The sequence below is a fragment of the Bufo bufo genome, chromosome 3 (assembly GCF_905171765.1).
Source record: "Bufo bufo chromosome 3, aBufBuf1.1, whole genome shotgun sequence".
In the NCBI taxonomy this organism is placed as follows: Eukaryota; Metazoa; Chordata; class Amphibia; order Anura; family Bufonidae; genus Bufo; species Bufo bufo.
In genome coordinates, this window is record NC_053391.1 from 76,186,378 (window position 1) to 76,330,556 (window position 144,179).

Here is a 144,179-nt window from a genome sequence, read left to right on the forward strand (position 1 = left end):
ATAACTTCAATGTAAGATTTTCTTTTTGGGATAGATTTCAATTAGGCCTGAAATACCACAAACTAGTTATTTTCAGAATGGCAAATTTGGGAATGCTTTTTCAACCCAGAACAAAAAGTCTGCTTTGACGGTCACTACAAATAACTTGACCAGCTAAAACTGTGCAGATTTGGTTGAATAGAGATGTGAGACCTGTTTTTTTTTGCGCTGTGTGACAGTTATAGGTTTAATCACAGAATGACACTTCTATCAGCACGCTAGCGTGTGTCTTAGGTTTTTCTGAATGACACTATCAATAACTTCAATGTAAGATTTTCTTTTTGGGTTAGATTTCAAGTAGGCCTCAAATACCACAAACTAGTTATTTTCAGAATGGCAAATTTTGGAATGCTTTTTCAACCCAGAACAAAAAGTCTGCTTTGACGGTTACTACAAATAACTTGACCAGCTAAAACTGTGCAGATTTGTTTGAATAGATATGTGAGACCTGTTTTTTTTTGCGCTGTGTGACAGTTATAGGTTTAATCACAGAATGACACTTCTATCAGCACGCTAGCGTGTGTCTTAGGTTTTTCTGAATGACACTATCAATAACTTCAATGTAAGATTTTCTTTTTGGGATAGATTTCAATTAGGCCTGAAATACCACAAACTAGTTATTTTCAGAATGGCAAATTTGGGAATGCTTTTTCAACCCAGAACAAAAAGTCTGCTTTGACGGTCACTACAAATAACTTGACCAGCTAAAACTGTGCAGATTTGGTTGAATAGAGATGTGAGACCTGTTTTTTTTTGCGCTGTGTGACAGTTATAGGTTTAATCACAGAATGACACTTCTATCAGCACGCTAGCGTGTGTCTTAGGTTTTTCTGAATGACACTCTCAATAACTTCAATGTAAGATTTTCTTTTTGGGATAGATTTCAAGTAGGCCTCAAATACCACAAACTAGTTATTTTCAGAATGGCAAATTTGGGAATGCTTTTTCAACCCAGAACAAAAAGTCTGCTTTTACGGTCACTACAAATAACTTGACCAGCAAAAACTGTGCAGATTTGGTTGAATAGAGATGTGAGACCTGTTTTTTTTTGCGCTGTGTGACAGTTATAGGTTTAATCACAGAATGACACTTCTATCAGCACGCTAGCGTGTGTCTTAGGTTTTTCTGAATGACACTATCAATAACTTCAATGTAAGATTTTCTTTTTGGGATAGATTTTAAGTAGGCCTGAAATACCACAAACTAGTTATTTTCAGAATGGCAAATTTGGGAATGCTTTTTCAACCCAGAACAAAAAGTCTGCTTTGACGGTCACTACAAATAACTTGACCAGCTAAAACTGTGCAGATTTGGTTGAATAGAGATGTGAGACCTGTTTTTTTTTGCGCTGTGTGACAGTTATAGGTTTAATTACAGAATGACACTTCTATCAGCACGCTAGCGTGTGTCTTAGGTTTTTCTGAATGACACTATCAATAACTTCAATGTAAGATTTTCTTTTTGGGATAGATTTCAAGTAGGCCTGAAATACCACAAACTAGTTATTTTCAGAATGGCAAATTTGGGAATGCTTTTTCAACCCAGAACAAAAAGTCTGCTTTGACGGTCACTACAAATAACTTGACCAGCTAAAACTGTGCAGATTTGGTTGAATAGAGATGTGAGACCTGTTTTTTTTTGGCGCTGTGTGACAGTTATAGGTTTAATCACAGAATGACACTTCTATCAGCACGCTAGCGTGTGTCTTAGGTTTTTCTGAATGACACTATCAATAACTTCAATGTAAGATTTTCTTTTTGGGATAGATTTCAAGTAGGCCTGAAATACCACAAACTAGTTATTTTCAGAATGGCAAATTTGGGAATGCTTTTTCAACCCAGAACAAAAAGTCTGCTTTGACGGTCACTACAAATAACTTGACCAGCTAAAACTGTGCAGATTTGGTTGAATAGAGATGTGAGACCTGTTTTTTTTTGCGCTGTGTGACAGTTATAGGTTTAATCACAGAATGACACTTCTATCAGCACGCTAGCGTGTGTCTTAGGTTTTTCTGAATGACACTATCAATAACTTCAATGTAAGATTTTCTTTTTGGGATAGATTTCAAGTAGGCCTCAAATACCACAAACTAGTTATTTTCAGAATGGCAAATTTGGGAATGCTTTTTCAACCCAGAACAAAAAGTCTGCTTTGACGGTCACTACAAATAACTTGACCAGCTAAAACTGTGCAGATTTGGTTGAATAGAGATGTGAGACCTGTTTTTTTTTGCGCTGTGTGACAGTTATAGGTTTAATCACAGAATGACACTTCTATCAGCACGCTAGCGTGTGTCTTAGGTTTTTCTGAATGACACTATCAATAACTTCAATGTAAGATTTTCTTTTTGGGATAGATTTCAAGTAGGCCTCAAATACCACAAACTAGTTATTTTCAGAATGGCAAATTTTGGAATGCTTTTTCAACCCAGAACAAAAAGTCTGCTTTGACGGTCACTACAAATAACTTGACCAGCTAAAACTGTGCAGATTTGGTTGAATAGAGATGTGAGACCTGTTTTTTTTTGCGCTGTGTGACAGTTATAGGTTTAATCACAGAATGACACTTCTATCAGCACGCTAGCGTGTGTCTTAGGTTTTTCTGAATGACACTATCCATAACTTCAATGTAAGATTTTCTTTTTGGGATAGATTTCAAGTAGGCCTGAAATACCACAAACTAGTTATTTTCAGAATGGCAAATTTGGGAATGCTTTTTCAACCCAGAACAAAAAGTCTGCTTTGACGGTCACTACAAATAACTTGACCAGCTAAAACTGTGCAGATTTGGTTGAATAGAGATGTGAGACCTGTTTTTTTTTGCGCTGTGTGACAGTTATAGGTTTAATCACAGAATGACACTTCTATCATCACGCTAGCGTGTGTCTTAGGTTTTTCTGAATGACACTATCAATAACTTCAATGTAAGATTTTCTTTTTGGGATAGATTTCAAGTAGGCCTCAAATACCACAAACTAGTTATTTTCAGAATGGCAAATTTTGGAATGCTTTTTCAACCCAGAACAAAAAGTCTGCTTTGACGGTCACTACAAATAACTTGACCAGCTAAAACTGTGCAGATTTGGTTGAATAGAGATGTGAGACCTGTTTTTTTTTGCGCTGTGTGACAGTTATAGGTTTAATCACAGAATGACACTTCTATCAGCACGCTAGCGTGTGTCTTAGGTTTTTCTGAATGACACTATCAATAACTTCAATGTAAGATTTTCTTTTTGGGTTAGATTTCAAGTAGGCCTCAAATACCACAAACTAGTTATTTTCAGAATGGCAAATTTTGGAATGCTTTTTCAACCCAGAACAAAAAGTCTGCTTTGACGGTTACTACAAATAACTTGACCAGCTAAAACTGTGCAGATTTGGTTGAATAGAGATGTGAGACCTGTTTTTTTTTGCGCTGTGTGACAGTTATAGGTTTAATCACAGAATGACACTTCTATCAGCACGCTAGCGTGTGTCTTAGGTTTTTCTGAATGACACTATCAATAACTTCAATGTAAGATTTTCTTTTTGGGATAGATTTCAATTAGGCCTGAAATACCACAAACTAGTTATTTTCAGAATGGCAAATTTGGGAATGCTTTTTCAACCCAGAACAAAAAGTCTGCTTTGACGGTCACTACAAATAACTTGACCAGCTAAAACTGTGCAGATTTGGTTGAATAGAGATGTGAGACCTGTTTTTTTTTGCGCTGTGTGACAGTTATAGGTTTAATCACAGAATGACACTTCTATCAGCACGCTAGCGTGTGTCTTAGGTTTTTCTGAATGACACTATCCATAACTTCAATGTAAGATTTTCTTTTTGGGATAGATTTCAAGTAGGCCTCAAATACCACAAACTAGTTATTTTCAGAATGGCAAATTTTGGAATGCTTTTTCAACCCAGAACAAAAAGTCTGCTTTGACGGTTACTACAAATAACTTGACCAGCTAAAACTGTGCAGATTTGTTTGAATAGATATGTGAGACCTGTTTTTTTTTGCGCTGTGTGACAGTTATAGGTTTAATCACAGAATGACACTTCTATCAGCACGCTAGCGTGTGTCTTAGGTTTTTCTGAATGACACTATCAATAACTTCAATGTAAGATTTTCTTTTTGGGATAGATTTCAATTAGGCCTGAAATACCACAAACTAGTTATTTTCAGAATGGCAAATTTGGGAATGCTTTTTCAACCCAGAACAAAAAGTCTGCTTTGACGGTCACTACAAATAACTTGACCAGCTAAAACTGTGCAGATTTGGTTGAATAGAGATGTGAGACCTGTTTTTTTTTGCGCTGTGTGACAGTTATAGGTTTAATCACAGAATGACACTTCTATCAGCACGCTAGCGTGTGTCTTAGGTTTTTCTGAATGACACTCTCAATAACTTCAATGTAAGATTTTCTTTTTGGGATAGATTTCAAGTAGGCCTCAAATACCACAAACTAGTTATTTTCAGAATGGCAAATTTGGGAATGCTTTTTCAACCCAGAACAAAAAGTCTGCTTTTACGGTCACTACAAATAACTTGACCAGCAAAAACTGTGCAGATTTGGTTGAATAGAGATGTGAGACCTGTTTTTTTTTGCGCTGTGTGACAGTTATAGGTTTAATCACAGAATGACACTTCTATCAGCACGCTAGCGTGTGTCTTAGGTTTTTCTGAATGACACTATCAATAACTTCAATGTAAGATTTTCTTTTTGGGATAGATTTTAAGTAGGCCTGAAATACCACAAACTAGTTATTTTCAGAATGGCAAATTTGGGAATGCTTTTTCAACCCAGAACAAAAAGTCTGCTTTGACGGTCACTACAAATAACTTGACCAGCTAAAACTGTGCAGATTTGGTTGAATAGAGATGTGAGACCTGTTTTTTTTTGCGCTGTGTGACAGTTATAGGTTTAATTACAGAATGACACTTCTATCAGCACGCTAGCGTGTGTCTTAGGTTTTTCTGAATGACACTATCAATAACTTCAATGTAAGATTTTCTTTTTGGGATAGATTTCAAGTAGGCCTGAAATACCACAAACTAGTTATTTTCAGAATGGCAAATTTGGGAATGCTTTTTCAACCCAGAACAAAAAGTCTGCTTTGACGGTCACTACAAATAACTTGACCAGCTAAAACTGTGCAGATTTGGTTGAATAGAGATGTGAGACCTGTTTTTTTTTGGCGCTGTGTGACAGTTATAGGTTTAATCACAGAATGACACTTCTATCAGCACGCTAGCGTGTGTCTTAGGTTTTTCTGAATGACACTATCAATAACTTCAATGTAAGATTTTCTTTTTGGGATAGATTTCAAGTAGGCCTGAAATACCACAAACTAGTTATTTTCAGAATGGCAAATTTGGGAATGCTTTTTCAACCCAGAACAAAAAGTCTGCTTTGACGGTCACTACAAATAACTTGACCAGCTAAAACTGTGCAGATTTGGTTGAATAGAGATGTGAGACCTGTTTTTTTTTGCGCTGTGTGACAGTTATAGGTTTAATCACAGAATGACACTTCTATCAGCACGCTAGCGTGTGTCTTAGGTTTTTCTGAATGACACTATCAATAACTTCAATGTAAGATTTTCTTTTTGGGATAGATTTCAAGTAGGCCTCAAATACCACAAACTAGTTATTTTCAGAATGGCAAATTTTGGAATGCTTTTTCAACCCAGAACAAAAAGTCTGCTTTGACGGTCACTACAAATAACTTGACCAGCTAAAACTGTGCAGATTTGGTTGAATAGAGATGTGAGACCTGTTTTTTTTTGCGCTGTGTGACAGTTATAGGTTTAATCACAGAATGACACTTCTATCAGCACGCTAGCGTGTGTCTTAGGTTTTTCTGAATGACACTATCCATAACTTCAATGTAAGATTTTCTTTTTGGGATAGATTTCAAGTAGGCCTGAAATACCACAAACTAGTTATTTTCAGAATGGCAAATTTGGGAATGCTTTTTCAACCCAGAACAAAAAGTCTGCTTTGACGGTCACTACAAATAACTTGACCAGCTAAAACTGTGCAGATTTGGTTGAATAGAGATGTGAGACCTGTTTTTTTTTGCGCTGTGTGACAGTTATAGGTTTAATCACAGAATGACACTTCTATCAGCACGCTAGCGTGTGTCTTAGGTTTTTCTGAATGACACTATCAATAACTTCAATGTAAGATTTTCTTTTTGGGTTAGATTTCAAGTAGGCCTCAAATACCACAAACTAGTTATTTTCAGAATGGCAAATTTTGGAATGCTTTTTCAACCCAGAACAAAAAGTCTGCTTTGACGGTCACTACAAATAACTTGACCAGCTAAAACTGTGCAGATTTGGTTGAATAGAGATGTGAGACCTGTTTTTTTTTTGCGCTGTGTGACAGTTATAGGTTTAATCACAGAATGACACTTCTATCAGCACGCTAGCGTGTGTCTTAGGTTTTTCTGAATGACACTATCAATAACTTCAATGTAAGATTTTCTTTTTGGGATAGATTTCAATTAGGCCTGAAATACCACAAACTAGTTATTTTCAGAATGGCAAATTTGGGAATGCTTTTTCAACCCAGAACAAAAAGTCTGCTTTGACGGTCACTACAAATAACTTGACCAGCTAAAACTGTGCAGATTTGGTTGAATAGAGATGTGAGACCTGTTTTTTTTTGCGCTGTGTGACAGTTATAGGTTTAATCACAGAATGACACTTCTATCAGCACGCTAGCGTGTGTCTTAGGTTTTTCTGAATGACACTATCAATAACTTCAATGTAAGATTTTCTTTTTGGGTTAGATTTCAAGTAGGCCTCAAATACCACAAACTAGTTATTTTCAGAATGGCAAATTTTGGAATGCTTTTTCAACCCAGAACAAAAAGTCTGCTTTGACGGTTACTACAAATAACTTGACCAGCTAAAACTGTGCAGATTTGTTTGAATAGATATGTGAGACCTGTTTTTTTTTGCGCTGTGTGACAGTTATAGGTTTAATCACAGAATGACACTTCTATCAGCACGCTAGCGTGTGTCTTAGGTTTTTCTGAATGACACTATCAATAACTTCAATGTAAGATTTTCTTTTTGGGATAGATTTCAATTAGGCCTGAAATACCACAAACTAGTTATTTTCAGAATGGCAAATTTGGGAATGCTTTTTCAACCCAGAACAAAAAGTCTGCTTTGACGGTCACTACAAATAACTTGACCAGCTAAAACTGTGCAGATTTGGTTGAATAGAGATGTGAGACCTGTTTTTTTTTGCGCTGTGTGACAGTTATAGGTTTAATCACAGAATGACACTTCTATCAGCACGCTAGCGTGTGTCTTAGGTTTTTCTGAATGACACTCTCAATAACTTCAATGTAAGATTTTCTTTTTGGGATAGATTTCAAGTAGGCCTCAAATACCACAAACTAGTTATTTTCAGAATGGCAAATTTGGGAATGCTTCTTCAACCCAGAACAAAAAGTCTGCTTTGACGGTCACTACAAATAACTTGACCAGCTAAAACTGTGCAGATTTGGTTGAATAGAAATGTCAGGTCTATTTTTTAGGCGCTGGGTGACAGGCTCAACTTGCCCCTGATGTAATATATGGCCAAAAAATAACCACACTGTTGATGGTTAAATGCACTTGGGTGACACAGGCTCAGCCTGCAGCTGATGTAGTATATGGCCAAAAAATAATCAGACTGTTGATGGTTAAATGCACTTGGGTGAAACAGGCTCAGCCTGCAGCTGATTAAGTATATGGCCAAAAAATAACCAGACTGTTGATGGTTAAATGCACTTCGGTGACACAGGCTCAGCCTGCAGCTGATGTAGGATATAGCACAAAATAACCACACTATCGATGGTTAAATACACTTGGTGATAGCTCGTGCTGGCGCACCACAAGTCACAAAATGGCCGCCGATCACCCCAGAAAAAAAGTGATCTAAAAACGCTCTGGGCAGCCTCAAAAAAGTGAGCAAGTCAATAATAGCACTTCAATGATCCACAGCTGCAGATCGATCACAGAATGAAGTCTTTTGGAGGAGTTAATGTGCCTAATCTCGCCCTAACGTCGCAGCTGCAACCTCTCCCTATGCTTGAATCAGCAGAGTGACGTGCAGCGCTACGTGACCCAAGCTTATATAGAGGCTGGGTCACATGCTGCACTGGCCAATCACAGCCATGCCAATAGTAGGCAAGGCTGTGATGGCCTCTTGGGGCAAGTAGTATGACGCTTGTTGATTGGCTGCTTTGCAGCCTTTCAAAAAGCGCCAAGAAAGCGCCGAACACCGAACCCGAACCCGGACTTTTACGAAAATGTTCGGGTTCGGGTCCGTGTCACGGACACCCCAAAATTCGGTACGAACCCGAACTATACAGTTCGGGTTCGCTCATCCCTAGTGACTTCCACTGGCAACTAAAGTGGGGGTTATTCTCTTCCCCTTGTCCCTGTATAGTGTACAGCTACAACCTCGTTAGTCCCACAGACTTTGAATGGGCCAGCAATGAAAATGCACTTTTCACACTTATCCTCACTGCACAAATTGTGGAAACTTTGATCACTTTTCCTGTGAATAGGTAATAAATGTGAGTTCTAGGCAACCCTTTTTAAGGTTATGGACACCTTTGGGGCATTTATTATTATTACATTCTACATATCCTAGCTAAATAATTTTTCGCTACATTTCTATACAAATGAAGTCCTCCTGTAGACCAAAATTTATCATTAGCTTAAGTCAAAATAATGGAGTGAAAAAGTCGCAAATTTCTGTGCAATTGCTAAAACGGAACGAAAATTTGTGATTTTTATTGGCTCTGCTCTATGCTCGCCAGTTTTCTGAAAGTGGGCATGTTTTCTTATGTAAATGAATCTCTAGACAGATTTACTATTTTGCGACAATTTAAAAAGTCGCAAAAAATTGTGCAATTTCCTTTCAGTGAGGACCATGCTCATCTTATGTGACTTTTTAATACAACATGCAACTTTTTCGTAAAGACGTGCGACTTTTGTAAAGCCGCTTACTGAAGGATAAACTGCTACCGTCAAACCACATTTATCACAGTATTAAAGGACCATTAATAAATCTGACTTAGCCAAAAGTGACTTTGGACATATGTAAAAGTGGATTAAGATGTAAGTGTAATGATTAATCTGGCCCTATGTGTTTATGTGAGAATGTTGGGCTAAATGTGTTTAACCTGTGAAGTTACTGAAATTGAATTCTATTGTCTACAGTACCATGTGCTTCCATGAAACATCCTTTGAGCTAATCTTCCTTTGGTATACATTTCAACCACAATATCTAGCTTTGTATTTAATGTCTATTTTCATTAAAAAAGTAATATGGATCTAGGTTTGTTTTATTGAAATATCCTGCACTAAAAGTGAAAGAAAGGAAGGAAGAAAACTACTGAACATTTTTAATAAATTCCAATAGGAAATAATTTCCAATAGGAAAAGTTTTTTTTTTTTAGCCTACGATATGAAGAATGCAATACAAAAATTTCCCCTAATAGTTTTCATAGTTTTTAAATTATCAAGTAAAACATAGGAAACCAACATTTTTCGTAAACCCACACACTATGGTCCTGATTTATCATACAGTACCTTCACTCCAGAAATCCCTCCAGAAGCTAAAAAAAAATAGGTGTTTTGTGACTTTTTTCGGCTCACTTGTGCAAATATCTTATTCCAGTAGGAGGATGAAATAGGAAAACTGGTGTAGCTTTTCTAGACAGAAGTGTTAGGTTTAAGGTTAAGACAAATTTTTCAAACAACATGCGACGTAGGATAAATGTGACATAAAGTACACCAACACAGTCTCAAGCAAAACATTTCCCCCTACTGTATGTGTCTATGTGAGGGCTTTGGACTGAACGTTTTTTCTTTTTACCTCTGCAGTTAATGCAATTGGATTCTTTTGTCTTCAGCACTGTGTGCTTCCATGAAACTTTCTTTGATCTAACCTTCCTTTGGTATAAGTTTTAACCACAATATCTAGCTTTGTATTTAATGTCTATTTTCATGAAAAGTAATAAGGATCTAGGTTTCTTTTGTTGAAATATCCTGTTTAAATCTTTTATGATCAAAGACTACTTGATGGTTGAAATTTTTGAGTCTTATCAGCTTTCCCAGAATTATTATTGATGTACAGTCGTGGCCAAAAGTTTTGAGAATGACACAAATATTCGTTTTCACAAAGTTTGCTGCTAAACTGCTTTTAGATCTTTGTTTCAGTTGTTTCTGTGATGTAGTGAAATATAATTACACACACTTCATAAGTTTCAAAGGCTTTTATCGACAATTACATGACATTTATGCAAAGAGTCAGTATTTGCAGTGTTGGCCCTTCTTTTTCAGGACCTCTGCAATTCGACTGGGCATGCTCTCAATCAACTTCTGGGCCAATCCCTGACTGATAGCAACCCATTCTTTCATAATCACTTCTTGGAGTTTGTCAGAATTAGTGGGTTTTTGTTTGTCCACCCGCCTCTTGACGATTGACCACAAGTTCTCAATGGGGATTAAGATCTGGGGAGTTTCCAGGCCATGGACCCAAAATGTCAATGTTTTGGTCCCCGAGCCACTTAGTTATCACTTTGGCTTATGGCACGGTGCTCCATCGTCATGGAAAATGCATTGTTCTTCACCAAACTGTTGTTAGATTGTTGGAAGAAGTTGCTGTTGGAGGGAGTTTTGGTACCATTCTTTATTCATGGCTGTGTTTTTGGGCAAAATTGTGAGTGAGCCCACTCCCTTGGATGAGAAGCAACCCCACACATGAATGGTCTCAGGATGCTTTACTGTTGGCATGACACAGGACTGATGGTAGTGCTCACCTTTTATTCTCCGAACAAGCCTTTTTCCAGATGCCCCAAACAATCAGAAAGAGGCTTTATCTGAGAATATGACTTTGCCCCAGTCCTCAGCAGTCCATTCACCAAACTTTCTGCAGAAGATCAATCTGTCCCTGATGTTTTTTTTGGAGAGAAGTGGCTTCTTTGCTGCCCTTCTTGACACCAGGCCATCTTCCAAAAGTCTTCGCCTCACTGTGCATGCAGATGCGCTCACACCTTCCTGCTGCCATTCCTGCGCAAGCCCTGCACTGGTGGCACTCCGATTCTGCAGCTGAATCCTCTTTAGTAGACGATCCTGACGCTTGGTGGACTTTCTTGGACGCCCTGAAGCCTTCTTAACAAGAATTGAACCTCTTTCCTTGAAGTTCTTGATGATCCTATAAATTGTTGATTGAGGTGCAATCTTAGTAGCCACAATATCCTTGCCTGTGAAGCCATTTTTATGCAACGCAATGATGGCTGCACGCGTTTCTCTGCAGGTCACCATGGTTAACAATGGAAGAACAATGATTTCAAGCATCACCCTCCTTTTAACATGTCAAGTCTGCCATTTTAACCCAATCAGCCTGACATAATGATCTCCAGCCTTGTGCTCGTCAACATTCTCACCTGAGTTAACAAGACGATTACTGAAATGATCTCAGCAGGTCCTTTAATGACAGCAATAAAATGCAGTGGAAAGGTTTTTTTGGGATTAAGTTAATTTTCATGACAAAGAAGGACTTTGCAATTCATCTGATCACTCTTCATAACATTCTGGAGTATATGCAAATTGCTATTATAAAAACTTAAGCAGCAACTTTTCCAATTTCCAATATTTATGTAATTCTCAATACTTTTTGCCACGACTGTACTAGCAGGGCTTACTGCATGAAACGGACACTGCCATTAAGATTTTTAAGCAAGTATTAAGTTATATGTTTATTTTAACGTATATATATAAATATATATTATTTTTTTTACAAAAACAGGTGGATGTTTATCTGGATATCATTTTTGAAGTCACTCCATGTATTCTACTTCCTGTCCTGGCTCTTTAACTTCCTCCTTTGTTGGACTTTTAGCATAACAAATAGCCTCAACTGGACTTTCCCAATCAGATTATTCACTACAATCAGAGAGGGAAGGAGGATGAATGACTTGATTAGCATCATGCATTACAGTAATGCTTTTTTAAGGATATCTTTATCTGGGTCTATCAAGAGAACAATAGAGCTGTCATAGTGATATCCCAATTCACCATTTTATTAGCAGATGCTATCTTCTCACCACAGCGGCAGTAAAATGGCAATGAGTTTCCTATATATTAGAGTTTTATTTCTTTGTATTGACTGCTACAGAAGGACAATATTTAGCATTCCATTTTTATATGCAGCATTAAGGTATGGCATAAACTAAAGGAATTCAAAGCAAAACAACAGATTTGTCATTCTGTCTTTGGACACAAGCTATGTATAGTAGGTATAATACAACTTTAATTCAGAATAATCCCTATTCCTCAGTTTTATTGTTTGTATGTGTAATGTTTTGCTGCCATACATTTTTTGTTTGCTTTCTGCATGCTAGCTTTATGGATGTGCACCAGCGACTATGAATGTGCTAGTCTAAATTTTCTTGTAGTATCATTTAGACCATTTTCTTTGCCTAAGGCCTCATGCACACGACCGTTGTGTGCATCCCTGTCCGTTGTTCCATTTTCCGTGATTTTCTGCGGACCCATTGACTTTCAATGGGTCCGTTGAAAACTCGGAAAATGCACCGCTGTTCATCCGCGTCCGTGATCCGTGTTTACTGTCCGTCAAAAAATGACCTGTCCTATTTTTTTGACGGACAACAGTTCGCGGACCCATTCAAGTCAATGGGTCAGTGAAAAAACACGGATGCACACAAGATTGTCATCCGCGTCCGTGATCCGTGTCCGTAGTCTACATTCGCACAGATGGATCCGCAGATCCGTCTGCATAGAGCTTTTTCAGATCTGAGTTTTCACATCGTGACAACTCAGATCCGACAGTATAATCTAACACAGAGGCGTTCCCATGGTGATGGGGACGCTTCAAGTTAGAATCTACTAAGAACTATGTACATAACTGCCCCCTGCTGCCTGGCAGCACCCGATCTCTTACAGGGGGCTGTGATCCGCACAATTAACCCCTCAGGTGCCAGGCAGCAGGGGGCAGACCCCCTCCCTCCCCTGTATTAAATTCATTGGTGGCCGGTGTGGCCCCCCTCCCTCCCTCGTATTAAATTCATTGGTGGCCAGTGCAGCCCTCCTCCCTCCCCTGTATTTAATTCATTGGTAGCCTGTGCGGCCCCCCTCCCTCCCCTGTATTAAATTCATTGGTAGCCAGTGCGGCCTCCCCTCCCCCCCCTAATTAAAATCCCCCCCAATCATTGGTGGCAGCGGAAAGTTCCGATCGGAGTCCCAGTTTAATCACTGGGGCTCCGATTGGTTACCATGGCAACTACTGCAGTCCTGGCTGCCATGGTCACTTAGCAATTTTAGAAGCATTAAACTTACCTACGCTGTCTGTGACCAGCCGGGTGCTCCTCCTACTGGTAAGTGACAGGTCTGTGCGGCACATTGCTTATAGCACAGACCTGTCACTTACCAGTAGGGGGAGCGCCCGGCGGTCACAGACAGCGCAGGTAAGTATAATGCTTCTAAAATTGCCAAGTAACCATGGCAGCCAGGACTGCAGTAGCGTCCTGGTTTCCATGGTAACCGATCGGAGCCCCAGCGATTAAACTGGGAGTCTGATCGGAACTCTCCGCTGCCACCAATGATGGGGGGGTGATTTTAATTAGGGGGGGAGAGGGGAGGCTGCACTGGCCATCAATGAATTTAATACAGAGGAGGGAGGGGGGCCGCACTGGCCACCAATGAATTTAATACTGGGGAGGGAGGGAGGGGGGCCGCACACGGAAACAAAAACGGAAACAGAACAACGGAACCCCGTTTTGCGGACCGTGAAAAAATATTGTTGTGTGCATGAGGCCTAAAGGAGACCTAGAAAATAGTGAATAAGTGTTAGGGGTGCTAGCTCACTTGCGTGGGAGGGCACCGGGCAGTGTACCTGAGGGGTTAATTGTGCTGATCACAGCCCCCTGTAAGAGATCGGGTGCTGCCAGGCAGCAGTCATGTACACAGTTCTTAGTATATTCTAACTTTAAGCGTCCCCATCACTATGGGAACGCCTCTGTGTTAGAATATACTGTCGGATCTGAGTTTTGACGATCTAACTCAAATCCGATGGTATATTCTAACATAGAGGCGTTCCCATTGTGTTGGGGACGCTTCAAGTTAAAATATACCATCGGATTGGAGAAAACTCTGAACCGATGGTATATTAATAGGGACTCCTGACTTTACATTGAAAGTCAATGGGGGACGGATCCGTTTGCAATTGCACCATATTGTGTCAACGTCAAACGGATCCGTCCCCATTGACTTGCATTGTAAGTCAGGACGGATCTATTTGGCTCCGCACGGCCAGGAGGACACCAAAACAACTTTTTCCTTCATGTCTGGTGATCCTCCAAAAATCAAGGAAGACACACGGAAACAAAAACGGAAACGGATCACGGAACAACGGAACCCCATTTTAGGGACTGTGAAAAAATACTGTCGTGTGCATGAGGCCTAAAGGAGACCTAGAAAATGGTGAATAAGTGTTAGGGGTGCTAGCTCACTTGCGTGGGAGGGCACCGGGCAGTGTACCGGGTGGAGTCCAGTAGAGGAAGACTGGGCTAAAACAAGGTAGATCAAAGAGTTCAGTAGAAGAAAAAGTCCAGAATGGTTGGTAGTCTAGTGGTTAGAGCTACTGCCTGGGACATGGCTGGTCACGGGTTCGAATCCCAACACTCCATGCCGACAATTTTAAACCTGGCATGATCAGAGCAAAGTCACAGATAGTGGTGCAACTAACCATCTGCACCTGAAATGCACCTAATTTAGGCATATTTCAGTATATTAAATGACCCCCATAGTTTTAACACAAACATTGCATTGTTATATCTGTGTTTTTGAACAATTACAGCATCAGATCAAGTAATTGAAAAACAATTCACCAGAAAAATTGCATTGTCATTCCTGTCATATTGAACACATAGTTTAAAGATACTTTACCAAGAACATTGCATTGTTATACCCGTATTATTGAATACATTACTGCATCAGAGCATGTAGTTCAAATACATTGTACTACAAACATTGAATTGCTATGCATGGGAAATAGTGACCATAAAAAAAAAACTTCCAATTGTTATTTAAAACAGTGTTTATTCAGGAAGGTCCAAAAATACTAAACTTCAAAAATAAAAATACAGCCACAACATGGGATATTTTTAAAAGCATCCTAAACTCTAATTGTGAGAGGTACATACTTTACAGAAATAAAAGCGTAAGGAACAAGAAAAAACCCATGTAGATAAATAGAATTGTAAAGAAAGCAATAAATGACAAAAAACAAACAAACATTTAAATCACTAAAACAGGAGGATAGCAAGTAAGCATTGAAAAACTATAGGGAAAAAAAATTGAATATGTAAAAGACAAATAAAAGCAGCCAAACTAGAGACAGAGAGATTAATTGCCAAAGAGAGTAAAACTAACCCTAAAATGTTTTTCAATTATATAAATAGTAAAAAGTATAAATATGAAGGTGCCGGCCCTTTACAGAGTGATGAGGGGGGAGTTGCATACAGCGATGAGGCGAAAGCAAAGCTATAAAATATTTTTTCCTCCTCTGTATTCACTAAGGAAAATAAACTGTCAGATGAAATGCAGAATGTAGAAGTAAATTCACCATTAAAAGTGCCCTGTCTGACCCAGGAAGAAGTATAGTGGCATCTTAAATTAGATATTAGTATTAAATATCAGTATTGGCGCATAGTAAATGTGGTGCCAATATTCAAAAAAGGGTTAAAAATCAGAGCCCTGAAACTATAGGCCGGTAAGTTTAACATTAGTGATGGAGGAAAATATGCTGTGACGATTCGCGAACGCGTGTTCGCAATCAAATGTTTGCGAACTTTAATGGCAGGCAAACCTAAAAAACCTTCAGTTCATATTTACAGCCAGCAAACACTTACTAGAAGTAAACGTATAGTCCCACAACATGGACAGTGATATACCAGAGGGGGATAATTGGCAAAAATTCACAAAAAAAAAAAGTATTTTAATCAGGGACCATTTTTATGCGTCTTAAAGGGAAATTCTCAAAAATGTGGCCTGCGGAGCCTAGAAAAAATGTATTTACTATCGGTTTGATGTATACAAATGTGCAGCACTCCACGTTTTTGTATCCTGCAGAGTCCATTAAAAAAATGCATTAATGTAATTTTTTTTTCTACCATGGAACTGTATCGTGAACGAACGCCTCTGTACGGCATCAGTTTGAGGCATCTGTTTACTCATACATTTTTTGTTATGCATTAAATGGATGCCAAAAATAGGATTTGAGCCCAGCCCTAGTGTCAGAATAAGCACCAGTACACAGAAGGGCAGTGTGGTGGAGAGGGGAGGCCACCATGTACTGACAGAGCGCTACCTGGTCCTGGTGGTCAGGGATGAGGACTGTGTTTCCCAAGGATCTTTTTCTACTGGGAAATACAGGGCACAGTATAATACACTAGAATCTATATAATATAAAGATATTACCCCAATCCTGAATAATAATACAATTAGGTGGTCATTTATTATATAGAAATACATCTATGTTAGCTGTGTTTCTGACACAGATTGTGGCACAAAGGTCCTTAGCACTGCAATCTGCATATTTTTCCTGCACATGCCAGGTCTAAAAAAGGATGGCGTTCATGCCAGTTCTAAAAAAAGGATGGCGTGGGGGCGGAGCCTGCGCCGCAACGAGATGGCTGCATAAACCAACTGCTCCGTTATTCACATCACCCTAACAGCTTGTAATCACAGAGTGGGGTAACCAAAATGGTCAAGATAGGTGGCTCAAAGGCTGGAGAAGTCGCCGGACAACAGAAAGCACCTACAAGTGACGGCGAAATGGACAAATTTATCAAGAAAGCAGCCGCTGCGGCTGTTGTCAGAGAAAACAAGATGGCGCCGGACACTCCTCGCGCTCCGCACCGCAGACAGGCGGAACACCTAACACAAGACCGGGATGCCGGAGACAACATAGACGGCATGCTGCTGCTGCTTTTCCAAGGCTGCTATACCAAGTGCTGATCTACAAGTGCATTGGAGATATTCAGGAGACTAACTTAGTCTAACTCAGAGTTTTTCCACTGTAGCAGAACTTCAGTGGTATTTCTAGTGGATACTCAGACACTGTGTTTCAAAAGAGGCTGCTATACTAAGTGCTGATCTACAAGTGCATTGGAGATATTCAGGAGATACTCAGGAGGTAATCTAGAGGTGGATACAATCTAAACAAGTAAGATTTGTTTGTTTAAAGTCTTTCCCCTCTTTACAATGGCAGACCTGGTTCTGTGCAGGAAAGGTTCCACTCTTCAGAGGTTTGGATACTGTCTGATCTGTAGACAGCTCTCCATAATGCAGCAGGAAATTACCTTTTTTGAAATATAAGATTTGTAAATTAACCATTAAACAAACTCAGGCTGAGAACATTGCAATGCCACTGCCACAGAGGCCCCCTAGAAATGGAAGATGGGTTACTGTAGGTTTTGGTAGACTGAGAGTTGTGGATAGAAGACATGTCCCACAGTCTGTGGCTCTCCATAATTCATTTGCAGCACTTTGAGAGTGCAAGAGCAACATGGAGGATGGCTCAAGCACAGTGGGTGAGAAACAATCATCTCCCATGCCTAAAGTATGTAAGACTGCAGCCAAAGACAAAAAGGAGAAGGTGAGGATTGATAGTAAGCAGCTGTTGGTGGGCGATTCCATCATAAGAGGTGTGAAGTTTGAGGAGAATGGTGTTGTGAGATGTCTCCCTGGTGCTACCGCTAGCAGGGATAGACGACGGATCCTTAATATTGTTAGGCAAGCAAAGCAGGAAAGGGAAGTGGATGTTATTGTCCATCTTGGGACAAACGAGCTGACTTGCAATGAGGTTTCAAAGGTGAAAGAAGCTTTTCACACACTTGGAAAGGATATACGGGAGGTTGCATCAACTGTTTCATTCTCTGCAATTTTGCCTGTGCATAACCTTCAGCATGACAGGAAGATGTGCATTAAGGAATTCAATGTATGGCTTGGTGAATGGTGTCTGAACCAAGGGTTTGGCTTTGTGTCTCATGTTAGCTCTAGTTGGAATGGAAAAGAACTGTACAAGAAAGATGGTTTGCATCTTTCTCTCAAGGGAACGAATGTCCTCGGTGAACAGTTCCAAGTATTTGCTAAGGAGCATTTAAACTAGGAAAGGGGGGCAAAAAAATGATAATCCAGCAGTCCAACTGCCCCCCGGAACAATGCCAGAAGATGCCAGTAGCACAAAGGTTAAGAAATGACAAGCTCCGATTCTTGTCTACAAATGCTTGCAGTTTAGGGAATAAGATCAATGAACTTGAAGCTATAATGGCATCTGAGAATATAGATGTAGTGGCTGTTACTGAGACGTGGTTCAAGGGGAGTAATGACTGGCCCTGTATGTGAAAGATAGCATAAAATCTAATTTGATACAAGTTAGCGAGAACAATTTAGAGTCAGTTTGGGTTACCTTGCAGCTTGATAATCATAAGGCAACTCGTGTAGGTGTGATATATAGACCACCTAGCCATGTCAAAGAATTAGATGATCTACTATTTGAGGAAATAGCTAAAATGACATTGAAGGGGAAGGGGAAGTTATCATTATGGGAGACTTCAATCTTACAGATGTAAACTGGAAAACCAAAATAGCTAGTTCTGCCAGGAGTACAGATATTCTAAATTCCCTACTGGGATTATCTCTACAGCAAGTAGTTGAGGAGCCAACCCGGAAGGAGGCCATTTTAGATTTAGTATTCACAAATGGGAATTTGGTATATGATATTACCGTAGGGGAAAGCTTGGGATCTAGTGATCACCAGTCAGTGTGGTTTACTATAAGTATAGTGACTGAGTCACACCACACAAAAACAAAAGTTTTAGATTTTAGAAAAACAGACTTTTCTAAAATTAGATTAGTGGTATATGAGTCCCTATCAGATTGGAACATTTTCATTGGAGTCCAGGAGAAATGGGACTACTTAAAAGTGGCACTATTGAAGGCAACAGAAAATTGCATTAGGCTTGTCAGTAAAAGCAAAAAAAGGAAGAGACCACTGTGGTACTCAGCAAAAGTGGCCAAAATCATTAAAAACAAAAAGATAGCATTTAGGAATTATAAAAAAATTAAAAAGGAGGATGACAGGCAAATTTATAAGATTAGGCAGAGAGAGGCCAAACAAGTTATAAGAGCTTCTAAAGCACAGGCAGAAGAGAAATTAGCTCAGTCAGGGAAAAAAGGCGATAAGGCATTCTTCAGATACATAAATGAAAAAAGAAAACTAAAACAAGGAATTACCAAATTAAAAACAAAAGAAGGAAGGTATATGGAAGAAGATAAAGAACTAGCTGACTGCCTCAATGAATACTTCTGTTAAGTTTTTACAAAGGAAAATGAAGGAAAAGAACCTCAGTTAGGAAAGAAGACTAATGGATCTTTTGATGCATGTGTCTTTACAGAGGAAGAGGTTCTAAGTCAGCTGTCTAAAATTAATACAAATAAGTCACAGGGGCCTGATGGGATACACCTAAAGCTATTAAAAGAGCTCAGAGGTGAACTAGCAAAACCATTAACAGATTTATTTAACCAATCACTGGCAACAGGAGTCGTCCCAGAAGATTGGAAATTAGCAAATGTTGTGCCCATTCACAAGAAAGGCAGTAGGGAGGAATCGGGCAACTATAGGCCAGTAAGCCTGACATCAATAGTGGGGAAATTAATGGAAACCATACTTAAGGAGAGGATTGTGGAACATCTAAAATCCCATGGATTGAAAGATGAAAAACAGCATGGGTTTACTTCAGGGAGATCATGTCAAACTAATCTTATTGATTTTTTTGATTGGGTGACTAAAATAATAGATGGAGGAGGTGCAGTAGACATCGCTTATCTAGACTTTAGTAAGGCTTTTGATACTGTCCCACATAGAAGGCTTATCAATAGATTGCAGTCTTTGGGCTTGGACTCCCATATTGTTGAATGGATTAGGCAGTGGCTGAGGGACAGGCAACAGAGGGTTGTAGTCAATGGAGTATATTAAGACCAAGGTTTTGTTACCAGTGGGGTACCTTAGGGATCTGTTCTGGGACCCATATTGTTTAATATCTTTATCAGCGAAATTGCAGAAGGCCTCGATGGTAAGGTGTGTCTTTTTGCTGATGACACACAGATTTGTAAAAGGGTCGATGTTCCTGGAGGGATACACCAAATGGAAATGGATTTAGGAAAATTAGAGGAATGGTCAAAAATCTGGCATCTAAAATTTAAATGTTGATAAGTGCAAGATAATGCACCTGGGGCGTAAAAACCCAAGAGCAGAATATAAAATCAGTGATACAGTCCTAACCTCAGTATCTGAGAAAAGGGATTTAGGGATCAATATTTCAGAAGACTTAAAGGTAGGCAGACAATGTCATAGAGCAGCAGGAAATGCTAGCAGAATGCTTGGGTGTATAGGGAGAGGAATTACCAGTAGAAAGAGGGAGGTGCTAATGCCGCTCTACAGAGCACTAGTGAGACCTCATTTGGAGTATTGTGCTCAGTACTGGAGACCATATCTCCAGAAGGATATTGATACTTTGGAGAGAGTTCAGAGAAGAGCTACTAAACTGGTACATGGATAGCAGGATAAAACTTACCAGGAAAGATTAAAGGACCTTAACATGTATAGCTTGGAAGAAAGACGAGACAGAGGGGATATGATAGAAACTTTTAAATACATAAAGGGAATCAACAAGGTAAAAGAGGAGAGAATATTTAAAAGAAGAAAAACTGCTACAAGAGGACATAGTTTTAAATTAGAGGGGCAAAGGTTTAAAAGTAATATCAGGAAGTTTTTCTTTACTGAGAGAGTAGTGGATGCATGGAATAGCCTTCCTGCAGAAGTGGTAGCTGCAAATACAGTGAAGGAGTTTAAGTATGCATGGGATAGGCATAAGGCCATCCTTCCTATAAGATAGGGCCAGGGGCTATCCATAGTATTCAGTATATTGGGCAGACTAGATGGGCCAAATGGTTCTTATCTGCCGACACATTCTATGTTTCTATGTTTCTATGCCTATCTCCCGCTCCTACCTGAGAGAAGCCCTAGCCTCTTCATTAGCCTCGGCACTTGAACCGATCAGTACGGATCTATCGTCCATCAAACAGAACGTGAGGCAAATAGGCAGAAGGGTTGAATCCCTGGAAGAAGCCCAGACAAATGTTATTCAGCATCAACAGGCGGTGTCGCAAAGCATCTATGCGATTCAAAAGAACTTGAACGCCATATATTCTGGAATAGAGGACGAGGAAAATAGAGGTAGGCGCAATAACTTACGTTTTCGCGGCATACCCAAGTCTGTAGCTGCAGGAGATCTCTCCAACACTGTAGTACAGATCTGCCTGTCTCTCCTAGGCCCTGATACGGCACATGAAGTTATCTTAGAGCGGGCCCACAGAGCCTTAAAACCAAAACCTGCCCCCTCCGAACCGCCTAGAGACGTGATTTGAAAATTCTTGGCATTCCCTGTTAAGGAAGCGATTATGTTCAAAGCACGGTCTAGCAGCTCCATTCAATGGGATGGCAATAACATATTAGTCTTTCAAGATCTGGCTCAATTCACTCTGAAAAAACGAAGAGCTATCAAGCCACTAACCGACTGGCTCAGAGCCAATAAAATAATCTATAGATGGTCTTTCCCTTTTGGCATTTCCTTTATGTTTGAAGACCTCAGACTGTCTATAACATCTTTCCAAGACCTTGAAACAGCATACGACCTCCTGGGATGCGGTCCTTTGGACATCCAAAATTGGGACCCTATCCAGGATTTATCGGACTTACCGATCCTTCCACAAGAGAAGCCATGGGAAAGACAACGCACCCCAAAATCCTAAAGAAGCAGAAGGAACACCCGGGTCTGACTCCAAGGCGCCTGCCTATAGTGAAATGAAGATTCTCATGCCAATTTTCATCACATATTAATAGAAGTATTTAAGTGTTATATCTCTCTCTATATCTAAACACTTTAAATCTTTCCCCTGTCACTTACCTCTATCTACACCTTACTAATAGAATGCCTCCCTCCGATCCCTGGCATCTGTATACTCAATGGTTACCAAACTTAACCAAGGGTGATACAACAAAGAACCAAGTTCTCTCTCCCCCTCTACATACTTTTTTCCAGTTCCTCAGAAACTGGAGCCTTTCTATAAGTCTTACTTTTACAAAGTTTTAAAAGTTCACTCCTTCACAATGTCCAAGATAATATTCTGGGCTATATGTTCCCTTCCTATAATGTTGTTAAGGGTACAGTTAGGTACTATGGTAAGAGTCAGATATGTGAATTCAGTGTATGGTCTCTCTTCGGGTGGTATGGACGCTCCTGGGGGCTGGGCCCTTTGAACCCACATCCATATCATACTTCCTCAGCACATTTGGATCCCACAATGTATGAGTAATGACTGACCTCTGTTTTTCCTCATATAATGTTAAGGGATTTAAGTCACCTTCCAAAAGATCTCAAATTTTCTCCCAATTAAAGAAAATTGGTAGCTCAGTCATTTTTCTTCAAGAAACACATTTCAAATTTGATCATTACCCCAACCTCTCATACTCTAACTTCCCTATATGGTATCACTGTGGTTCAGACTCCTCAGCCTCCAGGGGCGCTAGTATTGGTTTCAAGAAAGGGAGCCCTTTTCAGTATTGCTCACAGTTACACGACCCAGAAGGTTGTTATTTACTGTTGAAGGGGTCCTTTGCAAATCAGATGTATACGTTCATCAACAGATATGCTCCCAATTCCCGCCAGTGCCAATGGTTTAAAACACTCCTCCCACTAATAGAAGAATTCAAAGAAGGCATAGTAGTTATGGGTGGAGACTTTAATATCTCACTTGAACCCCTATTAGACTCCTCCTCACAAAAATCCCCCCTCTCCCAAAAAAAACTCAGGGCTATCCGAAAACAATTTCACAACTCCCAATTAGTTGATGCATGGAGAATCCTAAATCCATTTGGTAGGGATTACACTTTTTACTCTAACCCACACCAATCCTACCATAGAATTGATTATCTATTTATATCCAGAGAATACCTTCAGCTCTGTGCTAAAGCTGAAATAGGGTCCATTCACCTTTCAGACCACGCCCCAATTCACCTATCCCTTAACTCCCCCATCCATGCCCCCAAAACATTCAAATGGAGATTGAATGAACAATTAATCACCATTCCAGATCTTAAAACCCAAGTACAAAACCTTCTGGATGAATATTTCCTTCTGAATGCCATTCCCGAAACATCTCCTCATGTGGTGTGGGATGCCCACAAAGCATTTATCAGAGGCCAGTTTATTAAACTAGGTACACACTTAAAAAAGAAAAGAATGGCTAAGATGGAAATGTTCCTATCAGAAATTCAAAGGGTTGAGGGCTTTCACAAAAAATCCTTATTAGAATCAGAGCTTTCCCAACTTGATGATCTCAGATCTGAACAAAAAAAATCTTCTCAACCTCAAAACGGCCAAATACTTTCTATACTCCCAATTCAAATACTTCGCTCATGGCAATAAAGCATCCAAACTGATGATGACTTTTATAAAAAAGAGAAAGCTTAAAAATTCATTACTAGAATACATAAACAAGAAGGTGGTTCAGCCATAACATCCACGGAGATTGCTACCCAATTTCAAAAATATTACAAGACACTATACAACATCCCCCAACTTCCCCTTGAGGAGGCCTATATAACCATCTCGGACCAGATTAACTCCTTCCTTAGATCTATCTCCCTTCCAAAACTGGATGCTGCCCAAAAATTATCCCTCAGCACACCATTTAGCTACGACAAACTTGAAAAAACTATTTGCAGACTTCCAAACGGCAAAGCCCCAGGCCCTGATGGACCTCCGGCCCCATATTACCGTACCTTTAGCAAATCCCTAATCCCCCACCTCATACCTTTATGCAACCTAGCCCTCGAAGGTTCACCTTTGTCACCAGATATGACTAGAGCCCATATTACCATATTGCCCAAGGAGGGGAAAGATCCTGCCCAGTGTGCAAGTTATCGCCCTATCTCATTGTTAAACCTAGATTTAAAATTACTGGCCAAAATGCTTGCTAACCGTCTCTCTCCTTTTCTGCCCTCTCTGATACACAAAGATCAGACGGGTTTCATCAAGGGTAGAGAGGGAAAAGATAACTCAGAGAAAATTACTAATGCTCTTTTCCATGTTAAAAAGAATTCCATCCCTCTTGCATTGCTGAGCACTGATGCAGAAAAGGCATTTGACAGGGTCAACTGGGATTTCATGCGCCATGAGATGATAAGTTTTGACCTTCCAATGCCATTCATATTTGCCACATTTGCCATGTATACAAATGCCTCTGCATCAGTGCTGGTAAATGACTCTATTCCCCCCCCCTTCGGTATCCGTAATGGAACCAGACAGAGATGTCCCCTATCTCCCCTACTATTTGTCATGACTATGGAACCACTTCTCCAAGCCATCAGACAAGAACCTAAAATAGTTGGAATTAAATTGGGAAAACAAGAACACAAAATGGCCGCCTTTGCCGATGACTTGCTGATTTTAACTACGAATCTGCAGTCTTCCTTAGCTGTTATCTACAATTTACTAAAAAAATTCAACCCAATATCCAATTTTAAGATAAATATGAATAAATCCCAGGTCATGGGCGTGGGCCTCCGTCCATCCGTAACAAATTCCCTAAAAACCACATCTCCCTTTAACTGGCACTCCCCACATATCACATACCTGGGGATTAAAATAGGTCCAGATCCCTATGATCTCTTCAGACTTAACTACACCCCTCTCCTCCAAACGGTAAAAGAACAAATGACTAGGGATGAGCGAACCCGAACTGTATAGTTCGGGTTTGTACCGAATTTTGGGGTGTCCGTGACACGGACCCGAACCCGAACATTTTCGTAAAAGTCAGAATTCGGGTTCGGTGTTCGGCGCTTTCTTGGCGCTTTTTGAAAGGCTGCAAAGCAGCCAATCAACAAGCATCATACTACTTGCCCCAAGAGGCCATCACAGCCATGCCTACTATTGGCATGGCTGTGATTGGCCAGTGCAGCATGTGACCCAGCCTCTATATAAGCTTGGGTCACGTAGCGCTGCACGTCACTCTGCTGATACAAGCGTAGGGAGAGGTTGCTGCTGCGACGTTAGGGCGAGATTAGGCAGATTAACTCCTCCAAAAGACTTCATTCAGTGATCGATCTACAACTGTGGATCATTGAACTGCTGATATTCAATTGCTCACTGTTTTTAGGCTGCCCAGAGCGTTTTTCAGTCACTTTGTTCTGGGGTGATCGGCGGCCATTTTGTGGCTTGTGGTGCGCCAGCACAAGCTACCACCAAGTACATTTAACCATCAATAGTGTGGTTATTTTTTGCTATATCCTACATCAGGGTCAAGCTTTCATCAAGTGCATTTAACCATCAATAGTGTGGTTATTTTTTGGCCATATACTACATCAGGGGCAAGCTGAGCCTGTGTCACCCAAGTGCATTTAACCATCAATAGTGTGGTTATTTTTTGGCCATATACTACATCAGGGTCAAGCTTTCATCAAGTGCATTTAACCATCAATAGTGTGGTTATTTTTTGGCCATATACGACATCAGGGGCAAGCTGAGCCTGTGTCACCCAAGTGCATTTAACCATCAATAGTGTGGTTATTTTTTGCTATATCCTACATCAGGGTCAAGCTTTCATCAAGTGCATTTAACCATCAATAGTGTGGTTATTTTTTGGACATATACTACATCAGGGGCAAGTTGAGCCTGTCACCCAGCGCCTAAAAAATAGGCCTCACATTTATATTCATCCAAATCTGTACTGTTTTAGCTGGTCAAGTTAGTTTTTGTGACCGTCAAAGCACAGTTTTTGTTCTGGGTTGAAAAACAATTCCCAAATTTGCCATTCTCAAAATTAGTGGTTTCTGCTGTATCAGGCCTACTTTAAATCTATACCTAAAAGGGTATATTAGATTCAAGGTGCTGATAGGATCATTCTCAAAAACTTAACACACACGCTACAGTGCAGATCCAAGTCTAATTCTGTGATTAAACGTATACCTGTCACCCAGCGCCAAAAAAATAGGCCTCACATTTATATTCATCCAAATCTGTACTGTTTTAGCTGGTCAAGTTATTTTTTGTGACCGTCAAAGCACAGTTTTTGTTCTGGGTTGAAAAACAATTCCCAAATTTGCAATTCTCAAAATTAGTGGTTTCTGCTGTATCAGGCCTACTTTAAATCTATCCCTAAAAGGGTATATTAGATTCAAGGTGCTGATAGGGTAATTCTCAAAAACTTAACACACACGCTACAGTGCAGATCCAAGTCTAATTCTGTGATTAAACGTATACCTGTCACCCAGCACCTAAAGAATAGGCCTCACATTTATATTCATCCAAATCTGTACTGTTTTAGCTGGTCAAGTTATTTTTTGTTACCGTCAAAGCAAAGTTTTTGTTCTGGGTTGAAAAACAGTTCCCAAATTTGCATTTCTCAAAATTAGTGGTGTCTGCTGTATCAGGCCTACTTTAAATCTATCCCTAAAAGGGTATATTAGATTCAAGGTGCATATAGGGTAATTCTCAAAAACTTAACACACACGCTACAGTGCAGATCCAAGTCTAATTCTGTTATTAAACGTATACCTGTCACCCAGAGCCTAAAAAATAGGCCTCACATTTATATTCAGCTAAATCTGTACTGTTTTAGCTGGTCAAGTTATTTTTTGTGACCGTCAAAGCACAGTTTTTGTTCTGGGTTGAAAAACAATTCCCAAATTTGCAATTCTCAAAATTAGTGGTTTCTGCTGTATCAGGCCTACTTTAAATCTACCCCTAAAAGGGTATATTAGATTCAAGGTGCTGATAGGGTCATTCTCAAAAACTTAACACACACGCTACAGTGCAGATCCAAGTCTAATTCTGTGATTAAACATATACCTGTCACCCAGCGCCTAAAAAATAGGCCTCACATTTATATTCAGCTAAATCTGTCATTACTGGTGTGCCTGTATTAGTGTAATACGGTACCTAAATAGATAGCCAGATAGTGTTAGGTGTCTGTAAAAAAAGGCCTGAATTTTAATTCAATACATTGGCCCGAATAATATTTTTCTTATTGTGGTGAACGGTAACAATGAGGAAAACATCTAGTAAGGGACGCGGACGCGGACTTGGACATGGTCGTGGTGGTGTTAGTGGACCCTCTGGTGCTGGGAGAGAACGTGGCCGTTCTGCCACAGCCACACGTCCTAGTGTACCAACTACCTCAGGTCCCAGTAGCCGCCAGAATTTACAGGGATATTTGATGGGGCCCAATGCCGTTCTAAGGATGGTAAGGCCTGAGCAGGTACAGGCATTAGTCAATTGGGTGGCCGACAGTGCATCCAGCACGTTCACATTATCTCCCACCCAGTCTTCTGCAGAAAGCGCACAGATGGCGCATGAAAACCAAGCCCATCAGTCTGTCACATCACCCCCATGCATATCAGGGAAACTGTCTGAGCCTCAAGTTATGCAGCAGTCTCTTATGCTGTTTGAAGACTCTGCTGCCAGGGTTTCCCAAGGGCATCCACCTAGCCCTTCCTCAGGGGTGGAAGAGATAGAATGCACTAACGCACAACCACTTATGTTTCCTGATGATGAGGACATGGGAATACCACCTCAGCACGTCTCTGATGATGACGAAACACAGGTGCCAACTGCTGCGTCTTTCTGCAGTGTGCAGACTGAACAGGAGGTCAGGGATCAAGACTGTGTGGAAGACGATGCAGGGGACGATGAGGTCCTAGACCCCACATGGAATGAAGGTCGTGCCACTGACTTTCACAGTTCGGAGGAAGAGGCAGTGGTGAGACCGAGCCAACAGCGTAGCAAAAGAGGGAGCAGTGGGCAAAATCAGAACACCCGCCGCCAAGAGACTCCGCCTGCTACTGACCGCTGCCATCTGGGACCGAGCACCCCAAAGGCAGCTTCAAGGAGTTCCCTGGCATGGCACTTCTTCAAACAATGTGCTGACGACAAGACCCGAGTGGTTTTCACGCTGTGCCATCAGAGCCTGAAGCGAGGCATTAACGTTCTGAACCTTAGCACAACCTGCATGACCAGGAACCTGCATGCAAAGCATGAACTGCAGTGGAGTAAACACCTTAAAAACAAGGAAGTCACTCAGGCTCCCCCTGCTACCTATTCTGCTGCTGCCGCCTCGGCCTCTTCTGCTGCTGCCGCCGCCTCGGCCGCTTCCTCCGCCTCTGGAGGAACGTTGGCACTTGCCGCCCAGCAAACATGGGATGTACCACCAACACCACCACCTGCGTCACCAAGCATCTCAACCATGTCACACGGCAGCGTTCAGCTCTCCATCTCACAAACATTTGAGAGAAAGCGTAAATTCCCACCTATCCACCCTCGATCCCTGGCCCTGAATGCCAGCATTTCTAAACTACTGGCCTATGAAATGCTGTCATTTAGGCTGGTGGACACAGACAGCTTCAAACAGCTCATGTCGCTTGCTGTCCCACAGTATGTTGTTCCCAGCCGCCACTACTTCTCCAAGAGAGCCGTGCCTTCCCTGCACAAACAAGTGTCCGATAAAATCAAGTGTGCACTGCGCAATGCCATCTGTGGCAAGGTCCACCTAACCACAGATACGTGGACCAGTAAGCACGGCCAGGGACGCTATATCTCCCTAACTGCACACTGGGTAAATGTAGTGGCGGCTGGTCCCCAGGCGGAGAGCTGTTTGGAGCACGTCCTTCCGCCGCCAAGGATCGCAGGGCAACATTCTTTGCCTCCTGTCTCCTCCTCCTCTTCTCACACAGCTTCCTCCTCCTCTTCTTCCAACTGCTCATCCAGTCAGCCACACACCTTCACCACCAACTTCAGCACAGCCCGGGGTAAACGTCAGCAGGCCGTTCTGGAACTCATATGTTTGGGGGACAGGCCCCACACCGCACAGGAGTTGTGGCGGGGTATAGAACAACAGACCGACGTGTGGTTGCTGCCGGTGAGCCTCAAGCCTGGCCTGGTGGTGTGCGATAATGGGCGAAATCTCGTTGCAGCTCTGGAACTAGCCGGTTTGATGCACATCCCTTGCCTGGCGCATGTGCTGAATTAGGTGGTGCAGAAGTTCATTCACAACTACCCCGACATGTCAGAGCTGCTGCATAAAGTGCGGGCCGTCTGTTCGCGCTTCCAGCGTTCACACCCTGCCGCTGCTCGCCTGTCTGCGCTACAGCGTAACTTCGGCCTTCCCGCTCACCGCCTCATATGCGACGTGCCCAACAGGTGGAACTCCACCTTGCACATGCTGGACAGACTGTGCGAGCAGCAGCAGGCCATAGTGGAGTTTCAGCTGCAGCACGCATGGGTCAGTCGCACTGCGGATCAGCCCCACTTCACCACCAATGACTGGGCCTCCATGCGGGACCTGTGTGCCCTGTTGCGCTGTTTCGAGTACTCCACCAACATGGCCAGTGGCGATGACGCTGTTATGTCTCCTTGAGAAAACACTTAGGGCGATGATGGAAGAGGAGGTGGCCCAGGAGGAAGAGGAGGAGGGGTCATTTTTAGAACTTTCAGGCCAGTCTCTTCGAAGTGACTCAGAGGGAGTTTTTTTGCAACAGCAGAGGCCAGGTACAAATGTGGCCAGACAGGGCCCACTACTGGAGGACGAGGAGGACGAGGATGAGGTGGAGGTGGAGGAGGATGAGGATGAAGCAGGTTCACAGTGGGCTGGCACCCAACGCAGCTCGGGCCCATCACTGGTGCGTGGCTGGGGGGAAACACAGGACGATGACGATACGCCTCCCACAGAGGACAGCTTGTCCTTACCTCTGGGCAGCCTGGCACACATGAGCGACTACATGCTGCAGTGCCTGCGCAACGACAGCAGAGTTGCCCACATTTTAACGTGTGCGGACTACTGGGTTGCCACCCTGCTGAATCCCCGGTACAAAGACAATGTGCCCACCTTACTTCCTACACTGGGGCGCGATAGGAAAATGCGCGAGTACAAGCGCACGTTGGTAGACGCGCTACTGAGAGCATTCCCAAATGTCACAGGGGAACCAGTGGAAGCCCAAGGTGAAGGCAGAGGAGGAGCAAGAGGTCGCCAACGCAGCTGTGTCACAGCCAGCTCCTCTGAGGGCAGGGTTAGCATGGCAGAGATGTGGAAAAGTTTTGTCACCACGCCACAGCTAACTGCACCACCACCTGATACGGAACGTGTTAGCAGGAGGCAACATTTCAATAACATGGTGGAACAGTACGTGTGCACACCCCTCCACATACTGACTGATGGTTCGGCCCCATTCAACTTCTGGGTCTCCAAATTGTAAACGTGGCCAGAGCTAGCCTTTTATGCCTTGGAAGTGCTGGCCTGCGCGGCGGCCAGCGTTTTGTCTGAACGTGTATTCAGCACGGCAGGGGGCGTCATTACAGACAAACGCAGCCGCCTGTCTACAGCCAATGTGGACAAGCTGACGTTCATAAAAATGAACCAGGCATGGATCCCACAGGACCTGTCCATCCCTTGTGCAGATTAGACATTAACTACCTCCCCTTTACAATATATTATTGTACTCCAGGGCACTTCCTCATTCAATCCTATTTTTATTTTCATTTTACCATTATATTGCGGGGCAACCCAAAGTTGAATAAACCTCTCCTCTGTCTGGGTGCCGGGGCCTAAATATGTGACAGTGGCCTGTTTCAGTGGTGGGTGACGTGAAGCCTGATTCTCTGCTATAACATGAAGACAGATTCTGTGCTGACATAAAGCCAGATTCTCTGTTACGGGACCTCTCTCCTCTGCCTGGGTGCATGGACATAAATATGTGACAGTGGCCTGTTCCAGTGGTGGGTGATGTGAAGCCTGATTCTCTGCTATGACATGAAGACTGATTCTCTGCTGACATGAAGCCAGATTCTCTGTTACGGGACCTCTCTCCTCTGTCTGGGTGCCGGGGCCTAAATATGTGACAGTGGCCTGTTCCAGTGGTGGGTGACGTGAAGCCTGATTCTCTGCTATGACATGAAGACTGATTCTCTGCTGACATGAAGCCAGATTCTCTGTTACGGGACCTCTCTCCTCTGCCTGGGTGCCTGGGCCTAAATATGTGACAGTGGCCTGTTCCAGTGGTGGGTGACATGAAGCCTGATTCTCTGCTATGACATGAAGACTGATTCTCTGCTGACATGAAGCCAGATTCTCTGTTACGGGACCTCTCTCCTCTGCCTGGGTGCCTGGCCCTAAATATGTGACAGTGGCCTGTTCCAGTGGTGGGTGACGTGAAGCCTGATTCTCTGCTATGACATGAAGACTGATTCTCTGCTGACATGAATCCAGATTCTCTGTTACGGGACCGCTCTCCTCTGTCTGGGTGCCTGGGCCTAAATATGTGACAGTGGCCTGATTGATATTGGTTAATTTTTTATTTTTATTTTTTTAATTCATTTCCCTATCCACATTTGTTTGCAGGGGATTTACCAACATGCTGCTGCCTTTTGCAGCCCTCTAGCTCTTTCCTGGGCTGTTTAACAGCCTTTTTAGTGCCGAAAAGTTCGGGTCCCCATTGACTTCAATAGGGTTCGGGTTCGGGACGAAGTTCGGGTCGGGTTCGGACTTCTCGAACCCGAACATCCAGGTGTTCGCTCAACTCTACAAATGACCCAAATTGATCTCCAGACTCTCTCATGGTTTGGTAGGAAGAACTTAATCACCTTCTGCTCATTCCCAAACTCAATTACCTACAACAAGTACTCCCTATTCTAATACCAAAAAGTTTCTTCACTGCTTTAACAAAACACATTCGTATATATATATGAAAACAGAAAAGTCCTAGATTAGCAACCTCAACCCTCCAAAGGCCTAGAGATATGGGAGGCATTGGTCTGCCAGAGCACTAGACTGGTTTCATAATCCAGCATTCAAATCCTGGGTCGAGATGGAATCTTCAATCTTTCACTTTTCATTCAGGTAACTCTTGATTGGACACTCAAACCATATAAACCTCTTCTCCAAACCCAATCCTGTGATTAAAGCTACACTTGAAGTTTGGAAATGGTTTCAAAACTCTGACTGGGGTTTCCCACTACCATCCCCGCTAATTCAGGTAATGGATCTGATAAACATAGCTCCAGTAGAACTACAACAAGGCCTCCCGCCTCAATTAATAATATCCCAAGTTCCCATCTTGTCATTTTTTGACGAAGACGGTGTACTGATGAATAAAGGAGAATTTTCCATTTTACTCTCCCTACTGAACGCTTTCCCCTCTCTAATTTCCTACCTTCATGCATCCTCAGGCATATTTCATGGTTCGAGAGTTGGATTGGTAATCAATCCGTCCAAAAAAAAAATAATTGCACACATATACAAAAAACTTACTGCACCTATCATGATGCCACAGCCTGCTTTCATAGGCCTATGGGAATGAGATTTAAATACTTCCTTCTCTTCCCAAGATCTATTAAAGCTTTTTATCTCTCCACACAAATCATCAAGGTGTGTACTTATTCAAGAGAACGGATATAAAATCCTTACGAGATGGTATAAAACCCTGGACATTACGTCTAGATACGATAGCTCTAACCCAGACAGATGCTGGAGATGTGGAGAAGAGAGGGGTACTTACTTCCATACTTGGTGGTCTTGCCCCACTCTGCTCATGTGGTGGGAAGAAATATTTGCAATAAAAGTTTGCAAGACCAATATTCCTCCCACCCCACAATTAGCTCTTCTGAACCTTCCACCTTCAGATTTGGCTCATAGTGTCCCTTCCCTGTTCCATGTTCTGCTTACTGCAGCATGCCTCCTTATTCCACACTTCTGGATATCAGCGGAACTCCCAACAATAGACCAGTGGACAGGGAGGGTAGACTCGATTTATAGGTTCGAGGATATAGCGGCAGCAGAATCACGTAACCCACTGGCCTTCAGATCCAAATGAAAAAAGTGGATAATTTACAGAAATATCACTCTCAATGAGTGACCCCAGGCTTCACTAGTCAAACATCACGCCTTAGTATACAAAATATGGCTTTGATTGCTTTTGATTATTGAAGGTTGACTGTTAATATAAGACCGGCTACTATGCATTGTCCTCATGTCTGACATATTCTGATTGATGTATTTCTATGTACATTTTCATTGCAAGTACCTTCTCTGTACAAGTTACATTTGTTGAATCGGTAAGATTCTTTTTTCTTTTAAATGTCTGCATATTTACATTTAATAAAGCTCTTTAAATAAAAAAATAAAAAAAGTATGGCGTGGGCAGGGAAAGGGATACAGTTATGGCCATCGAGTTATTGAATACCACCACCATACATTGACCAGATAACATCGCTAAACAATGACCGGATAAAAGGGTATGAGAGGGCACAGTACAGGGAATGATTAGGGGCACTGCACAGGGTGTGGTAAGAGGGCACAATGCAGGGTATTAGGGGGGGTTAGGGGTACAGTACGGGGTGGGGGGCACAGTCACATGACCCTGTGACATTAGAAGGTCTTTATGGTAAATGCGGTTCATATGCCACCATAATGAGGCAGAGGAGTGAGACAAGGGTGTGATTATGTGGCTAGAGATTAAAAATTTAACTGTCGACCAGTACAGGCCCCAAAAATTAGGCAATAGGCATTCACCTGACAGCAAAGAACTTTGGATTATGTGGCTGGAGATACATTAGGTGTTCGCAGGATAAATATGTAACTGGCGGCCAGTACAGGCCCCAATAATTAGGCAATAATCATTCACCTGACAGCAAAGAACTTTGGATTCAGTGGCTGGAGGTACATTAGGAGGTCACAGGATAAAAATTTAACTGTCGGTCAGTACAGGCCCCAAAAATTTGCCAATAGGCATTCCCCTGACAGCAAAGAACTTTGGATTCTGTGCAGTGGCGTACATAGAGAAGCAAGGGCCCCATAGCAAGGATCAAACCAGGCCGCCCCACACAGGACAGAAGTGTTTCCAGATAAACCCCTTTCATTGACCCGTGGGACATTTTTTCCACGGCCTCGTTTGCTAAAAGTTGTTTCTTTAAAGGTTAGAGTCCTGACCAAGTTTTCACCTCCAGTAGAAGAGGGGATGATCCCAACTAAAACTGGGCCTCCTCTTGCCCTGGGTAGTTACGCCCCTGATTCTGTGGCTGGAGGTACATTAGGTGGTCACAGGATAAAAATGAAACTGTCGAACAGTACAGGCCCCAAATATTAGCCAATAGGCATTCACCTGACAGCACAGAACTTTGTATTCTGTGGCTGGAGGTACATTAGGCGGTCACAGAATAAATATGTAACTGTCGGCCAGTATAGGCCCCAAAAATTAGGCATTCACCTGAAATAAAAGGCCTTTTATGCCTCTGTATATACATAAGGGAAGGACCATTCTTTGTTCTGGGTGGTGACAGATACAGTGTGTGGGCTGGCTGGGGAAATTCAATTACACGTGGTCATCACAGGTAGTCCATACTAGGAGCTAGGAGAGTGTGCTTAACGGTCACGATACCCCCTGCTGCGCTGAACATCCTTTAGGAAAGGACACTCGATGAGGGGCAAGCCAAGAGTTCAGTGGAAAATTGAGCCAGGTCTGGCCACAGGTCAAGCCTGCACACCCAGTAGTCAAGGGGTTCCTCGCTTCTCAGAGCGTCCACATCGGCCGTTAACCCGATGTAGTCGGACACCTGTCGGTCTAGGCGTTCCCTGAGGCTGGATCCGGAGGTCGACTGTTGATGGGTTGGCTGCAAGAATGATCTCATATCTGGAGTGACCAACACATCTTCAAACCTCCCTCTTTTTGCAGGCACGGTAGGATTGGTACCCGCACCTGTTTCGCTGTGGGTGGAAATTCCTCTGTCAGTGCCCACAACAGCAGAATACAGCATCTCTCGCAGCAAGGCTTTAAAATGCTGCATTCTGACAGCCCTCTGTTATGCAGGTAACATGTCTGCCATTTTGTGTTTGTACTAGGGGTCTAAGTATGTTGCCACCCAGTACAGGTCCTTGACCTTTATGCTTTTTATACGGGGGTCCCTCTTAAAACACTAAAGCATGAAGGCCCCCATTTGCACTAAATTGGAAGCGGTGGGGCGCCCTGGCTCCTGCTCATCGCCCAGGAGAACATCGTCCTCGGTCTCCTCCCCCCAGCCACGGATAACACCAGGGATGCCCGAAAAGTTTAAGGCCTGCTCTTCTTGCTCCTCCTCCTCCCCCCAGCCATTATCCTCCTCTGACTCCTCTTCAGACTCCTGCTGATGTGTCTCAGATGGAGTAGCCCCCCTGGGAATTCATTCAGCATTGTGAATTCCTCATCTTCCAGCTCCTGCTCCTCGATGGCTTGATCAATGACACAACGCAATGCATGCTCCAGTAAGAAGGCGTAAGGTATGATGTCACTAATAGTGCCCTGGCTGCGACTGACCAGTTTGGTGATCTCATCAAATGACCGCAGAAGTCAGCATGCGTTGTGCATGAGCAGCCACTGGCGCAGTGAAAAGAAACCAAGCTCCCCAGAACCTGTCCTGCTGCAGAGTTCTTACAGGTTGTCGTTAACGGCATGTTTCTGCTGGAGCAGCCTATCAAGCATATACAAGATGGCGTTCCAGCACGTCGAGCAGTCACAAATCAGACGTCTGACTGGCAATTGGTGTCGCGCTGAACGCCAGCAAGGCGAGCCATGAACGTGTAAGATCTAAAATGGCCCGATTTTCCTGGCTTGCCGCAAGACGCCCTGGACCCCAGGGTTTTTGGCAATGAATTGCTGCACGACTAAGTTCAGGACGTGTGTTATGCATGGCACGTGTGTCATTTTGCCCTGTTTCAGTGGCACCTTTGTCGCACACCACTTTACCAACTGTCAAATTGAGTGGGGTTAGCCACTAATCGGCCTGTGACCGCAGAGCTGAAAACAGTGCAGGTCCAATGTGGCTTTTGGCTTCCAGGCACAACAGCCGCAGCACAGCATGGCAACGTCTCACCTGGCACATGGAATAGGTTCTGGGGAGCTTGGGAGGTGCAGCGGAAGAGGCGGTAGCAGTGGAAAAGGAGAAGTCAGCCGAGGAGCAGATGGAGGATGGAGTAGGAGGAGGAGAAGAAGAGGCCGACTTGCATGCAATTTCTGGCGGAAACACCTAAATCCACACGAGTGCCACGGGTTACATGCTTGATGGTCGTCAGAAGGTTCACCCAGTGGGCAGTAAAAGTTATGTACTTTCCCTGCCCGTGTTTGCTATACCACGTGTCTGTGGTCAGATGTACAGTCAGGTCCATAAATATTGGGACATCGACACAATTCTAACACTTTTGGCTCTATACACCACCACAATGGATTTAAAATGAAACGAACAATATGTGCTTTAACTGCAGACTGTCAGCTTTAATTTGGGGGTATTTACATCCAAATTAGGTGAACGGTGTAGGAATTACAACAGTTTGCATATGTGCCTCCCACTTGTTAAGGAACCAAAAGTGTGTTATGCATGGCACGTGTGTAATTTTGCCCTGTTTCAGTGGCACCTTTGTCGCACACCACTTTACCAACTGTCAAATTGAGTGGGGTTAGCCACTAATCGGCCTGTGACCGCAGAGCTGAAAACAGTGCAGGACCAATGTGGCTTTTGGCTTCCAGGCACAACAGCCGCAGCACAGCATGGCAACGTCTCACCTGGCACATGGAATAGGTTCTGGGGAGCTTGGGAGGTGCAGCGGAAGAGGCGGTAGCAGTGGAAAAGGAGAAGTCAGCCGAGGAGCAGATGGAGGATGGAGTAGGAGGAGGAGAAGAAGAGGCCGACTTGCATGCAATCCCTGGCGGAAACACCTAAATCCACACGAGTGCCACGGGTTACATGCTTGATGGTCGTCAGAAGGTTCACCCAGTGGGCAGTAAAAGTTATGTACTTTCCCTGCCCGTGTTTGCTATACCACGTGTCTGTGGTCAGATGTACAGTCAGGTCCATAAATATTGGGACATCGACACAATTCTAACACTTTTGGCTCTATACACCACCACAATGGATTTAAAATGAAACGAACAATATGTGCTTTAACTGCAGACTGTCAGCTTTAATTTGGGGGTATTTACATCCAAATTAGGTGAACGGTGTAGGAATTACAACAGTTTGCATATGTGCCTCCCACTTGTTAAGGAACCAAAAGTAATGGGACAATTGGCTTCTCAGCTGTTCCATGGCCAGGTGTGTCTTATTCCCTCATTATCCTCATTACAATAAGCAGATAAAAGGTCCAGAGTTCATTTCAAGTGTGCTATTTGCATTTGGAATCTGTTGCTGTCAACTCTCAAGATGAGATCCAAAGAGCTGTCACTATCAGTGAAGCAAGCCTTCATTAGGCTGAAAAAAAAAAAAAAAAAACATCAGAGAGATAGCAAAAACATTAGGCGTGGCCAAAACAACTGTTTGGAACATTCTTAAAAAGCTCAGCAACACCAACAGACCAGGAAGACCACAGAAAACAACTGTGGTGGATGACTGAAGAATTCTTTCCCTGGTGAAGAAAACACCCTTCACAACTGTTTGCCAGAACAAGAACACTCTCCAGGAGGTAGGTGTATGTGTGTCAAAGTCAACAATCAAGAGAAGACTTCACCAGAGTGAATACAGAGGGTTCACCACAAGATGTAAACCATTGGTGAGCCTCAAAAACAGGAAGGACAGATTAGAGTTTGCCAAACGACATCTATAAAAGCCTTCACAGTTCTGGAACAACATCCTATGGACAGATGAGACCAAGATCAACTTGTACCAGAGTGATGGGAAGAGAAGAGTATGGAGAAGGAAAGGAACTGCTCATGATCCTAAGCATACCACCTCATCAGTGAAGCATGGTGGTGGTAGTGTCATGGTGTGGGCATGTATGGCTGCCAATGGAACTGGTTCTCTTGTATTTATTGATGATGTGACTGCTGACAAAAGCAGCAGGATGAATTCTGAAGTGTTTCGGGCAATATTATCTGCTCATATTCAGCCAAATGCTTCAGAACTCATTGGACGGCGCTTCACAGTGCAGATGGACAATGACCCAAAGCATACTGCAAAAGCAACCAAAGAGTTTTTAAGGGAAAGAAGTGGAATGTTATGCAATGGCCAAGTCAATCACCTGACCTGAATTCGATTGAGCATGCATTTCACTTGCTGAAGACAAAACTGAAGGAAAAATGCCCCAAGAACAAGCAGGAACTGAAGACAGTTGCAGTAGAGGCCTGGCAGAGCATCACCAGGGATGAAACCCAGCGTCTGGTGATGTCTATGCATTCCAGACTTCAGGCTGTAATTGACTGCAAAGGATTTGCAACCAAGTATTAAAAAGTGAAAGTTTGAGTTATGATTATTATTCTGTCCCATTACTTTTGGTTCTTTAACAAGTGGGAGGCACATATGCAAACTGTTGTAATTCCTACACCGTTCACCTGATTTGGATGTAAATACCCTCAAATTAAAACTGACAGTCTGCAGTTAAAGCACATCTTGTTCGTTTCATTTCAAATCCATTATGGTGGTGTATAGAGCCAAAAATGTTAGAATTGTGTCGATGTCCCAATATTTATGGACCTGACTGTATCTTGGCACCGACACTGTGTGCTAGAGCTATATTATCTTGCCGCTGAACGTGGTCATATAGTTCAGGGATGCCCTTCTGGGAGAAATATTTCCTTCCGAGGACTCTCCATTGTGGTGTGCCAATGGCCACAAGTTTTCCAAAGGCCTCCGAGTCCACCAATTTATATTGCAGTAGTTGGCGGGCTAGCAGATTCTACAAGCCAGCGGTCCTTCAACACCTCATTATCGTCACCTTCACAACCACTGATATTAGAGATCTCGGAGTAGGCAGCAACAGTGGGAACCACCCTTGTTAGGCTCATATGGGTACTGTGGTCAGACCTCTGGGTGGCGGTTGTTGCTACCTCCTCTTAGTCATCCGATGCCAAGAATGGCTGCGCATCAGTATGGTCTGGGAATGGATGGGAAAATAATTCCTCTGACTATGGGGCTATGGTGGTGGTGGTATCAGTGGGGGTGCACACAGCAGAGAGTGAGGAGGGTGCAGATACAGAGGATGAAAAGGGTGCATAAGCGGAAGGCTGATTGAGCCACTCAACCAACTCTGGTGCGTCCTTTGACATAATTGCACGCACCTTCTCCAACTTCCCACTTAGGGTCCGGCCAGTGCACCTGCCCGATCAATACCACCCCTGCAGAACGGTTTGCCTCTTCCTCTGCCTGTCATTTACAAAATCACCCTGTGTCAAAGTCCCTAGAGAAGAGCAGTATTTGTGGAAGCTGATATATGGCAGGCCTCAATCAGTTGTTAGTTGAAGCTGGCATATCAAAACCCGCAAACTGTATTTTGTGTACGCAAGTATATGGAAAACCTCTATCACTATTTTGTGGAAGCTGATATATGATAGGTCTAAATCAGTTTTTAGTTGAAGCTGGAATATCACCCTCAAGCAGAAATTTTGTGGACACAGGTATATGGAAAACCTCTATCACTATTTTGTGGAAGCTGAATATGGTAGGCCTAAATCAGTTGTTAGTTGAAGCTGGTATATCAAAATGTGCAATCTGTACTTGGTGGATGCAGGTATATGGAAAACCTCTATCACTATTTTGCGGAAGCTGATATATGGCAGGCCTCAATCAGTTGTTAGTTGAAGCAGGTATATCAAAACCCGCAATCTGTATTTTGTGGACGCAGGTATATGGAAAACCTTTATCACTATTTTGTGGAAACTGATATATTGCAGGCCTCTATCATTTGTTAGTTGAAACTGGTATATCACTCTCAAGCAGTAATTTTGTGAATGCAGGTATATGGAAAACCTCTATCACTATTTTGTGGAAGCTGATATATGGCAGGCGTCAATCAGTTGAAGTTGAAGCTGGTATATTACCCTCAAGCAGTAATTTTGTGGAAGCAGGTATATGGAAAACCTCTATCACTATTTTGTGGAAGCTGATTGTCACGGCTGAGGATGGGGGAAATCCTCAGCCGTGCGGTGAAGGAAGATGTCCAGTCGCTACTCGCCAGGAACACAGAATCAGGGAGCAGGTCACTTCCTGTTGCGTCCCTAACGCTGACCCTGTCTCCTACCTGCATGGGCCGACCTTGATGGTAGGAGGACCCATGCGCAGGAACCTCGGATGCCTGACTTACCCTCCGACCGGTCCCTGGGCTAAGGAGCAGTGTAAGACAACCCACTCTTCCTAGGCACGGAGGAGCAGGAGTCTCACTGGCCAAGCAGCATGAAGAAGGGGGTACATAAACAGGACTATGGATAAGACAGGTGAACCAAACAGTTCCAACCAAACCTGTCTCAGCCTTGCTGACTGGAACCTGTGCTTAGGAAAGGCTGTCCACACAGACAAAGGTAAACAGCACGCACATGAAGATACACAGGGACCAGGACATCCATAGCTGCACAAAACATAGAGACACAAGACATCAACAACACATCACGGTATTAAAACTTATGACCGGAAGGGTGGCCCTTACAAGAAGATGGAAATCACAGGAGGCTGCTACAGCAAAGCATGACTGAAGCAACCTACTGAGCCATGCCAAAATGAGAGGCTTTATAGGCCTAAGAGGCCACACACAACGGTCAGACACACTCAGTGACATCACACACACTGGGAAGGGAGTTAACCCTTCCAGCACCACAGGAAAGGGAAAACACCAACTTAAAAGAACAGTGTCCAACACAACAAACACACTGTGGTTGTTGCCGCAGGCAACGACATGGGTGGCAACCGTGTCCTGGGAGTCAGCCCCAAGGCCGGGACACTGCCACTACATGTACACAACGACAAACGTTGCCACGGGGAACCACAGTGCAGGAAAGGAGTCCGTGCACACCACACACTACACAGAGTGCACACAGACTAACAACAGTGCATACATACACGCACACAAACTCCAAAGGGACCGCACACATACCTGTTGTCCGCGGCAACCGCACTTGAGGCAAACAACAACAAGCCTCAAGCTGCGGTTGAAACAACAACCCAAACCGCGGGCAACAGTATGCGGCTCCCAATGAGTCACGGCCAAAACCGTGGCCGTGACACTGATATATGGTAGGCCTCAATCCGTTGTTAGATGAAGCTGGCATATCAAAACTCGCAAACTGTATTTTGTGTACGCAGGTATATGGAAAACCTCTATCACTATTTTGTGGAAGCTGATATATGATAGGTCTAAATCAGTTTTTAGATGAAGCTGGAATATCACCCTCAAGCAGAAATTTTGTGGACACAGGTATATGAAAAACCTCTATCACTATTTTGTGGAAGCTGATATATGGTAGGTCTAAATCAGTTGTTAGTTGAAGCTGGTATATCAAAACGCGCAATCTGTATTTGGTGGACGCAGGTATATGGGAAAACCTCTATCACTATTTTATGGAACCTGATATATGGCAGGCCTCAATCAGTTGTTAGTGCTGGTGTATCACCTCAAGCAGTAATTTTGTGGACGCAGGTATATGGAAAACCTCTATCACTATTTTGTGGAAGCTGATATATGGCAGGCTTCAATCAGTTATTAGTTGAAGCAGGTATATCAAAACCCGCAATCTGTATTTTGTGGACGCAGGTATATGGAAAACCTCTATCACTATTTTGTGGAAGCTTATATATGGAAGGCCTCAATCAGTTGTTAGATGAAGCTGGTATATCACCATCAAGCAGTAATTTTGTGGACGCAGGTATATGGAAAACCTCTATCACTATTTTGTGGAAACTGATATATGGCAGGCCTCAATCAGTTGTTAGTTGAAGCAGGTATATCAGCCTCAAGCAGTAATTTTGTGGACGTAGGTATATGGAAAACCTCTATCACTATTTTGTGGAAGCTGATATATTGCAGGCCTCTATCAGTTGTTAATTGAAGCTGGTATATCACCTTCAAGCAGTAATTTTGTGGATGCAAGTATATGGAAAACCTCAATCACAATTTTGTGGAAGCTGATTGATTGCAGCCCTCAATTAGTATTTTCTGGAAGCATGTAAATGCACTATAATATGCTTTCTATGTTATAAAGTATATTATAAGTATATCACACCCCTATGTGTATCACACCTATTGAAAGCATAACGTTACCAGTCCTTAACAGAACATTTTTGGCCCTTTTATCTAGCGTTTGATGTCCCTAAGTTCCTAACAGCCTGTCCCTGCTCCAAAATGCAACCTCTCCCTACACTGCCAAAATATATATTGTAAAATGTCTGCCAGATCGGGTACTGTTATAGGGTTGGGGGTGCGTACATGTGCTGAAACGTCTCAATTGGCTGTCCTGTCCCACCTGATAGATGTGTCTTGGGTCAAAGTTTGGCGCAATGCAAAAGAATATGGCTTGCACGGACATCGCCATATGTTTGCATGTTCGGAGGATCTCGAACGTGCAAAGTTCGCCGCAAACAGACCGCCAGGCGAACTGCTAGGCCATCACTATTTAAGATCTGTGGTAGGTAAACTGTTTGAAGGTTTTCTAAGAGATGCTATCTTGAAATACCTCGAAAATTACAGAATAACGCCATATATACATGGCTATATGAGGGATCGGTCATGTCAAGCTAATTTAATCCGTTTCTCTGAGGAGGTAAGTTTTAGACTTCACCGCAGAGAATCAGCAGCGAATCAATGTATGTTGTATATCTTGACCTCTCCAAAGCATTTGATACTGTACCGCATAAAAGGTTAGTATATAAAATGAGAATGCTTGGATTGGGGGAAAATGTCTGTATGTAGGTAAGTAACCGGCTCAGTGATAGAAAAAAGAGGGTGGTTATTAATAGTGATGAGTGGCAGGGGTCATATTCAAATTCGCCATATTTTGCGAATATTTCGTAGAATATTCATTGAATAATCGCGATTTTGAATATTCGTTATATTCTACATTTTTTTACTTGAAAAATCGACAAGGTAATGATTGCGAAATATGCGAATATTACACGATCAATGCAGGTGTAGGTCAAAAACGAATACAGTTGCAAGAAAAAGTATGTGAACCCTTTGGAATGATATGGATTTCTGCACAAATTGGTCATAAAATGTAATCTGATCTTCATCTAAGTCACAACAATACACAATACACAGGACAGCCACTCCTAGGGAGAGTAGCAGAGCAGAACTTTCTCCATTTATAGACAATTTGTCTTACCATGGACTGATGAACAGCAAGGCATTTGGAGATACTTTTATAACCCTTTCCAGCTTTATGCAAGTCAACAATTCTTAAGCATAGGTCTTCTGAGAGCTCTTTTGTGCGAGGCATCATTCACATCAGGCAATGCTTCTTGTGAAAAGCAAACCCAGAACTGGTGTCTGTTTTTTATAGGGCAGGGCAGCTGTAACTAACACCTCCAATCTCATCTCATTGATTGGACTCCAGTTGGCTGACACCTCACTCCAATTAGCTCTTAGGGATGTCATTAGTCTAGGGGTTCACATACTTTTTCCACCTGCACTGTGAATGTTTACATGGTGTGTTCAGTAAAAACATGGTAACATTTAATTCTTTGTGTGTTATTAGTTTAAGCAGACTGTGATTGTCTATTGTTGTGACTTAGATGAAGATCAGGTCACATTTTATGATCAATTTGTGCAAAAATCCATATAATTCCAAAGGGTTCCCATACTTTTTCTTGCAACTGTATATAGCACTATAGAATTTAGTGCTATATATTTGATTTTTTCGAATATTCGTTATTTTTTCCATCTGAAGTCATGATTTCTCCCTGCTTAAGTTACTTAAGCAGGAAGGAATCATGACTTCAGTTGCAAAAAAATGACGAATATTCAAAAAATGAATATATAGAGCAATATAGCTAATATAGTGCTATATTCGTTTTTCTGAATTTTCCTAATATTCTAAAACAAGAATATATAGCGAATATAAAAAACAAACAAATATAGAGCAATTTAGCTAATATAGTGCTATAATCTTTTTTTCTTGTTCCACTTCGGCATACTCCTCCCCGACAAGGGAACACCTGGGGGTTAGAATATACCATCGGATCTGAGTTTTCACGATCACACTAAGATAGTAAAAAAACTCAGATCCGATTGTATATTCTAACCCCCCACCAAGCGTCCCCATCACCATGGGAATGCTTGGGGGTTAGAATATACAAACGGATCTAAGTTTTTAGGATCTCACTGAGATAGTGAAAGTCAGATCCGATTATATATTCTCAGTGTCGGACTGGGGTACCTAGGGCCCACCAGTAAAATTTATTTTAGGGTCCCACCGTACGGATACATTCGAATATAATAAATAATTTAACAAGTTTTTTATATGAACATAGGCTCGTTGAGGTGCTGTATATTGAATATATGTATGTAGTGCCGTAAATCCAATGTGTTATGTGCCACTTGTGGAGGGGGTGGGAAACTAGGGGCCCACTTTGCTCAGGGGCCCACCGAGGGATTCCCCTGTACCCCTGTGGGCCAGTCCGAGCCTGGGGACACTTGTCGCGGAAGATTATGCCGAAGTGGACCAACTGATTGAAAAAAAAGACGAATATTCTAAAAAACAAATATATTCAATATAGTGCTATATATTAATTTTTTTGAATATTCATAATTTTTTCCATTCAAAGTCATGATTCCTCCCTGCATAAGTTGCTTGTGGGCCAATGACTCATTGGCCCACAAGCAAGAAGTAGTGAGGAATCATGTTTTCAGATGTTAAAAAATGACGAATATTCGATATAGCGAATATATAGCATTATATTTGAAATATTCGCAAATTCTCAAAGTTGCGATATTCGAGATAAATATTCGTAATTCGAATATTCGCGCTCAACACTAGTTGTTAACAGTACACAGTCAAATTGTCTCACTGTCACGAGTGGGGTACCACAGGGGTCAGCATTGGGCGCTATTCTCTTCAATTTATTTATTAATGACCTTGTAGAAGGCTTGCACAGTAAAATATTAATTTTTGCAGATAACACTAAACTGTGTAAAGTAATTAACACGGAAGAGAACAATATACTTCTACAGAGGGATCTGGATAGATTGGAGGCTTGGTCAGAGAAGTGGTAGATGAGGTTTTACACTGACAAATGTAAGGTAATACACATTGGAAGGAATATTGCAAGTTACCCATACATACCAAATGGTAAAACACTCGGTAACACTGACATGGAAAAGGACTTAAGAATTCTAATGAACAGCAAACTAAGCTGTAGAAACCATTGTCAGGCAGCTGCTGCCAAGGCCAATAAGATAATGGGTTGCATCAAAATGGGCATGCATGCCCGTGATGAGAACATAGTCCTACCACTTTACAAATCGCTAGTCAGACCACACATGGAGTACTGTGTATAGTTCTGGGCTCCTGTGAACACGGCAGACATATCAGAGCTGGAGAGGGTTCAAAGAATAGCAACTAAAGTAATAACTGGAATGGGTGGACTACAGTACCTAGAAAGATTATCAAAATTAGGGTTATTCACTTTAGATAAAAGACAATTAAGGGGCGCTCTAATAACTATGTATAAATATATCAGGGGTCAGTACAGAGATTTATTCCATTGTCTATTTATCCCCAGGACTGTGACTGTGATTAGGTGACATCCTCTGCGTCTGGAGGAAAGAAGGTTTCTGCACAAACATAGAAGAGGATTCTTTACAGTAAGAGCAGAAAGACTATGGAACTCTCTGCCTGAGGAGGTGGTGATGGTGAACTCACTAAAAAAGTGGGGCCTGGATGTATTTATGGAGTATAATAATATTATAGGTTACAGTTACTAGAGATGGGTTGTTGATCCAGGGAGTAATTCTGATTGCATGATTGTAGTCCGGAAGGATTTTTCCCCCCCTAAAGTAAGGAATTTTTTTTTTTACCTTCCTCTGAATCAACATGCAGGATAACAGGCTAAACTGGATGGTCAGATGTCTTTTTTCAGCCTTATAAACTATGTTACTATGTTTATACAGTATTAGAGATGAGCGAACACCTGGATGTTCGGGTTCGAGAAGGTCGGCCGAACTTCCCGGAAATGTTCGGGTTCGGGATCCGAACCCGACCCGAACTTCGTCCTGAACCCGAACCCCATTGAAGTCAATGGGGACCAGAACTTTTCGGCACTAAAAAGGCTGTAAAACAGCCCAGGAAAGAGCTAGAGGGCTGCAAAAGGCAGCAACATGTAGGTAAATCCCTTGCAAACAAATGTGGATAGGGAAATGAATAAAAAAAAAAAAATAATAATTAACCAATATCAATTGGACAGAGGTCCCATAGCACATATTTAGGCCCCGGCACCCAGACAGAGGAGAAAGATCCCGTAACAGAGAATCTGGCTTCATGTCAGCACAGAATCAGTCTTCATGTTATAGCAGAGAATCAGGCTTCACGTCACCCACCACTGGAACAGGCCACTGTCACATATTTAGGCCCCGGCACCCAGACAGAGGAGAGAGGTCCCGTAACAGAGAATCTGGCTTCATGTCAGCACAGAATCAGTCTTTATGTTATAGCAGAGAATCAGGCTTCACGTCACCCACCACTGGAATAGGCCACTGTCACATATTTAGGCCCCGGCACCCAGGCAGAGGAGAGAGGTCCCGTAACAGAGAATCTGGCTTCATGTCAGCACAGAATCAGTCTTCATGTAATAGCAGAGAATCAGGCTTCACGTCACCCACCACTGGAACAGGCCACAGTCACATATTTAGGCCCCGGCACCCAGGCAGAGGAGAGAGGTCCCGTAACAGAGAATCTGGCTTCTTGTCAGCACAGAATCAGTCTTCATGTCATAGCAGAGAATCAGGCTTCACGTCACCCACCACTTGAACAGGCCACTGTCACATATTTGGGCCCCGGCACCCAGACAGAGGAGAGGTTTATTCAACTTTGGGTTGCCCCGCAATATAATGGTAAAATGAAAATAAAAATAGGATTGAATGAGGAAGTGCCCTGGAGTACAATAATATATTGTTAAGGGGAGGTAGTTAATGTCTAATCTGCACAAGGGATGGACAGGTCCTGTGGGATCCATGCCTGGTTCATTTTTATGAACGTCAGCTTGTCCATATTGGCTGTAGACAGGCGGCTGCGTTTGTCTGTAATGACGCCCCCTGCCGTGCTGAATACACGTTCAGATAAAACGCTGGCCGCCGGGCAGGCCAGCACCTCCAAGGCATAAAAGGCTAGCTCTGGCCACGTTTACAATTTGGAGACCCAGAAGTTGAATGGGTCCGAACCATCAGTCAGTACGTGGAGGGGTGTGCACAGGTACTGTTCCACCATCTTATTGAAATGTTGCCTCCTGCTAACACATTCCGTATCAGGTGGTGGTGCAGTTAGCTGTGGCGTGGTGACAAAACTTTTCCACATCTCTGCCATGCTAACCCTGCCCTCAGAGGAGCTGGCCGTGACATAGCTGCGTTGGCGACCTCTTGCTCCTCCTCTGCCTTCGCCTTGGGCTTCCATTTGTTCCCCTGTGACATTTGGGAATGCTCTCAGTAGCGCGTCAACCAACGTGCGCTTGTACTCGCGCATCTTACTATCACGCTCCAGTGCATGAAGTAAGGTGGGTACATTGTCTTTGTACCGGGGATCCAGCAGGGTGGCAACCCAGTAGTCCGCACACGTTAAAATGTGGGCAACTCTGCTGTCGTTGCGCAGGCACTGCAGCATGTAGTCGCTCATGTGTGCCAGGCTGCCCAGAGGTAAGGACAAGTTGTCCTCTGTGGGAGGCGTATCGTCATCGTCCTGCGTTTCCCCCCAGCCACGCACCAGTGATGGGCCCGAGCTGCGTTGGGTGCCAGCCCGCTGTGAACCTGCTTCATCCTCATCTTCCTCCACCTCCTCCTCATCCTCGTCCTCCTCGTCCTCCAGTAGTGGGCCCTGTCTGGCCACATTTGTACCTGGCCTCTGCTGTTGCAAAAAACCTCCCTCTGAGTCACTTCAAATAGACTGGCCTGAAAGTGCTAAAAATTACCCCTCTTCCTCCTCCTCCTCCTGGGCCACCTCCTCTTCCATCATCGCCCTAAGTGTTTTCTCAAGGAGACATAGAAGTGGTATTGTAATGCTGAGAACGGCGTCATCGCCACTGGCCATGTTGGTGGAGTACTCGAAACAGCGCAACAGGGCACACAGGTCTCGCATGGAGGCCCAGTCATTGATGGTGAAGTGGGGCTGATCCGCAGTGCGACTGACCCATGCGTGCTGCAGCTGAAACTCCACTATGGCAAGGTGGAGCATGTGCAAGGTGGAGTTTCACCTGGTGGGCACGTCGCATATGAGGCGGTGAGCGGGAAGGCCGAAGTTACGCTGTAGCGCAGACAGCCGAGCAGCGGCAGGGTGTGAACGCCGGAAGCGCGAACAGACAGACCGCACTTTATGCAGCAGCTCTGACATGTCGGGGTAGTTGTGAATGAACTTCTGCACCACCAAATTCAGCACATGCGCCAGGCAAGGGATGTGCGTCAAACCGGCTAGTCCCAGAGCTGCAACGAGATTTCGCCCATTATCGCACACCACCAGGCCGGGCTTGAGGCTCACCGGCAGCAACCACTCGTCGGTCTGTTGTTCTATACCCCGCCACAACTCCTGTGCGGTGTGGGGCCTGTCCACCAAACATATGAGTTTCAGAACGGCCTGCTGACGTTTACCCCGGGCTGTGCTGAAGTTGGTGGTGAAGGTGTGTGGCTGACTGGATGAGCAGGTGGAAGAAGAGGAGGAGGAAGCTGAGTAGGAGGAGGAGGAGACAGGAGGCAAAGAATGTTGCCCTGCGATCCTTGGCGGCAGAAGGACGTGCGCCAAACAGCTCTCCGCCTGGGCCCAGCCGCCACTACATTTACCCAGTGTGCAGTTAGGGAGATATATAGCAACCCTGGCCATGCTTACTGGTCCACGTATCTGTGGTTAGGTGGACCTTGCCACAGATGGCGTTGCGCAGTGCACACTTGATTTTATCGGATACTTGGTTGTGCAGGGAAGGCACGGCTCTCTTGGAGAAGTAGTGCCGGCTGGGAACAACATACTGTGGGACAGCAAGCGACATGAGCTGTTTGAAGCTGTCTGTCTCCACCAGCCTAAATGACAGCATTTCATAGGCCAGTAGTTTAGAAATGCTGGCATTGAGGGCCAGGGATCGAGGGTGGCTAGGTGGGAATTTACGCTTTCTCTCAAATGTTTGTGAGATGGAGAGCTGAACTCTGCCGTGTGACATGGTTGAGATGCTTGGTGACGCAGGTGGTGGTGTTAGTGGTACATCCCATGTTTGCTGGGCGGCAAGTGCCAACGTTCCTCCAGAGGCGGAGGAAGAGGCCGAGGCGGCGGCAGCAGCAGCAGAACAGGCCGAGGCGGCAGCAGCAGAATAGGTAGCAGGGGGAGCCTGAGTGACTTCCTTGTTTTTAAGGTGTTTACTCCACTGCAGTTCATGCTTTGCATGCAGGTGCCTGGTCATGCAGGTTGTGCTAAGGTTCAGAACGTTAATGCCTCGCTTCAGGCTCTGATGGCACAGCGTGAAAACCACTCGGGTCTTGTCGTCAGCACATTGTTTGAAGAAGTGCCATGCCAGGGAACTCCTTGAAGCTGCCTTTGGGGTGCTCGGTCCCAGATGGCGGCGGTCAGTAGCAGGCGGAGTCTCTTGGCGGCGGGTGTTCTGATTTTGCCCACTGCTCCCTCTTTGTCTTTTGCTACGCTGTTGGCTAGGTCTCACCACTGCCTCTTCCTCCGAACTGTGAAAGTCAGTGGCACGACCTTCATTCCATGTGGGGTCTAGGACCTCATCGTCCCCTGCATCGTCTTCCACCCAGTCTTGATCCCTGACCTCCTGTTCAGTCTGCACACTGCAGAAAGACGCAGCAGTTGGCACCTGTGTTTCGTCATCATCAGAGACGTGCTGAGGTGGTATTCCCATTTCCTCATCATAAGGAAACATAAGTGGTTGTGCGTTAGTGCATTCTATCTCTTCCACCCCTGGGGAAGGGCTGGGTGGATGCCCTTGGGAAACCCTGGCAGCAGAGTCTTCAAACAGCATAAGAGACTGCTGCATAACTTGAGGCTCAGACAGTTTCCCTGATATGCATGGGGGTGATGTGACAGACTGATGTGCTTGGTTTTCATGCGCCATCTGTGCGCTTTCTGCAGAAGACTGGGTGAGAGATAATGTGAACGTGCTGGATGCACTGTCGGCCACCCAATTGACTAATGCCTGTACCTGCTCAGGCCTTACCATCCTTAGAACGGCATTGGGCCCCACCAAATATCCCTGTAAATTCTGGCGGCTACTGGGACCTGAGGTAGTTGGTACACTAGGACGTGTGGCTGTGGCAGAACGGCCACGTCCTCTCCCAGCACCAGAGGGTCCACTAACACCCCCACGACCATGTCCACGTCCGCGTCCGCGTCCCTTACTAGATGTTTTCCTCATTGTTACCGTTCACCACAATAAGAAAAATATTATTCGGGCCAATGTATTGAATTAAAATTCAGGCCTTTTTTTACAGACACCTAACACTGTCTGGCTATCTATATAGGTACCGTATTACACTAATACAGGCACACCAGTAATGACAGATTTAGCTGAATATAAATGTGAGGCCTATTTTTTAGGCGCTGTGTGACAGGTATACGTTTAATCACATAATTAGACTTGTATCTGCACTGTAGCGTGTGTGTTAAGTTTTTCAGAATGACACTATCAGCACCTTGAATCTAATATACCCTTTTAGGGATAGATTTAAAGTAGGCCTGATACAGCAGAAACTACTAATTTTGAGAATTGCAAATTTGGGAATTGTTTTTCAACCCAGAACAAAAACTGTGCTTTTACGGTCACAAAAAATAACTTGACCAGCTAAAACAGTACTGATTTGGAGGAATATAAATGTGAGGCCTATTTTTTAGGCGCTGTGTGACAGGTATACGTTTAATCACAGAATTAGAATTGTATCTGCACGGTAGCGTGTGTGTTAAGTTTTTCAGAATGACCCTATCAGCACCTTGAATCTAATATACCCTTTTAGGGATAGATTTAAAGTAGGCCTGATACAGCAGAAACTACTAATTTTGAGAATTGCAAATTTGGGAATTGTTTTTCAACCCAGAACAAAAAGTGTGCTTTTACGGTCACTAAAAATAACTTGACCAGCTAAAACAGTACTGATTTGGATGAATATAAATGTCAGGCCTATTTTTTAGGCGCTGGGTGACAGGCTCAACTTGCCCCTGATGTAGTATATGGCCAAAAAATAACCACACTATTGATGGTTAAATGCAATTGATGAACGCTTGACCCTGATGTAGGATATAGCAAAAAATAACCACACTATAGATGGTTAAATGTACTTGGTGGTAGCTTGTGCTGGCGCACCACAAGCCACAAAATGGCCGCCAATCACCCCAGAAAAAAGTGACTGAAAAACGCTCTGGGCAGCCTAAAAACAATGAGCAATTGAATAGAAGCAGTTCAATGATCCACAGCTGTAGATCGATCACAGAATGTAGTCTTTTGGAGGAGTTAATCTGCCTAATCTCGCCCTAACGTCGCAGCTGCAACCTCTCCCTACGCTTGAATCAGCAGAGTGACGTGCAGCGCTACGTGACCCAAGCTTATATAGAGGCTGGGTCACATGCTGCACTGGCCAATCACAGCCATGCCAATAGTAGGCAAGGCTGTGATGGCCTCTTGGGGCAAGTAGTATGACGCTTGTTGATTGGCTGCTTTGCAGCCTTTCAAAAAGCGCCAAGAAAGCGCCGAACACCAAACCCAAACCTGGACTTTTACGAAAATGTTCGGGTCCGTGTCACGGACACCCCAAAATTCGGTACGAACCCGAACTATATAGTTCGGGTTCGCTCATCCCTATACAGTCTGTGTTATTGAATGCATTTCTGCATCCGAGCATGTAATTCAAAAATATTTTCCTAGAAAAATTGTATTATTTTACAGTGGCATTCTGGGAACATATTGAGCAGGCAATTGTTAAGGATGCCAAGGAACCCACAATGGTATATTGCAGTTTGATACAAGTGATGGGGAGGGCAAAGATTGTGATGATAATTGTGTGAGAAGACTAGTGGCCACAGAGGCAATGTACTTCCAAAACCTCCAAATGAACTAACAGGGCCAGATCTGCTTCTGTTGTGGTCAGCTCAGGATCTGGTGATGCCGCTGATACTGTGGATGTAGGCTCAAAACGTGCCAGACCTAGGCCAAGCTTGGCTTACTCTAGCTCTGTGTGAGCAACTTCTATGTGGTTTATTTTCTCCACAAGGCTGACACACAAAACAATAGCAGTATGCAAGATCTGTTGGATTAAAATATGCCATGGGTATTCAAACACAAACATAAGTACCATGGAAACAAAACCGGCCAGCATTCGGAATCAGAACAAGTCTGCCCTCCTTGTCCAGTGTTCTTTATGGCAGCCAGGCTACACCCCAATCAGTATAGTGTCCTTGTCATCATCAACTGCTCTCCTGCCCAGACTCCTACTTGTCCTCGTCCTTGGCTCCATCATGAGACATCCGTAATGGAATGTGTGGCCATAAGAAAACTTTTTGCAACCAGCAATTAGCTGAACTCCTACCTGGCCAAGTTATTGTCAGTGCACTTGCTACTTTGCCACTTAGTTGTGGTAGAATTTTCAAAAATGTATTTATTTTTTAAACCATAAACTGCAGTTTTTGCCATTTACTATTGGTTTGGTGTCTGTAGTTCCACATCTTCACTAAAATTAAATTCCCCTGTAAAATTTAATTGTTAAGAGAAAATCTCCAGCACTCACTTAAAATCACGTCCATAAAATCAGTCATTTATTATTCCAGTATAAGAAACATATGACACAATCTATGAATGAAAACAACACTTCACCTATACATTTCAAACCCTCGGGCATTGGGTCTTATTCATGACATAAAAATAAATCCTGTATAGACATGTTCAATAGCCAACCTTCAAGGTACACAGGTGATAACTAACGCTATGCTGCATTCTATAATTCATATCTGAAGGGTATCTAGTGTTTAGGGTTAGAATCCAATATGCTTCTTTTGTCTTCAATTTTCTTTGTCTCTTTTCCACTGTGGGAAAAATATGACACCTGCAAATATATTGTAAAAACATGGGTCTTTACCTCGTTTTACACTGGTAAGATATTTTAGATGAGATCTTTTTTTTACATGTGATACCACACATGTGGTTTGCATGATATAAATACTGTTAAGACGATAAGAAAACAAATAGGGGAACATTTGTAAGATATTGCAAATCTTACTGTGAGAAATTTGTCAGGGGCTGCAAAACATTTTGTGCATATGCATCAAGTCAGTGTTGAGCCATTAAGAGTTGTGATTGAGGAGTTAGATATACCCTCAATAGGGGGTGAATGGAAAAGAAAATTGAGCTTTAGAGAAGCATATTGGATCCTGACCCTAAACACTAGATACCCCATAGGTATGATTTACAGAAGTAATTTATATTTATATTGAAGGATGAAGTGTTACATACATTTTAGACCGGCATATATAGGGTTAAGGAGAAGGCAGCATAGCATTAGGTATCACCTGTGTACTCTGAAGGGTGGGTATTTAACATGGCTGTTTCTCATGACATTAGCATGTGTGTATAAAAAGGGGCATGGGTTTACCATTGTTAAGGCATATATTTTTGGATGTTTGGTACCAACAAGCCAGTGTTTTTTTTTTTTTACACAATTTGTATTGAAATACCATCTTCCCCTTAAAAGGGAAATTTTTTAGAAACCTTCTAATATAAAAAAGCATAACACATGCAATGGCAGGGTGTGTTTTTAAACATTCTGTTTGTTAACACCATCAACCATGCGTTTACCCATAGCTATATGGGAGAAAAAGCTAAAATTCTTACAAAAAATTATAAAAGAGACACCAAAAAGATATAAGTCCTAGGAGACCTCAGATTTTCATACTGTAATACAGTGTAATGTAATTTTAAGGGCAAATATAGAATATTTGATACACATAGAATAAATTAGGACACAATGTTTTTTTTTTTTAAATCAACAAATCGGACAATAAATTAAATTCAATAGGCTCACTAATCACTAATGGGAACCATAACTTGATGGCACTTAGAGAATACATGTTAATACATGTTTATAGTGCTTCTCTAGGGATAAATCTGTTCTAGGATGTGGATCCTCACACATAACTATGGGCCTACAGTATGTTGGCAACATTGTGCACTATATTCTAAGCCAAAAGTAGACTTTTGTCCATCCCAACTCAAACTATCTGACTCAAATAGGCCGAGTTGAAACATTGACAAGTAACATTCATTGTCTAAAAAAATAAAGCAACATCTATATTTTTATGGTAGTGACTATCATTTTACTAATCTCATTAAGCTAGTAATGATACATTCACAAAAATTTTTTATTATTTTGTCTAACTCCAAGTAGTTATTTTCTGCTTGCAATTCCACAATTTGTGTTACAATCTGTTGCACTGTGGTTTGTTTCACTTTGATCTTATAATACAGGAACACAGTCAAAGCACTCATTTACATATAACTTTTTCATTCATTAAAACACAGAAGTGCAATTCATTCTAAAGCCCATTGAAATTTAATTGATGACAGTTTTCTAATTAGATAAAATGCTGTTAAATAAGGGCTCAAAAGTGACCAAAGAGCTTTCGGTACGCAGCTCGTTGTGGTTTAATAACTAAGCCGTTCCTTTGTACTTTTTTTCTATTATGGTGATAAAAACAAACATTTATGCATACGTTGAATTTTAACCCCTTAAGGACCTTGCCATTTTTCACCTTAAGGACCAGGCCAATTTTTGCAAATCTGATGTGTAAATTTATGTGGTAATAACTTTAAAATGCTTTTACTTAGGCTACTTTCACACTTGTGGCATCGTCGGAACTGCCCGCCGGATCCGCCGATTTGGATGTGACTGAAAGCATTTGTGAGACGGATCCGGATGCGGATCCGTCTCACAAATGCATTGCAAGAACGGATCCGTCTCTCCGCTTGTCATTCGGACAGATGAATCCGTCTCGTATTTTTTTTATACATTCCTATGAGGAAAAATGCCGGATCCGGCATTCAGGCAAGTCTTCCGTTTTTTTCGCCGGAGATAAAACCGTAGCATGCTACGGTTTTATCTTTTGCCTGATCAGTCAAAACGATTGAACTGAAGACATCCTAATGCATCCTGAATGGATTACTCTCTATTCAGAATGCATGGGGATATGCCTGATCAGTTCTTTTCCAGTATAGAACCCCTGTGACGGAACTCTATGCCGGAAAATAAAAACGCTAGTGTGAAAGTACCCTTATCCAGGCCATTCTGAGACTGTTTTCTCATCACATATTGTAATTCATGATAGTGGGAAAATTGAGTAAAAAAATTTCATTTTTATTTATAAAAAATACCAAATTTACCCAAAATTTTGAAAAATTAGCTATTTTCCAAATTTTCATTTTTCTACTTTTATAATAGATAGTAATAATAACTCTAAAAATAGTTATTACTTTACATTCCCCATATTTCTACTTCATGTTTAGATCATTTTGAAAATGGCATTTTATTTATTTTGGGGACGTTAGAAGCAAATCTTAAAATTTTTCAGAAAATTTCCAAAACCCACTTTTTAAGGACAGGTCTGAAGTCACTTTGTGAGGCTTACATAATAGAAACCACCCAAAAATGACCTATTTTTAGAAACTACACCCGTCATGGTATTCAAAACAGATTTTTTACAAACTTTGTTAACCCCTCAGGTGTTCCACAAGAATTAATGGAAAATGGAGATGAAATTTCAGAATTTCACTTTTTTGGCAGATTTTCCATTTTAATCAATTTCTTTATGCTAACGAAGCAAGCGTTAACAGCCAAACAAAACTCAATATTTATTAGCCTGATTCTGTAGTTTACAGAAACACCCCATATGTGGTCGTAAACAGCTGTACGGGCACACGGCAGGGCACAGAAGGAAAAGAATGACATATGGTTTTTGGAAAGCAGATTTCACTGTGAAAATTTTAAGTTGCCATGTCACATTTGAAGACCCCCTGATGCACCCCTAGAGTAGAAACTCCCCAAAAATGACCCCATTTTGGAAACTACGGGATATGGTGGCAGTTTTCTTTGCACTATTTTAGGGTACATATGATTTTTGGTTGCACTATTTTACACTTTTTGTGAGGCAAGGTAACAAAAAATAGCTGTTTTGGCACTGTTTTTATTTTTGTTATTTACAGTGTTCATCTAACAGGTTAGATCATGTGGTATTTTTATAGAGCAGGTTGTTACGGATGTGAGAATACCAAATATGACTATATGACTTTTTGGTCGTTTGTTTCAGCTTTACATAATAAAAAAAAATTGAAATTTTTTTTTTCGTTTTTTGTGTCTCCATATCCTGAAAGCCATAGTTTTTTTTTTTTTTTGGCGACTGGCTCATTTTTTTCAATATGAGATGATGATTTGATTGGTACTATTTTAGGGTGTATATGACTTTTTTATCGCTTGGTATTATACTTTTTGTGATGTAATGTGACAAAGAATGGCTTTTCTGACACACTTAAAAAATTTTTTTTACAGTGTCCACCTGAGGGGTTAGGTCATGTGATATTTTTATACAGCAGGTTCTTATGGACGCGGCAATACCTAATATGTATACTTTTTTATTTATTTAAGTTTTACACAATAACAGCATTTTTTAAACAAAGAAAAATCATGTTTTAGTGTCTCCATATTATGAAAGCCATAATTTTTTTTTATTTTTTGGGCGACTGTCTTAGGTAGGGTATCATTTTTTGCGGGATGAGATGACTGTTTGATTGTCATTATTTTGGGGTGCATATGACTTTTTGATCGCTCACTATTATACTTTTTGTTATGTAAGTTTTTTTTTTTTTTTACTTTGTTCACCTGAGGGGTTAAGTCATGTGATATTTTTATAGAGCAGGTTGCTACGGACGCAGCAATACCTAATATGTATACTTTTTATTTATTTATTTAAGTTTTACACAATAATATAATTTTTTCAACCAAAAAAAAAATATCATGTTTTAGTGTCTCCATAGTCTGAAAGCCATAGATTTTTATTTTTTGGGCGATTGCCTTAGGTAGGAGCTCATTTTTTGCAGGATGAGATGATGGTTTTATTGGCACTATTTCCGGGTGTATATGACTTTTTGATCACTTGCTATTACACTTTTTTTGATGTAAGGCGACAAAAAAATGGCTTTTGACGCAGTTTTTATTTTATTTTATTTTTTACAGTGTTCACCTGAGGGATTAGGTCATGTGGTATTTTTACAGAGCAGCTTGTTACGGAAGTGGCAATGCCTTATATGTCTACTTTTTTTATTTTTTTACATTTAACACAATGAAAGCATTTTTGAAACAAAAAAAATCATGTTTTAGTGTCTCTATAGTCTGGGAGCTATAGTTTTTTTTTTTTTTTTTCGGCGATTGTCTTAGGTAGGGGCTCATTTTTTGTGGAATGAGGTGACGGTTAGATTGGTACAATTTTGGGGGGCATATGAATTTTTGATCGCTTGGTGTTGCACTTTTAGTGATTTAAGGTGACAAAACGTAACTTTTTTTTTAACTTTATTATTTGTCCCACTCTGGGACTTCAATATTACAGGGTCTGATCCCTGTTTCAATGCAGCACAATACATCTGTATTGTGCTGTATTGAACTGTTAGTGTCTTACACTGTAAGATGCTAAAAGTTGCCTAGAAGACCCAGCCTGGGGGCTTGGCTTCTTAGGCGTCCATACATGCCTTGGAATGGCATAGAGCTGCCATGGCAACCATCGAGTCCCCGATACAGCAGCGAGGGGACCCGATGGATGAGGTGAGAGTGTGCAAACCTTCCAAATGCCGCGGTCAGCGCTGACCACCGCATATGAGGGTTTAATCCACCAGCTTCGTCGTTATCACCAATGCTGGTGGATGCAGCAGGGATCCGGCTTTCAGTAACAGCAGGATCTCTGCCGCTGACCACGATGGGGGAGGAAGGACCGCAGGGTGAGAATGCTTGTCCTGGGGCACTAAGTACCGACCCTTTAGGATAAGCATTCTCGTCTTGGGTCCTTAACGTGTTAACAAAAAAACCTGATAAAAAGAGTTAGAATTTTGAGCCAGAGATAAAGTATCAACATAATTTGCTTTGCTCATCATATTTCTTATTGCGGCTGGAGCCAGAGCTGCCATAAGGAATTTTATACTCTATACATACTTCATGCTCCATACAGTTAAGCTTTGAGCCCCTCCCTCCAGCCTGTCACGTTCCAGGGGCACGAGGCAGACCTCTGGGGCATCTTGCAAACAGGACATAGGCAAATACAGATGAGGGACTAAGAGTACTTTATTACAAATGTAATAAATGAACATGATAGTAATGATATGCAGGTTAGGCAATAGTGGTAGAACTACCACAGAACCAAGTGCATCGGCAGACCAGAGGCAAAACCCAGAGGGCAAAGAGCCAGTGAGCCCCGTTCTTCACAGAGCTCCTGGTGGTGGGGATGAACTAGGCCAAGGGCTCACTGGTCACACCTCCAAGAAGGTCCAGGTACACTTGGCCCCTACCTGCAAAGAACCACACTGGTGCAAGCATCAGCGGAACAGACAACAGAACTGGATGCCAAGCAAACACAGGACATGGATCAGACAACAAGACAAAGGGGAACCAGCACACAAGCAGATGCCTGGACCCCATGGAGAACGGAAGCATGGCAGTCTCAGGCAGAGCTGCACACAGACTAGAGATCCCCCCTCCAGAGAACCCAGGAGCTCTCTCACGAAGGCAGGACATACACAGGAACAAAACCATTAAGGCACTGCAGGACAGACATGGGACAGAATTGAACAGAAGCAGTTAGCACTGCCAAGCTATCAGATGCAGTTAGAGCACTACTAGGCCAAACATGAAACAGAATGGATCAAGACAGAGAACAGGTACAGAAGATCAGACAAGGGAATAACATCAATGCTTTACCAGACAATCCCACACAGAAGAGCAGAGGGCAGATGGCATAGCCAGGCACTGCCAGGGACCATTGACTATAATGGGATCCAGCTGGTAAATGGCAGATTTCCGTTTAAATGCTGGATTTCTGCCGGAAATATAGCACCGCATGCAGACCTTTTTTCAGGCAGAAAGCCAGTATTTATGCCATAAACCTCCAGGATCCCATTATATTGGCTATGCTGGATACTGTTACTCTGGTAGTCAACTTTTCTGTGGGAACAGACTACCAGAAATACCTAAGAGATGTAAACGAATTGTAACAAAGCTAGAACTAGCCCTGATCCTCACATGGATCCAGAGATCTGCCTATTAATTTCTTCAATTGCTCTACTAGATTTATTTCAAGCTAGCAGCTCAGGGGCTGTGACCTGTTTGCTGCATCTGTCTCCCTGTCATGGGTCAGTGAGTATGTCTTTTCTTAAGGGTGTGTAATTCGTGCTGCAGATTTTTCTCTGTAACAGTCACTGCTTATAACAGTAGGTATAGCTAGGAAGAATGGAAGTGAACATGTGTGTCCCTCTTAGCAATGTTACTTATGTAGACAGAGAAATAAGGAAAAGAACAAACACCAGGTGGTGCTATACAGATATATCTTTAAAAAATATCTTAGCAATTACAAAAGTATTCAGATTCAAGTGCTGGTTAAAAACATGTAGAAATTTTATTGGACAACCCCTTCAAAGAATTCTTTGTGGCAGTGATGTGATTGAAGGATGCTGGCAGTCTAAGTGCATAAGTCCCATTTTCATGGCTTGCTTCAACCATTGTAGAGCTTTCAAGATCTCTTTGTTATCGTTAATTGCAAACATGATTTTTTCCAACCTGGGACCATAAACACATATACAGGTGAAACGCGAAAAATTTGAATATTGTGAAAAGTTCATTTATTTCAGTAATGCAACTTAAAAGGTGAAACTAATATATGAGATAGACTCATTACATGCAAAGCGAGATATTTATTAGCATTTGGACAATTATGGCTTACAGCTTATGAAAACCCAAAAGTCACAATCTCAGGTACCCTTTGCTAAGGGGGTATGGATTAATTAGCTGAATCGAGTGTGACACTTTGAGCCTAGAATGTTGAGCCTTTTCACAATATTCTAATGTTAAAGCTGCATTAATGCAATTCCTTTTATATTGCATTACTGAAATAAATGGACTTTTGCACGATATTCTAATTTTTCGAGTTTCACCTGTGTATATATATATATATATATATACACTCACCTAAAGAATTATTAGGAACACCATACTAATACGGTGTTGGACCCCCTTTTGCCTTTAGAACTGCCTTAATTCTACGTGGCATTGATTCAACAAGGTGCTGATAGCATTCTCTAGAAATGTTGGCCCATATTGATAGGATAGCATCTTGCAGTTATTGGAGATTTGAGGGATGCACATCCAGGGCACGAAGCTCCCGTTCCACCACATCCCAAAGATGCTCTATTGGGTTGAGATCTGGTGACTGTGGGGGCCATTTTAGTACAGTGAACTCATTGTCATGTTCAAGAAACCAATTTGAAATGATTTGAGCTTTGTGACATGGTGCATTATCCTGCTGGAAGCAGCCATCAGAGGATGGGTACATGGTGGTCATGAAGGGATGGACATGGTCAGAAACAATGCTCAGGTAGCTCGTGGCATTTAAACGATGCCCAATTGGCACTAAGGGGCCTAAAGTGTGCCCAGAAAACATCCCCCACACCATTACACCACCACCACCAGCCTGCACAGTGGTAACAAGGCATGATGGATACATGTTCTCATTCTGTTTACGCCAAATTCGGACTCTACCATTTGAATGTCTCAACAGAAATCGAGACTCATCAGACCAGGCAACATTTTTCCAGTCTTCAACAGTCCAATTTTGGTGAGCTCGTGCAAATTGTAGCCTCTTTTTCCTATTTGTAGTGGAGATGAGTGGTACCCGGTGGGGTCTTCTGCTGTTGTAGCCCATCCGCCTCAAGGTTGTGCGTGTTGTGGCTTCACAAATGCTTTGCTGCATACCTCGGTTGTAACGAGTGGTTATTTCAGTCAACGTTGCTCTTCTATCAGCTTGAATCAGTCGGCCCATTCTCCTCTGACCTCTAGCATCCACAAGGCATTTTTGCCCACAGGACTGCCGCATACTGGATGTTTTTCCCTTTTCACACCATTCTTTGTAAACCCTAGAAATGGTTGTGCGTGAAAATCCCAGCAGATTGTGAAATACTCAGACCGGCCCGTCTGGCACCAACAACCATGCCACGCTCAAAATTGCTTAAATCCCCTTTCTTTCCCATTCTGACATTCAGTTTGGAGTTCAGGAGATTGTCTTGACCAGGAACACCCCCCTAAATGCATTGAAGCAACTGCCATGTGATTGGTTGACTAGATAATTGCATTAATGAGAAATAGAATAGGTGTTCCTAATAATTCTTTAGGTGAGTGTATATATATATATATATATATATATATATATAGAAAAGAAAAGAAAAGAAGCAGCACTCCAGATGAAATATAAACGGGTGCAAAAAGTCCTCCTTATAAGACCTGTGACCAAGGTCCAAATTGTTGACACAAAGCAAAAAACTAAGGCAGCACTCCAATTGGTGAAGAAAGTGGAAGGTTTATTCACCCAACCAGCAGCAACGTTTCAGCTCTCTCTATGGAGCCTTTGTCCAGCGCTGGACAAAGGCTCCATAGAGAGAGCTGAAACGTTGCTGCTGGTTGGGTGAATAAACCTTCCACTTTCTTCACCAATTGGAGTGCTGCCTTTGTTTTTTGCTTTATATATATATATATATATATATATATATATATATATATATATATTTTTTTTATAGATGTGTTTTTTACATACACCCAGAAAACCTCTTCAATAAAACAAGCAATTTATGAGTTTATTATTTGTCATTGCTATTATTTTTAACCTTGAATCCATCCCTTTTATGGTTTAAATTTTAGAACTATGTTACGCTAGACAATACATATTATTCAACTATAGAACACATACTATTAAGATAAATTCTACTTTATTTAGAAATATGAAATATTACCTGTCCTACAAGATTTTCTCTACTTGCATATGAGGTGACTTAGAGTTTTAATGTTTTAGACTTAACAGACATGAGCTGGAACCAGCAGGAACCACAGATCAAGAAACTGCAAAATGGCAGCTTCATGTGGAGATCTCAAGGAGGAACCAATTCATGGCAAGCTTGTTATGTGAAGCAAGGACACTGTATCTCACATTAGAAAGTTCTAAATCCTCTCATTAACCCTGTCAGGAGCTGTGGAAGTGTTTGAGGATTGCAGGCTGGTGCTGACATAATTGAAAAGGAATTAAGTTATCAAAGACTCAAGCCCTATGATAGAAAAAAATTACATTAAAAGTTGTTTTCTCCCAACCATTTTCTTGAAAAATGCATTGTGATTTTTGCAAACGGTATTTCTGCTTTATAACTACATATGCCTGGTAGTTATATAAAAATAAGTATGCTTAGAGATTTACAGGCTCGAAGGTTGTACTGTAAGAGACTTTAAATTAGGAAAGACACAATGATAAGGAACGGGAAGAAAGTGACAGGCTATGTTCTCTCTTTCAAAACACAAAGGGAGGAAATATTCTGTATCTTTCTTATACTGGACTTTCCTGATCACAAATAGGACAAATGCAATCTCAGGGGAAAAAAATCTCCAAGGCAGATCCTGTTTCTCAAAGATACCTGCCTTCTAATGTTGAGCGAACTTCTGTTTTCAAGTTCGGCGTACAAGGTTCGGGTTTTATGGTCCATGGTAGCGGAATCCATAACAGAATTCTTAAATAACGTGAACCCGAACCTTGTACACCGAATTCGAAAACAGAAGTTCACTCATCCCAACTGCCCTCTCCTTTGGATCTTGGAAGAGTATAGTCCTAATCTGTTCAACATAAACCCTCAGACTCTATACAGCTATAGGCACCCTGTGCACCACTGTAAAAGGAAAGTGTAACATTGAATTGCAGTTGGGAGAAGTCGAGTGAGGAGTGTAGACTGTTGATGGAGTAAGACCTGCTTGGCAGTCCTGCCTGTCAGTCCAGTTAGTTTTGGTTCCCAAAGGCTTCAGAGGGAAAGACGGAGCAGCAGATAGGGAGGAAAAGAAGGAGAAGCAGGCAGGACTCGCAGTGCACAGGAGGCAAAAAGCAGACTGAAAATGTATCTGGAGCAAGCTATCCACCATGCACGGTCACATCTGGCGCTCCCAGGATGCCGGCACATGGCTCCGAAGTGTAGGCTTTTTTTAACGTGTCAGCTGCTGACAATAGTGTTGCCATCTGCAGCCTGTGCTGTCAACGTATAAGTCGCGGTAAGCCCAACACTCACCACGACCGCCTTAAGAAGGCACCTGGCCTCCCATCACCAAGCCCATTGGGAGCAACACCGTCAGAACCCACAAAGCCACACTCCAGGTGCTCTACGTCCTGCCTCTTCTCCTTCTCCTCTCTCCTCCCATTTGTCCTCCACTCCAGCTTCCACCGTGCCGTCGTCACGTTCATCTGGCAAAAGGCAGGCTTCCGTGGCCTAAATGTTTGAACGTAAAAAGTTGATGGTGCCGGATAACCCTCTTGCCCAACAGCTGACCGCCGGCTTGTCGGAACTGCTAGCCCGCCAACTACTGCCGTATAAACTGGTGGATTCGGAGGCCTTTAGAAAATTAGTGGCTATTGGCACACCGCAATGGAAAGTTCCCTGAAGGAAATATTTCTCCCAGAAGGGTATCCCAGAGCTATATGGCCATGTTCAGCGGCAAGTGAATGTACAGTACAGACCAAAAGTTTGGACACACCTTCTCATTCAAAGAGTTTTCTTTATTTTCATGACTATGAAAATTGTAGATTCACACTGAAGGCATCAAAACTATGAATTAACACATGTGGAATTATATACATAACAAACAAGTGTGAAACAACTGAAAATATGTCATATTCTAGGTTCTTCAAAGTAGCCACCTTTTGCTTTGATTACTGCTTTGCACACTCTTGGCATTCTCTTGATGAGCTTCAAGAGGTAGTCCCCTGAAATGGTTTTCACTTTACAGGTGCGCCCTGTCAGGTTTAATAAGTGGGATTTCTTGCCTTATAAATGGGGTTGGGACCATCAGTTGCGTTGAGGAGAAGTCAGGTGGATACACAGCTGATAGTCTTACTGAATTGACTGTTAGAATTTGTATTATGGCAAGAAAAAAGCAGCTAAGTAAAGAAAAACGAGTGGCCATCATTACTTTAAGAAATGAAGGTCAGTCAGTCAGCCGAAAAAAATTGGGTAAACTTTGAAAGTAAGGGCTATTTGACCATGAAGGAGAGTGATGGGGTGCTGTGCCAGATGACCTGGCCTCAACAGTCACCGGACCTGAACCCAATAGAGATGGTTTGGGGTGAGCTGGACCGCAAAGTGAAGCAAAAGGGCCAACAAGTGCTAAGCATCTCTGGGAACTCCTTCAAGACTGTTGGAAGACCATTTCAGGGAATTACCTCTTGAAGCTCATCAAGAGAATGCCAAGAGTGTGCAAAGCAGTAATCAAAGCAAAAGGTGGCTACTTTGAAGAACCTAGAATATGACATATTTTCAGTTGTTTCACACTTATTTGTTATGTATATAATTCCACATGTGTTAATTCATAGTTTTGATGCCTTCATAGTCATGAAAATAAAGAAAACTCTTTGAATGAGAAGGTGTGTCCAAACTTTTGGTCTGTACTGTATCTCTGCACATAGTTTTGGTGCCAAGACATATCTGACCACAGACACGTGGTCTAGCAAACACAGGCAAGGAAGGTACATAACTTTTACTGCCCACTGGGTGAATGTTCTGACGGCTGTCAAGCATGCAACCCGTGGCACCCATGTGGATTTGGTGTTACCGCCATGGATTGCATGCAGGCCTGCCTCTTCTTCTACTCCTCCTACTCCATCCCCAGTCTACTACTCGGCTGACTCCTCCTTTTCCACTGCTACCGCCTCTTCCGCTTGCACTTCACAAGCTCCCCAGAAACTATTCGATGTTGCAATGCCGAATGAATTCCCAAGGGAGGCTACTCCATCTGAGACAAGTCAGCAGGGGTCTGAAGAGGAGTCGGAGGAGAATGGTGCCTGGGGCGGAGGAGGAGGATCAAGAAGAGCAGTCTTTAAACTTTTCTGGGATCCCTGGTGTTGTCCGTGGATGGGGTAAGGAGACCGAGAACGACATTCTCCTGGGCGATAAGCAGGAGCCAGGCCGCTCCAACACTTCCAATTTAATGCAAATGGAGGCCTTCGTGCTCCAGTGTTTGAAGAGGGACCCCTGTATAAAAAGCATTAAGGGCAAGGACCAGTACTGGGTGGCAACGTACTTAGACCCCCGGTACAAATACACGATGGTAGACATGTTACCAGCATCACAGATGGCAAGAAGAGGGCGGTTTGAATATGTGTTGGTCACTTCGGATATCAGATCATTCTTGCAGCCAACCCATCAACAGATGCCCTCCAGGTCCAGCCTCAGCGAACGCCTACACCGACAGGTGTCCGACTACATCGGGTGAACGACCGATGTGGACGCTCTGAGAAGCGAGGAGCTCCTTGATACTGGGTGTGCAGGCTTGACCTGTGGCCAGAGCTGGCACAATTTGCCATGGAACTCTTGGCTTGCCCCTCGTCGAGTGTCCTGTCTAAAATGACGTTCATCGCAGCAGGTGAGATCGTGACTGATAAGCGTACTCGCCTAGCTCACGACAGTTTGAACTACCTCACATTCATAAAAATGAATGAGGCATAGATCTCAGAGGAATTCAACACCTGTGACGACCACGTTTAATTAAATTTCACCTATTTCCTTTGGGAGGTTTTCAAGAAGGGGGATTTCGTTAGCCATGTTTTTAATCAAATTTTATATTTTTAGTTCTTTTAAACATATGTATTTGACATGTATTTCTACTCGCCTGCAGTAAAATTGATATCCAATGACCGTCTAATATAGTGTTGAACGGGAAAATTGTAATAGCAAATTTTTATCTCGAATATTGCAACTTCGAGAATTTGCGAATATTTCGAATATAGTGCTATATATTTGTTATAGCGAAAATTCGTAATTTTTTCCTATCTGAACGCATGATTCCTCCTTGCTTCTTGATTGTGGGCCAATGAGTAATTGGCCCGCAAGCAACTTAAGCAGGGAGGAATCATGATTTTAGATGGGAAAAATGACGAATATTAAAAAATATATATATATATAGCAGTATATCGAATATATTTGTTTTTTAGAATATTCGTTTTTTTTTTTTCATTCTGTACAGTTGTTCCACTTCGGCATACTCCTCCCGATAAGTGTCCCCGTCACCATGAGAACGCTTGGGGGTTAGAATATACCATCGGATCTGAGTTTTCACAATCTCACCGAGATCGTGAAAACTCAGATCCGATGGTATATTACAACCCCCAGGCAAGATTCCCAGTCACCATGGGAATGCCTGGGGTTAGCATATTTGTTGAATATTCGCAAATTCGAATATTCGTTATATACCTTTTTTTTACTCGAAAAATCGGCAAGGTAATGATCGCGTAATATGCAAATATTACGCGATCAATACAGGCGTGGCTCAAAAACGAATATATAGCACTATAGAATATAGTGCTATATATTAGTTTTTTAGAATATTTGTCATTTTTTTTTCCATCTGAAGTAATGATTCCTCCCTGCTTATGTTACTTAAGCAGGAAGGAATCATGATTTCAGATGGAAAAAAATGACGAATATTCTAAAAAAACTAATATATAGAGCAATATAGCTAATATAGTGCTATATTAGTTTTTCAGAATATTCGTAATATTCTAAAACAAAAATATATAGCAATATAGCGAATATTCGAAAAGACAAATGTAGAACAATTTAGCTAATATAGTGCTATAATCTTTTTTGTCTAATAGTTGTAATTTTTTTCTCATCTGAAGTTCAGATTGGAAAAAAATTCTGACTATTAAAAAAAAAAATTATAGCACTATATTAGCTAAATTGCTCTGTACTTTTTTTTTGAATATTCGCTATATTGCTATATATTCTTGTTTTAGAATATTACGAATATTCAGAAAAACTAATATAGCACTATATTAGCTATATTGCTCTATATATTAGTTTTTTTAGAATATTCGTCATTTTTTTCCATCTGAAATCATGATTCCTTCCTGCTTAAGTAACTTAAGCAGGGAGGAATTATAACTTCAGATGGAAAAAAAATGACAAATATAAAAAAAAAACTAATATATAGCACTATATTCTATAGTGCTATATATTCGTTTTTGACCCAACGCCTGTATTGATTGCGTAATATTCGCATATTACGCGATCATTACCTTGCTGATTTTTCGAGTTAAAAAAGGTATATAATGAATATTCAAATTCGCGAATATTCGACACATATTCTACAAAATATTCACGAAATATCGCAAATTCGAATATGACACCTGCCGCTCATCACTAGTCTAATATACCTCCAGCCACATAATCACTTGATCTTTTCTGTACGGCGAATGCTTAATTTTTGGGGCCTATTATCTAACTGGCCAACAGTAATATTGTTATACGATGACCGCCTAATTTACCTTCAGGCACATAATGACTTGATCTTTTCTGTACGGTGAATGCATAATTTTTGGGGCCTTTAATGTAACTGGCCAACAGTAAAATTGTTATACGGTGACCGCCTAATGTACCTCCAGCAACATAATTACTTTATTTTTTATGTACGGTGAATGAATAATTTTTGGGGCCTGTAGTCCACTGGCCTGAAGTAAAATTGATATCTAATGACCGTCTACTATACCTCTAGCCACATAATCACTTGATGTTTTCTGTCTGGTGAATGCCTAATGTTTGGGGCCTGTACTCACTTGGCCTAAAATAAAAAATTTTGAGAGTTTCCCTTTAAGACACATTAAAATGGCCCCTGATTAAAATACATATTTCTTGTGGAAATTTTTGCTATTGATCCCCTCTGGTATGTCACTGTCCATGTTCTGGGATGATTTGTGCACTTCTATTAAGTATTTGGTGGCTGAAAATATAACCTGAAGGTTTTCCAAGTTCGCCTGCCATTAAAGTGAATGGGGCCCGCCGCAAACTTGCGGTTCTCGAACATTTGATCGCGTTCGCAGGTTCGCGAATCGTCCTGGCCGATGTTCGTCCATCACTACATGGGAACCTAAAGGTGTTGAATAGCCAGTAGATGCCTTTGAAACCTAAGCGCCACAGGTAGCATCTGTAGGATTCAGCGATCACAGATGCCACATGCATCTTTTTAACATGAAGCTCATACGTCGGACTAAAGTTTATTTCCCACCAGGATAAAATTCTTAAGGCCCTTTCCCCATACTGTATGTACAGGACATGTGCAAGAAAAGTATGTGACTCCGTGTTATGCATCAGTAAAACCTATGACAATAGTTAACAGTACTTTACTTTCAATAAGATAGACATAAGGAAGCGTTATTGTGTTCTTGATAAGAAGTGGTGGGCCCCTTTTTTCACTGGACCCCTGTGCAGCTGCACAGACTACACATATGGTATATCCAGTCAGCTCAAATTGACCTTTGGGGTCCTGTTTTATTAGGAGTCCTTTATTGTTTCCAAACTTGGGCACACAGAAGGATCCTCTGGTACTCTGATCGGCCACTCTGCCCTCGATGGAGCCTGTGTCATCTCACACTTTACATTTGGGGATTTTTTATATCAAGAGAAATATAATAATCGAGCATACCATCATGTGACTGTATAAAATCAAAGGCATGTGGAGGTAGAGTTTTGCTCGATATACTTTAATACAGTGCATTTTGAAAGTCTTCAGACCCTTTCAATTTTTTCACATTTTATGCTGATGCCTTGTGCTAAAATAAAAAAATAAATTAAAAAAAATCCAATTTCCCCCATCATGCTGCACTCTATACCCCATAATGACATAATGAAAACAGAATGTTAGAAATGTTTGCTAATTTATTGAAATGGAAAAAACTTAAATATTGCACTGACATAAGTATTCAGACCTTTTATTTAAGAATTAGTTGAAGTGATTGCAGCCTCCAGACTTCATGGTTATGATGCCAAAAGGTTTGCGCCTAGATTTGGTGATTTTCTAGCATTCTTCTCTACAGATCCTCCTAACCTTTGCAAGGTTGGATGGGGGTTGTTGGTGGACACTTTTAATTACATTTTCTGTGGGAGGTGAAGCTTTGGCCATTTTAACTTTTTTTCCATTTGCTGTAAAGGATTAATACTGTCATTTTATATTTTAATAGTACGGGTGTTTTTGCATGTGGCAATGCAAATAGTTTATTTATTTTTATTTTAGGGAAAGGGGGTTGATTTGAATTAGTATATTTCTTAAAATAATTGCTAAACTTTTTTTTTTTTTTTTTAAATAGTTCACATAGGGAACTATAACAAACAATCATTAGATTTATTTTCTCATAGACCCCAAAGCATTAACATTGGAGTCTATGAGAAATACACCATGTTCCTAGGGAGTCCTTTGTGCAGCAGTCTTGTATCACTCAGGAGTAGAGATGTCGCGAACATAAAATTTTCCGTTCGCGAACGGCGAAACCGAATTTCCGCAAATGTTCGCGAACGGGCGAACCGGGCGAACCGCCATAGACTTCAATAGGCAGGAGAATTTTAAAACCCACAGGGACTCTTTCTGGCCACAAAAGTAATGGAAAAGTTGTTTGAAGGGGATTAACACCTGGACTGTGGCATGCCGGAGGGGGATCCATGGCAAAACTCCCATGGAAAATTACGTAGTTGACGCAGAGTCGGGTTTTAATCCATAAAGGGCATAAATCACCTAACATTCCTAAATTGTTTGGAATAACGTGCTTTAAAACATCCAGTGTGTGTATACGATCAGGTATGATGTTGTATCGATCATTTAGTGTAAGGGTTACGCCCGCTTTACAGTGACAGACCAAACTCCGGTTAACGCACCGCAAACAACCGCAAACAGTCCATTTGCACAACCGCAAACTCCCCATTTGCACAAGGTTGGATACCAAGCTAGCCATGTCCCGTTCCTTGTCCTCACTGAGGTCATTGAAGGTCTCTTCCTCCACCCAGCCACGTACGACACCAAGGGTCCCCGAAAGGTGACAACAAACCCTGGGACGTCTGCTGTGGTTGGTCTTCCACCTCCTCAAAACCACCTTCCTCCTCTTCTTCAGACTCCTCTCTCTGCGTTGCCGCAGGTCCAGCAATCGAGTGGTGTGTTAACTAGTACTATTCCTATCAGTTTAATCACTGTTACGTCCCCTATCAGGGGCCGGTGTATGGAATAGATTTTAGGAACCGGGAGATGGAAAAATATGGTTGGTCGGTCCTCTTACTTTCAATTTGGGGCACTGCACGTGCGCCGTGCAATGTACTGTTCCACCCTATATGAGTGGTGGGTTAAGTAGTACTATTCTTTTCAGTTTAATCCCTGTTACGTCCCCTATCAGGGGACGTGTATCGAATAGATTTTAGACAACCGCAAAGAGTTGTCAATAGTTGACACACTCATGACATAAATTTTATTCCTCTATGCGTCAATCTTGGTGTAGTGATGACTGTGCTCGTGTGCATGTTTGTGAGATTGCAGGCGATGGCGGTTTTTCAAAGCCTATGGTCGTGCTGAGGTAGTTCAGTGACAGTTAAGTGATCCAGAAAACAATGATTCTGCAGTGTGGGCCCATTGTTGGCTTAGTAGGCTTTAATGATTACCTTAGATGATCACAAAGAAAATTAATGTTTTTTCTATGCAAAATTATCCAGCCGATCGCTTTTGGTCTGTTCACAATAAAGCAACGACCTTATCATCTGGGGTGTGCCAACAATGCCAACACACTCATAGAGGTGATCGTTTCATTGTGATACGCAAGCCCCTTCACTACAACAAGGTAACGATCACGAAGGGGAATTGACACATGTATGTGCCTTTTTTTTTTTTTTGCAGCCACAATGCAGCACCAGAGGCCAGAAAAATTAGGCATGTACACATGCCTGAAAAATTAGTAATTGTTGCAGCCGCTGATGTTTTCCAGGCAGAAAGTGCACAAAAACATTGCGACTAGTTGGTGGCGGAGTAGTCACGCAAGTCATCCAGCATGCAGAGATTAAATACAGCAGGGTGTGGACCATTTTTAGCCCAAGGCATCTCATCAGGCCTTTTTTAGCCAAATGCATCCCCCACTGTCAGTCCCTTCGGGATCCATGCTTCATTCATCTTAATAAAGGTGAGGTAATCTAGACTTTTTTGACCTAGGCGACTTCTCTTCTCAGTGACAATACCTCCTGCTGCGCTGAAGGTCCTTTCTGACAGGACACTTGAAGCGGGGCAGGCCAGAAGTTCTATCGCAAATTGGGATAGCTCAGGCCACAGGTCAAGCCTGCACACCCAGTAGTCAAGGGGTTCATCGCTCCTCAGAGTGTCGATATATCTGCAGTTAAGGCGAGGTAGTCTGCTACCTGTCGGTCGAGTTGTTCTCTGAGGGTGGACCCCGAAGGGCTGTGGCGATGCGTAGGACTTAAAAAGCTCTGCATGTCCTCCATCAACAACACATCTGTAAAGCGTCCTGTAGGAGGAGGATTACTTTCACCTCTTCCCCTGTTAGATTCCCGTTGTGCTGTGACATCACCCTTATACGCTGTGTAAAGCATACTTTTTAACTTGTTTTGGAACTGCTGCATCCTTTCCGACTTCCGGTAATTCGGTAATATTTCAGCCACTTTCTGCTTATACCGGGGGTCTAGTAGCGTGGCCACCCAGTACAGGTCGTTCTCCTTCAGCCTTTTTATACGAGGGTCCCTCAACAGGCATGACAGCATAAAAGACCCCATTTGCACAAGGTTGGATGCCGAGCTACTCATGTCCCGTTCCTCATCCTCACTGATCTCATTGAAGGTCTGTTCTACCCCCCAGCCACGTACAACACCACGGGTACCAGATAGGTGACAATGAGCACCCTGGGATGCCTGCTGTGGTTGGTCTTCCTCCTCCTCAAAGCCACATTCCTTCTCTGACTCCTCTTCCTCAGACTCCTCTTCCAGCGTTGCCGCAGGTCCAGCAAGCGATGATGATAAGGCTGTTTCTGGTGGTGATGGTGACCACAACTCTTCCTCTTCACGCTCATCTACAGCCTGATCCAGCACTCTTCGCAGGGCAAGCTCTAGGAAGAAAACAAATGGGATGATGTCGCTGATGGTGCCTTCGGTGCGACTGACTAAGTTTGTCACCTCCTCAAAAGGATGCATGAGCTTACAGGCATTGCGCATGAGCGTCCAGTAACGTGGCAAAAAAATACCCAGCTCTGCAGAGGCTGTCCTAGCACCCCGGTCATACAAATACTTGTTGACGGCTTTTTCTTGTTGGAGCAGGTGGTAGAATTATAGGAGTGGAATTCGAACGTGTCAGGCTGTCGCAAATCAAGCGCCTCACTGGCATGTTGTTTCGCCACTGAATATCGGAAAAGTTTGCCTTGGCCGTGTAGGAACGCCTGAAATGGCCACACACCTTCCTGGCCTGCTTGAGGACGTCCTGTAAGCCTGGGTACTTATGCACAAAGCGTTGCACGATCAGATTCAACACATGTGCCATGCATGGCACATGTGTCAACTTGCCCAAATTCAATGCCGCCAACAAATTGCTTCCGTTGTCACACACCACTTTGCCGATCTCCAGTTGGTGCGGGGTCAGCCACTGATCCACCTGTGCGTTCAGGGCGGACAGAAGTGCTGGTCCGGTGTGACTCTCTGCTTTCAGGCAAGTCAACCCCAAGACGGCGTGACACTGTCGTATCCGGGATGTGGAATAGCTCCTAGGGAGCTGGGGGGGTGCAGTTTATGTGGAGCAAGATGCAGCAGCAGAAGAGGACTCAGCCGAGGAGGTTAGCGAAGAGGATGGAGTAGGAGGAGTAGAGGAGGTGGCAGCAGGCCTGCCTGCAAGTCGTAGCGGTGTCACCAACTCCTCTGCAGAGCCACGCATTCCATGCTTGGCAGCCGTCAGCAGATTTACCCAATGCGCAGTGTACGTGATATACCTGCCCTGACCGTGCTTTGCAGACCAGGTATCAGTGGTCAGATGGACCCTTGCCCCAACACTGTGTGCCAGACATGCCATGACTTCCTTTTCCACAATAGAGTACAGGTTGGGGATTGCCTTTTGTGAAAAAAAAATTCGGCCGGGTACCTTCCACTGCGGTGTCCCAATAGCTACAAATTTTTTGAAGGTCTCAGACTCCACCGGCTTGTATGGTAAAAGCTGGCGGGCTAAGAGTTCTGACAAGCCAGCTGTCAGACACCGGGCAAGGGGGTAACTCTGTGACATTGGCTTCTCACGCTCAAATATTTCCTTGACAGACACCTGACTGTGGGCAGATGAGCAGGAACTGCTGAAGGTGAGAGGCGGAGTGGCGGGTGGTTGAGAGGGGGCAAGGAGGACAGCAGTGGTTGACGTGGCTGAAGATGCTGGACCAGGAGGAGGATGGTGGCTTTGAGTTTGTGTGCTGCTTGTACTAATCATGTGTTGATCCCATAGGCGTTTGTGATGTGAGATCATGTGCCTTCGCAAAGCAGTTGCACCTAGGTGGGTGTTGGACTTCCCACGACTCAGTTTCTTTTGGCACAGGTTGCAAATGGCATCGCTGTTATCAGAGGCAGACACACACAAAAATGCCACACTGCTGAGCTTTGCAATGACGGCATTCTGGTGGTGGCAACAGCATGCGTTGATTGGCGTGCTGTCTGGCTGACCCCGGATGCCGATACATGCTGTCTGACTGTGCCACTAGCTCCTTGCGACGACCTCCCCCTGCTTCCAACTCGTCTCCTCCTCCTCTCTGTCTCCCCATCGGAACTTTTCCCCTGTTCTTCTTCTCTTCGAGCGGGCACCCACGTGACATCCACAGACACATCGTCATCATCAACCGCTTCACTTCTATCTGACAACTCAGCAAAGGAAGCAGCAGCGGGTACAACATCATCATCATCACACCATACGTCCATGTGTGTAATGCTGCCTGACTGAGACATATCCCAGTTATCTACATCCTCTGGCAATAATGGTTGTGCATCACTCATTTCTTTCAACTGATGTGCAAATAACTCCTCTGACAGATTAAGTGAAGCGGCTGTGGTGCTATTGTTGGTGGTGGCGGCGGGCGGGCGAGCTGGAGGAGGATAGTGCGTCAAGGTTCTGAGCGGAAGCTGTAGAAGATTGGGTGTCCTTTGTAAGCCAGTCAACTCTGTCCTCAGAATTTTTCGAGTTCAGGATACGTGGCCTCTGAACACTGGGCATTATTCTAGGGCCAAAGGAAATCACAGCACCATGACCACGACGGCCTCTGCGGGGTGGCCTGCCTCTGCCTGTCATTTTTTTTTAGATTAGTGGTACTATGCGTGCAAGGTACTGTGCCACCCTATATGAGTGGTGGGCAGTGGGCACAGTACAGTCTGTGAGCCTGACACACACTGGCAGGCAACTGCAATTATATTACAGAGAAAAAATTAAATGACTTTTTTATCTGCAAGGTACTGTGCCACCCGATATGATTGGTGGGCACTGGCAGTGGGCACAGTACAGTCAGTGGGCCTGACACACACTGGCAGGCAACTGCAATTATATTACAGAGAAAAAATTTAATGACTTTTTTATCTGCAAGGTGCTGTGCCACCCTATATGAGTGGTGTGCACACAGTACAGTCTGTGGGCCTGTGGCCTTTCACACACGGGCAGGCAACTGCAATATATATATATATATATATATATATATATATATATATAAATAAAAAAAAGCAGACTGATGTACCAGCCCTAAAAAGGGCTTTTTCGGGTGCTGTCAGGACGCTGTCCTTACAGCAGATGAGTCTTTGAGGACTGGAGTGGACACAGAACACTGGCCTAGCTAACGATTTCCCTATTAATTCAGCAGCAGCAGCACTCTCCCTGCTCTAACTAACACTGCAGCTTCAGAATGAATGCTGTCCTTGCTTTTTGATAGGAGGTGGGAGGGTCTGGGAGGGAGGGTATGCTGATTGGCTGGAATTTGTTCGCCGGCGAATATTTCGGGACATCTCTACTCAGGAGCAGGGCTGCCATCAGAAATTTTGGGGCCCCTTACACAGCTCAAAGCCTGGGCCCCCCCTCCTACCCCGTCCCTTTAGAATCCATCCTGACTCCGCCTCCCGGCCCCCCTCCACCCCCAATTTAAAAAAAAAATTTCAACTACAAAGACAGTAAAAAGTGATAATCAGTGATTTCAGTAAGGAATTATTTTTTGACCAAATAGTATGAAGCCTGCTACCAGGACAAGGTAGACCCTTTAAGCAGGACCCTACACTAACACTAACTACACGACCTGTTCTCATCTGCCCAGCAATCTTCCCCTGGCACATTTAAGAAAAAACACCTGAAAAGCACAAGGTTTACTGTTACACTGTTATGGGGGATCTGTGGATGACACACTGTTATGGGGGGGGGATCTGTGGATGACACACTGTTATGGGGGATCTGTGGAGGACACACTGTTATGGGGGATCTGTGGAGGACACACTGTTATGGGGGATCTGTGGAGGACACACTGTTATTGGGGGGATCTGTGGATGACACACTGTTATGGGGGATCTGTGGATGACACACTGTTATGGGGGATCTGTGGATGACACACTGTTATGGGGGATCTGTGGATGACACAGTGTTATGGGGGATCTGTGGGTGACGGACACTGTTATTGGGGGGGATCTGTGGATGACACACTGTTATGGGGGGATCTGTGGATGACACACTGTTATGGGGGGATCTGTGGATGACGGACACTGTTATGGGGGAGATCTGTGGATGACACACTGTTATGGGGGGGATCTGTGGATGACACACTGTTATGGGGGGATCTGTGGATGACACACTGTTATGGGGGATCTGTGGATGACACACTGTTATGGGGGGATCTGTGGATGACACACTGTTATGGGGGGATCTGTGGATGACACACTGTTATGGGGGATCTGTGGATGACGGACACTGTTATGGGGGGGATCTGTGGATGACATACTGTTATGGGGGATCTGTGGAGGACATTTATGGGGGATCTGTGGATGACACTGTTATGGGGGATCTGTGGAGGACACTGTTATGGGGGATCTGTGGAGGACACTGTTATGGGGGATCTGTGGAGGACACTGTTATGGGGGATCTGTGGAGGACACTGTTATGGGGGATCTGTGGAGGACACTGTTATGGGGGATCTGTGGAGGACACTGTTATGGGGGATCTGTGGATGACAGTCAACCACTCTCAAACCCAACATGTCAAACTTGTTAAAGGGGTTGTCTGGGTTCAGAGCTGAACCTGGAAATCCCCCCATTTTCACCCCGGCAGCCCAGCCCCCCTGACATGAGCATCGAAGCAGTTAATGCTCCGATGCTCTCCTTTGCCCTGCGCTAAATTGCGCAGGGCAAAGGCATTTTTAGGAGTTGCGGTGACGTACCGGAGCTCTCCATGGGGCTGCGAGGCACCCCGGTGACGTCACCGGCACTGATGGGCGGGATTTAGCTCTGCCTTAGCCAGTAAAACGGCTAGGACAGAGCTAAAGCCCGCCCCTGAGAGCTGGTGACGTCACTGAACACACTGACAGGCGGAAGTTACCGCCCGGCAGTGTGTTATTGAAAACAATAAAGCCTGTGCCCTGCTAGCTCCAATGCTAGCCTCAGGGGGGCTGCCTGGGTGAAAATAAGGGTATGTCCGGGTTCAGCTCTGAACCTGGACAACCCCTTTAAATGGATCCCAAACACAATATGCACAATAATAACACCCCCCACCCCCTCCAACACTTAATTAACCCCTTCATGGCCTAAACTTTTTTCCCAAAGCAGAACACACAGCTAAATGGGGCTGGCAAGGGAGGGGTTAATAACACTAAGTGATGGCGGATCAGGGCCCTGTGGGATAATCCAGAAAACAGCTTTGCATTTTACCCCCGAGCAAAGAGCAGCAAAGTAAGACCGAGGATCCTCCATGGTCCTGCATCACTTATCGTTATTAACCCCTCCCCTGCCAGCCCGCCCAGCCCCTTGTGGAAACAAGTCAAGTAATACCCTAAAGGACCTTAATGAATCATTGGGGTGGGGTCCGAGTCCCACAACATGTGTGTGATGGAGGGGCGAGGGCACTAGGTCAGCACAATTCTTCCCACATTTGATTCCAGGGCCAGCGGGCTGCAGTCCGTCCCTCCAACTCCCAGCCAGAGGCCAGAACAGAAGTTCCCGCTGCGCTAATCTGAAGGCCGGCGGCGTCACGGCGTGAGACAGCGTCAGCGTCTGACGTCACCTTCCGCTGCGCAGCTATGTTCCTCTGCGCAGCGGCTCTGAGCCTTTTAACAGGGAAGGCAGCTGGAGCCGGATACCGTCCGCAGGTTAGGTTGTTGGTTGGTAGAAATAATACGGGAATCAGCGGAGCGGGGGCCCGGGCAACGGGGCAAGGAATAATCAATTGCCCCCCTGCTGACAAATGGAAGGAAAAAAAATAAAATAAATTAAATTGGAACTGGCCGGGCCCCCCCGGGGTCCGGGCCCCTTACTGGGGTATCGGCTGTACCCCCCTGATGGCGGCCCTGCTCAGGAGTACAGAGGCTGCCACACACACGCACGCTGTGCTAGAGGGAGTCAGTGCACAACTGGAAGCGTGCTCCAAGCTTTTGACCTCCCATATGCCATAATTACATTTGATCACGGCATCTAAGTGGTTAAATTATGAGATTGACGTTGTTGTTGATCGTATATATTAAGCCTCATGCACACGTCCGTGGAACACGGTCCGTGTGATACCGGCCTGGATTTCTTCTGAGTTGCAATGACGCCGTGCGCTTCCTGCTGCCGCCGCAGTACAGTAATACATTGGTATGATCTATGCCAGTGTATTACTGTACTGTGGCGGCAGCAGGGAGTGCACGGCATGCGCTCCTGCACTCAGAAGAAATCCAGGCCGGTATCACACGGACCGTGTTCCACGGACGTGTGCATGAGGCTTTAGTCCCGGGTGCCTGCTTTTTAAAACAGAAGGCACGTAGCAGCATTTTTAAATACCCAACCATCTACATAAATTTACGTGAGGCAGTCGGGAAGGGGTTAATAAACTTGCAAACATTTCCAAAATTCTTTTTTTTTTAATATATTTTTTTTTAATTAAGATGAATTGAGTGCAGATTAATATAGAAAAACTTTTTTATTTTTTTGTAATTTTAGCATAAGGCTGTAACATAACAAAATGCAAAAAAATTTAAAGGGTCTGAAGACTTTCTGAATGCACTGTATATGCCATAATATGGCTGCATACATTTTTTTCTGTGTTTTGTATGAGGCTTTCCTCCGCTTTTCATATATAGCACTACAGCAGATTTACAGTAGAACAAACAAGGATGGATATAAAAAAATGGAGAAAAAAAGGAATTTTCTTTACAAGTTATCTTCCATTTGGATCCACCTCCAACTTTAGTTAAAAAAAACTAAAATGGCAAAAACTGCATGTGTTTAGAGAAATCCGGTGCAGTGTCAGATTACATTAAGGCTGGTTTCACACGGGCGTTGCGGGAAAAGATGCGGGTGCGTTGCAGGAACATGCACAATTTTTCCACGCGAGTGCAAAGCTTTTTAATGCGTTTTGCACGCGCGTGAGAAAAATCTGCATATTCGATACCTAGACCCGAACCCAGACTTTTTCACAGAAGTTCGGGTTTGGGTTAGGTGTTCTGTAGATTTTATTATTTTCCCTTATAACATGGTTATAAGCCCTATTTTACTTAGCATTCTGTATTAAGAATGCTATTATTTTTCCATAATAATGATCGGGTCCCCATCCCATGTGTGAAAATCGCACCGCATCCGCACTTGCTTGCATATGCTTGCGATTTTCACGCAGCCCCATTCACTTCTATGGGGCCTGCGTTTCGTGAAAAACGCACAATATAGAGAGCATGTGATGCGTGAAAATCACCGCTCATGTGCACAGCCCCATAGAAATGAATGGGTCCGGATTCAGTGCGAGTGCAATGCGTTCACCTCACGCATTGCACCAGCGCGGAAATCTCGCTCGTGTGAAAGGGGTCTAAGTTTTTTTTTTATGTTAATTTCACACTGTACATTCAGATGCAGTGATCATGTATGAATGCGGCATCTATGGGGTACAATCACGGGTGTGGCACTATCGCTGCTCTCTGTCATTGCACCCGCTACTTACAAAAAAAATGTGCTTCTTGGCAAAGTAATTCGTCACAAAGCAAATTTTTTTGTGAAATCAGCCGAACCAAATTTTCAAGAAATTTGCTCATCTGAAATAATAACCATGATAAAAATAATTCGATTTATGAAGCATTCACATTTAACATGATGCTAGTATCATGTATAATAATGTAGAATCTTCAGAATGCTCTGCCTGAAGACTTACAATCTATGTGGAATGGGCAAGTGAAATTATATTTTTCTGCAGGCTATTGATGTCAGCCCGATTTTTTTTGTTACAGGCCCTGAGGTCATCGTCGAAACCATCCTTTGAGACTTGGGATAAATAAGGTCTCCAATAATCTGTTTAAAAAGTGATATAATAGGAAGTGATCAGACAAATTTTTGAATATATTGTCTAATTAAATTGAGAAATACCCTCACAAAAGCAGACAATTTGCTATATTGATGCTGGTTGTTTCTGAGTTTAGTTTACCCCATGTTTTTTTCTCTACTCCCTCTGTCCCCCTTTAGTGTGGTTGGTTGGTAGATTTGGGAGGTTTCCTAGGGCTTATATTGTAAAATTTATCATTTGCATTGTCTTGCAGAGAAAAACCAATGCCATTAGATTTTATAGGAGAGATTATTTTTGGGATACCAGGTGTCACAGGGCACCGGCGACGTGCCTCCCCTCTCCTGCGCCGCCGGCGCCCTGGTGTAACACGGCGGCAGACACTGCTTCCGTGGAGCCAGGAGAGAGGATCCCGTCCATTCACCTCTGAGCCCAGCACCCCCATGTGAGCCACAATAGTACCATCTGGCACTCAAAATTATTAGGGACAGGTTTAGGGGAAAGTTAGATTAGGCAGGGATAGTTTTAGGGGGAAAAAAATTGTTTTTTTGGGGGCTTCACCCTGATCGGGTGTCTGGGGTCCACAGCACACTCAGCTGTGCGACCCTAGACCCCCCAGGGGTGCTGCAGCTTGCCCCCCGCCACACACATATTTTGGGGCGCAAGCGCATTTTTTATTTTATTTTTGTACATGCGCTGACTGTGGCTGGCACTCTTAGCGTCCGGCCACTGTTAGCGCATCGCTCACCCCACCGCTGATCAGCGAGTTTGAATCATTTTTATTTATTTTTTATTTTTGGGGCTTTCATATATATTTTTTTCTGTTAGGTTTAGGGTGGGTTAGGGTAGGGTATAAGTGAACGTGCACACCCGTCCCCCCACACACACGCACACTAAATAAAGTTTTACACACACGCACACACACACTATGCTATGGCCAGTCGGACGTTCTCGGCCGAGGAGGCATACGCCCTGCTCGCCTCCGACTCCAAGAGCCCCAGTGAGGACGAGGATGACCCCACTTTCCTCTTGTCATCCGCGTCCTTATCATCTAGTGATGATGATGAGAACCCAAGATGGCGGAGACGCCGCCAGACAGAGCCAGGGGACCTCCATGCCAGGGATCCTGTGGCCCACACTAGTATGAGCCGCCCTGGGGCTCGTACTAGTTTTCCGGGCCACCAGATAAGTCCACCTGAGACCCCTACTGGTGAACTTGTATGTTTTACCCCAGAGGATTTTGAGCCCGTGATTCCTGACTTTGTTGGCCAACCAGGAATCTAGATTCCCACAGTGGGCTTCACTGAATATGACTTTAGTTTTTTTGTTTTTTTTTCAGTGACCAATTTGTGAATCTGATGGTGGAGCAAACGAACTTGTTCGCCCAACAGTTCACTGCTCAACAACCTGGCTCCTTTTTGGCTAGGTCCGGTGGCTGGACCCCGGTCAGTGCAGCCGAGATGAGGACAATTTGGGGCCTCATGCTGCACATGGGCCTAGTCATAAAACCCAGTGTCAGGCATTACTGGAGTGGGGACATCTTCTACCAGACCCCACTCTACTGTATGGCCATGACACGTTCCCGTTTTGAGGCCATTCGGAAATGCCTGCATTATGGAGATAATGTGGTGTCCTCGGTCCCCTGCTGCGTTGGGCAGTAGCAGGCATACTGTCTAGGGGATGGCCGCTCCGCTTTTGCACCCTGCTCTCTCTTCTGCTGTGCTGGTGGCTCTGTGCGACCACCGCCTATTCCTCCGAACTACACAGGTCACTGACATGACCTTGACTCCATGTGGGGTCAAAGACCTCATCGTCCTCCACATCATTTTCCACCTAGTCTTCACCCCTGCCCTCTTTGTTGGTCTGCACACTGCAGAAAGCCACAGCAGTTGGCACCTGTGGTTTGTCATCATATGAGACATGCTGCGGTTGTCCTCCCATAAGTGGTTGGGCATCGGTGTACTGAATCTCTTCCACTTCTGGGGCAGGGCTATGCAAGGGGGTGAGGTGAAAGACAAATGGCCATGGCCTTCAGGTGCCAGCTCTGATATTTCAGCAGGAGACTGGTTGGAAGACATGTGAAGGAACTGGAGGCACTGTCAGCCACCCAATCTACTATCGCCTGCACTTGTTCTGGCCTCACCATTCGTAGAGCCGCATTAGGCCTGACCAAATAACGCTGCAGGTTATGTCGCCTACTCGCACCTGAGGAAGGTGTTTCACTTGTGCGTGTAGCTGGTACAGATCGAGCACATCCTCTCCCTGCAACAGGAGTTCCACCAACACCAGCAGCACCACGACTGGGGCCATGTCCTTTATTTGACGCTCTTCTCATTCTTTGCGTTCACCAACCAAACTAACTGATAGTTTATGTCAGGCGACTATGTAACCACCAATAGTCAACAATTAAGTTCACTGACAGTAAAGCAGTGCTGGTGTCATAAAGAGGAAAAATTTCTTGAAGTCACACAACAGTGTGACAGGCGAATTTTATACAATCACTTCACGGTCACAAAAAATGTTAATTTGTCAACCGACAATGTAACAGCAGTATTGACTGGCTGTATTGGACTGTCAGAAATGCAGCAAAGGCCGCAAATGTAGTGTCTTGCACAAAATAGATGTTTTTTTTTAAACCAGAATATAACAGCAGTATTTAAGGCTTGTATTGGAATGTCACAAATGCAGCAAAGACCCCAAATGTATTATCTTGCACAAAATGTTTGTTTTTTTTAAACCAGAATATAACAGCATTATTTAACGCTTGTATTGGACTTTCACAACTGCAGCAAAGGCCCCAAATGTAGGGTCTTGCACAAAATGGGTGTTTTTTTCAAACCAGAATAAAACTGCAGTATTTAAAGCTTGTATTGGATGGTAACAAATGCAGCAAAGGCCCCAAATGTATGGTCTTGCACAAATTTTATTTTATTTTTTTAACCAGAATATAACAGCAGTATTTAAAGCATGTATTGGACTGTCACAAATATAGCAAAGGCCCCAAATGTAGGGTCTTGCACAAAATTTGTTTTTTTTTTCAAAACCAGAATATAACTGCAGTATTTAAAGTTTGTATTGGACTTTCACAAATGCAGCAAAGGCCCCAAATGTAGGGTCTTGCGCAAAATGGGTGTTTTTTAAAACAATAATATAAGTGCAGTATTTAAAGCTTGTATTGGACTGTCACAAGTCCAGTAAAGGCCCCAAATATAAGGTCTTGCACAAAATGGGTGTTTTTTTTTAAACCAGAATATAACTAAAGTATTTAAAGCTTGTATTGGACTGTCACAAATGCAGCAAAGTCCCCAAATGTATTATCTTGTATCAAAATAAGTGTTGTTTTAAAAACAGAATATAACTGCAGTATTTAAAGCTTGTATTGGATGGTCACAAATGCAGCAAAGGCCCCAAATGTATTATCTTGCACAAAATGGGTGTTTTTTAAACCAGAATATAACAGCAGTATTTAAAGCTTGCATTGTACTGTCATAAATTTAGCAAAGGACCCAAATGTAGTGTTTTGCACAAAATAGGTGTTTTTTTTTTTTTAAACCAGAATATAACTGCAGTATTTAAAGCTTGTATTGGACTGTCACAAATGCATCAAAGGCCCCAAATGTAGGCTCTTGCACAAAATGGGTATTTTTAAAAAAAAACTGAATATAACTGCAGTATTTAAAGCTTGTATTGGACTGTCACAAATGCAGCAAAGGCCCCAAATTTATTATTTTGCACAAAATGGGTGTTTTTTTAAAACCAGGATATAACTGCAATATTTAAAGCTTGCATTGTACTGTCATAAATTTAGCAAAATTCCAAATCAGACAGCTCACGACCTCAGTATAGATGTCTGCACGGGAAAGGAGCAAAATCCCCATATAATGCATAAAAGATGATCCCAGCAGACGTACTTGCTCTTAATGGTATGCTTTATTAAACGGTTCACAGAACGCGTTTCGGCTAGTCAGCCTTCCTCAACTGCACAATGTGAACTGACACTTTCTCACATTTTATAGGCATAGATCACAATCACATGGTCATGATATCATCAATCAATTAATAAATTAGCAACACAGGAACTGACATCACTAACTGAAAAACCTCATATCCTGATTCATGTCCACCCAGACTAACTTTGTGGCACTGCCGTCTGCAAAAAAATAACAAATATAGAAAACCAAATTTAAAACACATGACCTCATAATCCCTATTAAGCCCTTTTGGATATAACGTATCCAACGTATGGATCCAAAATAACTGTCTCTTCAAATCACCTCCCCTCCTTGGTTGTCATACCTGCTCTATGACTTGATATTTCAATTGTGCGATAGAATGATTGTGATTGTGAAAATGAGAAGGGATAGATAACAGCAAATTTTGTTTCCGTATTGTGGATTTATGTTTGCATATGCGGTCTTTTACCATTTGGATTGTCTCCCCCACATACAGCAACCCGCACGGGCAATTAATAAGGTAAATAAAAAAAATTGGGTCGCAAGTGTAGTAGCCTCTAATCCTATAGGCCTTCCCAGTGCGTGGATGATAAAAATATTGTCCTTTCTGTACATTGCTGCATTGCATGCAGTGGAGACAAGGAAATGTACCTCCTTTTTGGCTGACCAAAGTTCTCTGAATCTGTGTTTTCGTACTAGTTCCTATATCTGAGTGGACTAAATGGTCTCTCAGGTTAGGACTACGTTTATTGCAAATGAGAGGTGGATTTTTAATCTCCTCTACCATAGGGTAAGATTTACCCAGAATTTGCCAGTGTTTGCGCACAATATTATCAAACAAATGATTATATGGATGATATTTATGAACAAATGGTATGCGTACACCTGCATTCCTATGTCTTGTTGTAATTACATCTTCGCTAGCACTTCTAGCTTCCCTGAGTATCCCCTCTGGGTAACCTCTGTCCCGGAACCTGGACAACATCTCTTCCATTCTTAAGGTCTGTATTTCAGGAGTTGACACTATCCTTTTTCCCCTTAAAAATTGAGACTTGGGGATAGCCTTTTTCAGGGGAAAAGGATGTGCACTTTGGTAATGCAGTACGCTATTTCTGTCTGTTTCTTTACGAAACAAATCTGTGGCTAAACACCCATCCGCCTGTTTGGATATTTGTACATCCAAAAAACTAACAGTATGGCCATCGTAAGTCATAGTGAATTTTAGTTCTTCCCAGACATTATTAAGATGTTCCAGCAGTACGAACAGGGGCTCGAGTGGCCCCGCCCACACGCAAAAAATGTTGTCAATGTATCTTTTCCATACCATGGCAAGTTATACGATTATTTGATTAATCACTCACCGGTGACACTGGTGTTTTACCTTTTGCCAAAGGTGCACAAAACACTTATAAACCCGCCCGGACGGCCAATTGTGGCCTCGGTAGATTCTGTACTGTCTCCCTTGGCAATTGTGTTGGAGAAAGTTTTGACACCATTGGTTAAAAACACTGATTCATTCTTGTTGGATACGTCCCATTTTCTGACTGTGATTAGGGAGCTAAAAAATATCCCAAATGACTGCTTACTTGTTACAATAGATGTGGTTAGCCTCTATATCTCTATAGAGCATTCTAAGGGTATGGAGGCCACCACTACTTTATTGCAGTGAAGTGGCTATTCCAGTGAACAACAGCTATTTTTTGCGGATTTGTTACATTTAGTTCTCTATGAGAACTATTTCCTATTTGGCGACCAATTTTACCTACAGCAACGTGGGATGGCGATGGGCGCGAATGTGGCCCCGCCCTACGCAAATATACATATGTCGTCATTGGAGAAACACCATGTTTATACGCACGAATATTTTAAGAGTTTTGTCATGGTATGGAAAAGATACATTGACGACATTTTTTGCGTGTGGGCGGGGCCACTCGAGTCCCTCTTCGTACTGCTGGAACATCTTAATAATGTCTGGGAAGAACTAAAATTCACTATAACTTACGATGGCATTACGGTTAGTTTTTTGGATGTACAAATATCCAAACAGGCAGATGGGTGTTTGGCCACAGATTTGTTTTGTAAAGAAACAGACAGAAATAGCGTACTGCATTACCAAAGTGCACATCCTTTTCCCCTGAAAAAGGCTATCCCCAAGTCTTAATTTTTAAGGGTAAAAAGGATAGTGTCAACTCCTGAAATACAGACCTTAAGAATGGAAGAGATGTCGTCCAGGTTCCGGGACAGAGGTTACCCAGAGGGGATACTCAGGGAAGCTAGGAGTGCTAGCGAAGGTGTAATTACAACAAGACATAGGGATGCAGGTGTACGCATACCATTTGTTCATAAATAGAGTTGAGCGAACACCTGGATGTTCGGGTTCGAGAAGTTCGGCCGAACTTCCCGGAAATGTTCGGGTTCGGGATCCGAACCCGACCCGAACTTCGTCCCGCACCCGAACCCCATTGAAGTCAATGGGGACCCAAACTTTTTGGCACTAAAAAGGCTGTAAAACAGCCCAGGAAAGAGCTAGAGGGCTGCAAAAGGCAGCAACATGTAGGTAAATCCCCTGCAAACAAATGTGGATAGGGAAATGAATAAAAAAAAAAAAAAAAAATTAACCAATATCAATTGGACAGAGGTCCCATAGCAGAGAATCTGGCTTCACGTCAGCAGAGAATCAGTCTCTTCATGCCATAGCAGAGAATCTGGCTTCATGTCAGCAGAGAATCAGTCTTCATGTCATAGCAGAGAATCAGGCTTCACGTCACCCACCACTGGAACAGGCCACTGTCACACATTTAGGCCCTGGCACCCAGACAGAGGAGAGAGGTTCCATAACAGAGAATCTGGCTTCATGTCAGCACAGAATCAGTCTTCCTGTCATAGCAGAGAATCAGGCTTCACGTCACCCTCCACTGGAACAGGCCACTGTCACATATTTAGGCCCCGGCACCCAGACAGAGGAGAGAGGTCCTGTAACAGAGAATCTGGCTTCATGTCAGCACAGAATCAGTCTTCATGTCATAGCAGAGAATCAGGCTTCACGTCACCCACCACTGGAACAGGCCACTGTCACATATTTAGGCCCCGGCACCCAGACATAGGAGAGAGGTCCCGTAACAGAGAATCTGGCTTCATGTCAGCACAGAATCAGTCTTCATGTCATAGCAGAGAATCAGGCTTCACGTCACCCACCACTGGAACAGGCCACTGTCACATATTTAGGCCCAGGCACCCAGGCAGAGGAGAGAGGTCCCGTAACAGAGAATCTGGCTTCATGTCAGCACAGAATCAGTCTTCATGTCATAGCAGAGAATCAGGCTCCACGTCACCCACCACTGGAACAGGCCACTGTCACATATTTAGGCCCCGGCACCCAGACAGAGGAGAGAGGTCCCGTAACAGAGAATCTGGCTTCATGTCAGCACAGAATCAGTCTTCATGTCATAGCAGAGAATCAGGCTTCACGTCACCCACCACTGGAACAGGCCACTGTCACATATTTATGCCCAGGCACCCAGGCAGAGGAGAGAGGTCCCGTAACAGAGAATCGGGCTTCATGTCAGCACAGAATCAGACTTCATGTCATAGCAGAGAATCAGGCTTCACGTCACCCACCACTGGAACAGGCCACTGTCACATATTTAGGCCCCGGCACCCAGACAGTGGAGAGGTTCATTCAACTTTGGGTTGCCCCGCAATATAATGGTAAAATGAAAATAAAAATAGGATTGAATGAGGAAGTGCCCTGGAGTACAATAATATATTGTTAAGGGGAGGTAGTTAATGTCTAATCTGCACAAGGGATGGACAGGTCCTGTGGGATCCATGCCTGGTTCATTTTTATGAACGTCAGCTTGTCCACATTGGCTGTAGACAGGCGGCTGCGTTTGTCTGTAATGACGCCCCCTGCCGTGCTGAATACACGTTCAGACAAAACGCTGGCCGCCAGGCAGGCCAGCACCTCCATGCATAAAAGGCTAGCTCTGGCCACGTGGACAGTTTGGAGACGCAGAAGTTGAATGGGGCCGAACCATCAGTCAGTACGTGGAGGGGTGTGCACAGGTACTGTTCCACCATGTTAGTGAAATGTTGCCTCCTGCTAACACGTTCCGTATCAGGTGGTGGTGCAGTTAGCTGTGGCGTGGTGACAAAACTTTTCCACATCTCTGCCATGCTAACCCTGCCCTCAGAGGAGCTGGCTGTGACACAGCTGCGTTGGCGACCTCTTGCTCCTCCTCTGCCTTCGCCTTGGGCTTCTACTGGTTCCCCTGTGACATTTGGGAATGCTCTCAGTAGCGCGTCTACCAACGTGCGCTTGTACTCGTGCATCTTCCTATCACGCTCCAGTGTAGGAAGTAAGGTGGGCACATTGTCTTTGTACCGGGGATCCAGCAGGGTGGCAACCCAGTAGTCCGCACACGTTAAAATATGGGCAACTCTGCTGTCATTGCGCAGGCACTGCAGCATGTAGTCGCTCATGTGTGCCAGGCTGCCCAGAGGTAAGGACAAGCTGTCCTCTGTGGGAGGCGTATCGTCATCGTCCTGTGTTTCCCCCCAGCCACGCACCAGTGATGGGCCAGAGCTGCGTTGGATGCCAGCCCGCTGTGAACCTGCTTCATCCTCATCCTCCTCCACCTCCACCTCCTCCTCATCCTCGTCCTCCTCGTCCTCCAGTAGTGGGCCCTGTCTGGCCACATTTGTACCTGGCCTCTGCTGTTGCAAAAAACCTCCCTCTGAGTCACTTCGAAGAGACTGGCCTGAAAGTGCTAAAAATGACCCCTCTTCCTTCTCTTCCTCCTGGGCCACCTCCTCTTCCATCATCGCCCTAAGTGTTTTCTCAAGGAGACATAGAAGTGGTATTGTAACGCTGATAACGGCGTCATCGCCACTGGCCATGTTGGTGGAGTACTCGAAACAGCGCAACAGGGCACACAGGTCTCGCATGGAGGCCCAGTCATTGGTGGTGAAGTGGTGCTGTTCCGCAGTGCGACTCACCCGTGCGTGCTGCAGCTGAAACTCCACTATGGCCTGCTGCTGCTCGCACAGTCTGTCCAGCATGTGCAAGGTGGAGTTTTACCTGGTGGGCACGTCGCATATGAGGCGGTGAGCGGGAAGGCCGACGTTACGCTGTAGCGCAGACAGGCGAGCAGCGGCAGGGTGTGAACGCCGGAAGCGCGAACAGATGGCCCGCACTTTATGCAGCAGCTCTGACATGTCGGGGTAGTTGTGAATGAACTTCTGCACCACTAAATTCAGCACATGCGCCAGGCAAGGGATGTGCGTCAAACGGCTAGTCCCAGAGCTGCAACGAGATTTCGCCCATTATCGCACACCACCAGGCCAGGCTTGAGGCTCACCGGCAGCAACCACTCGTCGGTCTGTTGTTCTATACCCCGCCACAACTCGTGTGCGGTGTGGGGCCTGTCCCCCAAACATATGAGTTTCAGATCGGCCTGCTGTCGTTTACCCCGGGCTGTGCTGAAGTTGGTGGTGAAGGTGTGTGGCTGACTGGATGAGCAGGTGGAAGAAGAGGAGGAGGAAGCTGAGTAGGAGGAGGAGGAGACAGGAGGCAAAGAATGTTGCCCTGCGATCCTTGGCGGCGGAAGGACGTGCGCCAAACAGCTCTTCGCCTGGGGCCCAGCCGCCACTACATTTACCCAGTGTGCAGTTAGGGAGATATAGCGTCCCTGGCCATGCTTACTGGTCCATGTATCTGTGGTTAGGTGGACCTTGCCACAGATGGCATTGCTCAGTGCACACTAGATTTTATCGGATACTTGGTTGTGCAGGGAAGGCACGGCTCTCTTGGAGAAGTAGTGCCGGCTGGGAACAACATACTGTGGGACAGCAAGCGACATGAGCTGTTTGAAGCTGTCTGTGTCCACCAGCCTGAATGACAGCATTTCATAGGCCAGTAGTTTAGAAATGCTGGCATTCAGGGCCAGGGATCGAGAGTGGCTAGGTGGGAATTTACGCTTTCTCTCAAATGTTTGTGAGATGGAGAGCCGAACGCTGCCGTGTGACATGGTTGAGATGCTTGGTGACGCAGGTGGTGGTGTTGGTGGTACATCCCATGTTTGCTGGGCGGCAGGTGCCAACGTTCCTCCAGAGGCGGAGGAAGAGGCCGAGGCGGCAGCAGCAGAAGAGGTAGCAGGGGGAGCCTGAGTGACTTCCTTGTTTTTAAGGTGTTTACTCCACTGCAGTTCATGCTTTGCATGCAGGTGCCTGGTCATGCAGGTTGTGCTAAGGTTCAGAACGTTAATGCCTCGCTTGAGGCTCTGATGGCACAGCGTGCAAACCACTCGGGTTTTGTCGTCAGCACATTGTTTGAAGAAGTGCCATGCCAGGGAACTCCTTGAAGCTGCCTTTGGGGTGCTCGGTCCCAGATGGCGGCGGTCAGTAGCAGGCGGAGTCTCTTGGCGGCGGGTGTTCTGATTTTGCCCACTGCTCCCTCTTTTGCTACGCTGTTGGCTCTGTCTCACCACTGCCTCTTCCTCCGAACTGTGAAAGTCAGTGGCACGACCTTCATTCCATGTGGGGTCTAGGACCTCATCGTCCCCTGCATCGTCTTCCACCCAGTCTTGATCCCTGACCTCCTGTTCAGTCTGCACACTGCAGAAAGACGCAGCAGTTGGCACCTGTGTTTCGTCATCATCAGAGACGTGCTGAGGTGGTATTCCCATGTCCTCATCATCAGGAAACATAAGTGGTTGTGCGTTAGTGCATTCTATCTCTTCCACCCCTGGGGAAGGGCTAGGTGGATGCCCTTGGGAAACCCTGGCAGCAGAGTCTTCAAACAGCATAAGAGACTGCTGCATAACTTGAGGCTCAGACAGTTTCCCTGATATGCATGGGGGTGATGTGACAGACTGATGGGCTTGGTTTTCATGCGCCATCTGTGCGCTTTCTGCAGAAGACTGGGTGGGAGATAATGTGAACGTGCTGGATGCACTGTCGGCCACCCAATTGGCTAATGCCTGTACCTGCTCAGGCCTTACCATCCTTAGAACGGCATTGGGTCCCACCAAATATCCCTGTAAATTCTGGCGGCTACTGGGACCTGAGGTAGTTGGTACACTAGGACGTGTGGCTGTGGCAGAACAGCCACGTCCTCTCCCAGCACCAGAGGGTCCACTAACACCACCACGACCATGTCCACGTTCGCGTCCGCGTCCCTTACTAGATGTTTTCCTCATTGTTCCCGTTCACCACAATAAGAAAAATATTATTCGGGCCAATGTATTGAATTAAAATCAGGCCTTTTTTTTACAGACACCTAACACTGTCTGGCTATCTATTTAGGTACCGTATTACACTAATACAGGCACACCAGTAATGACAGATTTAGCTGAATATAAATGTGAGGCCTATTTTTTAGGCGCTGGGTGACAGGTATACGTTTAATCACAGAATTAGACTTGTATCTGCACTGTAGCGTGTGTGTTAAGTTTTTCAGAATGACCCTATCAGCACCTTGAATCTAATATACCCTTTTAGGGATAGATTTAAAGTAGGCCTGATATAGCAGAAACTACAAATTTTGAGAATGGCAAATTTGGGAATTGTTTTTCAACCCAGAACAAAAACTGTGCTTTTACGGTCACTAAAAATAACTTGTGGGGGATTGGGTCAGCACAACCCGTATGTAGGTGCACATCACTATGGCGAAATACATATACAAACGGAAAATGAAAATGTGATCGCACACTACATCCAGCACTCTGCCCTGCCTCCATGCTGGATGAGACATTGGTGTACATTTTGGCCAAAGCGTATTAAGCCACTCACCGCGTCAAGGTCGTCTCATTTGAGTGGTCCCTATCACTAGTTCCTACCTGTTCATGGGCCATGACAGCCACATAAAGTCCAGGGAATGCAGGTCAGCATGAAAGCCAAGCACACTCTGCTTTTAACCCCGTCCAGTGCCATTACAGCTTTCATCGGATCCAGGGATGCAAGTACCAACATGCATGCTGAGCCCACCATATACTTCTCCTGGAGCCAAATGGCTACTGATAGGTTCTATATAAGCAGACTCAGCTTTATACTGACTTTAAAACCAGCCTCCAGGACAGATTGACTGGTCAGGTGTGCATGACTCAAAGGAGATCGCCACGCCTCCAATATATGCTACAAAGAAAAAATGTGGGGGATTGGGTCAGCACAACACGTATGTAGGTGCATATCACTATGGCAAAATACATATACAAACGGAAAATGCAAATGTGATCGCACACTACATCCAGCACTCTGCCCTGTACGCTTTGGCCAAAATGTACACCAATGTCTCATCCAGCATGGAGGCAGGGCAGAGTGCTGGATGTAGTGTGCGATCACATTTGCATTTTCCGTTTGTATATGTATTTCGCCATAGTGATCTGCACCTGCATACGGGTTGTGCTGACCCAATCCCCCACATTTTTTTTTGCACACCTGACCAGTCAATCTGTCCTGGAGGCTGGTTTTAAAGTCAGTATAAAACTGAGTCTGCTTATATAGAACCTACCAGTAGCCATTTGGCTCCAGGAGAAGCATATGGTGGGCTCAGCATGCATGTTGTTACTTGCATCCCTGGATCCGATGAAAGCTGTAATGGCACCGGACGGGGTTAAAAGCAGAGTGTGCTTGGCTTGCATGCTGACCTGCATTCCCTGGATTTTGTGTGGCTGTCATGGCCCATAAACAGGTAGGAACTAGTGATAGGGACCACTCAAATGAGACGACCTTGACGCGGTGAGTGGCTTAATACGCTTTGGCCAAAATGTACACTAAAAATAACTTGACCAGCTAAAACAGTACAGATTTGGTTGAATATAAATGTCAGGCCTATTTTTTAGGCGCTGGGTGACAGGTATACGTTTAATCACAGAATTAGACTTGTATCTGCACTGTAGCGTGTGTGTTAAGTTTTTCAGAATGACCCTATCAGCACCTTGAATCTAATATACCCTTTTAGGGATAGATTTAAAGTAGGCCTGATACAGCAGAAACCACTAATTTTGAGAATGGCAAATTTGGGAATTGTTTTTCAACCCAGAACAAAATTTGTGCTTTTACGGTCACTAAAAATAACTTGACCAGCTAAAACAGTACTGATTTGGAGGAATATAAATGTCAGGCCTATTTTTTAGGCACTGGGTGACAGGCTCAACTTGCCCCTGATGTAGTATATGGCCAAAAAATAACCACACTATTGATGGTTAAATGCACTTGATGAAAGCTTGACCCTGATGTAGGATATAGCAAAAAATAACCACACTATTGATGGTTAAATGCACTTGGGTGACACAAAAAAAAAAGTGATATAAAAACGCTCTGGGCAGCCTAAAAAAAGTGAGCAATTCAATATCAGCAGTTCAATGATCCACAGCTGGAGATCGATCACTGAATTAAGTCTTTTGGAGGAGTTAATCTGCCTAATCTCGCCCTAACGTCGCAGCTGCAACCTCTCCCTACGCTTGTATCAGCAGAGTGACGTGCAGCGCTACGTGACCCAAGCTTATATAGAGGCTGGGTCACATGCTGCACTGGCCAATCACAGCCATGCCAATAGTAGGCATGGCTGTGATGGCCTCTTGGGGCAAGTAGTATGATGCTTATTGATTGGCTGCTTTGCAGCCTTTCAAAAAGCGCCAAGAAAGCGCCGAACACCGAACCCGGACTTCGGGTTCGCTCATCCCTATTCATAAATATCATCCATATAATCATTTTTTTGATAATATTCTGCGCAAACACTGGCACATTCTGGGTAAATCTTACCCTATGGTAGAGGAATTTAAAAATCCACCTCTCATTTGCAATAAACGTAGTCCTAACCTGAGAGACCATTTAGTCCACTCAGATATAGGAACTAGTATGAAAACACAGATTCAGAGAACTTTGGTCAGCCAAAAAGGAGGTACATTTCCTTGTCTCCACTGCATGCAATGCAGCAATGTACAGAAAGGACAATATTTTTATCATCCACGCACTGGGAAGGCCTATAGGATTAGAGGCTACTACACTTGCGACCCAATTTTTTTTATTTACCTTATTAATTGCCCGTGCGGGTTGCTGTATGTGGGGGAGACAATCCAAATGGTAAAAGACCGCATATGCAAACATAAATCCACAATACGGAAACAAAATTTGCTGTTATCTATCCCTTCTCATTTTCACAATCACAATCATTCTATCGCACAATTGAAATATCAAGTCATAGAGCAGGTATGACAACCAAGGAGGGGTGGTGATTTGAAGAGACAGTTATTGCGCAGGGAGGCCTTTTGGATCCATACGTTGGATAAGTTATATCCAAAAGGGCTTAATATGGATTATGAGGTCATGTGTTTTTAATTTGGTTTTCTATATTTGTTATTTTTTTGCAGACGGCAGTGCCACAAAGTTAGTCTGGGTGGACATGAATCAGGATATGAGGTTTTTCAGTTAGTGATGTCAGTTCCTGTGTTGCTAATTTATTAATTGATTGATGATGTCATGACCATGTGATTGTGATCTATGCCTATAAAATGTGAGAAAGTGTCAGTTCACATTGTGCAGTTGAGGAAGGCTGACTAGCCGAAACACGTTCTGTGAACCGTTTAATAAACATACCATTAAGAGCAAGTACGTCTGCTGGGATCATCTTTTATGCATAAATTTAGCAAAGCCCCCAAATGTAGGGTCTTGCACAAAATGGGTGTTTTTTAAAACCAGAATATAACAGCAGTATTTAACGCAAAATTATAATTTGTCCCCACAGAATCTAACAGATGGATTTACTTGAATTGTACTTGACTGAAAAAAATTGAATATGTCACCCCCTAGGTCTCTGAACTCACAGACCAATTCCCGATAATATTTTGCCTTCCCCTGGCACATATGCAGTGCAGGTACACTTAAAAAAATGGGTATATGTTGCCCACTGAACTAAAAGAACTAGGTTAAATTATTGTCCCTGGCACATATGCTGGTGCACTGAACTTGCACAAAATGGCCGCCAACTCCCACCCAACAAACAGATGGATAAAACATATTTTTCTGTTTCAGTGGGCTCATGGCAGGGTAAAAAAAATTTGCACTGCACCCACAAAACAAAATCGCTGTAGATCGCAGAGTTAACAACTAACACGTCTGATAACAGATTATTTCCTATTCTCTCCCTCACAGCAGCAGCATCCTATTTCTACACTAGTAACAGCGTGACGTGTAGCACTACGTGACTCCAGCTTATATAGAGGCTGGGTCACATGCTGCACTGGCCAATCGCAGCCATGCCATTAGTAGGCATGGCTGTGATGGCTTCTAAGGGCACATGAGTTAAACGTTTGTTAATTGGCTGCTCTGCAGCCTTTCAAAAAGCGCCATTAACTCGCCGAACACAGAACTCGAACTTTTACTGAAAAGTTCGGGTTCGGGTGTGGGGTCCAAAAATCCTAAAGTTCGGTACGATCCCGAACTTTACAGTTCTGGTTCGCTCAACCCTACTGATTAACATAAAGGCACTTTACATATGTTTTTTAATGTAGTTAATAGACTGTATTCCCATGCACCCCTTCTACCACAAACAAGGATATATGGTTGAATCTTCCTTTTCTCATCCTCCTTCTCCTCTTCCGTCATATCAACATGCATTTCTTATTCATCACATATAATGCCCTTGCACATATGTCCTTCGAATATAATTTTTTAGAGGGTCCGCTCACCAGCAGGCCCTCACATATAATTTTTTAGAGGGTCCGCTCAACAGTAGGCCCTCACATCAAATTTTTTACAGGGTCCGTTCAACAGCAGGCCCTCACATATAATTTTTAACAGGGTCCGCTCACCTGCAAGCCCAAACCTAAAATCTTTTACAGGGTCAGCTCACCAGCAGGCCCGCACCAAAAATCTTTTACTGTCAGCTTACCTGCAGGCCCGCAACTCAAATCTTTTGCTGGGTCAGCTCACAAGCAGGCCTGCAAATCAAATATTTTACAGTGTCAGCTCACATGCAGGCCCGCAACGCAAATCTTTTACAGGGTCAGCTCATATGCAGGCCCTCGCATATAATGTTTTACAGGGTCAGCTCACCCGCAGGCACTTGCATATAATGTTTAACAGGGTCAGCTCACCTGCAGGCCCACAACTCATGCTGCCTTGCTTTGAAGTAGTAGCCGTAGCTGTTTATCAGGCTCCGTCTCCGAAATCGAACAATGATTCCCCGTTACCGGTGGTCACCATGTTAGGCGCATAAAAGAACATCGAAAGTTGATAGGGAAGATATCCAAATGGATTGTGGATGTCACGGGGACGTGCGATCAGGCAGAAGTTATCTAGAGTCCACAAAGAGGCAGCAGGGCCTCTATTGTATAACGTTTCTTCATCCAAAATACCGCAGTGACATTCCCTGTAAATTTGTATTACTCATTCCAATAATTGGGTATCTTAAGAGTCCTGTATTGTTATTTATCGTCACTACCTCCACGAGTCGGGAGTGTGTGATTTGCATGCCACCAGCTTGCCTTCCTTGAATGTGGTAGCCGTTTCTCAGACTCCCTTTCCTAAATCAAACTGATTCCCCGTTACCCGTAGTTTACAATGGTTTTGAGCTGACAATTACATCGAAAGTTGATAATCCAGACATCCAAATGGATCGTCGCCGTCACGGGGACGTGCCGTCGGCCCCAGGTTAACTAGAGTCACCAAAGCGGCAGCAGGTCACCGCCCTTAATGTTTTAGATGGTCATATTAGCAGGCCCTTGCTCCTAATGTTTTTTGTCACCAGCAGGACATCAATCATAATTTTTAAAGGGTGTGTATGATGCCCTCCTTTATTTGTAACTAAGGCTACATGCACACGACCAAGCCGTTTTTTGCGGTCCGCAAACCGTGGATCCGCAAAAACGGAAGCCAGCCATGTGCCTTCCGCAAATTGCGGAACGGAATGGGCGGCCCATTGTAAAAATGCCTATTCTTGTCCGCAAAACAGACAAGAATAGGACATGCTATATTTTTTTTGCGGGGCCACGGAATAGTGCAACGGATGCGGACAGCACACGGAGTGCTGTCCGCATCCTTTGCGGCCCCATTGAAGTGAATGGGTCCGCAAACAAGCCGCAAAAACGGCGGCTCGGAAGCTGACCAAAACAATTGTGTGCATGAGGCCAAAGGGTGTATCGGAGTGCCTCTTTCTTGTAATTTTTGGCAGCACTTGCACTTTATATACAAGTAAATATTCAGGAAATAATGTTTTCTATCAATTTTTCCTCTAAAATCTATCCCCCCCCCCTTGGTTTTGTGTGTATTATTGTCATTATGTAAAAGTGGTGTACTATTTGGACAACATAGTTCGTAGCAGCGACCCATGCAGTTACAGAACCATTTTGGTGGTGTTACCAACAATTTTTGACATTTTCTTATGAACCAGGCACCCTCCCCTCTTCAGAGCAGGTGGTACCTGGTTTAATGCTCGGGTTCTCCCATTGACTTTCATTATACCTTACCTGTAAGACGTGCATGCCTTCTGTTTGTGGGGCAGCAGCTTATTAAGCACTTGTATCTCCCAGGATGCAATGCAATTAGCACTTGATAACCTTTTCCTCCCCTGCATAGTCCTCACATAAAGGCCCAGAGATACATATGGTAAGTAATGCTCCCCCAATTTCCTTCTCCAGTGTCTAGCGAGATATAGCGATATATTCCTATGAATTTAGAAGTAGGGATGAGTAAATGAAAGGTGTCTGAAACACTTTATCTGTCTCCCTATCAGATCATTGCACCAGCACCGAGGGACAGGAAATGACAAGGGAAACTATTGGGTATGTTAGTCCACCTCGGAATATAGAGGAAGGTGGGTCAAGAGAATAAACAGCAGGGTTCACAGCCAGAGAAAAAAAAAGTCATATACATAAAAAAAACAAAAAACAAAAACAGATCAGTATTTATTGCATGCAGGTTGCAATGGTATTTCCTTTAGAATGCTCTATTCATTGCCTAGTAACACTTTTCAAGGAAATGTATTTTGAAGTTATTCCATATTTGGGCACTTTATACAGGGAAAGGGGGAAACCTGCAGCATTCCAGCTGCTCTAAAACTACAACTCCCAGCATGCATAATTGCTCTGCTCTTCTCAGAACTCTCATATAAATAAATGGAGCATGCTGGGAATTGTAGTTTCACAACAGCAGGAGTGCCACAGGTTGCCCACTAGGGGTATAGGCATATGTAAGCTATATTGATAATGTCTGTGAAGGTTCTCATTTATCCAGGTCATGGTATATCTGTAAAGAATAAATCAAGGCAACTGGACTTACTGTAGATTTCTTGAAAACGTTTCACTCGTTCTTCCAACAAGCTTTCTCAATTCTGAGTGACTGTACAAGAATTCTCTGGGAATAAATATGTAACTGAATCAACATCTGGAAATTATACCCAGCATGGGGTCAGAGGTCATTATACCCAGCATGGGGTCAAAGGTGTTGATTCCATTATCCTAATTGGAGTCAGTAGGTGATAATTACCTCCTAGGAAAATTCTCCCAGAGAATTATTGTACAGTCACTCAGAATTGAGAAAGCTCGTTGGAAGAACGAGTGAAACGTTTTCAAGAAATCTATAGTAAGTCCAGTTGCCTTGATTTATTCTTTACAGATATATTGATAATACTATCTTTGCACTTTATTGCATCATTTATTATATTTATTGAATCAATATATTGGCTGCATACAGTACAAGGGAGTAGCAATCACGATCACTGGGCCGGGGGTAGACAAAACAGTCTTGCCTCACTGGCATGTACTTTATATACAGTAAAGCATGCTGCCTGCCAGTGCTGACTGTATCCTACATGGAAAAGATCACTAAGGAGTAGCTGATCTGGACTGAACAGACAAGATGTTAAAAAGGTATATGTATATAGTATTTATATATATATATATATATACTGTATATATATATCATATAAAGCTGTGTGTATGCATGTATGTGTGTGTATGTCCACTAAAGGAATCTGCACCGTCGCATTTGCAATCACAAAATTTGGCACACGGGTACATCAGGTGCCCGGGAAGGTTTTAGACCGGGTTTCATCTCTCTAGCACATGCCGTTCCTGATATATTCCCAAAAAATTCAAATATGGAACATCACATGACCTACATTAGCCAATAGAAGCCTGCAGGCCTTTCTCCTCATATACCAACTGCCATACACAGGTTCACATGTCGCTTATTATCCAATAGAAGCTTGCAGGTCCTTGGTCTCCACGTGCACACAGTTTAACACCAGGTTTAAAATATTGCCAATCAAATCGTCATCTCATCCCACAAAAATCATACCCTACCCAAGATAATCGCCCAAAAACCGAAAAAATTATGGCCCTCAGACTATGGAAACACTAAAACATGATTTTTTTTGTTTCAAAAAAGAAATCATTGTGTAAAACTTACATAAATAAAATAAAAAAAGTATTCATATTAGGTATAGCCACATCCGTGACAACCTGGTCTATAAAAATACCACATGAGCTAACCTTTCAGATGAATGTTGTAAATAACAAAAAATAAAAACAATGCCAAAACAGCTATTTCTTGTTACCTTGCCTCACAAAAAGTGTAATATAGAGCAACCAAAAATCATATGTACCCTAACTAGTACCAACAAAACTTCTAACCTATCCCGTAGTTTAGAAAATGGGGTCACTTTTTTGGAGTTTCTACTCTAGGGGTGCATCAGGGGGGCTTCAAATGGGACATGGTGTCAAAAAAACTAGTCCAGCAAAATCTGCCTTTCAAAAACCGTATGGCATTCCCTTCCTTCTGCGCCCTACCATGTGCCCGTACAGCAGTTTACGACCACATATGAGGTGTTTCTGTAAACTACAGAATTCGGGCAATAAATATTGAGTTTTTTTTGGCTGTTAACCCTTGCTTTGTTACTGGAAAAAATTGATTAAAATGGAAAATTTGCCAAACAATTTTAATTCTGAAATTTCATCTCCATTTGCCAATAACTCTTGTGGAACACCTAAAAGGTTAACGACATTTATAAAATCAGTTTTGAATACCTTGAGGGGTGTAGTTTCTTATATGGGGTCACTTTTTTGGAATTTCTACTCTAGGGGTGCATCAGGGGGGCTTAATATGGGACATGATGTCAAAAAAACCAGTCCAGCAAAATCTGCCTTCCAAAAACCGTATGGCATTGCTTTACTTCTGCGCCCTGCCGTGTGCCCGTACAGTAGTTTACGAAAACATATGGGGTGTTTCTGTAAACTTGAAAAAAAATATTAAAATGGAAAATCTGCCAAAAAAGTGAAGTTTTGAAATTATAACTCTATTTTCCTAAATGGTTAACGACGTTTGTAAAATTTGTTTTAAATACCTTGAGGGGTGTAGTTTCTAGAATGGGTGGTTTCATTTTTGGGTGGTTTCTATTATGTAAGCCTCGCAAAGTGACTTCAGACCTGAACTGGTCCCTAAAAATTGGGTTTTTGAAAATTTCAGAAAAATTTCAAGATTTGCTTCTAAACTTCTAAGCCTTGTAACATCCTCAAAAAAAAAATTCCCCAAATGATCCAAACATGAAGTAGACATAAGGGGAATGTAAAGTAATAACTATTTTTGGAGGTATTACTATGTATTATAGAAGAAGAGAAATTGAAACTTGGAAATTTGCAATTTTTTCAAATTTTTGGTAAATTTGGTATTTTTTATAAATAAAAATAAAAAAGTTTGACTTCATTTTACCAGTGTCATGAAGTACAATATCTGATGAAAAAGCAATCTCAGAATGGCCTGGATAAGTCAAAGTGTTTTAAAGTTATCACCACTTAAAGTGACACTGGTCAGATTTCGAAAAAATGGCCTGGTCCTTTAGGTGAAATAAGGCTGTGTCTTAAAGGGGTTAAAGGGGCAGGGCACTGTGGATGACACTGTTAAGGGAGCGGAGTGCTGTAGAGGTCACAGTTCAGGGGGCCGGACCCCACCCCCAGGTCCTAATAAGCCATGCCCCTGATCCGGTTAGGCCACGCTCCTCCCTCCCAGCAGCCAATGGGGATTGAAAAAATGAAGGTAAACGTCAACTTCTGTCAGCTGCAGGGGTGGGAGGGATGGTGACTCTGAGAGTGAGCTGTTCAAAAGTACATCCCTGCGTCCGTCCAGGCCCTGCGCTGGACGAAGTATAGGGAGTCTGAAAGCTGGACTGTCCGGCCTAAAACCGGACCTCCACATACACTCAGCTTTACACCAGGTTTCCATAACAACCCAACCATTTTTCTTCACTGCTGCAGATCAGCTTTAAAGGGCCAGGGTGCTGTGGATGACGCTGTTAAGGGAGCGGAGTGCTGTGGAGGTCACAGTTAAGGGGGAAGATAGGGTGGTCATTCAGGCCACCCTCAAAATATTGACTAAAAAGACGCCCTTTGGTCCCACTAGGCCACACCCCCTGCAGCCGACAGGGATTGAAAAAATTTAAGAAAAAATCTACTTCTGTCAGCTGCAGGGATGGAAGAGAGGGTGGCTTTCTCACTGCAGCTCATACTAAGACAGCACAGTGCTGCTGTCTGAGAGTGAGCTGTTCAAAAGGACATCCCTGTGTCTGTCCAGGCCCTGCGCCGGACGGAGGACAGGGAGTCTGAAAGCCGAATTGTCCGGCTTAAAACTGGACCTCTGGCTACCCTAGGGGCAGTCTTCTCTGGAGGTCACAGTTAAGGGGACGGTCCGCTATGGAGGTCAGTGTTAAGAGACAGATTGCTATAGAGGCCACTGTTAAGGGGATGGGGTGTTGTGGATATCACTGTTAACGAGATGGGGTACTGTGTAGGTCACTAATAAAGGGGCGGGTGCTGTGGAGGTCTTTGTTAAGGGGCGCAGGGAATGGTGGAGGTCACAGTTAAGGGGATAGTCCGCTATGGAGGTCAGTGTTAAGGGGCTAATGCACCGTTTGCCATCTGCGTCCGTGATCCTTGGTTCCAGTCCGTCAAAAAAATATATCCTGTCCTATTATTTTCACGGAAAACGGTTCGCAGACCCATTCAAGTCAATGGGACCGCTAAAAAACATGGAGGCACACAAGATTGTCATCCGCGTCTGCGCGTCCGCGTCCGTTTTTTTTCCTATCATTTGCATGGTTCCCATTTTGCGGAACGGAACACAACAACGGTTGTGTGCATGAGGCCTAATAGTGTAAACTTAATGTTCCCTAAAAATAATTGTGCTAAGCTGATAACGTGCCATGGTGCCCCCCACAGTAATACTGCTCCCCAAAGTCTCACCAATAGAAATAATTATCTACCAGACAACACGTAGTAGTAATTTTGCCCCTACAGTAATAAATTCCCCCTGTGTCCCAGAATTAATAATGCTCCCATACTCCTCATACTAGTATTCATGTTCCTCATAGTCCCTCAACTGTAATAAAGCCCACCATAATGCCCCCGGTAATAATAATACTCTTTATAATGTGTTACAGTAAAAATAAAAATGCCCTGTTGTGTGGTAGTATAAAAAATACCTCCTCTTAGTGCCCCCTGTAGAGCCAATGTTCCCATAGTACCCTCATAATGTGTGCCAATGCCCCTTACTGTGTGCCCAAAAACACTCAGTTGAGACAAGGTCCCCATAGTGCCCTATAATTTGTGCCAGTATAAAATACTCCTATATCGTGCCCCCCCTTATCCCCATGTGCCAGTATAAAATTCCCCCATTATGTGTGCCAGTATAATTACCCTATATAATAACCCCAATAGTGCTCCTCTCCTCCTTTCTCCATAGTGCCCTCATGTGTGCCAGTATATAAGATAGGGTCCCCAGTAGATGCTCCCATAGTGCACCCCCCTTCTCCATAGTGCCCCCCATGTGTGCTAGTATATAAGATAGGATCCCCATAGTGCTCCTCCCCCTCCATAGTGCCCCCCATGTCTGCCAGTATATAAAATAGGTAGGCCCCCATGTGTCAATTGCTCAGGCCCCCCCCATATGTCACTTGCTCAGATAGGCCCCCATATCAGGACCCCACCCCCCATATCAGATGCCCATTCACGTCTCCTTATCAGTGGCTCAGACCCCCCCCATATCAGTTGCTCATTCAGGCCCCCCCATATGTCACTTGTTCAGGACCCCCGCCCATATCAGTTACTCAGGAGGACCCCCCCCAATATCAGTTGTTTATTTATTCAGCCCCCCATATGTCAGTTGCCCAGGACCCCCCCATATCAGTTACTCAGGAGGACCCCCCCAAAATAAGTTGTTTATTTATTCAGTCCCCCCCCCCCATATGTCAGTTGCCCCCCATGTCGATGTGACAGAACCCCAGGGCCTCATCAGACCTCAGATAAGACTAAAAATAAATAATTAAAACTTACTTCTCCTGCTCCGCTGCTCTCCATGTCCTGATCTGAGTGCCTGCCCTGCTGGTTTTCAACAGCTCGCGCTTTACAGTCACGTGACCTGACTGCGTACAGCATCAGGTCATAATGCGCATTGTACGCAGTCAGGCTGGAGGAGACCAGGGAGGAAGCGGAGCCGCAGGGATAAGTAAGCGCCAATCTCTTGCATACTAGTGAGCGCTTCCGGATGCGCTTACTAGTATGATACTAGTGAGCGCTTCCAGAAGCGCTCACTAGTATGAATGGGCCCCCTCACACGCCAGGCCCCTGTGAAGCTGCACCGGCTTATGTCCGCCCCTGGGGTTCAGGTCTGGACTCTGTGGTGGCCAATCCATGTGTAAAAATTATGTCTCTTTCTTCCTGAACCACTCTTTCACAATTTGAGCCCGATGAATCCTGGCATTGTCATCTTGGCATATGCCTGTGCCATCAGGGAAGAAAAAAAAAAACTGGTCTTTCAGTATATTCAGGTACAGCCTGAACCTAGACCTGACCAACTGGGATGCTCTTACCTATTCCTGGTTAAAAGTTTTCCCTGGTGCTCTTTCAGTGTTGTATCTCTCATATATATATATATATATATATATATATATATGTGTGTGTGTGTGTTGCAGGTATCAGGTAATTTATTTAATCTACCACCCTAATGGAAATCCTCATTTAAAACAACCCAGGAGGCAAGAGAAGTTGATTGTATCTTTATTTTCTTCTTTTACTTATTATCTTCAAAACCTACAGTATTCATGGGGAGCCAAAGTAGGATAGACTGCATCAGATGACATTTTGAAAAATAAGTTTAAGTAATATAGGTGGAGGATTATTCATGCTGTGCAAGTTATACAATTTGATTCACAAAGTATGTAACGTTAGCTTCAGATTCACCACTGTACTTTAATGCGGAATTGGAAGTTCTGTAAAGCCATGCTGGGTTGAATTTTTATTGGCTCATTCTTCAATTCTGTGTCACTGGGTTTAGCATGAAAGACATGATCGATTGCTTGTCGGAATGAAGGTTGATTAAGTATTCTAGCTAAAGTTCTGGAGGCCATCGGCAAATTCAGTTTTCAGTTAAATGCAAACTATCATTATTGTTTCAGTTCCTATGCATGATTATGTGCGCCAGGTAGATACAACTGCGGCTTCATGTTTCCTGACACTGAGGTGAAGAGAACATGCTTCACAGGGAACACTCACTGAGCTCTGAGCTTGCAACTCCACCAAACTTGCAGGTCAGAGCAAAGCAAAGAATCATTATGGTAAAAGTACACACACACTTAAAAGTATAAATGACTTAATAATGTCAATGTTGAAGGGGCAAATTAAAATGGTGATCAGGTATGTTAAGGCAAGTCCTTCAGTAGTGTAATGAGAAACAGGGATTTGCCTGTTTCTTCATGTTCATCTACTTACTAACTTGAGCAGTTGCCGGTCATAGCCTAGTTAATTAAAGTGGAGTTGCTGATTTCTGAGTTTTTATATTTCCGGGCCTTACTCTTTTCTGGTTGCCAGGTATAGTGTTTGCAAGAAGCATTTCCTCGCAGATATTTTGTATCCTGTTCTGTATTCTGGGATCTGTAGCTCCACCATGCGATTTGTAGTTCAATGTTCTTTCTTTTTCTTTTTTTTGCTACGTTTGTGACCCTCATCATTGGATTCCTGTCATCTATAGGTGACAGGGGCCTAAATCTCTCAAAATCCTCTGTTCTTTAGCTGGGTGACATGAACCCCCTTTTGCCGTGAATGAACCCCTGCTGTGCCTGGGTGACAGGGGCCTAAATCTCTCAAAATAGTCTGTTCTATTGCTGGGTGACAAGAACCCCCTTTTGCCGTGAATGAACCCCTGCTGTGCCTGGGTGACAGGGGCCTAAATCTCTCAAAGTCGTCTGTTCTATTGCTGGGTGACAAGAACCCACTTTTGCCGTGAATGAACCCCTGCTGTGCCTGGGTGACAGGGGCCTAAATCTCTCAAAATCCTCTGTTCTATTGCTGGGTGACATGAACCCCCTTTTGCCGTGAATGAACCTCTATTGTGCCTGGGTGACAGGGGACAAAATCTCTCAAAATCTTCTGTTCTATTGCTGGCTGGCAACAACCCTCTTTTGCCTTGAATGAACCCCTGCTGTGCCTGGGTGACATGGGCCTAAATCTCTCAAAAGCCTCTGTTCTTTTGCTGGGTGACAAGATCCCCCTTTTGCCGTGAATGAACCCCTGCTTTGCTTGGGTCTGTGTCTGTGGCAGGTAGGTGTTGTACTAGTTTCACTACCTGCCATTGCCATCTGCTGTATATGTTCCCCATTCCTTGCAGCTTGGCCAGTGAGACTCCTGTTCATCCGTGCCTAGGAGGAACAGGTCGTCTTACCCTGTTCCTAGTTCCAGGGCTATCCTGACGGCTAGTAGGGACCTTAGGTTCCGGAGTATGAGCCCTCCTACCATCAGGGTTGGCTCATACAGCTAGGAGTCAGGGTCAGATTTAGGGACGCTCCCTGTTTCCTGTCCTGGCCCAGCAGCTACCCTTTATTATTGACACCGCACGGCTGAGGATTTCCCGCACCCTCAGTCGTGACAGCGCCATGATAACTCACCAAGCTAATATAACAAAATATTTTTAACTGTGTTCCTGCAATAGAAATAATAAGCAATGCATTGTGGTACTTTGATACATCATATCAAAAAAACTTCAGCTCTGCTACAATAGCAGGTTCAACACTACTACCTTGAATACCCGAGCCACTAAAAACATTTTGCTGAAGATCTCATGATCCACCTGAAGGAACATACCAAATATTATTACCTTCTGTCACAAAACATGGACTGTAATTACTGTATCTACTTCTCGTGATAGTGTATCATTCAGCATACACATGATGCAGTATTCACAGTGGCCCTCCTGTGCACTGGGATACAGAGAGTCATTATTTTTTGTAAAGTAATTTGTAGACACATGCACCATATTATGAAGATTGGAATCATCTGTTCAAAAATATTGCTATAATGTGTCTCTGAAATTGTGCCCAGATGTGTTTTGTAAAATGCCAGCCACATAGAAAGAACATAGCCTCTCACCAGGGAAGTAAGATTTACATGAAAGCATCTCCAGCCATAATGTAGTTTACCACTGAGAAAAAAATAAAAGCATTTTCATGTTACATCTATCTGTGAGCAGTCACAACATCATTTTTCATCATTCAGGCCTTGCAGCACTTTCTCACCTGATGGTTTTTTAGCTTCTTGTTCTGCCAATTATTGTACAATATTTCCAATTCATATAAACATTTCATAGCAACATGCTCTGCCTTTTACAATTATATGGCACCAAACAGTGGCAAGGAATCCTTTAAGTGCAAGCTAAGCACTGCACAACAAGGGCTTCCCTACGGTAATAGGGATGGTTATGGTCAATTGATAGGGGAGCAGACAAGCTTCAGTCTTGTAATAAACATTTTTTTTTATTATTAACACCAGACATAACAATAGTAATATCTATTTTCACTGTAAAAATGTTTTATCATTTTGCCAAATCATTTGTATGCATAAAATAAAGGCTCACATGAATCAAGGCTTATGCCACATTTTTTGGTGCATTTTCTTTGGAAACAATGGTATGTGTGAGTCACTAAATTTTTTTTGCAGCAAATAGAATTTCTGTTTGTGCAGAATATAGCAGTTGTGGGTGTTAGGCCCCTATCACACGGGCAAAGTTTTCCGCGCGGGTGCAATGCGTGAGTTGAACGCATTGCACCCGCACTGAATCCCGACCCATTCATTTCTATGGGGCTGTGCACATGAGCGGTGATTTTCACGCATCACTTGTGCGTTGCGTGAAAATCGCAGCAAGCTCTATTTTGTGCGTTTTTCACACAACGCAGGCCCCATAGAAGTGAATAGGGGTGCGTGAAAATCGCAAGCATCCGCAAGCAAGTGCGGATGAGGTGCGATTTTCACGCACGGTTGCTAGGAGACAATCGGGATGGGGACCCGATCATTATTATTTTCTCTTATAACATGGTTATAAGGGAAAATAATAGCATTCTGAATACAGAATGCTAAGTAAAATAGGGCTGGAGGGGTTAAAAATAAATAAAAATAATTTAACTCACCTTAATCCACTTGTTCGTGCAGCCGGCATTTCTTCTGTCTTCATCTGTGAGGAATAGGACCTTTGATGACGTCACTACACTCATCACATGGTCCATCACATTATCAATCACCATGGTGATGGATCATGTGATGGACCATGTGATTAACGCAGTGACATCATCAAAGGTCCTATTCCTCACAGATGAAGACAGAAGAGATGCCGGCTGCACGAACAAGTGGATTAAGGTGAGTTAAATTTTTTTTTTTTTAAATTAACCCCTCCAGCCCTATTTTACTTAGCATTCTGTATTCAGAATGCTATTATTTTCCCTTATAACCATGTTATAAGGGAAAATAATACAATCTACACAACCTTAAACCCAAACCTGAACTTCTGTGAAGAAGTTCGAGTCTAGGTACCACAGTCAGTTTTTTATCACGCGCGTGCAAAACGCATTGCACCCGCGCGATAAAAACTGAACAACGGAACGCATTCACAGTCAAAACTGACTGCAATTGGGTACCTGCTCGCGCGGGTTTGCCGCAATGCAGCCGGACCTTATCCGCACACGCTCGTGTGAAAGAGGCCTTAGTTGTGTGGTTGTGGGGGGATTTTCTTTCTAGTCATATTATTATTATTATTATTATTATTATTATTAATAATATTAATAATAATAATAATAATTTAAAAGTCACAAAATGTTGTAACTGCATAAAACATAAACTGCAAAACTAATCCCACCCCACAATATATTATATGGCAAAATTAGCAAGCGTTAAACATTATTAAAAAAAAAGACTGACATGTAATAAGCCAAAATTGATATATGCGGATCTATGAATCTTAATGTGGGGCATTGAGAAACTGTGACAGGAAACAACTTTTAAGGCATCTTTAATGTTCTGCTCACATCAGCGTTAAAGGTGTTGTCTCACTTCAGCAAATGCCAATTATCATGTAGACAACGTTAATACGAGATTCAAATATCAGGGAATTCAAAACTTTTGTGATTCGGCCTGCACAAATTGACAGCCACTATTTTACAGGTCAGAAGACAGAGAATAAAGCATCTTCCACCAAAAAAGGAATTTTTGGTTATTTTTAGATAATTTTTAATTAAAAAAAAAATCTGATACTGTGTTTTTAAGCAGGTTGTTCGTTACCACCAACTACCATCCATTTACCCATAGCCATAAGCGTTACTGACATTTTGATATTACTAATGCTATCTTGTAGGGATGAGTGATTGGCTACAGGGGTCATATTTAGGGATGAGTGAATCAATTCTAATAAATCTATCTGTCTTATTAACAAGAGTTCTTCATCTGTGAGGGGCTGTCCCTACAGGTGAAAAAGGTCTCACTAGGACCAAAAATGATTGACAGGGCCAAAACATGCTCTACTTCCATTTGGGGAGTAGTGAGTGTTCCGGTGCCGCTACCTGGAAGGGTACCAGTGCCTGCACAGTCACTGCTCCTGCTTTTCTAACAGAGATCTGATACTTTATTAACATAACAATATTATGGAATCCATCAGGTTCGTGGTATTAGTTGACTGTAAGAATAATGCTTCAGAGCCTAAGGGCTCATACAGACATGCAGTGTACAACTCGTCCATGTTTTGTCTGCTAAAAATGTAGTATTCTCTCCCCATCTTGGATTTTTTTGACCATTTTTTTCCAGCCTGCCTTTCCTAGCAACCATCTGTGAAAAACGGACCACACACAGCACATACAGATGCGGCCCTTGTGCTATCCATTTTTTTTCACTGACCAATTGATTTGAATGGAGTGTAGCATGACATTTGGACCAAAATAATGCATGCTTTGATTTTCTCTGTGCAGACTCATGGTCCATGAACAAACTATAACATGTGAATTGCCCCACTGACTTGACTAGGTCAATGTTAAGCCCATTCTACACTCTCACAGACATCCGAGTCCTAAGATGCTCCATATTTTCTCTTCAGGGTTTTGGTCAAAATTCTTGTGGGTGTTGCTAATTACAGTACCTCACAACCTTATTGGCCAATAGGCACCATGTGGTCATGACTACAACTTTTTTCCACACAAAAGTACCCTAATTGTTACTACATGATTCCTCTTGAAAAAAAATAGCCTTGGAGTAGCCATAATTAGGATACTTTGAGCATTTTTCAACAGCTCCCAAGGCAGTCGATCAGCAGGTGCATTAGCATCAACTGTAATGTAGTACCATAGGCATCTTAATGTATAGATGCTTTTTATTAAAGAAATTTGCTTACAGCATTTTTGGACAACCCATGTTGATTTCATAAAGTGCCACGTGCTCAGTGTTAAATTGCCTCCTCTTTCCTTGAGAGAAGGCTGATAAAGAAAAAGAGCAAAACGACATAATAAACCTAATTAGTTGTATTCCTAGTGTGACTTTTTATTATTGGGTTAGGGTTTGTTCACATGTGGGGGAGATTCTGCACAATATTACGGTACCAGCAAAGTGAATGATATTGTAGCGTATGTCATCAACACACTGTTAAAAAAAAAAAATCTGCTGTGTAAATTGACTGGCATGGAAATTCATACTGTGGATTGACACCACATGTTTCTCCCTTTGCAATTCACATGCAAAGTATTTCTCCAAAAGGAAGGAAAACTGTCACTATAGTGCCACCTATTGGGGGCAGCTTTTGCAGATAAATTGAGTTTTCTTTATTCTGGAAAATCTACTTTGCATATTAGTTTTCTCAGGGAGCATTGACTGGCTATAAGACTCCCTTAGCCAAATTGACAATCTCTAAAAGGAGAATATTTATTCCCCCGACCCAGTGTAAAGCATGAAATCATGAACTCTTGCAGATGGTTTTGTAGCAACTTTCTGTATGGATGTACAGTACATTTAACAAGCAACATTTGTTATAAAATGAACATAGGCAGCAAGCCACTAAAGAGCCGGTGCAGAGGATGGGAGTGGTAGTTGCCCTGATCAGATGTTGTGCCATGGAGTACTCCCTCAGGCCGTCACTCCCTTAAAGTTAGTGTAGTTAGTGTAGTGAAGAAGGGTCTCCCTGTGTTCCCTCAGCCCACTCCCTTTAGTTGTGGGCTCCTTGCCTGGTGGTAATGGGGGGGGGGGGGGGGCTTGATATGAATCTCAATATGAGTGCTAGACAGGGCATGATTGAAGTGCAATGGCTAGTGTGTGGTGTTAGGAAAGTCAGTAGCCAGGCCAGATTGAACTTAACTAAGGTCGCTCTTTACTGTGCACCAAAAAGCACTTACTCTGTCCTGTGCTTCACCCATTATCTACATTTGACTTCATATTAAAAAAATGTTACCGAAAATAAAGACAAAGCAACAGAATCCTCAATAGTGCTGGAACCTTTTTCTGCTGTTTATACATTTACCAATTATCTGTACACAGTGCAAAATTCATACAGACGTCCGTGCATGAGTTAAGCAAGTAGTTGGAAGCCATGGCCCTCAGATTACTCTCTTTTTTTTTGCTACAGTCTCTAGTACTGAGATTTTTGGCTAACAACTGCAATCTGTTACAATGTCCACAATTCTCATGACAGGATGTGGTTTCTATAATACAACTGGCCATAATCATACCTGAAGTGGGAAGAGTGTCTGAACTCATTCTCCTTCCACTGCAGCCAGGTCTAATAATATTGTATGCTGATCACTTTGCTGACTAAAATGCTGTCACCTTTGAATCCATGAGTATGGGCTGCATAGGGTCTTAGCTTGTTTCCCCATTGCAGCAGCAAAGTCTGTTATGCTTTACACTATTTACCATGCTAGCCATACAATTCTCCAAACTGACCTTTCTCTGTATAGACTGTATATGTCTGTAGAAGTGGCAGTGGACACATGATGAACTGTTATTCTCCGCAAGCTTTGAAGCTGAATGTCTGTGGGAAAGGACCGCCTGTAGTTTGCTCCCTCTCTCCTCCAGGCCTGTCCTCACACATCCCACTCCTAGATCACTAGAATCTTCTCCTGGAACTGGGAGGAAGGGCTAGCTCTCACCCTAAGCCCTCATCCTAAGCTTCAGAGAGGGATGAGCCAGAATAGTTAACTCTGGCCATGTCTGACTCATGCTGGAGCATACTGAGCATGTCATACAATATTACATAATAACATATCACATACCATTAAATGCAGAACATTACCAAACAATTGAAGATATGTGGGGGATTGGGTCAGCACAACCTGTATGTAGGTGCACATCACTATGGCGAAATACATATACAAACGGAAAATACAAATGTGATAGCACTCTACATCCAGCATTCCTCCATGCTGGATGAGGCATTGGTGTACATTTTGGCCAAAGCGTAATAAGCCACTCACCACGTCAAGGTCGCCTCTAATGAGTGGTCCCTAACACTAGATGTAGAGTGCTACCCTACTTGCATAAGCTCCTTTAATACTTCCATTCTGTCTTTCCCTACTGTACATATGATCATATTTTCATTTTGTGCAAAATAATAATAACAACATGAAGAGTTTATAGAGAGCAGTTGTACGGTTGTCAATGGCTGGGGCTGTCGTGTTGATGGACTTTTGGTTTGATGAGAATTTCATAGCTGCCGGTTTTATTTGTTTCATTACCGATTCTGCGTATAACTACAGCTCTGTTTTTCCATTTCTGCCACAGCAAATTCCACTTTCTCTGTCACTTTTTATCTGCAATATTTTGTTATCAGCTCTAGTACATACAATTCTATTGCAAACTTTTGTTGTTTAAAGGAATATCAAATAAATCATAGCCTTTGAAAAAAAGCCCCTAAAACAGTTTACCACAGCGCTGCTGTAGAAATTTACAAATTATGACAAAAAAATGGATTTGCAATCTGTTTTCAGAAAAAAAATATATTACATTTGTCATCTTATCAGAATCCCTTCCTTGCTTGTGGTGTTTTTATATCCAGTTTTCATTTTGTCCATAATAAAACAAAAAAAAATATCGGTCTGTAATTTTGATTTTGATTTGTAGTAGTTTATTTGCTTTTCTCTTTGCTGCAGAGAAGTATTAGGAGGCCCTTTACAAGTAAATCATCATCCATCTCCACTGTATGAGTATTTGGATTATATATACTGTATAATGTATTGAAAGGGAAGTTGTTTATTAATCCAATGATCTGCTGCATTACTAAAGACATTGACAAAGGAGTAATGATTTTTTTGTATGCAGCATATCTCTAAATATAAAAAAAATAAGTGATACACTATCTATTGTGCTGTAAGGGGTTTGCCAGTTAGAAAACCAATTTTTCTATACTCTGTTAGGGAATTCTGACAATGCAGGAGGTCCCTTGTCTGGAGGAACCATCCTGAATTACGCATCCTTATTGATTTTAAATGGGAACTGTGTAATGGTTAAAGAGTTGTCCACTTTATTTATATTGATGACCTATCCATCAATATCAGAGCAGATTGGCGGGGTCCTACTAGGAGGAAGTGAATAGGAATGAACCGTGCCATTGAAGTAAATGGATGGCATTATTTTAATTATACCTGCTCAAGACTATGGTTGGTGACGGCAAGCAGGTAAACTATGAATAAAAAGCAGCACTTTTACGAGCACTGCTTTCTCTTCAAACAGCTGATCAGCATGGGTGACGGGAATCGGACCACCATCGATCCTGAGGAGAGATCATCAATATAAAAAAAGCGGACAACCCTTTAAAATCAGGCTGTATAAAAAAAAGAAAAAAAAAAGGCAGAATTGGTTAAAAAAAAAAAATTATAATATTTTGCCCTCAAAGCTTTGCCTTCTAACTTACAAGTTCGGTAAAACAAGTGTCCATAAAACCAAAACTTAATGCAAAGAGGGAAGTTGGAGATGTGTCCCTGTGGTGGTGGTTCAGTGCATGCAGGGTCCTGGGCAGTGGTGGGATTCCCCCTTTCCATGGGACTGTTTTTTTATTCGCGCATGCACTATAGTGACGCTGAGTCATATGATACTAGCACACAGATGTTTGTTAGATTAGTTCAAACGGTCAGTTATTTTGCCACTTCCGGCTCAGTGGCATTGTGGCAAACTACAATCTTCACATTAAAATGGCAATGTTACTGTTATGCTCAATTTGTCTGAAGCAAATCGCTCAAACAAATATGTTGCGTTTAGAGTCGATTCACTCATTTATCCTTTGTTGGCCTTCTATAATATTTGCCTTAGGCCTCATGCACACGACAGTTGTTTTTCTCGGCCTCCGTTCCGTTTTTTTTTGCGGATAGGATGGGGACCCATTCATTTCAATGGGTCAGCAAAAAAATGCTGATAGTTCATCCGTTTGTGTTCCACGTCCATTGTCCGTGTTTCCCTTCAGCAAAAAAAATAGTGCATATCCTATTTTTTTCAGATTTGCGGACAAGGATAGGCATTTATTACAAGGGATCTGAGGAAAAAAACGGATCCTCCAAAAAAAACGGATGCCACATCCATTTTTTTTAGCGGACGCAAAAAACAACTGTCGTGTGCATGAGGCCTTACTCTTCAGAAAATAATGCATTAATGAAGATATTTAATTGATTAGATAAAAAACATTAGAAAAGTCAATGTCACACAAAGTCTTTCTTAAAAGGGTTATCCAAGGCTGGAAATGTTCCCCATATGCCCGGGCCCATCACACTGATTCTACTTACCTGGCTTCCTGTGCGCTGCGCAGCTACTGGTCCCCACACGGTCACAACTGCTTCTCCCCAGGTGCAGATGCAAATATCCAGTGTCGGGGAGAAGCAGCCAATGGAATGCGGTGATGGGTACAAGCCTCCCTAGCGTCACTTGCGATTCTAGGGAACCTCATCCCTGTTGCCACCTGCTATTGGCTGCTCCCCCCCCCCCTTCCCGACAACGGATGTTTTCATCCGCGCACGGGGAGAAGCAGCTGTGGCCTTGCTGGGACCAGGAGCGACTCAGGGAGCGGGGAGCCAGGTAAGTAAAATCAGTGTGAGGGGCCCAGGCATATTGGGGGCCATTTCTAGCCTCGGATAACCCCTTTAACATAGTACTCTTGTTAGCAGTGGCTTGCATTAACAGAGCTGTTTAATGAATTCCTGTAAATGACAAACTATGTGGCTGTTGTATAGCTAATGAAGAAATGCGTATCAATTCAGAATTACAATTATTTTCTACAAAAGACTCTGGGGGTCATTTATTAAATAGAAATATGCATACATTAGGCGTATTTTTGGCGCAAAGGTCCATTCTGATGCAATTTGTGCTTCTGCCTGCTCAAGCCAGGTCTAAAAATGGGTGTGGTGCAAGTGGGGACAGGCCCATCTCATTTACCATTTTCTATGCCTGAAAATCGTCTAAATGTAAGACAGCTAGGAAGCTGTCTTACATTTTGTAGCAGCGGTGAATCCGCCAAAGTTATGAAGAGGCCTTGTTAGTGTCACAAACTTACCTGTCAGGGCTCCAAATGTGAGATCTCCAGCTTTGGCGCTACTGCGCCAGGAGTGATGTGCTGATAAGCCACGCCCCCTTGTGACACAACCCAGAGACTGTCGACTTGTTATAGTCTTGGGCTTAAAGGGAACTTGTCACCAGTTTTATTGTGCCCTAACTAAGGGCAACATAAATAAGTGACTAATTCTCTGGGTCACTTTCTTTATTTGACCCAGTCAATCTACCAACATCTTGTATTGAAAATCTGCAGCTCATAATGATGAGTCATGAATATTTATGAGCTCCTGACTCTCCCCGCCTATCTGCTGCTGATTGACAGTTATTTTCCATATGAATCAGCAGCAGGTGGGCAGGGGAGTGGCTATAGCTCTGAATTAAATAAACGCTGGACTCAATGACATCACGCTGGACTCAAATCAGCTCATTAGCATGCAGCATGCGGCATCTTTGTGTGTATATTATGAGGTAACCATCTGTCACACCAGTAAGTGAATACATCTAAGGCACTTTTTAGTAGTTAATGATTGTATATAATTAGTTAGATTATAATCAAATATCCACATGACAGGTTCCCTTTGAACTGCATGTAGATAGGGAAAGTGGGCTGGGTTCCAGGTCAGGGCTCACTCTCTGTGTCTGTCCCTATCTACAAGCATTATAGTGATGCCACTGGTTTGGGATGTTGAGCCCGCAGTGAGGCTGACATTTTCAGCTTTAAAGAGGCTGCCATAAAGTGTCTTAATACTAAAATGAGTATTTAGAACCTCCTTTTCATTTTTAGAATTTTTTTTCTCTCTTTAGAATGTTTTCACACGTTGCATTTTTATGAACAATACAAGCTTTTTCATGTTTTTCTGGTGTTTATTCCTGTATTTTTTTTAATGCTGAAACCTAATGTAAGTGTAGTAACTCACACCTGGGGTTACTAATACATTATCTCCAATTTCTCTGTTTTATATGTAATGTTATGTATTTTTCATACTGTGCTATTTAATTCAGTAGGGGAGTTAATGGTTGGCAGTAACAGGGTTAATCAGTTAGCCACCCTGTTCCTCCCCTCTTGGTAATAGTGAGCTGGGAGTTCCAGTCTAGTGAGCCAGATCTAGGAGAAGAGAGGACAAAAGAGGTCCTGTTCTGATAGTGAGTGATTGGTGAGATACTGCTCTAAAGACACTGCTGCATGGTGAGAGACAACAGTTCAGACAGCATCACCTGCCCAACAACCACTAGGCCTGTATCACCTAAGTGCAGATTTGCAGCCATCCAACCAGCCACCATACCTCCTCATCTGCTGCCAGAGACTGCACTTGGTATTTATTGCTACCGGATGTGCCTCAAGTTACATATTGCACTAAGTAAAGAGAGACTGTTATATGTTGGCTTCTGGCCTGATTCTTTAATCTAACTCTTCACTGCACTGACCCAATGGAACGACAGCCTGAGGGAGTACACCATGACAAAACACTTCATCATGGCCATTACCACTCTCATTCTCTACATTGGCTTATCAGGGGCTCGCTACATAGGTTGTAAATAGAAATGAGCAAATTGATTCTAAACAAATCAGATAAAAATTTGGGATGATTCAATTTTAGAGAGCAAAAGAAACACCATTTTTTAAAAGTGAGGAACAAGAGAGAAAACATGAGTCCGAGGAGACCAAAGGGTGGCATACGCAAATGTTCTGGCTCATTGGAGCACTTTTGATTTGCGTTAGGGTGAGAATTGAATTGGTTGACCCATTTGGTTGAGTCAAACTGGAATCAAATGTTGAGTGATTCGCTCATATCTAATCTCTGTTAGAAACATAAAATGCATTACAAACAGTAAAAATTTTTGGTGTTTTTCTTCACTTTGGTGCATTTTTTGGGAGTTTCAAAATACAGCATGTTCTAGGAATGGATTTTTATGCATTTTCCCTTAGGCTTATTGGACTGGAAAAAAAAAAACACATGTTAAACAGTCTGCCTAAAAAGGGTCATTCAAAAATACTTGTAAAATTCCAATATAATTATGATGGTTTTTACAAGCCAAAAGAACATGGGAAATAAGTATGTCTGCAAGAAGCCTGATAGAGATATTTGGGATTGGCTGTCTGTTCCACACAGGGTTCAAAGGAGTTTTTGAACTCTAAACAACTGAGAAGAACGATATTGTCCATAAATGTGAATAGCTGCAAGCACAAGGAATGGTACTAATCATCACTTTCTATTGTGTCGTTAATAGTCGAAGAAGCCATTTCGAAAGAATTGCATAACTTTCACCTGCAGGGAAGAGCAGATAACGCCGATAGACGTGCAGGTGACATAAGTAATGAAACGACTTGAAAGAAATTAATACAGGTGAAGTCACATAACTTTAAATTGTTTCTTTCCCTAAGCATGAGGGAACACAATGTCACAATTTCCATTCAGTGCTCATAGTGAAAGGATGTTGACAACTTGAAGGTGACCATTTTATGCAAATGAAATATTTTTCAGGATATTGCCAGTCATTAAATGCCCAATTTTAATCTAGCTTCAACCTCGCTGCAGAATTCCAATCATAATTTTGTACATACTTTAATAGCTGTGTGTAGTTGCCTTTGGCATGGCGGCTTTCAGACACTGGATATGATTAAGTTAATAGTCTAGTTTTATATTTTTAATGCTCAGATTTTACACATTTTTAAGATTTTCGCATTGATATGGAATGCCACCGATATGACAGTAGTACATTAGCTTGGGTCATTATTAAGGTGTGCAAGAAATGTGAAAAACTGTCGAGAGAAACGAAGTCATTTCAAAGTACTGTTCCCAGCACAACGTGTGAATCTGCCTGCTGCTCTTACTTTTTAATCAGCCTGAAAGTCTGTCTCATGTACAGATGTAGCAGGGCTGAAAAAGTAGATCATTGTGTGACTGTTGATCAAGATTTTTTAGGCCGTAAGACTGTATGGCACACAATGATTGTGAAATATGTTCTTACGTACAGATGTAAATATTAATTTGCCATTTAACACCTTAAAGGGAATGTGTCAGCTCCGAAACACCCCCTTCCCAAAATAGAGCAGTGAATAGTGTAAGTGGTGCTGAGTCCGGTTATGTCATTATTATCTTCATACTCAATTGCATTCTGACATTGTGCTCCCAAAAAACAGCAGTAAAATGGACTCCCAAGCTCTCAAAGAGAAGTGGACTTTTTACTGCTGGTTTCTTACATTATACACCGCTTACTGTAGTTTGGGGGGTTTATTGGAGCTGACAGATTCCCTTTTATAATTACTTTTGCTACATCTGTGCATGGGGTCATTGATGAGGAAGGCCCCATTCACACAATCGTATTTTTGGTCTGCAGGTGGGAACAGCACACAGGGTTAGTCTATAATCTATATATCCATTTCACAGCCCCCAAATAAATAGAACATGTTCTGTTTTTGTCGGTTTTGTGCACAAGAATAGGCATTGTTGCAATGAATCTGAAAAATCAATGGAATATTTTTTTTTAAAAACAATGCAACACGGCAGTGTGGCAGTTCAACCTGTCGGATCACCACTGAACAAGAGCAAGCAATGCTGGACTGCAACACCCAGCATCATGACATACATATGAGTGTGGCTATGTCTACTACTACTAGTCAGCTGAAATCTATCTATCTGCAGTAATCTATCATCTTTTTATTATCTATTATCTACCTACCTATTTATTATCTATTGGTCTAATCTATCATTTATCTATTATCTATATTTCAACATCTACAGTATCAATTATCTATAAATCTTATGTATAATCCATTTATTGATTATCTATTATTTAGATGTATATCTATTATTTCAATTCAATCTGTCATTTATCTATCAGTCATCTATTGATGATCTATCTAATCTATTTTTCAACTATCTGTCTATCTATAGGTCTAATCTGTCATCTATCTATCATCTGTCTAATATATCATCTATTTTTTTACTATCTTTCTATCTAGAACTTTGGAAATGTTCTTGTGTTTTTATTTTATTTATAAGGCCACACTAATGTATAAATTAACAAAAACCTCTAAAAATCTCTAGATAAGTTTAAACTGATCTTATTAATCATCAAGGATCCTTCACAATTACGTCCTTCCGCTTTATATGTGACATTCCACATATAACATTAATTTGCTTGGTATTGCTATTTGCCTACAATAATATGCTAACCTATAGCGATGTCTCTGAAACCTTTTGTCTGGGTTACACAAAGTGATTACTCTCTATGATCAGTCAGAGGAGATTAAGTTTCTTTTTTGTGGTCTGCAGCTTGCAGATATCTCAGCAGATGACAGGCAGTATATTCTACGACAAGTATATCTTCCTTAATTTTAACTTTCAGAGGAATTAGAATTTTATCTTGGCATTGTCTATAAACCACAGGCTTTATTTAGATTCATCCCTTCATTTGATAGCCACAGAAAGTCATTTCAATGATGCTGACATGATCAACAAGTTAAAGAGAAATATTCACTGCTGTTAAATGTGAGGCGTTGGGCAGAACTTTTCATTTCCATATATTTGTAGATATCACGTTCACTTATGTAATGTCCTGTAGGTAATGTCTGCAGCTGGCATTTACCATTTATTTGTAATCTAATTGAGATCATTTTGGGAGACTTTTTCTTGCAGACCAAATTACTGGTCAAAAGATCTTCACGGGTGCATCAAGAAAACATAAAGTTAGTCAGCACATCCTGCAAAATGAAATGTGTGCAGTGTGTCTTCAGGGCTTAAAATGCATAACAGAACACAATGTAAGAACACTCTGTAAACATTTCATTTATAAACTAATGCTATATTCACTATATAAAATAAATACGAGGTGCTTTAGAACTTTATTTGCTCAAAATCATTAGTGTCCATCTACCACAGCAAGGTGACCTCTTTCATATGGAATCCTACTCTATAATGACTCCTCTCTTTGTGCCAGCTGGCCTCAAATTAATTCAGGAATATCAGGCTCCAGCGATATATTGCATTAATTAAAAACAGCCTGTGGAAAAGATAGGTTTGTTACAAGTGCATGACCAAAAATGGAGGCAGTCACACCTGCAAATGAATACTGCAAAACCAAACCACAAAGTTACTCAGCACATCCTGCAAAATGAAACTTTTGTGCAGGTGTCGGTCACCTTGGCTTAAAATGTAAAACAAAACACAATGGAAGAGCACTATGTATTTTCAGCCATGGTGACATGCACCTGCATATGTGTTGCATTTTACAAAATGTGCTGACTAATTTTCTGGTTTGTTTTTGCAGTGTGCATTTGGAGATGTGGCTGCCTCCACCTTGGTCTTGCATTACTAACAAACCCATCTTTTCCACAGGCTGATTTTAATCAGTGCAGTATATAGGTGGAGCCTGCTCTGCCTGAATTCATTTGAAGCCAGTTGACATAAAGAGAGGAGTCATTATAGAGTATCGAGGTCCCATCTGAAAGAGGTCACCTTGACGTGGTAGGTTGACACTAATTATTTTCATCAAAATATATTTGCTAAGTACCTCATATTCATTTTTAGAATGGTTCATTAATGCCCATACAAACACCCCATAAACATCATCTTTTCAAGATATCTTCTTTACCCAAAGTGTACTATTTCCCGGATCAATATTCTGTCCATGTGACTTTCTGCTATAGATTTACAATGCAAATGCTGTGGGCATTATTTAACCAGTTCAAGTGACCAAAGGCCGGAGCCCCATTTTTCTAATCTGACTTTCACTTTATGTGGTAATAACTTTGGAACGCTTTTACTTATCCAAGCCATTCTGAGATTGTTTTCTTGTGACACATCATACTTTATGTTAGTGGTGAATGTCAGTTGATCCATTTTATGTATAAAAAAAAAATCTAAAATTTAGAAAAATTTGCTATTTTTAAAATTAGAATTTCTCTGCTTTTAAGATGAATAGTGATACTTCATACAATAGTTATTACTTTACATTCCCCATATGTCTACTTTATAATGTCATAATTTTTTAAATGTCATTTTATTTTTTCAGGAAGTTAGAAGGCTTAGAAGTTTAGAACCAAAACCCATTTTTTTTAAAGCCACCCATAAATGATCCCATTTTAGAACTACACCCCTCTAGGTATTCAAAATTGAGTTTACAATGTTTATTACCCTTTAGGTGTTACACAACAATTAAAGCAAATTGGAGGGGAAATTATAAAATTTAGTTTTTTTGTTCAGATTTTCCATTTAAATCCAATTTTCCTGTGACACAGCAAAGGTTAACAGTAAAAAAACCTCAATATTTATTACCCTGATTCTGCAGTTTACAGAAACACCCCATATGTGGTTGTAACCTGCAGTATGGGCGCATGGCAGGGTGCAGAGGGAAAGGAGCGCGGTATGGTTAGCGGAGGGCAGATTTTGCTGGTATTGTTTTCATGTTCCATGTCAAATTTGAAGAAACCCTGAGGTACCCCTAAGAAAGAAAGAAAACCCCCAAAATTTACCCCATTTTGGAAACTACACTTCTCAAGGAATAAATCTAGGGGTGAAGTGAATGCTTTGACCCAACAATAGTGATGATCGAGCATGCTCGGCCGAACACCTGTTTGGCTCGATCATCTCGATGCTCAGCACATGGCGGTACTCGGCCAAGTACCGCATGTGCTCAAGCGGCTACGCAGCCAATAAACATGCAGGGAAGTACTGGCACGCACTGAAATGGGGTATCCATGTTGGCTACTGGCATTACAGTGATTGGCTGGCCGAAATGCGTCATTGGGTGCTATAAAGCCCTTAATGATACGTGTTTGGCTCAGTATTAGTCAGGGAGACCTGAGCATAGGAAGGGAAAGAGAGAGTAGGGAGTGTTATTAAAAGAGTTTTATTACAAAAACGCTTCAGAGACCCAAGATTCCTTTTAAGGACTATTGTGTGTGACAGCAGCAATACAGTCCTGATCAAAAGTTTAAGACCACTTGAAAAATGGCAAAAAATCATATTTAGCATGGCTGGATCTTAACAAGGTTCCAAGTAGAGCTTCAACATGCAACAAGAAGAAATGGGAGTGAGACAAAACATTTTTTGAGCATTCAATTTAATGAAAACAACGAATAAACTGAAACAGGCTGTTTTTCAGCTGATCAAAAGTTTAGGACCACACCTCCAAAAAAAACGAAACCCCCCCAAAACAGAAATCTAACTTCCAAACATGAACTCAGTAATGAGTAGCTCCGCCGTTATTGTTTATTACTTCAAAAATTCATTTTGGCATGCTTAATGCAAGCGTTTCCATGAGGTGAGTGGGCATTGTGTACTGTAGCGTTGTCCTGTTGAAAAAGCCAGTCGTTACCACACAGACGAGGGCCCTCAGTCATGAGGATTGCTCTCTGCAACATCTGGACATAGCCAGCGGCCGTTTGACGCCCCTGCACTTCCTGAAGCTCCATTGTTCCACTGAAGGAAAAAGCACCCCAGACCATTATGGCGCCCCCTCCACTGTGGCGCGTAGAAAACATCTCAGGTGGGATCTGGTTATCATGCCAGTAACGTTGGAAACCATCAGGACCATCAAGGTTAAATTTTTTCTCATCAGAGAATAAAACTTTCTTCCACCTTTGAATGTCCCATGTTTGGTGCTCTCTTGCAAAGTCCAAACGAGCAGTTCTGTGGCGTTCAAGGAGACAAGGTCTTTGAAGACGTTTTTGGTTTTTGAAGCCCTTAAGTCTCAGATGCCGTCTGATGGTTATGGGGCTGCAGTCAGCACCAGTAAGGGCCTTAATTTGGGTCGAGGATCTTCCAGTGTCTTGACTGACAGCCAATTGGATCCATCAGCTCAGTGCTGATGAAATTTTTTTGGGTCTTCCACTTGACTTTTTTGTTCCTTAGCCCTCAGGATCATTTAAGAAATTCCAAATGACTGTCTTACTGCGTCCTACCTCGGCAGCGATGGCGCGCTGTGAGAGACCCTGCTTAGGCAGTTAAACAACCACATTCAAGAAGGGAGATTTTTTTTGCCTTTGCCATCACAACGTGTGACTACCTGACAGAAAATGACAATGAATCCACATCTTTGCACAGATTTTGCCTTTTAGAGGTATGTGGTCCTAAACTTTTGATCAGCTGAAAAATAGCCTGTTTCAGTTTATTCGTTGTTTTCATTAAATTGAATGTTCAAAAAATGTTTTGTCTCACTCCCATTTCTTCTTGTTGCATGTTAAAACTCTACTTGGAACCTTGTTAAAATCCAGCCATGCTAAATATGATTTTTTGTCATTTTTCAAGTGGTCTTAAACTTTTGATCAGGACTGTATATGTTTGTAGCACAACCTGCGCTAAATTGCTCAGTCTTAGGGAGAGCTATGCATAGGAAAGGACAGACAGTGTAGGGAGTGTTATTGGAAGATTTTCATTAGAAAAACTTTTCAGAGACCTAAAAGTCCTTTGAACCCCTTAAGGACTTGGGGCGTACCGGTACGCCCTATTTCCCGAGTCCTTAAGGACTCAGGGCGTACCGGTACGTCCTAAGTTTAAATCGCGATTGCGGCGCCGCGGGGGTTAATCCGAACAGGATGTCCGCTGAAATCATTCAGCGGGCATTCTGTCGCAATACCCGGGGGGGTCACGTGACCCCCACCCCTCCGTGTCGGCGATCGCCGCAAACCGCAGGTCAATTCAGACCTGCGGTTTGAGGATTTTACCTGCGGTTGCGGCTGGTGTCGGCGGTGCCATCGGGTCCCCATGCGGCTGTGGGGGGGGACGCGATGGCATGGAAGGCAGTGCAATGTCTAAGGAAGGCATTGCGCTGCCTTCCGGTAACGAGCCTGTTATGGCCAGCCCAATTTTTTCTATGTAATTACTGTATACTGTACATGGCATACGGAAAAACGGAACGGAAAAACGGAAAGGAAACGGAAACACAACGGAACTCAAAAACGGAACAACGGATCCGTGAAAAACGGACCGCAAAAAACAATAAAAGCCATACGGTCGTGTGAACTAGGCCTTACTCATAAAGCGAATGCATTTGAATACAGAAGTATTAGAATGCATTGTAAAGAAATATACCCCCCAAAGTTCAAGTCCCAAAAAGGGACAAAAAATAAAGTGAAAAAAAAAGTTTCAAAAATAAAGTTTTCCCCCCAAAAAAATTAAAGTTTCAAGTAAAAATAAACAAAGACGTCATTTTCCCCAAATAAAGTTAAAAAAAATTGGTAAAAAATAGGGGGAAAAAAAAAGTATACATGTTAGGTATCACCGCGTCCGTATCGACCGGCTCTATAAACATATCACATGATCTAACCCCTCAGATGAACACCGTAAAAAATAAAAACTGTGCTAAATAAACTATTTTTTTGTCACCTTACATCACAAAAAGTACAACAGCAAGCGATCAAAAAGGCGTTTGCCCACCAAAATAGTACCAATCTAACCGTCACCTCATCCCTCAAAAAATGAGCCCCTATCTGAGACAATCACTAAAAAAAAAAAAAAAAACTATGGCTCAGAATATGGAGACACTAAAACATCATTTTTTTTTTTTTGAAAAAAGCTGTTATAGTGTAAAACTTACATAAATAAAAAAAAGTGTATATATATTTGGTATCGACGCGTTCGTATTGACCGGCTATATAAAAATATCACATGACCTAACCCCTCAGATGAACACCATAAATAATAAAAAATAAAAACTGTGCTAAATAAACAATTTTTTGTCACCTTACATCACAAAAAGTGTAATAGCAAGCGATCAAAAAGTCACATGCAACCCAAAATAGTGCCAATAAAACCGTCATCTCATCCCGCAAAAATCATACCCTACCTAAGGTAATCGCCCAAAAACTAAAAAAATTATGGCTCTCAGACTATGGAAACACTAAAACATGATTTTTTTTTTGCTTCAAAAATGAAATCATTGTGTAAAACTTACATAAATAAATAAAAAAGTATACATATTAGGTATCGCCGCTTCCGTATCGACCGGCTCTATAAAAATATCACATGACCTAACCCCTCAGATGAATGTTGTAAATAACAAAAAATAAAAACGGTGCCAAAACAGCTATTTCTTGTTATCTTGCCTCACAAAAAGTGTAATATAGAGCAACCAAAAATCATATGTACCCTAAACTAGTACCAACAGTACTGCCACCCTATCCCGTAGTTTCTAAAATGGGGCCACTTTTTTGGAGTTTATACTCTAGGGGTGCATCAGGGGGGCTTCAAATGGGACATGGTGTAAAAAAAAACAGTCCAGTAAAATTGGCCTTCCAAAAACCGTATGGCATTCCTTTCCTTCTGCGCCCTGCTGTGTGCCCGTACAGCTGTTTACGACCACATATGGGGTGTTTCTGGAAACTACATAATCAGGGCCATAAATATTGAGTTTTGTTTGGCTGTTAACCCTTGCTTTGTTACTGGGAAAAATGGATTAAAATGGAAAATTTGCCAAAAAATTTAAATTCTGAAATTTCATCTCCATTTGCCAATAACTCTTGTGGAACATCTAAAGGGTTACCGATGTTTGTAAAATTAGTATTGAATACCTTTAGGGGTGTAGTTTCGTAGATGGGGTCACTTTTATGTAGTTTCTACTCTAGGGGTGCATCATGGGGCTTTAAATGGGACATGGGTGTCAAAAAAACCAGTCCAGCAAAACCTGCCTTCCAAAAACCGTATGGCATTCCTTTCCTTCTGCGCCCTGCCGTGTGCCCATACAGCGGTTTACGACCACATATGGGGTGTTTCTGTAAACTACAGAATCAGGGCCATAAATATTGAGTTTGGTTTGGCTGTTAACCCTTGCATTGTAACTGGAAAAAAATTATTAAAATGGAAAATCTGCCAGCGCCGGATCTGAATGGCCGCGTCTTGCTGAGCTCCACACACAGACCTGCTGGGATTACAGCTAACGCAAGCTAAAGAGACCCCGAATCATGGTCAAAATTGGAGGACAGAGATCCCTCGAACAAGGCGCTATCCCTAAAGCTCCGAACCCGAATTCGGGGATGGCTAAATACCTTAAAAAGCAAGCCTCAGGTCCAGGGACTAATGAATCCAAGATGGTGCCGCCGAACGAACGCGCCCCTGATGGCGGAGAGGAAGGTCAGTCTGAGGTAGAAAGCGATACAGGAGACGTGGGATCCCCTCGAGCATTACCTGTGTCCAGGAGATTTATAAAACAAGCATTGGCTGAAGCCTTACTTCCCCTGAAACAGGAGTTATCTGTCCTGACACAGGAGATTCAGCATATAGGCCACAGAGTTGAAATGCTGGAAACCTCACAAGCAGCTATGCTTGATCACAGCGCAGCGATGGCCCAATCCCTCTCCCTTTGTCAATCACACATCAACACCCTGTATATTAACCTGGAAGATCAGGAAAATCGCGGGCGTAGGAATAATTTACGGTTTAGAGGGATCCCGGAATCTCTAACAAATGAAGAAATCGTACCTGCGATCAAGACCATCGCATCCTCACTCCTAGATGGCGAAAATTCCTCAAGCCTCATAATTGAAAGAGCGCATAGAGCTCTTAGACCTAAACCTAAGAGTAATGAGCCTCCCAGAGACATCATATGCCGCTTCTTAAACTTTGCAGATAAAGAAAAAATCCTTTCTGCCGCAAGACTGGCGAATAATATCACTTTCACTTTCACTTTCTATATCGATTTACCAGGACCTAGCCCCTGTTACCCTCCAAAAGAGGAAATTTCTTAAACCTCTTACTGACCTCCTCCGTGAAAAACGGATCCCATACAGATGGACTTTTCCCTTTGGCCTGTCATTTAGCTATTCTGGGAAATTCATCAGGATTTCTACTTATGATGATCTCCAGGAACTTTTCTCATCTACAGACATCCCACCCTTGGATATTGCCTGCTGGGACACTGTTTCAGACATCACTTCTCTTCCGGACCTTCCGAAGACAGCACCCTGGGAGAAAGCAGGCACTCCTAAACAACAAAGGGCGAAAAGAAGAAACAGCCTCCTGACACCCAAGAGAATTGCATGGTCTACCTCATAAAATCTGAAGGACAGTTCATGTCTATAACCTATTGATACTTCTGTCCAAAATCTCTCTCTCTCTCTCTTTTTCTTCTTCACCTTTTCCTTTCCCTTTTCCTTTCCCTTTTCCTTTCCCTTTTCCTTTCCCCTCCCAACTTCCCCTCCCAACCACCTCTCCCCCCCTTCCCCCCTCCCATCTCCCGTAACATCTTAATGGTCTCAACACTAAACCTTCTGACATCCCATAGCAGGTTGTTATACATGGGGTTATAACCTCTCTCCCCCCCCCTATTTCCTGCTAGCTAAATACTCCTCACAACTTACATTAATGTTGGTTGCTCCAACGCGACCCTGTTTTAGTTATTGTTTTGTGTTCAAATTCTATTTAACTCTGTTGTTTTACAATCAAAGAGTGCATGAAGCCTAAGGGCTTGATCACACGGACGTGTGCTGCCCGTTGCAGTATTGCAGACCGCATTTGCGTATCCGCAATACACAGGCACCGTTCCGTGTGCATTGCGCATCACGGATGCAGACCCATTCAGTTCAATGGGTCCGTAAATCCGGAGATGCGGAACGGTGTGGAACGGAAGCACAGAACGGAACACTACGAAGTGCTTTCTGGGGTTCCGTTCTGTGCCTCCAAACCGCAAAAAGACAGAACTTGCTCTATCTTTTTGCAGAAGGGAAGGATCGCGGACCCATTAAAGTGAATGGGTCTGCGATCCCCATGTGGCTGCCCCACAGACAGTGCCCGTGCATTGCGGACCGCAATTTGCGGTCCACAACATGGGCACAGGCTTCACACGATTGTGTGAACAAGCCCAAAGGCTGATCAAACCCTCAGGGTCTGATCAGCTTTAGATCCATGGCAGCAGGGACGCCTTTGCAAGGTGTCCAGTTGCCATGGTGACCATCAAGGCCGCTGCCATCGCAGCAGTGGTGGCCCGATCGAAGAGAAAGGGAGCTCCCTCCTTTTTAATCACATGGATGCCATGGGCAGCTACTCACCACGGCATCTATGGGGTTAAATGGCCGAGATCGGTGCCAGCAGCAGAGTGTTAGCTGTAAGTTACAACTAACACTCTCTGCTGATGGCAGCGGCTCCATTCCTGAAGATTTCAACTTAGCACAGCTATATTCCATATTAGGCTAGAATATGGAATATAGCAGTGCTAAGTTTAAATCTTCATGCGACTATTTCGTGTTATATTACTCGCATCGCAATTTCGACTTTTGTAAATGTTCTTAATATTGCTCTAACTTCGTCTTTTAGAATATTCGTAATATTCTAAGAGACGAAGTTAGAGCAATATTACGAAATTTCGTAAAATACACATATTAGCCTAGCCATAGTCATTAGCATAGGAACGTTGCCTTATACTATCAAGATAAATTTTCGCAATATGCGAAAAAATAATTTTGCGATAATTGGAATAATTGCGAATATTCGATTTCGACGAATATAACACGAATATTCATGCGAATATTCGCGAAATATCGTGAAATCGAATATGGCACCTCCCGCTCATCACTAATTATCAGTGGCACTGGGGTGCCACAGACATGATTATTTTAACACTAAAGAGCTCCGATTGGTTAGTCTGCAGAGACTAATCAATCGGAGGGCTTGCCGGCAAGGCACCACTCTGATTGGTCCCTTGCCGGCTTCCTTGGTGGGTCTGCTCTCGGGGAGAGCAGAGACTCCGGTGCTGTGACACCTTATAGTGTCACATCCCCGGTAAACAGTTTGGACGTCACTGTATATCCAAATGCAGTAAATCACTTGCAATTTGGATGTACAGTAACGTTCAAATGCGTGAAGGGGTTAACCAGGTACAGAGGATAGCACCCTGCAAAGCACAGTGTGAATGCACCGTAACATGTACTACCTATATATTCCTATGCATTTCATAGTATGTCAATAATATCCAGAAAAATGAAATCATCCGTCCATAGCATCATTTAACTAAAGCCACGACAAGGAGAGATCTCTCATTGTGCGATGCTTATGTTTCTGTTTTGTATCTGCATCCTTTAAAATAATGATTTATGAAGGTAGAGGTAGCTGTGATTTTGTAATCACAAGACCAGGATGACATGACCATGTCCATATAGATCTTTCTTATTTCCCGTGATGTTATGTCCATAGATGTGGTTGGAGGAGCTATAAATTAGCTGGGTGTTGTTAGGGGTGGTTCTGGAGCAGTGGTAGAGAAATAAGAAGTGTGTCATGGGTTTGGTTGGATACAGCAACAGGAAGTGCTACATACAGGATAGAAACAAACCATTGGGATTGGTTTACATGTTGAAAGTGGGTTAGGAGAGTCCCAATTGGAAAAAGAAGCATAGTGAAGATGTAGGTAAGGTAGATGGCGTAAGCCAACATATTAGCATATCAATTACAATTCATAGTAATCCCAGAAAACCCCTTTAATGTAAGTTTAAATGCAAATACTCTAATCCTTTGCAACCCTCGAATAATTAGAATTACATGCAAATTCACCATAATTAAAAAATATGACAACTATAAAAACATAAAATTTGCCTAAGGCTACATGCACACAACTGTATGTGTTTTGTGGTCCACAAATCGCGGATCCATTATAACAATGCCTAAAACGGACAAGAATATATTTTTTTTTTTTGCGGGGCTACAGAACGGACATACTGATGCGGACAGCACACGGTGTGCTGTCCGCATTTTTTGCGGACCCATTAAGATGAATGGTTCTGCATCCTATCCGCAAAAAAAATCGGAACGGACATGGAAACAAACAACGTTCCTGTGCATGTAGCCTAAATTTCACAATAAATGAACCACTTTTATTTCAGGCCATAAAAGTGCCAATGTGATGACATTGGCCATCAATATATCACTACAACAGAACAATCATGGGTGAAGAAGCAGATGAAAATCCAAACCATGTCACTTGATTGACCGAGGAAGGAAGAGACAATCAATGCGAGTGTTTAACACGTTTTCTAACATCAGCTTATCAAAGATGGTCCTGTAATTCCAAATAAATGAGAAGGGAGCAGCTCAAAAGACGTGATCTAAGTAAACATTTGTATGTCTTTTGAAAATCACATATTGTTAAAATGGTCCATAACTTATTCAGCAACAGTGACTTGATGACTAATAGAGTCGGAAGAAATGAAAGGACAAGTCTTTATAAAAGGCAGCAATTCCCCAAGTGCAATCACATATTCAAGAAGGAAGAGAACGAAGGCACAGAAACAATATTAATAGACCTGGGGACATAAGATCCTCACCAATGTCAAACTGGCATTACATATTCGACCTCCATTATATGCAAGGTTCTTGTAGCTCCTTGAGTGCCCTTGACTTTATGCGTCTTGGAACGTCTGGATACTCTTACAGTCAATGCTGATGTGCTTTCTGCAAAGCCAGTTGCTCGTTGTCGGCTGTATGATCAAAGATGCAGGAAATGCACAATGGAAATGTTTGTTTTTTACCCCTTTACATCTATACTATTATCTTTGATTTTATTATTATTGTGTTTTTGGATTACAGTGCGATGGATTTAGCAAATAAAAATATAAAAAAATAATAAACAAAAAAAGGTAAAACATTGCCTTACATAACGTTGCATGATGTCCTGTAGATGGCGTATCGCATGCAGTGAAGTAGCCCAGCAGAACAGGTAATCACTGACTGTGTTCTGGGACTAGAGGGTATATGATTGGTGATCTGAAGGCAGGGCTTCGATGAAGGGTAGGCAGACTAGGCATCTGCACGAGGTGTCATTGGGGTGGATAGAATTTATGGATTAAAAATAAATAAAAGCAATGTTCTACCTTTAGATTGGAATCAGTGTTTTCTTTTTCGGTGGAAACTAAGAATAAATTTGAAATTCTGTCATTTTTTTTTACGGCGTTCACCATAGGGGATAATTTATGTAATATTTATGTAGTCCCGGTCGGTACGGACACGGCAATACCAAACATATGGGGGATATTTTCTTTTTGCTATTTTTTTCATTGAAAAGCGTATTTTCAAGGAAAAAAAAAGCATATTTTTTTTATTTTATGGATTTTTTTTAATTTAATAAATGTGTATTTTTTTCTATTTTTTTTACTACTTAATAGTCCCACAAGGGGACTATAATATACAGTATTTTGATTGCTTTTAAAATGTAATGCATTATCTCTATAATGCATTGCATTTCAATAGCAATGCTATTCGAACATTGACCAGCAGGCTGCGCCAGAGAGGCACAGCCTGCTGGAAATAACGGAAGACAGGCTCGGGGCCCTGATCGGAAGCAAGGTAAGCTTCCCAACACATCAGCACCCCGCGATCGCATTTTTGGGGTGCTGATGGGAGACAGAGGGAGTCCGCTCCCTCTGTCACCACTTTACATGCAGTGGGCGCCATTGCGCCCAGCATGTAAAGGGTTAAACAGCCCAAATCGGCACTCCAGCCAGTCCGGGCTGTTAGAGCAGGGACCCTGCTCTCATGTGAGAGCCAGGTCCGCGCTCCCCGCTGCACGGGGGAGCCGTGCAGCGCTTAGACTGGGCCGCCGTAAAAACGCGGCGGCCCAGCCTAAGGCCCTTTAGTGACCGCCGTAAAAACACGTATGGGTGGTCACTAAGGGGTTAAAATGTATGTGATCCGATGAGCTAAAGTTAGTGTGTGACTTTGTTGAATAACTTTGGTAATTTATTTTTAAAGTGAAAAAAGACTTTAGAACTTGAAACCGAACTGGACTTCTGTTCCGAGGTACTAGTCGGACAGCTCTGAACCCGGACAACCCCTTTAAGGATGTTTTACAACACAGTCCGACTCTATGCAATCAATGATTATTGGATGGGAATGCACCCCTTTTAAAAAGGGGAATGGTAACATCCAGTTCTGAATGTATTCAAACTTTTCTGGAAGGAATAAAGGAGGAACAACACAGTCCACAGTTCTAATAAAGGATGCTTCATAATCGTTGTTTAACAGGGAGTACAAGAATGTACTGAAACGGGAGAGCTGACTGATCATTAGGCCTAATGCACATGACTGTAGTTTTGGTCCGCATTCATCCGTAATTCTATTTAGCCTTAGATTGCACACATACTGCGGTGACAAGGTAATGTATAGGGCATAACATATACTGTTAGGGTAGTTTCAAATGGGGATGTTCCCTGTGGGAAACATGCTCTGGATGGGAGCTGTATTTCTCATAATGGACGCTGCTCATTGGTAGTGGTTTTGTAGCATCATAATGATTTATGAAGTTGTCAATTTCCTACTGACCGTAAGTCTACTGAACTAGTCATGGCATCATGTGACTACAGTTCTGCAGACTTATGGTCAGGAAGGAATTTACAACATCATAAATCATTATGATTAGAGATGAGCGAATCATAGTGGAATTCAATCTTAATTTCAGGAAAAATTCCATTCACACCGAATCCAAATTTCCTCACGCTTCGTGGTAACGAATCTCATTTTTTCATAAAATGGCTGCTGAACATGTTGGGACATGGACCAAAGAACTCTGGGGACGAGGGATCACCCACAATAACATGCATGCAGCCAATCAGCAGCCAGCCAGCCCTGTGATGTCACAGCCCTATAAATAGCCTCAGCCATCTTGGATTCAGCCATTTTCCAGTGTACTTAGTGCAGGGAAAGTGCTAGGAAACACTTGGAAATTTTTTATTTTGCTGAATAGAAGTTCAGGGAAAGATCATTAGAAGTGTAAGGAAAGGATAGGGAAGAATTATTCCACAGTATTAACCACCTTCGGACCGCCTAACGCAGGATCGCGTTCCGGAGGTGGCAGCGCTGCGCAGAGTCACGCATATACGCGTCATCTCGCGAGACGCGAGATTTCCTGTGAACGCGCGCACACAGGCACGCGCGTTCACAGGATCGGAAGGTAAGCGAGTGGATCTCCAGCCTGCCAGCGGCGATCGTTCGCTGGCAGGCTGGAGATGTGATTTTTTTAACCCCTAACAGGTATATTAGACGCTGTTTTGATAACAGCGTCTAATATACCTGCTACCTGGTCCTCTGGTGGTCCCTTTTGTTTGGATCGACCACCAGAGGACACAGGTAGCTCAGTAAAGTAGCACCAAACACCACTACACTACACTACACCCCCCCTTTCACTTATTAACCCCTTATGGACCCCTGATCACCCCTGATCACCCCATATAGACTCCCTAATTACCCCCCTGTCATTGATCACCCCCCTGTCATTGATCACCCCCCTGTAAGGCTCTATTCAGATGTCCGTATGATTTTTACGGATCCACTGATAGATGGATCGGATCCGCAAAACGCATACGGACGTCTGAATGGAGCCTTACAGGGGGGTGATCAATGACGGGGGTGATCACCCCATATAGACTCCCTGATCACCCCCCTGTCATTGATCACCCCCCTGTCATTAATCACCCCCCTGTAAGGCTGCATTCAGATGTCCGTATTATTTTTACGGATCCACTGATACATGGATCGGATCCGCAAAACACATACGGACATCTGAATGGAGCCTTACAGGGGGGTGATCACTCCATATAGACTCCCTGATCACCCCCCTGTCATTGATCACCCCCCTGTAAGGCTGCATTCAGATGTCCGTATGATTTTTACGGATCCACTGATACATGGATCGGATCCGCAAAACACATACGGACATCTGAATGGAGCCTTACAGGGGGGTGATCACCCCATATAGACTCCCTGATCACCCCCCTGTCATTGATCACCCCCCTGTCATTGATCACCCCCCTGTAAGGCTGCATTCAGATGTCCGTATGATTTTTACGGATCCACTGATACATGGATCGGATCCGCAAAACACATACGGACATCTGAATGGAGCCTTACAGGGGGATGATCAATGACAGGGGGGTGATCACCCCATATAGACTCCCTGATTACCCCCCTGTCATTGATCACCCCCCTGTCATTGATCACCCCCCTGTAAGGCTGCATTCAGATGTCCGTATGATTTTTACGGATCCACTGATACATGGATAGGATCCGCAAAACACATACGGACATCTAAATGGAGCCTTATAGGGGGGTGATCAATGACAGGGGGGTGATCACCCCATATAGACTCCCTGATCACCCCCCTGTCATTGATCACCCCCCTGTCATTGATCACCCCCCTGTAAGGCTCCATTCAGACATTTTTTTGGCCCAAGTTAGCGGAAATTATTATTTTTTTTCTTACAAAGTCTCATATTCCACTAACTTGTGTCAAAAAATAAAATCTCACATGAACTCACCATACCCCTCACAGAATCCAAATGCGTAAAATTTTTTTGACATTTATATTCCAGACTTCTTCTCACGCTTTAGGGCCCCTAGAATTCCAGGGCAGTATAAATACCCCACATGTGACCCCATTTCGGAAAGAAGACACCCCAAGGTATTCCGTGAGGGGCATATTGAGTCCATGAAAGATTGAAATTTTTGTCCCAAGTTAGCGGAAAGGGAGACTTTGTGAGAAAAAAAATATATATATCAATTTCCGCTAACTTGTACCAAAAAAAAAAAAATTCTATGAACTCGCCATGCCCCTCATTGAATACCTTGGGGTGTCTTCTTTCCAAAATGGGGTCACATGTGGGGTATTTAAACTGCCCTGGCATTCTAGGGGCCCTAAAGCGTGAGAAGAAGTCTGGGATCCAAATGTCTAAAAATGCCCTCATAAAAGGAATATGGGCCCCTTTGCGCATCTAGGCTGCAAAAAAGTGTCACACATCTGGTATCGCCGTACTCAGGAGAAGTTGGGCAATGTGTTTTGGGGTGTCATTTTACATATACCCATGCTGGGTGAGATAAATATCTTGGTCAAATGCCAACTTTGTATAAAAAATGGGAAAAGTTGTCTTTTGCCGAGATATTTCTCTCACCCAGCATGAGGGTTTAGTGCAGCCTAGGTGGGCAAAGGGGCCCACATTCCAAAGAGCACCTTTAGGATTTCACAGGTCATTTACCTACTTACGACATATTAGGGCCCCTGGAAAATGCCAGGGCAGTATAACTACCCCACAAGTGACCCCATTTTGGAAAGAAGACATCCCAAGGTATTCCGTGAGGGGCATGGCGAGTTCCTAGAATTTTATATTTTTTGTCACAAGTTAGCGGAAAATGATGATTTTTTTTTTTTTTCCTTACAAAGTCTCATATTCCACTAACTTGTGACAAAAAATAAAAACTTCCATGAACTCACTATGCCCATCACAAAATACCTTGGGGTGTCTTCTTTCCAAAATGGGGTCACTTGTGGGGTAGTTATACTGCCCTGGCATTTTAGGGGCCGAATGCGTGAGAAGTGGTTTGAAATCAAAATCTGTAAAAAATGGCCAGTGAAATCCGAAAGGTGCTTTTTGGAATGTGGGCCCCTTTTCCCACCTAGGCTGCAAAAAAGTGTCACACATGTGGTATCTCCGTACTCAGGAGAAGTTGGGCAATGTGTTTTGGCGTGTCATTTTACATATATCCATGCTGGGTGAGAGAAATATCTTGGCAAAAGACAACTTTTCCCATTTTTTTATACAAAGTTGGCATTTGACCAAGATATTTATCTCACCCAGCATGGGTATATGTAAAATGACACCCCAAAACACATTGCCCAACTTCTCCTGAGTACGGCGATACCACATGTGTGACACCTTTTTGCAGCCTAGGTGGGCAAAGGGGCCCACATTCCAAAGAGCACCTTTCGGATTTCACCGGCCATTTTTTTACAGATTTTGATTTCAAACTACTTACCACACATTTGGGCCCCTAGAATGCCAGGACAGTATAACTACCCCACAAGTGACCCCATTTTGGAAAGAAGACACCCCAAGGTATTCGCTGATGGGCATAGTGAGTACATAGAAGTTTTTATTTTTTGTCACAAGTTAGTGGAATATGAGACTTTGTAAGAAAAAGAAAAAAATCATCATTTTCCGCTGACTTGTGACAAAAAATAAAAAGTTCTATGAACTCACTATGCCCATCAGCGAATACCTTAGGGTGTCTACTTTCCGAAATGGGGTCATTTGTGGGGTGTTTGTACTGTCTGGCCATTGTAGAACCTCAGGAAACATGACAGGTGCTCAGAAAGTCAGAGCTGCTTCAAAAAGCGGAAATTCACATTTTTTTACCATAGTTTGTAAACGCTATAACTTTTACCCAAACCATTTTTTTTTTACCCAAACATTTTTTTTTTTATCAAAGACATGTAGAACAATAAATTTAGAGAAAAATTTATATATGGATGTCGTTTTTTTTGCAAAATTTTACAGCTGAAAGTGAAATTTTTTTGCAAAAAAATCGTTAAATTTCGATTAATAACAAAAAATGTAAAAATGTCAGCAGCAATGAAATACCACCAAATGAAAGCTCTATTAGTGAGAAGAAAAGGAGGTAAAATTCATTTGGGTGGTAAATTGCATGACCGAGCAATAAACGGTGAAAGTAGGGTAGGTCAGAAGTGTAAAAAGTGGCCTGGTCATTAAGGGTGTTTAAGCTATAGGGGCTGAGGTGGTTAAAGCAGAGCAGGGTCCAATAGGGGAATGTACAGCCTGGGTAATCGAAAAATCCTATTACACCTTGCTGCACTGACTGGGGATCCAAATTGCAATTATACTGCTGCTTTCAGGTTTGCAATAGATGATACCTCTGTAATTCCAGCAAACCGTTCTCTTTATTGGGATGCAAGTGCTGTGTGATACAGCCATTACAGGGTATATTACTAGGAAATATATCTATGTCTTATTAGCCCTTGTGCGGTGCAGTTATATGTTCTAAAGCCTTTTTTGTAGTGTATTAGTGGCAAAAAAAAATTATTATGTGCCGCTTAGCAGTGCAGTTATATGTTTTAAAGCCTTTTTTGGCGTGTATTTATGGGGAAAAAAAGGGGCTTATTAGCTGTTAAGCAATGCAGTTATATGTTCTAAAGTTTTTTTGGCCTGTATTAGTGGCAAAAAAAAGTATTATTTGCCGTTCAGCGTTGCAGTTATATGTTCTAAAGCTTTTTCGGCCGTTCAGCTGTGCAGTTATATGTTCTAAAGCTTTTTTGGTGTATATTAGTGGCAAAAAAAAAGTATTATTTGCCGTTGTGTGGTGAAGTGACAAAATTACTGCCTTTTTTGGGGTGTATTAATTTCCTTATTATTTACTTATTTGATCTAAAAGTATGTCAGACAGAGAAGTGATGGGCCCTACACAGGGCAGCGGCAGAGTCCTAAATGTTTCTGGCGCAGGCATTGGTCGCAGCATAGTAAGGGGGCGTGGCAGCAAGGGTCACTTTAAGAGGCCTGAGCTCCCGGTGTCATCTAGCGGTCGTGTCTTGACCAGCGCAACCCATCGGTTTTTGAATGGTTGACTCAGTCATCCACTTCACCCCCAGTGACATCAGACACCCCCCACCAAGAGTCGGTGGGTTCTTCAGACACAACCCTTTGTTGGCATGACCCGGGTGCAGGCCCTGTGACCTCATCTGTCCTCAACCTGCCTCTGTCCTTTTCTGGTCCCTCAGCCAGAGAAGTATTATATGCTGTGGGCTCAGCTCCACTGTACAGCGAGGACGAGCTACTAGAAGACATTCAGCAGTTACTGCTCAGCCAAGATCTGGAGAAGAAATCCGCCGCTTCCTCCGGTAGGAGGGCAAGTAGTGATGAGGAGAGTGGCGTGGGAGCTATTGTTTCGAGCGGTCAGACGCCGCTTCCGCCTCCATGTTCTTACGCCGTTGGTCCTACTACAATTTCCTCCTCTGCCTCATCCACCACCGTGTCCTCAGTCTCCACTGCAGGAACAATTCACAGTGCTCCAGCATACCACATGTGCAGGGCATGGCGGTGTCACGCTGTTCTACACCTTGTTTGCCTGGGCAAATGGAGTCACACAGGGGAGGAACTGCATCCGTGTCCTTCATCAAGAAATCAAATTCTGGCTTTCTCTGCGACAACTCAAAATCGGAACCATGGTGATCGACAACGGGAAGAACAGGTGTTGGCGCTACGTCAAGGAGGGCTGAGCCATGCGCCCTGCATGGCGCACGTGTTCAATCTGGTTGTCAAGCACTTCCTGAAGTCTTCCACCCATCTGCAAGAAATCGTAAAAATAGCCAAGAAACTTTGCATGCACTTCAGCCACTCGTACACCCTCCTTGAGCTTCAGCGGCAGAACAGCATCCCCCAACATGGGCTGATATGCGACGTTTCCACCCGTTGGAATTCCACCCTCCATATGTTGGACCGACTGTACGAACAAAGAAAGGCCATAAATGATTTCCTGATGATCCAAGCAGACAGAAGTACTCCCCTGTGTAACTTTGATGTCAGCCAGTGGCAGCTCATGCGTGACACCTGCCATTTGCTCAGGCCCTTTGAGGACGCCACATTATTTGTCAGTCGCCAGGACTACGCGATGGACAACGTCATTCCACTGCTTCATGTCCTGGAACAGATGCTGCTAAAAAATTGCTGGTCAGGGGACTGGAGACGTGGCACCTAGAACTCATGGCCACATGAGCCCTGTGAGGGCTAAACTGGAGGAGGAGGAGAACATTGGAGCACAAGCAATGTGCAGCGAAATGGGTGGTTTTGCTACACAGGTGACAGGAGAGGAGGAGCAGGAGCAGTCAGAGGAGCTACAGGGCGATGTTGAAGATGAGGCGGAGGACCCAGACACACCGTGGCAGTATGCACTGGAGATGGAAGCAGGGAGTCCCTCCGAGTCACTTGCGCAAACGGCCCACTGCATGCTCACTTGCTTGGGTAGCGACAGCCGAATTGTCACCATTTGGCAGAGGGATGACTTCTGTCTCTCTACCTTAATGGACCCTCGCTACCAGTCCAAAATGGGGCCTTTTTTTTTACACCCCCTGAGAGGGAGGACAAACTGAACTACTACGAAAACATCATATGTAGTCAAATAATAAAGAGAATAAATAGGGCGGCACTAACCACTGTAGTGTTGCTAAAAGCAGTCCTTTAATCTTGCATAACCATGCTCAGGGTTACAGGTTGGGGCGAAACACGCAAACCTCACACATCTCAGCAGCGATGGCCATCGCTGCTGAGATGTGTGAGGTTTGCGTGCTTCGCCCCGGCCTGTAACCCTGAGCATGGTTATGCAAGATTAAAGGACTGCTTTTAGCAACAGTACAGTGGTGAGAGCTGCCCCATTTCTTATTTTTATTATTGGATTATGTCGCCTCTTTAAGGGCTGTGCACCGCTATACTGTATTTTGAGACGTGGATGTGCGGTGGATTTATTTTTGGAGTGTGTGGTTGGCGTTTTGTATACCCAGCAGCTGTGCTGCCGTGCTTTCTACTGTGGACAGCATCCTATGTAGTCAGTTGACCGCTGCCTATCTGCGCCATTGTCCATCCTCTCAAAGGTCTGACAGGGGGACCCTCTGTGCTCTCGTTCCACTGACATGGCTGCTGTGGCAGGGTGGGGGCGTAGGAGCAGTACCAGCTCCATCAGCAGAAGCTTGAGTCTAGAGTCGGTGATTAGCAGCTTTCTTAACCGACCTAGTGAAGAAACTACTCACCAGCAGCTAGACCTGGAGCAGAACCTGAACCAGCAGGTGGTGGAATACTTGGAATACTGGACTACTGGGCAGCCAAACTGGATTTTTGGCCGCAACTAGCAGAGTTTGCCCTGGAAAAGCTGTCCTGCACAGCCAGTAGTGTGGTATCAGAGCGGGTGTTTAGTACGACGGGGCCGTAGTTACCCCAAGGAGAACTTGCCTGTCCACCCAAAATGTGGAGAGACTGACTGTTGTCAAGATGAATCAAGCATGGATCACCCCAGGATTTCCACCCACCAATTTCTGATGCATCAGATTAGATCATCCATGCTGCCTAACCCAAACCTTGGCAAAAGAGACCGGTTACTTCTGGCTGTCTCAGCTACTATTCTGATGCTGCCACCTGCCTGATGCCTCACATCTGATGCCAAGTGCTCCTTATTACACCCACCATCGTCAACAAGTACTGTTATTGACACCTACCTCCCCACTCTCTGGTCTCCTGATGCTGCTGCCACCTCACCTCTTAGGTCTCCTCATGCTGCTGCTGCCGCCTCCACACTATGTCAACTTGCCAGTCTGTGGCCTCCTCATGCTGCTGCTGCCACCTCCACGCTATTTCACCTTGTCAGTCTGTGGCCTTCTCATGCTGCTGCTGCTGCCACCTCTACACTATGTCACCTTGCCAGTCGGTGGCCTCCTCATGCTGCTGCTGCTGCCACCACCTCTTCACTATGTCACCTTGCCACTCTGTGGCTTCCTCATGCTGCTGCCACCTCACCACTCTGTTACTGGGCCCCTCTGTGGTCTACTCATGCTGCTGCCATCTCAACACTCTGTTATTGGGCCACTTTGGGGCCTTTTCATGCTGTTCCCACCCTCCCGACTCCATGACTGGGCCAATATTTTGCCTTTTTGGCCTGGTTGACATTTATTAGACCCTTCTTCTGATCTGTCAGAAGGAAGGAAAAATGAGGCACACAATGAATCCTGTCTGTGTAGCAGCTGTAAGGTCTGTATGTTCCCATCAGAATTGGCTTACGATTTGATAGCCAAAAGCAGGAGTAGTTACAAAACACAGAAGACATGCAAATATTCCATTCATGTGTCATCTCTGTTTTGGATACACTCCTGTATTTTTTTGGGCTTTAGCAATACTGACGGATTACTGACCAAATGCTGACCAAGTGAAGGCAGATGCTCCACATACAGGATCCATTTTTTGGGGGTTATTTTTTTGATGGATCAGAGGAAGGGCAAAATAATTAGTGATGTTCACACAAACTGCTGACACCCTCTCCACTCTGTCAGGGGGGCTCTACCTTTATAAGCGTTTAATAGAACAGGTTCTGTAGACTTCTATGTGGAATCAGCTGACGACAGTGTAAAAGGAGTGCGCTCTTTCACGCTACAGTAGAATCGTGGGCCACTGCATTGTTCTTTATACCTGGCGCAAACATCGACTTGTAAGGCTGAGTTCACACTTGACTTATTTGTTCAGTTTTGGCCCTGTAACTTCTCAAATAACTGAAGTGTGCAGTGATTCTAAGAGCAAAGCCTATCATGTGCATGTCATACTGACTCACAGGAAGCACAGCCTGATGAAGCGCAGATAGCGCGAAACGGCTGCCGCTGTTAGTTGCGTGCTTGAATTGTCCGCCCCCTGCCTTATTTCTTCTTGAATAAAGCTGCCGTCTATGATCGCACACTGGTGAGTGCCGCTGTTCACTTTCTACATATCGATACTGACTCACAGTGTTGTTTCACTACCACAGCAGACTCCCTATGCGTGTTACTGCAAGGCACAGTATTCTGCACCATTATACAGGCTCTCTGAAGCCAGAAAATAGCTGTTTTATTTTTATGCCATTTGCCGCAAATAAATTCGGGCCGAATCAAAAATTCTCTGAAAATTCGGCGAACCGGCCGAATCGAATTTTTGAGAAATTTGCTCATCTCTAATTATGATGCTGCAAAACCACTACCAATGAGCAGTGTCCATTTCGAAAAATACAGCTCCCATCCGGAGCATGTTTCGCACAGCGTGATCACGTGGTGAGGTCATCATGCTCTCTGCAGGTCCTATGGCAAGTTTTCTTCAATCAAGACTGGATCAGACGGCCTCTCTGGGATCAAGTGGATGATGTAAGTATATTTTATTTCTTATTATCAACCTCTATTTTAGGAAAAATTTATTAGTTACCACGAAGCACGAGGAAATTTGGCTTTGTGACAAATCAAATTTTTATTGAAATTCAGATCAAAGTCCACTTTGGATACTTTGATTCACTCAATACTAATTTTCACATCAGCGGGGTCCAAGCCATGGCCAGTGTTACCAACCTTCCAGAAATTTCTGGACAGTTCGTAAAAATAGACAACTTTTTTTTCCTGTGTCCATGAAAAAAAATAGATGTGTCTGTAAATTATTTTGAGGCTGGTGGTTCTTGGTAATTATTATTTTACAGCTCACAGTACGTTATGGTAATGAGGTTGATGAGTATATTGAGGCATAAACACGGATTACTTATAAGTTTTTGGCTGTCCATGATTTTGGGATAATTTGTCCAGAAAAAAGAAAAAGTCTTGTTGGCAACCCTGGTCCAGGCATCCCTACCGATCAGCTATTTTAGCTATGGTGTGCAATGCGTGCTTCCAGCAACTTTCCAAGGACAGCACCACACATCATATAGTGGCAGTGCTTGGTATTGCAGCTCAGCCCCATTGACTTGAATGAGGCTCATTAAAGTGTTAAGATGTAGTTTCTGATCATTTGAATTCCATTTTGTATCTGTACATTTAAATTTTATTTTAAGACCTGCGAATGCATGTGGAAGGCTGGAAGGCTTTGTGTACATATTTTCTCAAGGTTGTCTTGGGATTCTGACTCTCTGCGGACCTGAGAACTGGCTGCTCCAAGGTCAGGGGTGAGAGCAGATGAACAACATGTACACAGTGACAATTATGGAGAGCATGCACTGGCTACGTTCAACTAGGGAATGGAGTTTTGTTTAATCGGTATAAAGCTAAAACCCTTCAGGAAAGAAGTCAGAAGCTCATCCTATGGGGGGATGCCTCATGTAGGGACCTAAGCAGTGTTTTCCCGATCGAGACTCGGACTGCGTTCGCTGAAAGGGCTTCCCAGCTGATGTGTCATTGTCAGATGATGTTACCTCACTCGGTGATGTATGTACCTTCATCCTGGATGTAGTCAGGACTCCAGCTGAAGTGTTGATGTAATTGTGTATTATGTTTTTTTATCCTTTGTATATAGATAAGTGCAAAACAAGGACATTATATCGCTATATGTGTATACTACTAATTATATTTAATAGAATCATATAAACCTTCCTTTGAAGTGTAGCTGTAGTTCATTTAAGAGTCTATCTTTAATGAGTATCCGAACCTGATCAGCAATACATTAAATGGCGTAGTCGGCAGCATACTTAGAGAGAAGTAGAGCTGAGTTTTTAGAAAATTCCGATAATCTGGAATTTAAAGTGGTAGGTTCCATAATCCTGGAAAAGTTTACATTTAGTAGAAATTATGTCCGTATATAACAAAATATGCGTTTATTTATGTCAGCAGTTCTTTCAGGATGGGAGAAAGCTCTGTTCTACATTATAGCCACCAAGTGGTCCCATTGGGCTGAATTATGTGGAAATTGGTTGTCAACATTGCAAGGAGCAGATTAAGTAGATGTTGTAAATTGTATGCAGAAAGTGACGGAAAAGGGAAAGAAGTGTCTGCCCTGGGAAGAACAATGGGGGGTTAACTGAATGGAAGTATGTTGATAGGGGACAAGGGATATTCTTACATGAGTTATAATTATAATTTTGCATAGTTAATTGTCTTTCTTTGGTTTAATACAGACTGCGGAGTAGAGACACGGTGGAGATAATTAATCGGTCATTTTTTTGTTTGTTTAGTATTTCACAAATTGCTCTCTTATCTTTTAGAAAGAATGTGTGGAAAGTGAAAAAAAAAGAGGGGAAAACTGTTCTTATGTATATGTGTTTTACCATGGTGTTTAGAACAATTGACTAAGTGGTTTTAATGACTAATAATTGTATATGGTGTGGGATATCCTTATAAAATAATTAAGTCCACGTGGCATCGTATTGGTTGGATTGTGTTTTTTTTGTTATACAGTAGGTGTTTCTGACATTGTGTTTTTAGCACGACAGCGTCGCGCTGATACTCGGCAACATGGTGCCGAGATCTCGCACTCACTGGGATAGTGACAGCACATCCCAGCAAGCGCGTCATAGAAGCGACGGGAGATCCGACTTGGATTCCCGCCAATTCTACACGTGTGCGGCGTTTGTTATGAATCCTGAGGGGGAAGTCCCCACCGGATTTTAAATAAAAATCCGGCCTGGGTCCCGCCCTCAGGAGCATACCGGGCCCTTAGGTCTGTTATGGGTTGTAAGGAGAGCCCCCCCTACGCCGAAAAAAACGGCGTAGGGGGTCCCCCTACAATCCATACCAGACCCGTATCCAAAGCACGCTACCCGGCCAGCCAGGAAGGGAGTGGGGACGAGCGAGCGCCCCCCCCCCCTCCTGAGCCGTACCAGGCTGCATGCCCTCAACATGGGGGGTTGGGTGCTCTGGGGCAGGGGGCGCACTGCGGCCCCCCCACCTCAGAGCACCCTGTCCCCATGTTGATGAGGACAGGGCCCCTTCCCGACAACCCTGGCCGTTGGTTGTCGGGGTATGCGGGCGGGAGGCTTATCGGAATCTGGGAGCCCCCTTTAATAAGGGGGCCCCCATATACCGGCCCCCCACCCTAAGTGAATGAGTATGGGGTACATCGTACCCCTACCCATTCACCTGCAAGAAAAGTGGTAAAAACACAAATAAACCACACAGTGTATTAAAATATTTTATTTTTCTGCTCCGGAGGCCGCCCCCTGTCTTCTTTATTAGCTCTTTTACCAGGGGGGGGCTCTTCTTCTTCCGATATCCCGACGGGTCTTCTCCGCTATCCGGGGGGTCTTCTCAACTCTCCGGGGTTCTCCTTCTGTCTTCTCCTTCTGTCTTGTTGTCTCCTTCTGTCTTCTCCTTCTGTCTTGTTGTCTCCTTTTGTCTTCTGTCTCCGGGGTTCTCCTTCTGTTTTCGCCTCTCTCTGTTGTTGACTCGGCGCACCCCGGTTCTTCGTCTCGCGAGACGTCTCGCGAGACGAAGAATCGGGGTGCGCCGAGTCTCGCGAGACGAAGA